This window comes from Pseudochaenichthys georgianus, chromosome 15 (genome assembly GCF_902827115.2).
Source record: "Pseudochaenichthys georgianus chromosome 15, fPseGeo1.2, whole genome shotgun sequence".
In the NCBI taxonomy this organism is placed as follows: domain Eukaryota; kingdom Metazoa; phylum Chordata; class Actinopteri; order Perciformes; family Channichthyidae; genus Pseudochaenichthys; species Pseudochaenichthys georgianus.
Window position 1 is genome coordinate 14,287,657 of NC_047517.1, and position 144,179 is coordinate 14,431,835.

At 40.3% G+C, this 144,179-nt stretch overlaps 3 protein-coding genes and 1 long non-coding RNA gene across 8 annotated transcripts in view; 3 read left to right on the forward strand and 1 right to left on the reverse strand.

Annotated features, from left to right (window-relative positions):
• Nucleotides 1-36,849: 36,849 nt before the first annotated feature.
• Nucleotides 36,850-55,392, reverse strand: fam204a (family with sequence similarity 204 member A). 2 transcript variants are annotated; one of them, XM_034100071.2, is made up of 7 exons: nt 55,015-55,392; nt 54,538-54,622; nt 54,018-54,048; nt 52,617-52,722; nt 51,002-51,091; nt 37,382-37,491; nt 36,850-37,211 (listed from the first exon to the last, which is right to left on the reverse strand). In XM_034100071.2, the coding sequence occupies exons 1-7, from the start codon at nt 55,252-55,254 to the stop codon at nt 37,160-37,162; spliced, it is 714 nt and encodes a 237-aa protein (XP_033955962.1). In that variant the 5' UTR covers nt 55,255-55,392; the 3' UTR covers nt 36,850-37,159. The 2 variants fall into 2 exon arrangements, with proteins under 2 accessions (XP_033955962.1, XP_033955963.1); XM_034100072.2 differs by having other exon boundaries at nt 52,617-52,719; nt 55,015-55,391.
• A 179-nt stretch (nt 55,393-55,571) lies between these two features.
• On the forward strand, nt 55,572-60,007 carry LOC139435289 (uncharacterized). Its single transcript, XR_011644571.1, has 3 exons — nt 55,572-55,697; nt 59,785-59,856; nt 59,972-60,007. It is a non-coding gene; the product is annotated as an uncharacterized lncRNA (long non-coding RNA).
• A 17,350-nt stretch (nt 60,008-77,357) lies between these two features.
• pik3ap1 (phosphoinositide-3-kinase adaptor protein 1) lies at nt 77,358-91,043 on the forward strand. Of its 4 annotated transcripts, none has more exons than XR_004553549.2 (17): nt 77,358-77,670; nt 79,009-79,434; nt 79,898-80,148; nt 81,123-81,267; nt 81,378-81,520; nt 81,608-81,752; nt 81,885-82,081; nt 82,183-82,360; nt 82,444-82,491; nt 82,574-82,816; nt 82,924-82,980; nt 84,886-85,079; nt 85,170-85,242; nt 85,579-85,746; nt 87,211-87,281; nt 88,031-88,118; nt 90,016-90,105. XR_004553549.2 is itself a non-coding variant. In XM_034100728.2 (17 exons), exons 1-17 carry the CDS (start codon nt 77,640-77,642, stop codon nt 90,131-90,133), a joined length of 2,586 nt encoding a protein of 861 aa, XP_033956619.1. In that variant the 5' UTR covers nt 77,361-77,639; the 3' UTR covers nt 90,134-91,043. The 4 variants fall into 4 exon arrangements, 3 of the variants coding, with proteins under 3 accessions (XP_033956619.1, XP_033956620.1, XP_033956621.1); XM_034100728.2 differs by having other exon boundaries at nt 77,361-77,670; nt 88,021-88,118; nt 90,016-91,043; XM_034100729.2 differs by having other exon boundaries at nt 77,362-77,670; nt 81,608-81,740; nt 88,021-88,118; nt 90,016-91,043.
• A 30,817-nt stretch (nt 91,044-121,860) lies between these two features.
• LOC117459528 (sorbin and SH3 domain-containing protein 1) overlaps nt 121,861-144,179 on the forward strand; it is a 37,947-nt gene continuing 15,628 nt past the window's right edge. The window contains exons 1-15 of the mRNA XM_034100354.2: nt 121,861-121,969; nt 125,566-125,608; nt 127,482-127,568; nt 127,908-128,024; nt 128,752-128,858; nt 128,963-129,104; nt 129,266-129,295; nt 130,856-130,995; nt 131,727-131,787; nt 131,944-132,018; nt 133,791-133,826; nt 133,992-134,094; nt 135,340-135,454; nt 137,725-137,808; nt 143,111-143,160. Of these exons, the coding sequence (XP_033956245.1) occupies nt 127,535-127,568; nt 127,908-128,024; nt 128,752-128,858; nt 128,963-129,104; nt 129,266-129,295; nt 130,856-130,995; nt 131,727-131,787; nt 131,944-132,018; nt 133,791-133,826; nt 133,992-134,094; nt 135,340-135,454; nt 137,725-137,808; nt 143,111-143,160 (1,094 nt within the window). The 5' untranslated portion in view covers nt 121,861-121,969; nt 125,566-125,608; nt 127,482-127,534. The remainder of the gene's footprint in view (nt 121,970-125,565; nt 125,609-127,481; nt 127,569-127,907; nt 128,025-128,751; nt 128,859-128,962; nt 129,105-129,265; nt 129,296-130,855; nt 130,996-131,726; nt 131,788-131,943; nt 132,019-133,790; nt 133,827-133,991; nt 134,095-135,339; nt 135,455-137,724; nt 137,809-143,110; nt 143,161-144,179) is intronic.

The following is a 144,179-nucleotide window of genomic DNA, read 5'->3' on the forward strand; positions in this document are numbered from 1 at the left end:
CCCGGGAAGAGAAGGGCGAGGTCGATTTTAAATACTAACAGCGTTAGTACTACCGTCTTCCTGCGAAGCAGAAGGAGTAGCCGGCGAGCGCCCGTCGACCGAAATGGGTATTTGGGTTCAGTCCAGGGGCGGACTGGCCATCGGGACGTTCGGGACGAATCCCGATGGGCCGGTACTGAAGTGGGCCGGTCGGACGATGTGGGCCGCCCGGTAACCGGCAGGGCTCGACATTAAATGGCCCGCTGGCCCGGAAGCACTATTTAGACACCCCGGGCCAGCATAACGTACTTTCCACTTGCCCGCTCGGGCCACTAAAAATATTGCTTTAAAAAAAAATGGTCCTGTGGTATTGGTATCTTGACTAGCAATTTAGTTAAATTGTTTCGTTTATCAACGCTACAACATAGCGTTCCGTGAGTCGGTTGTCGTTGTTGGGGGGGAAAGCAAACAGCTGTTTGCTCCGGAGCGCAGCGGGAGCAGGCTCCGGTGAGCGGGAGCGCGCTCCTTCACTACAGAGTAGACTATCACGCCACCTAACCATTCGCCAAATGTTTTAATACCAGCGGTAACCGGCCAAGCGCTGGGCAAAAAACAATCTTCAAATAAAAGAAAGTCACCGGAGGAGTTAAAGGAGAGTGACAGGGAGCATGAGAAGAAGAGGGAGAGAAAGTTTCAGCCAGCTTGATCGATGGAGTTGGCTTCTAGTGGTGCAGTGACGCGTCCTAAAACCCTTTTATAATCTATCGATTAGATTTATGATTCGAAAATTATAAAAGTAGGGTAGACATGTGGAGATTATCCGGCTGAACAAAACGTGCATTTATCAAACAGGTTTGTTTTCCACAGACCTTATTTCCAGCTATTTTCCAAAACCCTTGTCGAGGGAACCAGCAGCTTACTTCCTGGTTCTAGGACGCGTCACTGGCTGCACCTCTCAATATGATGCCAGTATAAACAAGGTCTTCTGTCGGCTCTGTACATCAATGCCGACCGATGCTGACAAGTAAGTGAAGAGTAGACAATATAAAGGTATTGGCGAAATGTCCCAGCAGTTTAGGATAATGAAGGTTCTAATCAAATCAATTACATAGCCATTACATGTCTAACTCCTAATGACAGGAAGGCAGAAAGTGCATTATACAAATAATAATAATAATAGCAGACATTTTTTAACAATGACCACAATATCATTATTTTAATAAACCAAATATGAACAATTGAGGAAAATGAGGAAGAACTGATGATTAAAATGTTGTAGTACAAGTAGTAATGTAGTTAGTGCATACATTACTATTGCAACAAATGTGTTAATTTTCTTCATTATTAGTCGATTTTATTTTTTGGACGAATGCTCCGGGCCAGTGGTTACAATGGTGGGGCCAGTGACAATACAAGTCCACAGCCCCGGTAGACATTATTTACCCTTAATGTCTACCGCTAGTAAATTGCGGTGGGCCGGCGGTACCGAAGTGGGCCGGTCGAGAGTCCCGGGCTGATTTGTAGTCCCAGTCCGCCCCTGGTTCAGTCTGTGGACAGTGAAGCTTGCCCGGCTACTGTAGAGATGTGCTCTGAAGCGAGAAGAGGTGTTTGAATGACGCATGCGTCGTGGCGCAGGCTACTTATAGGGGGTGATTTCCCCTGACGCTGACGTCAAGATCACCAGCCAATCAGGATTGGCGTAATGAGATTGACGCTTCTGTTTGCTCCGCGATGAGGCGCATCCCATAGTGAGACATCGAACGGAGTGTTATGAATGAGAACTGTCAAATGTTCAAAACAGCCTTGTTTCACTGAAATAGACTCAAAATCACAAACTGCCATTAAGAGTCAGAATCCTAATGAAATCTACTCAGAGTACTTCATGGTAGTGGTCAGCTTTTATACACAAAATCAAAACAAAAAAAAGATGCGTGTGAAAGGGATTACACAAACGCATCACAACCTTTTTTTGATTTTTGGTCTGGTAAGCATAGCTTTTAGGGATCCCCCAGATAAACCCCCATGGGCAGTGGAGTCTCCTCCTGTCTTGTCACATAGATTATACTATCTGTGTCGTAGTAGAAAACTCTGTGCTGTAATTTCTCCAATTCACTGTACAGTTTCAGCCCGTTTGTGATTTTGACGCTATTTCAGTGAAACAAGGCTGTTTTGAACATTTGACAGATTTATGCTTAATTCTCTGAGAAAGTTACTGAAAGATACACTTTTGTATTTAAAAAAGCTGAAAAGTAGATAATGAAGTACTTTGTGTCAGTAGATTTCGTTAAGCATCTGACTCTAAATGGCAGTTTGTGATTTTGAGGTTATTTCAGTGCAACAAGGCTGTTTTGAACATTTGACAGATTTATGCTTATTTCTCTCAGAAAGTTACCGAAAGATACACTTTTGTGTTTACAAGCTGACCACTACCATGAAGTACTCTGTTTTAGTAGATTTCGTTAGGATTCTGGTTCTTAAAGGAATGGTCCACTCATTAGATAATTATTCAAAACTTCAGTATTTAGTGAAACATTGTGTTTAAATCATACCCTGAAGAAATCTGCGATATTCTCCGGTAAATAATGATTGTATAGCTCTTTTTTTATCAAAACCTGTATATTCCGTCTGGCCGCCGCCATTTTTGCCATTTTCAGTAGTCACGTGATGGTCGTGACGTCATCCATGCGTTCACTTTGTCAACACACGGAAACATGGCGTAGTATTTGAGTTCGGACTCGTCAGCAGAGGAAGAAGTTTTGACCAATGTGAAGAGATTGGATGGGGGAATTCAGCCAAACATATCAGTATGACAATACGACACCCTCTGTCCTTAGACCCTCACATCGTACAAGGAAAAACTTCCGAAGAAAACCCACAGTTTAAAGGGAACATGGGAGAAACCTCAGGGAGAGCAACAGAGGAGGGATCCCTCTCCCAGGACGGACAGACGTGCAATAGATGCCGTGTGTAAATTGAAAAGATAATACATTTGCAACATAGGTAGTCCAAATGTTTGGAAATGCATGTGTGTATAATAGGAAGATGATATAAGATACTATATGTATGCATGTAGTACCACCCTTGCTAGCAATTCCCTCTCTAGTTTAGCATACTCAGCTTCGTTGTCCCTGGCCATAGAATCACGATTTTATGGGGCCGGAAAAACTGGGGGGAAATACACACTAGCCGGTACTACGCTATATGGAAAGGCCACCAAAGACTGTCCTGGCCTGGACGCTAAAGGACGTTAAAACGGGGCTAGCAATGGCAATGGAAATGCGCTATAACATACCTTATTCTTACTCCGAGCACTACTTCTGCTCCTCCGTCGCTTCACACTTGCAGAGGGCGATTTCTCAACTGGCCGAACTGGTGTCCTGGTCAGTGATGACACCAGAAAGACCGATGGTACTGCATCTCCATTAAGTAATGGTTGTTCCATAAATCCCATGTTATGTTTTATCATACTCTCAGAGTAGTCGTCCGGAAATTTGAAATGTTCGCTGCATACATGAGCCTGTGAATCTTTCGGTTCGGGCCGAGCACATTTCGCTAGCCACTGCCTCCGAATGTACTTCTTACGCTTACCTTTTGGCAACAGATGGAACCAAGCATTCCGTGGATTGTTCCTATCAGAATTGTGGCAATATTTCGCGATACAGTGAGGCATATTTGAAGAGAGAAACTACAGTAAATAACATGGAGATCAACGTGTCTTTGAAAACCAAACGCATGGTTTACGTCACGTCCGGAAAATGGCGGCGCCCACAGTGTTTGATTTCGGTATATAATCAGTTTAAAATCACTGATAATGTCATCGGATTAAAAAAAAAAAGAAAAAGACTGGCAGAGACTGGTCTGTTTTATCGGATGATAATTATTTAAAAATGAGTGTCATGAGCATACCATTCCTTTAATGGCAGTTTGTGATTTTGAGAGATTTCGTTAAGAATCTGACTCTTAATGGCAGTTTGTGATTTTGAGGCTTGAAACAAGTCTGTTTTCAACATTTGACAGATTTATGCTTAATTATCTGAGAAAGTTACTGAAAGATACACTTTTGTGTATAAAAGTTGAAAAGTAGATAATGAAGTACTTTGTTTTAGTAGATTTAATTAGGATTCTGACTCTTAATGGCAGTTTGTGATTTTGAGGCTATTTCAGTGAAACAAGGCTGTTTTGAACATTTGACAGATTTATGCTTAAATTCTCTGAGAAAGTTACTGAAAGATACACTTTTGTGTATAAAAGCTGAACATTACCATGAAGTACTCTGTTTGAGTGGATTTCGTTAGGATTCTGACTCTTAATGGCAGTTTGTGATTTTGAGGCTATTTCAGTGAAACAAGGCTGTTTTGAAACATTTGACAGATTTATGCTTAATTCTCTGAGAAAGTTACTGAAAGATACACTTTTGTGTATAAAAGCTAAAAAGTAGATAATGAAGTACTTTGTTTTAGTAGATTTCGTCAAGCATCTGACTCTTAATGGCAGTTTGTGATTTTGAGTCTATTTCAGTGAAACAAGGCTGTTTTGAAACATTTGACAGATTTATGCTTAATTCTCTCAGAAAGTTACTGAAAGTTTGGGTAGATTTCAGCACACAGGGTCTCTACTGTAAACAGAAAAAAACACAACATGTTTAAGCATCTAATAATATACTATCCACATAATATACTAGTTCAACCCCTACCAGAAAAAACAACAACATTTAATAATTACATATATATAAAATAAAATAAAAAGTACTTACCAGAGTTTTTCAAGATCAGATACAGGTCAAGAAAATGCATAGAGGAGGTATGGTGCTGGCTCATTAGCCCTCTCACTCTTCTTAGAATGATCCTGTGCAAAAAAGTTGAACTCCTAACCCCTTACAAGCCAAAATAACAATAGCCCTTAATTAACACTAACAGTAGACAACGCATTGTATGTTTGTAAATGAATATTTTAATTTACCCTCACACTGTTGATTCTATGTATTTTAAGTGTTTACAGATTTTCTTTGTTCACAAGCCCTACAACTAAAGAGAACATCCTTAGTTATCACTATTACAACCTAAATAAGATCTTTTTAAAATTAATATGAATACCCTCTTTGCAAGCAGATACTTCCTTGTAGTTAACAGTTTCACAAAAACTTGAAAAGAAACATCCTTAGCCAGCACAAATCATTTAAAACAAACCCTGAAACAAATCTAGAGAGGACAATAACGTTTTTAGGTGTCTTAGTGTGTGTGTGTGTGTGTGTGTGTGTGTGTGTGTGTGTGTGTGTGTGTGTGTGTGTGTGTGTGTGTGTGTGTGTGTGTGTGTGTGTGTGTGTGTGTGTGTGTGTGTGTGTGTGTGTGTGTGTGTGTGTGTGTGTGTGTTAATTGTTCTTAAAGGTAGGGGTAAATCATTTTGGAGAAACCATCTCGAGTGAGCTAGAATTTGAAAGTACACAACGGGGGGGAAATCTGCCACTTCCTCACAGAGCCCCTCCTCCAGCACACATGAACGCGCACATGACCAAAAGAAGGCACGAGATAAGTTTGTCCACAGATCTTCGGCTGTAGGCATCTGAACCCCGCACAGATGCTGCATTCGTTTCTTGACTGGCGCTCCGGACGGATGGCGGTAAGTTGTCACAGGCCTCTCGCTGATTAAACCCCTATCGAGGCGTCTCTTGGCCATTTTTCTTTTTTAAAAGGTGACTTGGTAAGCGGAAATGACTGTCTTTTTATTTAGTTTGAGCATATTTCTATTTTCATCTAATTCCACCCCCCACTATCTGCTGGCGTCATAGCCAAAGGAAGGGGTGGAGAAAAGGGGAGAGGCTTGGGCTGGGAGGGGGCGGGGGGCTAGACAGTCTCACGCATAACTTCAAAGAGACACCTAGATTATCTCAAAGGCTTATAACACACCAGTGTGAAATCACACCTGCCTGTTATAACACCTCACATCAAAGGGCAAACATCAAAGGCTAATTAGATTAGACAACTCTGAGGGGACAGGGGTCAGACAGCATAACTTCAAAGAGAGTGCCTTAATCAACACATCAAAGAATTAGACAACAAAGGCACTACACAGGGGGGATTTTCACACCTACCTGTGATAACACCCATCAACGGATCTTAGCTCATTAACATAATTGTACCCAATCACATCAAAGGATCTCGAACAATGGGAGGCGGGACTTAGCTCATTTGCATAATTGGGGGTGGGTCCCCTGTCACTTTTTCATGCATACTAATGTGATTGAAAGGGGATTGTTAATACTACTGAGTACGTTGCCGAAACCTTCTCGGTGGTGCGCCTTCTCCCTGCATGACCTCCGGAACCCATGACCTCCATGACCTCCGGAACCCAGGTTATCATGGCACTCCTTCAGGACATCGATCATTTGGTCCTTGGTGCACACAACCATCCTCTCATTGTCCTTGTACGTGTAGTACAAATCTCCAGCTGGCACATCAGGAACAAAAAAACAATCATTTAGACATGTGTAGAGATGACATTATGACTAAAAGCTGTTCAAGAAATCCAGTGGCAAATAGGGTAAAATAAAAAGGAGAAACAAGCTGTGGAGTCCTTGCGATTTACTGAAAAATGTTGGAATTGCAATATGATAAATCATTAGAGGTATGATCACTTTTGCACCAAAAAACACCATTAGATAAATAGATAGATAGATATATACTTTATTGATCCCTAAAAGTAAAGGGATGTGATGATGTCACATGTACAGCGGGTTTATACCTCATAATAAAAACGTATGTTCATGACTTAACCATGGTCTTATTCTGTTACTTACCTTTGATCAGGTATTGTTTGGATGCCCTCCGAATTAACGCCTTCCTTGTATCAGGCTTTTCAGCGGCGATGGTGAGATCGTGGTAACCACCATTGAGCACGTAGTGCTTTATCTCAGTATAAAAGCTCTCCATTTCTGTCATGAAAGTTAAAAACAAAAGAAAATATTACATACGCATACTATGGCGCGAAAATGTCGCGGTCATTATGGGGAATCGGAGGGATCTAGATCGGCATGAAGGTGTTCTTTTCACCATAATGACCAAGTCGCTGCACATTATCCCACTTATTACATGGACACATTCTCAACAAAGTAACGATATGACTCCCAATATTAATTGAAATGCTTTTGTGGATTTAGAAAATGATTTTATTGATTTAAAAAAATAGTTATATGTATTGATTTAAATTGACATGCATCCGCTAAGAAAAATAGTCCGTTGTTACTGTTTGAACTAACGTACCAACGGCACTGAACAGCTGTGCTGCGCGCGCAACAGCTGTAATTCAAGTTTAAAAGTCTCAAAAAAGCTACAACTACTGTCACAAACTGGATGAATGTGAAGGATTTTGTTAAAGTAGGATAAAAGTGTAATTAAGGAGCACTATTGGAGCGACTTTGATGGTTATTGGACTCAGGATTAATTCATTTGGATTCCCGCTGTATGAAGAAATTAAAGGACGGCACAAGTGGAAACAATTCACAAAGGGATTAAACTGTTTAAAACACATGCTCAAAGTAAGCCGGATTTTGCCGATGTGTTTATGTGGATTCAAAAGTCGTAAATAATCTACAAAATGGAGGAGACTGATCTGATTGGAGCAACTGTGACAAATAATCCAACTGAAACCGGCATGGACAATGACTATGTTTTAAAAAATGGGCAGAAGAAACATTTATATTAATGAAAGAATTATAAATTTCTGTCTTTTTATGCCTTTAATACTAACTTGAATTTTTATTAAAATTAATTATTCAATTATTTTTTATATTTTATTGTAATGTAGAGACAAGGCTTTTAGTGACAATCATGTATTGCCTTACAATTATATGTAAAGTCTAAATATGATATTTGGCCTCAAATCATCTGAGGCCTGGCGCCCCCCCTGCGATCTTTGCCCCCCCCCCCCAGGTTGGGAACCACTGCTCTAGACAGCGTGGGTAAATTACCGTACAGCCAATCACAATGCGTGACGTCATTGACGTCATTACGTCGTACGTCGTGATGTCGTACGTCGTGACATCACTGGTAAGAGACGGACCCCGAACACATCTGGTACCCCGAACACATCTGGTACCCCGAACACATCTGGTACCCCGAATACATCTGGTACCGACACCGGTTCGGAGCTGGAGCTTGAAAAGCACCGGGTTTTCGTGTTCACACCGCAGCGGAGTAGCCTCTTAGCTCCGGAATCCGGTTTATTTCAAGCACCAACATTTTTTCCGGCCAGAGCAAAAGCACCGGATATGTCACGCTTACGTCGAGGGGGGAGCAGAGACAGGATCAACTCCTGAACAATAACAAAAAGCCCACATTTTATCCAGTTTGTACACAATGATGGAGAAACTTAAAGGAATGGTCCACTCATTAGATAATTAATCAAAACTTCAGTATTTAGTGAAACATTATGTTTAAACCATACCCTGAAGAAATCAGCGATATTCCCCGGTAAATAATGATTTTATAGCTCTTTTTTATCAAAACCTGTATATTCCGTCTGGCCGCCACCATTTTTGCCATTTTCAGTAGTCACGTGATGGTCGTGACCTCATCCATGCGTTCACTTTGTCAACACACGGAAACATGGCATAGTATTTGAGTTCGGACTCGTCAGCAGAGGAAGAAGTTTTGACCAATGTGAAGAGATTGGATGGGGGAATTCAGCCATACATATCAGTATGACAATACGACACCCTCTGTCCTTAGACCCTCACATCGTACAAGGAAAAACTTCCGAAGAAAACCCACAGTTTAAAGGGAACATGGGAGAAACCTCAGGGAGAGCAACAGAGGAGGGATCCCTCTCCCAGGACGGACAGACGTGCAATAGATGCCGTGTGTAAATTGAAAAGATAATACATTTGCAACATAGGTAGTCCAAATGTTTGGAAATGCATGTGTGTATAATAGGAAGATGATATAAGATACTATATGTATGCATGTAGTACCACCCTTGCTAGCGATTCCCTCTCTAGTTTAGCATACTCAGCTTCGTTGTCCCTGGCCATAGAATCACGATGTTATGGGGCCGGAAAAAACTGGGGGAAAATACACACTAGCCGGTACTACGCTATATGGAAAGGCCACCAAAAACTGTCCTGGCCTGGACGCTAAAGGACGTTAAAACGGGACTAGCCGCTGCAATGGAAATGCGCTATAACATACCTTATTCTTACTCCGAGCACTACTTCTGCTCCTCCGTCGCTTCACACTTGCAGAGGGTGATTTCTCAACTGGCCGAACTGGTCTCCTGGTCGGTGATGACACCAGAAAGACCAATGGTACTGCATCTCCATTAAGTAATGGTTGTTCCATAAATCCCATGTTATGTTTTATCATACTCTCAGAGTAGTCGTCCGGAAATTTGAAATGTTCGCTGCATACATGAGCCTGTGAATCTTTCGGTTCGGGCCGGCCACATTTCGCTAGCCACTGCCTCCGAATGTACTTCTTACGCTTACCTTTTGGCAACAGATGGAACCGAGCATTCCATGGATTGTTCCTATCAGAATTGTGGCAATATTTCGCGATACAGTGAGGCATATTTGAATAGAGAAACTACAGTAAATAACATGGAGATCAACGTGTCTTTGAAAACCAAACGCATGGTTTACGTCACGTCCGGAAAATGGCGGCGCCCACAGTGTTGATGTTATTTCGTTATATAATCAGTTTAAAATCACTGATAATGTCATCGGATTAAAAAAAAAAAAAAAAGACTGGCAGAGACTGGTCTGTTTTATCGGATGATAATTATTTAAAAATGAGTGTCATGAGCATACCATTCCTTTAACAAGAGTTTCAGTGGTGAAGCAACGTGTCTGCGTGTTAAGGTGGAACCTGAGCATTCACGTTGATCACCTCTCATTATAAATCTATAAAACTATAAATATTAAACTTTACGTCACGTGTTCATTTGAGAACAGCTGTTACATACCTGGGTGAAGGTTACAGTTCATTTATGAAAGATACAACGTTACGCCACACTCATGGTTCAGTCCACCTTAAGAAATAAGACCAACCTCGGAAGCAGTTGTGTTTTAAAAAAACCTTTATTGACACGAGTACACTTTTTTATAAGAATATAGTCTAAACCACAGAAATGACTCCGGAAAAGCTGCAGATAGAGCCATAAGAAATTAATGCAACTGATTTAATCCGCGCGGTTTGGCTTTATGAAGCAGGCACGCAAACGGTTACGTCATGACGCAAACGATGACGCAATGACGCATTACCAGTCGGACTCTGGGCGGTGTGAAAAGAGCCGGAGCTAAACCGAAGAACCGGTTCTGAACCTGAAAAGCTCTAACACAGAGCTTGAACCGCGGAGTTGCGTTGGTGTGAATGAGGTAACAGTCCTGAAATAGAGGGATATGATGGATGTCTAAAATGCATGATCTGTTTGGTATTTTGAGCAAAACACATCATATACATGTTTTTATATATTTTTATATATCTGAGACCCGTAATATATGCTTAAAATAGCATAATAGGAGCACTTTAAGGAAGATAGTCAGTATTGGTAGGCAACTCAATAGGCAAAGAGCTAGCTTGTTGCTAATACAGCTAGGTCTGTTATTTGTGCACGTACCGTACGTATTACTAAAACAAAATTCCTGACACCTGCAGGTTTCGTAGCCTATTACTCATACAGTAGCCTATGCAGTAATTAAAATGAAAGCAGAAATGTTGCAAAGAGCAGGAACAAATATGAAAAAAAAAACAAGATGAAGTCATTTAAACAGCCCGGCCCTGCTCCACTTCAAAGTGTCTATTTGAGGTTTCAGACTGGACACTTGCTGCAGGTGCAGTGCTGGAAACACTGATGCAACACCAGAAATGGCTGACCCCTGCTAACAGAGAGGGAGGGGGGCTGCAAAGAAGCGAAGTGAAGTCGCCTCATGTGTCTACCTGATCAGACATGCAGCCTAAATTCAAATTTCCAACATTTGAAGACCTTTCAAAACCAAACTACATAAAACCAAGTGGGAGAGATAAGATACCTCCCCTGGGAACTCAGGTGAAAGTAATAAAAACCACACTGCTGCCTCTGCAGATACAGTAGAGCTACAATAAGTTAGCTGAGGATTACGCTGTTAAATAGCCGGCGGCTGTGCGTGTATCATCAGCCTGGATAACTGCACTATTGCATACTACACAATCATGCATTGCCAGTAATGTAGTCTGTACTCTGAATTACATTCACAGGGATGTCAGTAAACTCCCTTGTGATGTATCTTTGTGGGTTAAGAAATGAAATACACGGATCCGCAAGTAAGATAGATGTGCTTCCCAAGGTCAAGGAAGCTCCCCGGCGTAATTACGCGGCTACCAAACACAAAGGGCATTGTTATTGGACAAGTATAATGCTGCACATTACCAGAGCAACACAGCTGTTTCTATCAGCGAACACTAGCTCGGGAAGACATAGGGCGGGCATCAATTTAGCCTACTTATCTAAAGTCTCTAATTACTTGGTTTATTTGATAAACAGAACAAGGAGAATCCTTAAATGATTCTGCTAGATCCAAAGGGGATTAATTTCTTACTCCTTGAAAAAACAAATCACTGGTAGAATCCCTTATTTCTCTCTTTAATCACACATTAATTAGGAGCAATAGGGGCACCAGTTACACTTGGCATTTGGTGAGATTGCAGGAGAAAAAAAGGGCCTGCATTAGCCTCTCCGGAGGAGGAGGCGAGCACATCAGGCTAAGACAAAGAAGGCACAATCAGCGAGAACAGCAGGAAGTGTGAGTTGGGAGGATGAGGATCTGAGCTTCTCAAGCCCCATTCCCACACAAAGCACATCTTTGGCAAACCCAGACTGGATACTCACACTGCACCATGGTCCAACTGTCTGGAGTAAGTATTTTACCACTATTTAATTTGATTAAATTATGGATTATGGATTGTTTGGTATGTGGCTACTACACAAACCCATGCTTATACAATTTTTCCATACATCTTAGAAACATGTCTTAAAAATGCTCAAGTATGCTTCACATTCATACGTCACCTATCCCTGCTGGCCTTTATTTGATATTAATGTTATTTTCCCTTTAATTTCATCAATAAAAGTGTTCTTATCAAGTCAAAACATCCCTTAATAGGAAAGGCCATACAATTCAGACAGGAAGTCAGTTGGTTCACACAAAAGTATCTTTCAAAAGTAGAGAAAAATACAGTAGACATAGACTATGGACCAATTATAAATCAGCATTACCATTCACACTGTTATATTAGCCATTAAAAGCAATTAGATCATCATAAATGACGCATGCCAACACAGAGGTCAGTGGATGAAGCTACTTTACATTTGTATGCGGATGATACCGTGATGTATTGTGCAGGTCCCTCCATTAAGGAGGCTGGTGTTAAATTACAGGCTGTTTTTAATATTATTCAGACTCAGCTCGCTGAGCTTAAGCTTCTTTTAAATGTTGAGAAAACCAAGGTAATGCTTTTTTCAAAAGCAAAAAAGACTCCAGAGACTGCTTTGGATATTATTACTATGCAAGGACAAGCACTAGATGTGGTTACCTGTTACAAATACCTTGGTATCTGGCTTGATGATTGTCTTACTTTTAAACTTCAGGTCATTAATCTGCTTAAAAAGCTGAGGGTTAGACTAGGTTTCTTCTTCAGAAACAAGTCCTGTTTCTCGCTTGAAGCCAGGAAAAGGCTAGTCACTGTGACCTTTTTACCTGTGCTGGACTATGGGGATTTAATCGATATGAATGCACCTGCCCATTGCCTGGAAAAATTAGATGCCGCCTATCACAGTGCTCTGAGATTTGTTTCTAACTGTAAAGCCCTTACTCATCACTGTATCCTGTATGCCAAGGCAGGTTTGCCTTCACTAACTGTACGGAGGCTCAGTCATTGGTACATGTTTATCTACAGTATAAAGCCATGCTGGGTAAACTACCAACTTATATATGCTCTTTGATCTCACAGAGAGTGGCAAGTAGCTATTGCCTGAGATCCCAGGATGTGTTTGTATTACATGTGTCAAGTGCTAGGACTGTTTTAGGTACTAAAGCTTTTATGTGTGCTGCTCCTCTAACTTGGAACACGATGCCATTTTTTTTTAAACTGAGCATTTTGGTTCCCTTGCATCATTTTAAAGCTCGGATAGATGAAATGTTATTAGATATCTGTCATTGTGAATAGGTTGCTAATGTATACCCCTCTAATTCTGTTGTATGATGTCCTTTTTGTTTTCTGTTGTTTTTATGTGTAACCAATGTGCTGCAGGTCTCCCTTGAAAAAGAGATCGTTGATCTCAATGGGATTTTCACCTGGTTAAATAAAGGCTACAAACAAATACATGAATATAGAAACTGTTGCACATAAACCTTTATATGTCTGTAATGGCATTACATCTGTCCAGTTGAGGGAAGTGAGGAGTGTGATAAGGAGTGATCAATGAAGGCTTGAACTCTGGGAAATTTAGCAGTTAAAGAATAGCACTCCAGGAAATAAACGACTTAATGCACGGAGATAAACACATGGGCTATGTTTACATGCATGAACTCACCTAATGAATGTCCAATTATTGCTTGTTTGAATTATGCTGTGCACAACCAGCTGGTAAAAACATGGGGAACGCATCCGTGTGCCAATTTGACTATGTTAGTTCCTAAACAGAGGAAATAAATGATTCTGCTGCTTGTGACAGCATTCAGTCATTTACTTTAAAATGACTTCATAACAGATACTCATATCTATATATACCTTCTGTTTATATATAGGGAATGTATTTATTAGATATAAACTTGTCTGGTCCTCGGTGCAGTTTTGAAGTTATGAAATGGTAAGTCTTGTTCAGTCATCGTTAAATGCTAACAGAGCTGCTAAAAAAAATTAAAGTTAAAAGTATGTTAACATTTTCCTTGTGCTTTTACGGTCTAAATCACTAATTGCATGTCTTATTCAAAACAGCATGATATTCATTTTGTAAGGGAAACTTCTGTGTAGCAATGCAGTGGGAGTCACCGACTCAGGAACGAGACACGGTAGAGCAGGAGCTTCGATGTCAAACACTGGAGGTTTATTTGGAGTTTCGGCCGGAGGATTCACATCACAAGTCACAGCAGTCACGGTCTGACCGCACGGGTGGATTGCCACGTCAATTCTCAAGAACTCTACCTCAGACCCCTGTATTTAGCTAGTTCTGAGAGCATCATCAACATGCTGCATAACAAGATAGAATCATAACACCTTTATCAGCTGACGTCAACAGGCAGGAACATAGAATCATAACACCTCTATCAGCTGACGCCAACAGGCAGGAACAGGGAGACAGAACACTGAGAGCACAGTAGCCAAGGTTACGAGGTGCGTGTGCTCAGTCAGGACAGTTTGAACTGATAAACTGGGTCAAAGTTATGGGCCTTGGAAAATATTTCCACAACACATTTTGTAAATTATGTTATAATATACAAGAAATAGTCGATAAAGAAGGGTATGCTATCTGGCATGGCTAGCTTGGGATTGACAAAATGCTACTACAATATGTTGTTTAGCTTTCAGTTGAACTAAAAGACGCTCTAAAGAGTTTATTGTTAATTATTTTACAGATACTTTGCACAATTATAATGTATATTTAATCCAATGCCATTGTGTCTGTAGTATATTTCTATATATTCCTGTGAGACTGTATATTGTTGAGTACTCAAATGAATCAATATTTGTGTTATATTGTGAATTAAATCGTTGTATTAATGTCAAGGAGAGACTCTGAGGCATGAACTCAATTGCACGACTCAGATAGTGTTTTCAAAAATAAAGACTTTACTGGAATTTAGCACAGTAATCAAAACAAGGAAAACAAATATACTCTTTCGAGGAAAACTAGCAAGTGATCAATGAGGTAGATCCGTGGGAAGTCCGTGAGGTAATCAGGAACGTGGGTCATAGTAAGACAACGAACTGACAATGAACAGGAGGAAGCTACCACAATATATACACAGGTAAAGGGGACACAGGTGGAAACAATCAGGGCGGGGAAAACAATCAAGGACGCAGGAGACAGAAGGGGGCGGGGAGCGTGGAGGCCTGAAATGAGAGGGATGATTAATTAAGGGAATAAACATAAAGCACAGGGCAAAGGGACATGACAAAACTAACATAAAGAATAAACTTTCACTATTAGTTTCCTAGACATGACAGTACCCCCCCTTCTAGGGACGGCTCCTGACGGCCCAGGCTCCTCTGAGTTGAGGCGGTCAAAATCCTCAATGAGGCTTTTATCTATGACGAAGCGGGAAGGAATCCATATCCGCTCCTCAGGACCATAACCCTTCCAGTCAACCAGTAGCTGTCGCCCTCTACCCCTTTTCCGACTAGCCAATATCTTCTTGACGGTGTAAGCCGGACCTCCATCAATCATCCGGGGGGGCGGGGGGGGTTTGGCGGTGGGAACCATAGCACTCTCCTTCAAGGGTTTTAGTTTCCCTACATGGAAGGTGGGGTGTACCTTCATGGACCTGGGAAGCCGTAGTCTCACTGAAACCGGGTTGATGACCTTGGTGACGGGAAAAGGACCCACAAACCGGGGAGCCAATTTACGGGAGAGTACGTGGAGGGGAAGGTCTCGTGTAGAAAGCCAGACTTTTTGGCCTGGCTGGTATACAGGAGCTGGTCGGCGTTTTCGGTCTGCTGCTCTTTTCACCAGTTGTGAATTCCTGCAGAGGATCTTCCTAGCAGCAGCCCACACGCGCCGACAACGCCTGACCAGCGCGTGGGCAGACGGGACCGTGACCTCCCTCTCCGTGGCTGGGAACAGTGGCGGCTGGTAGCCATAAACACAGTGAAAGGGGACACAGGTGGAAACAATCAGGGCGGGGAAAACAATCAAGGACGCAGGAGACAGAAGGGGGCGGGGAGCGTGGAGGCCTGAAATGAGAGGGATGATTAATTAAGGGAATAAACATAAAGCACAGGGCAAAGGGACATGACAAAACTAACATAAAGAATAAACTTTCACTATTAGTTTCCTAGACATGACAATTAAGATATAGGGGTACTGATTACGGCTTTCCAAATTTGGGCTTCAAAATTGTAGTGCACAAACCAATAGGTTTCACTATTACTATTTCCACTTCCTAATGATCTTAATGTTAATGACTCTTATATGATCTAAATTATATACATCAGGACAAAATATTGGAACATTTAACATGCATAGAAACTACTGCCATGTGTTTTCAGGGTAAAACAACATGTTTAAATCTGTTTTAACTACTATCTAGACTTGAAGAAAGATTATAAAGCAGTTGGGGCATTTATTGTATTTCCAACCCAGTCTCACAAAAAAACGTGTAATAACTACGTTGGTCCACAACGTAGGACGTAGTATTTCTACGAAAACGCCTCTGAAATTGTAAGATCCCTACGTTTTTGTTCACCATTCATTCCACTGGCTGGCGTCTATGTCACGTGATCTTCACATTTCTCCCTGCAGAAAAAAAAAAACATGGCCGAACTTCGTTTTATTCTCGGTGTAAAATGCCTATTTAAAGTTACTTTGGCCATTAAAATGCGTTTTGATGCGAGAAATATGAGTTGTTATTTCAGATTATGTGTGCAGTGGATGTACATGATCTTTAGTTTGCTAGTTATTACGAAGATTACTTCAGGAAATGGTGTCTATACAACGTTTTCATTGTTACCAAGGTGGTTGCTAGGGACGCTGCTATCGATATTATTTCTGTTATGTTGTGTAACTGTTTAATGGTGTTATCTTTATTGCTACCCCATTCCCCGTCAAAGTATAGTGTTGTTCCACAGCGCAAACGTATTAGTTTAACAAAATCCGCATCTAAAATGGTGCAGAAACGTTATTTTCCCCTGTACAATTCCAGTATCACATCTCACAGCACATCGTCATTAACAAATACCGGAAACAGACCGAAAACACTTTATTCCGAGTGTACTTGCTTTTCTCTTTGAAAGTCATCACATAACGGCATTGTAATACACGGTTCGGCTGCATTAAATATTACATATCTGCCGTAGTTCTGTATTTATAGAGCCCTGATGAGAAGACAAACATGAGGAACTGAAAACGGAACGTGGATCATAAATATATCAACAATTAAACAACATCTTACATTTCTTTTCACACAATGCGTCTCCTTGCAGTATCAACACTAATTCGGCGGACTTTTATATTTGATCCAATTGGTAGATAGGCTGTACTATTTACACCATAAAGGTGCACAGCTGATATAAAGGGACACCTAGTGGTTAAAGCATGTTATTGAATTTCATTATTTTTATTATTAGATATTAATAGAATCCCTATAAAGTATGTTCATTACTCGTTATTCTCTACTAATAGTTAAGTAAAGACTGTATATAATGACTATTTTGCACATCCCTTTCAAGATTTCAAGATGTTCTAAGGTTTATTGACATATCATAATAGGCCTACACAACTACGGTGTAGTTCTGCACTGAATGAAAAACTTGGGTCGCAGGTTCCTCAACAGTGCATTACAAGACATCTATCAATATTTGTGCATACCTCCAGCAATGTTAACTATGTTGAAGTACTTATTTTAACTGATATTATACATATGTATTATACTCTTATAAGATGTATGTAGATAGTATAAGAAATGTGCAGAATATGACAATTTAATGGTGGAGGTACACATATTGAAAGATGTCTTGTGATGCACTGTTGAGGAACCTGTGACCAAAGTTTTTCATCTCCGACCTTGTCAGGTATTGAACAATCAATAAATAAAGAACACAGAATTATTAAATATAAAACACAGAATTTGTGCGATTATACTAAATGATTTACAAATAAACACCACTGCATATTTACAACTATACACATGCTGATGTAACGCAAATGTTTCCAACTTGGGATCAATAAAGTATATCTTATCTTAAGATGATCGATGGCTATGCCATATTTGCACAATGTGCCTCTGAACCTTGACAAGTGCATGTTTCAGGCTCATCAATGAACAAGAGGAGGGGTCATAAACATAAGACCAGCTGTTAAAATAAAGCTCTTCTGACCTTAGCTGTCGTGTGGGTATATATTAATACTGCACATTATGGGCACAAGCAATTTTCACCCATTTATTAATTATATATTTTAAATTTGAGTGTTTCCTATCCCCTAAACCTCCAGGGATGTACACAGTAATACGGGCAACTTCTTATTATGGGAAATACGAAAACGTCTTTTAAAACTACAATTCCCAGTAGAGACGTGCCAGAGAACATGTTGCGAAACACAGAATAGTTGTGTAGCATGTGTAGTTCTGGGGGAGGGGTGGGGGAGGGGGGGACGCGGTGGACCCGTTCAAATCCAGTTTTGGACAGTCTGCCGTGGTTCCATCCCATTTCAAGTGCTGTTCGACGCTCTGCACACTCTCCAATCACAGAGCTTGAGGACTATCACGGGGTTTGTCAAGCGAAGCGGAGAGAATACTTACTTCCGGGTGTAATATTCTGTAAAGCAAATGAGCTGCTCCGACCCTCGGTCCTGACGGACTCCAACTTGTGTTTATTAATCAAACAAATAAATAAACACAAGGATAATTATGTGTTATTGTTGAGTAAATGGAGAATTGCACAGGGGAAAATAACGTATCTATTGTGGTGATTGACATTATTCACCCACGGATCTATGGGTTAGGGTATTGTTCTGCACGGACATTTTAGTGAGCCGGACTTCCTGTCTCCGCCGGTCTTCGCTTCCCGGGCATGAAGCTGTTTACATGTGTTTTGAGATGCTAAATAAAAGTCTAGCTTGTACCTTTGATACCCCGCCTCCGACTCCCATCTCTCGGCACCACACTATGCCACAATTTTAGATGCGGATTTTGTTAAACTAATACGTTTGCACTGTGGACCAACACTATACATTGACGGGGAAGGGGGTAGCAATACAGATAACACCATTTTACCCAACATAAAGGCCCTGTCACACTGTCCCGAAATTGACACCCGATGGACACACGAATATGGAATTGTGAATTTCGCACGAAGATGGCCCCGAACCACACACGAAGGCAACATTTACATTACATTTAAGACATACAACTGCAATGAAAGTACCAAAAACAATTATGTTACAGTACTATGATACTGTACTGATATCTTCAGACTTTGTTCTTTACTTTATCCGTCTTTATATGTAGAAAATATTACGTTTTCTCCGTAATGTTGTTTCCATAACAACAACAATTTCCTGTCAACTGTCCTTCAAAATAATATATTATATCCTTTTTAGTTTCACAGAACACAAATTGGGTTATTTCCATAATATATTTACATGATTTTGTTGTGCAATAAAACAACCAGATGGACACACGATAAAGGAAATGTTCAAATTCGGCTGTGATCGTAGCAACATCGGGCCGTTCGTGAGGGCATCTTAAGCCTTCGTATGACCGCCGGCGGAGTTTCTCAGGCTCCGGCAGCAACTTCGTGAGCGGAGGCAAAATCTTTGGCATGCCAAAAAATTGCCGAAGGTGCGAAGGTTCATTTTCGTGTTGAATTCGTGTGTCAATTTTGCCCTTCGTAAGGCCATCGTGAGGGCATCTTGTTATCCTCGGTGCCATCGGGCATTCGCCCCGATCAGAGTGAATGTGAATGCACCGATGATAACACGAAGATGACACGATTTGACAAGATGCCCTCACGAGTGCCTTACGAAGTTGCCGCTCACGAAGTTGCTGCCGGAGCCTGAGAAACTCCACCGGCGGTCATACGATGGCTTAGATGCCCTCACGAATGGCCCGATGTTGCTATGATCACAGCCGAATTTGAACATTTCCTTTATCGTGTGTCCATCGGGTGTCAATTTCGGGACAGTGTGACAGGGCCTTAACAGAAATAATATCGATAGCAGCGTCCCTAGCAACCACCTTGGTAACAATGAAAACGTTGTATAGACACAATTTCAAACCGGAGAGACGTGATGTAAGAATTACATATTTATTGTTTACACGTCATATGAATGAAATGATTGCCATGATAATACAACAGGAGAATGTAATGGTGTTTGGCGATTAGGCCCCGGTTTGCAGGATAATCATTCAGGAGGGAAAGCACCGCTCCGATGAAATCCCCGGGGGTCTAGACACTGGTGGTGGTGCTGAGTAGGTGAGACCGGTCTGAAGAAGGAAGGTTTAGCTTTGTCCTGGAGGAGACTGGAGGCGAGAGGGGTGGAGGCGGGTTGCGGTCATCTGCAAATGACAACTGACAGGGAGGAAGAGCAGGCATTTAAGGAATTTAGCATGTGCAGCTATTGGCTGCTGAAGGGTGACGCCCTCATATTTAATGAGGGGGGAAGGGAGCCATCGAGTGACGTGTAAGTGACTCGTGTTAGGTCTTCCTTATTGAACTTGCGCTAAGCTTCATTTCAAACCGGAGAGACGTGATGTAAGAATTACATATTTATTGTTTACACGTCATATGAATGAAATGATTGCCATGATAATACAACAGGAGAATGTAATGGTGTTTGGCGATTAGGCCCCGGTTTGCAGGATAATCATTCAGGAGGGAAAGCACTGCTCCGATGAAATCCCCAAAACCAGTGAAGTATGAAATACTGAGATGAACTGAGTTGCTTACCTTGTGGGGTGACTGGTGATCTGGGAAGGAAAGATAATAGATTAACACGTATATGAGCGACATAGTGCCGGAATCACTGCCGGAGCTTACGGGTCATGCTGAGACTCTGACTGCCGAAATCAGTGCCGGTCTTACCTGAAAACGACCTGCGGGTCGCATGCCTGGCCAGCAGGGCTTGACTACGCCGAGGAGCGAGCGGTTTCGTTTTGTAACGGTGGCCCAACGTCCACGACACCGAAGTGTACGGTGGCCTTCCGCCACGCCTGACTTCGCAGGCTATATACATCTTTTTCTTTACTCTTTTCTCTTTCTTTCGTAACTGACACCGAAGTGTACGGTGGCCTTCCGCCACGCCTGACTTCGCAGGCTATATATATATATATATATATATCTTTTTCTTTACTCTTTTCTCTTTCTTTCTTTCATTTGTTTTGTAACTGACACGGGGGTGTACGGTGGCCCGAGTCCACGCCTGACTGCAGGAAATACATTTTACACTGATACGTTTGAGCAAGGCCTGGGAATGAAATACCTGTGTGCCGGAGATGAAGCCCGTTACATGTAGTTTCAGCGTGAGACGAGACATTATTCCCTGTGGGCGGGGCCCGCGGAATTAGGACGGGAATGCAATTTGAATATCAGGTACCTTAGTGAGACATGTATACTTGTGAATGTGTTTATGAGCCACCACCAGTTATATGCATAGATACCATAGTCAGGGTCTGAGAGATCTTTGGGAAGCCAGTACGGCGCTGATGTCTGGGCGAATGTAGGTTGTGAAGGCGGAGGAGGACCACCGTCCTAGTTGTTGTAGGGATGAGGTAGAGAGACCTTGATTAGCAGCAGAGGTGGCTGCACCTATCCTGAAGGAATGTCCCTGGTATGATATAGGTGATAGGCCGGATTTAATGAGAACTTGCTTGAGGTAGAAATTGACAGGGGCCATGACCCTGCGAACCACTCTCCCTGGAAGAAACCCCCAAAACCCACGGATGGGGCGGCATCCGTGAAGAACCTCATTGAGTCAGAGGAACGCACGAGGTTATCGTAAAAGAAAGTAACTCCGTTCCAGTGGGCGAGCAGGAGGGACCAGAAACGTAGGTCTGAGCGGCAGCCTTCGTCTAAGAAAACGCAGTCATGGAGTTTGTCGACCGCTGATGCTGCGTCCAGGAGGCGGGAGATGAACGAGCGCCCCTGGGGGATGACATGCATGGCGAAGTTGAGGTGTCCGAGAAGGGAGAGCAACTGTTGTTTTGTGATAACGTGTTGCTCGCAGTATGACTTGGTGATGTCCCGGATGCGCTGCAATTTGTCGGAGGGGAGAGACGCCTTCATGTCTATGGAGTCGAGGATGATGCCTAAGAACTCTAAGCGTGTGTCGGGACCTAACATTTTCTCTTTGGAGAGAGGGACACCTAACTCCTGAAGCAGTGTTTAAGCTTGGCCAGTGAGATCCCTGAGCTGTCCTGTGGCGGGTCTATGGGGAGGAGTCGTCCAGTAGGTGAAGGACGGAAGGGATTCTGACGATGTTCAGCGGGATTCAGCAGGATCCAGCAGAGCGCTTCCAAGAAGGAATTGAAGATGCAGGGGCTGCTTCTGCGAAAATAGAGTTTGAACTCCCACTTAATACCGAACGAATTACACTGAGACGGTTGAATGGGGATGATGTTGAAGGCATCGGTAATGTCCGCTTTGGAGAGCCGAGCTCCGTGCCCTGTGAACTTGATCATCTTTATTGCATTATCCACTGAGGCATGGTGAAGGGAGAACTGATCTGGAGGGATGATGCTATTGACGCTGCTGAATGGCCGGAGCGGGGAGCGGACAGATAGAAAATCAGCCTTTTATTTACGTGTGGCTTATTCCGATGGGATTTGAACGGAACTCTGAGAAGGGGGAAGAGCTAAAAGGGCAGATTATATATCCTTTGAGAAGTTCTTTATTTTTTGAGAAGTTATTATTTTTTTCTTCCTCCACGAGGTTTCTGGCGCAGAGCTACTGTGACGGCCCGTCCACACGGTGGCGCGCGTTAAAGCTTCCAACGCTTCTGCCCATTCACTTTGAATAGGGTGACGTCACTTTTAGCAGGACTGTATTTTGGGAAGCGACGTGGAGCGTTGCTGGCGTTGCTCGCTTCAAAAGTTGAGCAATGTTCAATTTTGTTGGCGCCTCGGCAGAAGCGTCAGCCAATGAAATCCCGTTTATGCAAATCTGCCAGTACAAGCGCTAGCCAGTCGAACCGCGTGTATGCTGGGAGAGACTACGCAGGTCATTTCCTCATATTCCGAAAAATGGAGGGAAAATTCATTATAGCGGTAGTGAATCACCCGGTGCTGAATGATCGGTCTCTGTTCATCTACCGGGATACAAACCAGAGGAGCGAGGCATGGAGGGAGGTGGCAGGGACAGTGGGTGAAACTGGTAGGTTTTTTTTTTTTTTTTCAGTTTACTTCGTTTTAACATTGCTATTGCTTTGTATCTCGGGGCCAAGAGATTCATGTGATTGGTTGTTGGTCACGTTGCTCGCAAAGAAACAGTAGCGTAGGCAGAAATGTACTTTAGGGTGGGCCTGTAAAAATATAGGGTGGGCCAGATTTTTGGCAGATTACTTTTAGAATACTTCCAAGTTCCTTTCTTCTCTTTCTTCTTCTTCTTCTTCTTCTTCTTCTTCTTCTTCTTCTTCTTCTTCTTCTTCTTCTTCTTCTTCTTCTTCTGTGGTGGAGGTGTGTTTTTGAAGAGGGAAGAGGGTTTTTCACTTTTAGTTCGTTTGTTTCTGTTTCAATCGTTTTCTTTCACTGTATGATCTTACGTGGGGATATTTGTACTCTTTCCAAGTACGGTTAATTTGTTTTTCCGTGCCTCGTGGCTGGGATGGCGTCCTTCGGGGCGCCGCCGGTGTCTCTGAGACACGGAGTGCGTTTGGTGGCTTAGGCCGCAAGCACAGTGGAGCAGGTGCTGCTGGCTGTGGGGGAGCAGGTAGGCCATGTAAACATCTCCTATGCTTCCCGCATGAACAAAGCGGTCGTGGTATTTTTGAAAGACCAGAAATATGTAACCGAACTTATTGAGAGCGGATTAATGGTAAACGAGGAATATATCCAAGTTTCGCCGTTGGCGACACCGTCCACGCGGATCACTGTGTCTGGCGTTCCTCCATTCATCCCGAATGAGGCGCTGGAATGGGAGCTGAAGCGTTTCGGTAAGTTTGCCAGTAATCTCCGCACTGTTGCTCTGGGGTGTAAAGATGAAAAGTTAAAACATGTCCAATCTCTGCGGAGACAGGTGTTCATGTTTCTGACTTGTCCCACTCAGACACTGGATGTGTCTTTCCGGGTGAGGCATGAAGAGGGGTTTTATATGGTTTATGCGAGCTCAGGGAACGTAAAGTGTTTTGAGTGCGGGGAGTCGGGTCACAAACGTGTTGCATGTCCACAGAGACGGCACGCTGCTCCGCCGGGTGCCGCCGAGCCCGCCGAGGCCGCCGAGCCCGGGGCGGTGGAGCCCGTGGCGGTGGAGCCCGTGGCGGCGGAGCCCGGGGCGGTGGAGCCCGTGGCCGCCGAGCCCGGGGCCGCCGCCTTCTTCTTCTTCTTCTTCTTCTTCTTCTTCTTCTTCTTCTTCTTCTTCTTCTTCTTCTTCTTCTTCTTCTTTTTTCTTTGGAATACTTTCTTTTCCATAACAGATGGGTATGTTTTGGTGAACGGGAGACACGTATTTTACGACATCTTAGTGTCATTCTGGACAGCTCTCATCTGCACCACACGTAAAACTCACCCATACTGCATTCTTGTACAGTCTTAAAACCTTTCCTTGGAATACGTTATGCATTGTAAGGTATCCTTGGGTGCTTTGAAAGGCGCCCCTAAATAGAATGAATTATCATTATTATTTATTATCTGAAACGATGTAATAACTTTTTTTTTTTTTTTTTTTTTTTCAGTCACTTGCCCTATACATTCAGCAGGCCATTCACTTTGATTTGATCCCGTTATAAATGTCATCATTTCGACAATAAATAAATGCTACATAAACGTTATCTTCCACGTTTTATCTAACCATCTCCGTTTCTACCTTTCAATGTATTTTGAAAGAGAACTCTCTCTCTCTCTCTCTCTCTCTCTCTCATCTGCGTGCGGGGGCGGGGCCTCACAGACACGCTGCATCTCTCGCTTACAGACACGCTGCGGCGCTGTGCAGTGTGCACACAGTTCTGCTGGTAATGAATATTACATTTTGTGAGGAAACTTCTCAACCAATAGTTCCAATAAGTATTCACTTCAGGTTTACGAAAGTAACTGACTCAGATTACTCGTTTTTCAAATGTAACGCCCGCTGAATATACATGATTTTTTGTATTTCTGATTACGTAACGCCGTTACATCTATTCCGTTACAACCCGACCCTGTGTGGGTGAGTGCAAACATTTTCGTTAACACTAGTACCTGACCTGAGTGCCACGGAAGTCGAAGCTCCTGTGACGGAGTCTTCCAGGGCCTGGAGGCGAGCATCGATAGCTATCATGGAGCTAGCCAGGGATTGCAGGGAGCCGGCCACGCTACTCTCCATGAGGGGTGTGTTAGTGACGCTCCCGGACTGGCGAGCCTGGGAAGGGGTGGATTTTGGAGGTGGACGGGATCCTGGCTGGAGGGCTCGACTTCCTGCCCCCTTTTTTTTTTTTTTTATTACCTCCGCGGCTGCGGCAGCGTCCTCGCCCTGCTCTCTGGGGAGCTGACTGGAGCTGCTGCCCCGGACTGGGGAGCTGTGCTGGAGACCTGATCCGAGAGCTCTCGGAGCTGCGAGAGAGTGAGGCCTGGGGCTGTGGGGATGTCCTGCTGCAGGAGCCGGGCGATGAGGAAGTCTGCCTCTGGTGATAGGCCGCTGTGGGGAGCCGAACCGGGCTCGAATAATTCCATACGAGGTTCGTGATCTGAATTGTCCGAGTTGGACATCTTGAGCTAGTTTTTCTTGTGCTTTTTTTTTTTTCTTTTCTTTTTTCTCACGAGGAGTAGTATTGTGGTACTGCTACTGTTTGCGGTCATCTGCAAATGACAACTGACAGGGAGGAAGAGCAGGCATTTAAGGAATTTAGCATGTGCAGCTATTGGCTGCTGAAGGGTGACGCCCTCATATTTAATGAGGGGGGAAGGGAGCCATCGAGTGACGTGTAAGTGACTCGTGTTAGGTCTTCCTTATTGAACTTGCGCTAAGCTTCATTTCTTGAAGTAATCTTCGTAAATAACTAGCAAACTAAAGATCATGTACATCCACTGCACACATAATCTGAAATAACAACTCATATTTCTCGCATCAAATGACATCAAAGGGCATTTTAATCGCCAAACTAACCTTAAAATAGGCATTTCCACCGAGAATAAAACAAATGTCGGCCATGTTATTTTTTTTCTGCAGGGAGAAATGTGAAGATCACGTGACATAGACGCCAGCCATTGGAATGAATGGTGAAAAAAAACCTAGGCATTTTACAATTTCAGAGGCGTTTTCGTAGAAATACTACGTCCTACGTTGTGGACCAACGTAGTTATTACACGTTTTTTTATGAGACTGGGTTGGTATTTCTGGCCTCCCTTTGCATTTGGTACTGCAAGATGTGCTCATCCACATGCTTGCTATACCAAATGCTTTCAAATAACATTTTATAAATACGGACCATTCAACATGACAGTGCTGAACCAAAAGACTACTAAATTACTTTCAAGTCTTCACTTTAGGATGTTTAGGTGGACTCCTTATCTAAGACGAAAACCATATCGAACACAATGAACAAAATGGCCCGTAAAATGTATTTTGAAACCATTTTGCTCACGGTCTGTTTTTCTTATTTCTCAAGCTTGAATAAAGAGGTAGCTTCTCAAGCAATCTCGGCCTTGTTTGTTTAAGGTAATTACTACTTGTCCTCCCATCCTGCCGGCCCAGATGATGCATGAAAATTACCATTCCCCTACTTCAATCAAAGCTGGAGAAAGAAAAGGGAGAAAGGGGGGAACAGAGGCGAGCAGATGGGAGGGGGAGGCGGTGAGAGAGGAACTCTGTGAGACACGCAGAGCTCCCTCCCTGCATGACAAGAAAGGGCACTGTCTCTGATTAATTAGCTGGAGTTGGTAATCAGTTTAATAAGACTGAAGTTGATGGTGAGAGGTCCCCTTTGGCAGAGCCACGCTAAGCTTAGCACTCTGTTCAGGGCCCTCGCTTTCTTCCACCAAGTAAACACGCAGTGTCTATTTACATAAACAGTTGTTTCTTTTTTGTGGGGGGCTATTTTTCCTTCCAAACTGCCTGAAAGCCTAACACCACTGCTTAAGTCACTTTGAACAATGGCATTAGGAATTGCAGACAAATTCATGAATTTTTCAACATATGAGAACTAATTAAATTGAGGCCTTTTTGAAATGAATATAGTGTGAGGTACTCACTAGCCCTACGCACACAAAGAGGGTTTAATTCAGCGATTGAATTCTGGCTTGATAGCATTCAGCCTTTTACCATGGTGAGCTATACAGATAGTTGGGGTCTTTTTCTTAATTTTTCTTTTTAAATGGCAAATCTCATTAGGGCAGTTATCACTGTATGGAGAACAAGACGGGAACGATGGGGGACACAAAGCCACACGGCACAGGAATTTAGTACCTGTCTGCCGGGAACATGATACTTACTGTTAGGTCATATCGTGATGAGAATGTCAAATACTTTGTTTAAATGATTATTGTTACAGCACATTTAAAATACTGTAGTTATCAAATAATCTCAGTTTTATTTACATGAGCAATAGGGTGACCAAATATATTTGAGTATGCCAACGGTTCAAAATAGAATAGTAATGACTTATTTTGGCAATACACTTATTTCCCTTCTTGCCAACATATTCCAGCCCCTGTCAATCCACAACTTCTCATATTTAAAAGTGTTTTTTGAGACGATTAAACAAACAAGATGTACAGTGTTGATTTATGAGCTTTAGTCTTTGGCTAAGTATTATGTTTTGTGGAATGTCGTGATTATGAATGGAATATTGCTCCCATAAAAAAAAGATACATTCTGGGTGTGTTATTATTTCACCTACACAATAAAATGTCAGAGTATAATTATTTATTTATTTATTTAAAAATGTAATAAAGTTTTGGTCAAAATTAAGGGCAAATTAAAGAGTTGTACAGAATTCAACTGTTTTTACATTGTTACATGTTCATCCCGCAGTTCTTTCTGACTTCCCCTTACACAGCCGGACTTTAAAATCAGAAAACAAAAATAAATAGTTTCCTTTAAAAAGACTCAATAATTTCCAACAACAGCTAGGCACTGCTGTTTTTTTGCAAATGAAACACATCCATAAGGGTATATTTGTCGGGGACTAAAACACAATTGGTTTTGGTTTGAATTTCCTGCAGCAGACCTGTGTACCTGTGCGATTAAGTAAAAATGTTTGTGTCTGGTAATGAAGAATATCCAGTGCAAAAGTGACTATTTGATGTGTTTTGTGCCCTCAATGTATCAGGATTATCAAGACAATAGTTGTTATTAGGATCCATTTGTTGGTTTTGGTCCTTACAATGGATTTGTTACCAGTAAGAAAAGTGAATATAATAAGACTTTAATGAAAGTGTGGGTAAAATGTAAGGAGAAACTCAAGAGTCGAAGAGGAATCATAAGCGTTTCATCATCAGTGACTACGGTTCCTGTTTGAATCCTGTGATCCCTGTGAAGTGAATCCTTCTCAGATGTAAACGTGAGCCTATATCAGCCGCTCAAAGTGCTTCAACTACTAAAACCTACTTTCTTGAACTTCCTTGGTTCATTTAAGATAATGTGTTGTATAAAGCCTCTCGCATGACAAAACCTCTATAAAAGTATAATTTAACTTTCTACATTATTCACTCTGCGGCATTAACATCTAATAAATCAGGACTTAGACTTGTCTCGGAATAAAAAAAACAAGTTGTTGCCGTCACGACCGAGCAGTTCTATCTGCAGTGACCTCTGAGGACCGGGCTGAGATAAGGGCGCCCCACATCACCCTGTGGCGTTAATGATCGTCCGCTGTTACAACACAAAGACAGTCAAGTAGCAGATAGAGCACCGAAATAATTTAGGCTGTGCTAAGTGGTCTATTGTCATTCAAATGATAAATTATGCTTGGCAGAGGTTTTAGAGTCACTTTTACAAAGCGTTGCTATTGTTTGTGTCGAGACAAGGTTTTAAGGAGTTGGAATAGAGGGAATTACTTGGGAGAGTTTGGAGTTTCTTGGGGTTTGGACACAAATTGGTTCCCGGCTCGTAGGGCCTGCCCTGACTGTGAGACAAGCCTCTGACATCCACATTAGTGCTGCTGCACTGCTCAGACATTAATGAAGATGTGGAGTCAACACGGAAACTACAATCACTGTTAAAGCTATGAGATCAAATTCGGGTGAAAATCTTGGTCGCAAAAATGAATAAAATCGTTTTCCTTACCAATATGTCTCGGTTTTTCAACCCTTAGATACACAGGTGATTCAAAAATGACCCTTGTGAATTTTCTATGCAAACTTATAGGAGCCAGTTATTTGTATTTCTTCTAATTGTTCTCCTTAAATAGATTGCTGTTTTACATAGGAACATTGTACTTCAACCGTACATAGAGTTAACAAATTGATCATAAGCAGTATCTATTAATACAGACATATTAGCCTTCTTTACAGCTAACTTACATAACACTATATTACTTTTTGTATATAGCTTAGTAAAAATAAGTACCTGATAGGAATACTTAATATAGTATAGCAGATGTATGAACGCGTACGTGTCTTAACCTAACCGAATAAAATAATAACGTGCAATTAAACTTGCACCTGGCCTTTTGACTTTAAAATATGTTGATAACATCCCCACAGCCTAAAGATGAAAAACACAAGACTTATAAACTTAATAACAAATTAAATAGTAAGCAGTCGAAATTGGTGAAGATAATTTATGAACTGTATGTCTTTATGTCTTTATTAGGATCCCCATTAGCACTAGCATGAGCATTGGCTATTCTTCCTGGGGTCCTCACGTACACAAAACATACATAAACATACATACAACAAAATTAAAACAAAACAGCTCATAATGTCATGCAATTTACAGTGCTGTATGAAGTGAAAACTAAAATGGTCATCCAATTATCGCCATCCTAAGGCCAAACTAAAGTAAATACAAATAAGTGTAATAATATATGCATACATAGCCACAGGCACAGTTCAAATTTACTTTATAATACTTAAATATTTTTTGAGCAACCTTTTGAAATGTACTGAATGATGTGGACCGGTGAAGAGTTCCAGCTGATCATGGCTCTGTACAGTACATGACTGTTTTCTGTCCCATATTTGATTTAGATTTTGGTAATACAAACCTTCCTTCTATTGTATGTCGTGTTTTATAGTTATGTTGTGCATATTGCACTATAAACCTTTGTGATAATATATCTGGTGAGTGAGTCACTGTAATATTTCTGACAAAATTTAACAAAATATAAGTTGACATCTGTCTGACAGTTAACCATTTCAGTGTCTCCAGCATTTCAGTGACTCTGGTTCTGTAGGAGCACTGCAGTGCACATTGTGCTGCCTTATTTTGTGCTACTTGTAGTTTGTTTAAATCTTTTTCAGCAGCACTAGACCATATAACCAAACAATAATCAAGCTGTGACAGAACCAAAGCATCCTAAACTTGTCTACTGACATCCATAGGCACAATTTTACAATTCTTTTTACAAGTGACACACCCCTTCCCATTTTACATACAACATTATCAATTTGTTTTGACCAAGATAATTTATGATCCAGGGTTATACCTAGCAATGTTGTCTCCTTGACCTGTTCAATTTCAATATGGTTCAAATGTAGTTGCAATTTTGGTTCACCTTTAAACTGATGATTTGATCCTATTAATAACAATTTTGTTTTTCCCGCATTAAGTACCAACTTATTATTTTTGACCCACTCTGATATCAGTAGTAGATTTATTCATAACATTTGTCAACTCTCTTGTAGTTGATGCTGCATAATATATTGTTGAGTCATCTGCATACATTACAATTTTAGCTTTTTCTAACACTAATGGTAGGTCATTTGTAAAAATAGAACATAAAAGTGGTCCCAAACAACTACCCTGAGGTACTCCACAAGTGACTGTTTTCATCTTTGAGAGACTTCCATTAAAAAAAACAGTTTGACTTCGATTTGTCAGGTAACTTTCTAACCACCTCAGCGTTTCAAAATTAAAACCATATTGTTCCAGCTTGTGTAACAACAAAGAATGGTCAATGACATCAAAAGCAGAACTAAAATCAAGTAGTACTGCACCCACTAACTTCCTATTATCTAGTTCGCCCTTCCAGTCATCTGTCATTTGTGTTAAAGTGGTGCATGTGGAATGGCCAGGTCTGTAAGCATGTTGATACACAGTATTACGTTTGTTACCTTCAAAATATTTTTGTATTTGATTGAAAATTATTCTCTCCATTATCTTTGCTAACGCTGGTAATAAACTTATTGGACGGCTATTTGTACCAGAAAATGGTCCAGCTGGATTTTTTGCAAGTGGAATAATTTTTGCTATTTTCCATGCCTGTGGGCAAATACATTTATCAATACTCAAATTTATAATATTACAGATAGGCTCTGCAACAAAATTAGCAACATATCTAAGAAATGTACCAACTAAATTATCCTGGTTTATCATTATATTTACCTAGTAGACATTCAACATCTGTAATTGTCACTTTTTCTATTTTAAATGTACACTTCTTATTTTTCATAATTAAATCCTTTATTAGAAATGTGTTACTATTTATAGTTTGATTCATATTTCTCCTCAAATGTTTTACTTTATCAAGAAAATAATCATTCAGATAATTAGCAATTTGTACTGGTTTTGTCAAAAAAATTCCCTTCCACCTCAAGATATGTTGAGGTGGATTTCGGCTTACGGCCCATCATGCCATTCACTAAACTCCACAGTTTTTTCTTGTCATCCTTTATCTCTTTAATTTTATTTCCATAATACAACTGTTTTTTATTTTTATTTAATGCTGTAACATAATTCCTTAACCTTCTATAAATGTGCCCATCTGACTCATATCTTGATGAGAGTGCTACATTTTTTTCAACATCTCTTTGTTTCATTAGATCCCTTAATTCCTCATCTAACCAGGGTGCTTTAAAGTTCCTTACAGTCTGTTTTCTAAGTGGAGCATGTTTATCAATCATCTGCATGAATAACAAATTAAAGACATCAAGAGCATCATCTGGATCGACTTTCTCAAAAACATGTTTCCAACATATCTTTTGAACATCCTGTATAAATGACTCTTCACTAAAATATTTCATTGATCTCCTCACAATTACTTTTGGTCCTGCTTTTGGCACCTTTGTCTTTCTCACGATAATTATTAAATTATGATCAGAACACCCTACTGGAATTGATATTGCCTGAGAACATACATGGCTAAAATTAGTAAATATATGATCAATACAAGTTGCACTTTTTGACCCATCTTTCTTTATGCATATCCTAGTCGGTTTAGTCACCATTTGTACCAAGTTACATGTATTAATTATTGTCTGCAGCTTGTTTTTAAGGGCACAGTGCAACATATTCCAGTCAATATTAAATCTCAGGACTTTTTTTTAGGACTTGAAACATGACTGGACTTCATTGTCATTCCAAAAGCTATCAGGAATCAGTGGTGGGGTTAGATTTAGATACTCAGATGAAGACAACGTAGTGGTAGTGTTACCACTGAACAGGTCTCTCTTGAAAATAAGACCTTGTGTCTCAATGAGATCTTCACCTGTATAAATAAAGGCTAAAAAAATAAATATAAATAAATCACTGAGATGCCTTAGTTATCTATGGAGCATTTGTGACTATACAAACAACGAATAAACCAGTTAATTGAAGCAATATGGACATTCTGGCCGTTAAGAAAGAGCCAAACATAATCGAATATACATTTAAAGACATTAAGGATAATTATTTGGTGCAACATTTGGAAAAATAACCATATTTCTTGTTAAAAGACAAACTATTGACTACAATGGGGATCATTTTCATCTCATTTGTGAAGGGTAGGTTCAAATAGAACTACGAGTTAATGCAGTGCACTTTGAACGGCTCCTGTCTTGTTGCAGTACAGCCACGTTTAGCAGTATTAATTGATCAATAACAAGTCTGCAGCGGCTTCCTCCTCCCTTCTAATCAGCCAGTGTTTGTAATGCCCTGCTCTACAGTAGGTGAGTGTTCTTTACAGGAACTTAGCAATGAATTACCAAACAATCCTTACTTGCTGGGGTCTTTCCTGGGACAAATCAAGGTAATGTTAATTACACCATTAAAACCATTTGCTCAGTGTAAATCCCCCCCGGCTGCTTTAGATCATGCTGTGTCCATTCTTAAGATACAAAGGGATCTCAGGTCTGTCTGTGTGGAAATAAAGACAGGTCAGTTTGTATGGTAAATCCCTGTTTAAAACAAAAGGAGAGAACATAAAGGAACATTTATTGTTAAATACAAACCACAATTAAAGCTTTAAGATCCTAAAATAAACACATATGTTGCATAAAGTCACCTGGTTGTCCGATTTTACCTCCTCTCTCTTCAGGTACTTGCAGCTGCTTAAGATGTCATTACCTCTGTTGGGACTGTTAAATGGTTCCATAAAGAAAAATTAAATATTCATTAACTTGGTTAATAATTCATTCAGATAAAAATGCAGTATGTGGTTTGCAGAGTGAAGATGAATGCATAATGCATGCTCAGCATATTTGTGCTTGGGAATATTTTTATTCTCGATAGCAATAGAAGAAAATTAATTGAAAGTTCATATTTAATTTTTTGTTCTATAAGTTATGCTAAATGATAAAATAGATGCTTTCCAAGCAGTTTCTGACTAAGAAACAATTAAGAGGGTGTATAAGTAACCCGCTTACTAAAGTATGGGTTTTTAATTATGGAAGGATGTGCATTTAAACAGTCTTTATCAAATTGTTAATGTAAGCTTGACCTATTTCCCACAGTTTGGGGAAAACGAGTGAAGCACTTTGTACTTTGCTGCCTGAAAATTGGAACCATAACGTTTGCTTATCATGTGACAAAAGCCTGCAGAATGAAACAGTAAATTCATAATTTCATGAGAAGGTTGGCTATTACCGAAAATATCCAGTTGAGGCTCCAGATGCTACATCAAAAGTGTCCTGACCCGTCCAGAAACGGCAGTAAGTGTGCACACGTTGCTTCAGTTAGCACGGGAGTGGTAAAGTGTTCCCACACCGCCTCACTGCAGTGTAAACATCGCTCCTCCAAACACTGTCAAACTAATTTCCTCACACCACAGAGGTTCATTTTGGCTTTCAGACGAATCACTTATTTGTCTAATTATCAATTGTGACACCCATAATCACTGGAAGACAGTGTCGCTGAATGCATGGCATATCTTTTGTGTTATAATTCTGTGCATCTTGACAAACATGACCCATTAAACAACCCTGTGGCCTTCTTCAAGAGTGATGATTACACTAATTAAAACTGCAAAACAACACGAGAGGGTTACAGACGTGCCAGAATTAAACAGGTCATTAAATCAGCCGGGGAATATGTCAACAGCCACGCTGCCTGTCACTCCCACATTATGCTACTTTGAGAAGAAGGGAACAAATACACCTTGTGTACATAAATGTGCTCATCATTTACATATCCTCACATATGGCGGCCCTGAAGTGCAAAAACATTATGAATGATAAAAGAGAAAACATGTCAATAGTCGTGTTTCCATTTAACGTCAAGCAAATGTTTCGGTTTTTAAATGTTGTTAAAACGAGATGCCAAATTAGGCGTGTTTCCTTCAACCCGTTTGGTAGGTTCAGATTTTCCTACGGAAAAGCCTGGTTTTGACGGAAGATAATGGTATATGCCATACTTATGGCAGTTATCCATCAGGATATGTGGTAGCAGAAGTGAGGGTGGTGAACCAGAAACAAAAAATCCCGCCTTGCCTGACCTATGAAGACACAAATCATGAAGAAAGGTCTGAAACCACTGATAAGGTTTCACAATTTTGTCACAAGCATGAAGAAGTCGGTCATGTGTTTTCTGAAATGTTGGAAAAAGGAATTGAGGAATAAAATAAAGCCTCTTTAATCGTCAAACTCACTCTGCATTTAGCCCATCCCATTATTGGAAGATTATGTTGTGTTTTTTATTCTATTTAAAAATGTTTTATATTGTGTTTTTAATATTGCACTTAATGTATGTTTGCATCTCAGGGCCTCCATACAGAAGTTTTCCTAGTGATGAGGTAATATAGTCCCAAAATAAAGATACAAAGAAATCGAGCGTGCCCTTTTAAAGGTCACACATTTCATGAATCTAATATTGACTGTAAGCTTCATCTACACAGGAAAAATGCAACGAGAGGAAGCGTTACAAGTTTGTTACACCATAAAAACTGAAAGAATTGCGGCTTAATTGTTATCAAACCCCTGAACAATGCACAAACAAAGCAACATTACCACGTCTGATCTCCATGTTGTGAACGTCGCTTGCCTTTATCAGCTGCATCTCCGAGATCTCTCCTTGGAGTTAATCCTCTTCCAGCCGGCGATGGCAGCCAGTGATAGTGCTGATGTCGTGTTACCGGCAACACATGTTCCCTTTCATACAACAGCAGCTTTCTAACCATTTAATAGGATTGTTGTTGTTGTTTTTTCCCCTCGCAGCCCCCCACTCCACACAACAAACACTTTTCCCTCGAAGTGCTTCGACATGTGCCCAAGGAATTTGTCTCCGCGTTTCACAACAAATCAGCCTAGGTCAGGGGCTAAGATTGGCCTGCAGGAACAGACTATTGAAAACAGCTCCTCAACATGTCGAGAGGGGGAAGTGGATTTTCCAGCTTAAAAGCAGAATCATCTGCTCAGGGCATTATCCTGTGTTCCAAGAGATTAATAAAGTGAGATGCTATTGATACGGCTGCACTTGGATCAGCGCTGCGCCATGTTCACTGACAACTATTAGCTGTTAAAAATGGCTTTCATACACGGAAAAACATATTATCAGATGCTTCGTGCCTTTTGTTTTGTTTTTCAATGAGATAATAACTGTAATACTGAATAAAAAACCCAATGTTTATGAAATAACTCAAACAACACGTTGTTATCCGAGGTTTTTGAAGGCTCTAAAAATGTGACTACTTTTTGTCCCATTATTAAAGCATCTCTGATGTTTCCTCACTCTTCAGTCAAGATATATTTTTCACAGTAGTCTTCAAAGTGAAGAAATCCCATGTTGTACTTTGATGTGCTTAACACAGTTTTAACTCACGTCTCATTACAGAGTTAATTAATACTTTAATTAGCACCAATTCTCACCCACTGACAGCCTCTCAGACACAGTCATGTGATTGGCTCGGATGTAGAAGGATGCAAAAAGCTAGATTTGTCTAAAATCAGCATTTGGTTTGAATCATTTATCTAAGTTTCTTCAGCTCAGGTGTTTTGGTTCCTAATTGCATACACACTTTTTATTTCTGATGTTATGGTAATTTCCCTCTTATTTGTTCAGCCTACACAGCAGATCTAGAGAACAGGGGGACAAAGTGCCCAAACTGCAACAATTTAGGTGGGATTAATTTTAATTCTCATTACCTTGAAGCAAAGCAATCATTTTCTATGGTTAAGAAAAAGATATATAAGCATGCATTATGAATAAAAGTAATTATCATGCTTTTGCTTTTTTGCGTGCTGTTTGCAATTACTACTTCCTGGAATCTGAATGAGCGTTTCACAAGAGCTACAGATACAAAAAAAGAAAAAGATCAAAGTGACAGTGAGAGGAATCGACGAGAGTTTACAGATGCTGAAGAGAGCTCATCACACAATGAGCGGCGAGTGTAGGCTTCGAGAAACAGCGCGTGCCTCTTGTTCGGGATTGAGAAACAATAGCATGTCTCCCAGCATGGGTGAGGGCCAACAGCAAAGCTCCCCCTCTTACATCTCCCCACCCCCAAAAAAAACTAAACTTCCAGTTTACAACTGCTCACAACTGTTTACAGCAGCCACATTTAGTTTTCTTCTCCCAAATCCTATCGCACATTATCCTGTACATTGCATTAGGGCCCTAATCTTTCCTTTCTCTTCCTCGGAAGAAGAAAGGAGCGCCTTCATGATTAACCCACTTTACAGCAATAAATAAACGCATCATCCAGTAATGTACACCAGATTTAATTTGAAGGGGGGGAAAGAAAAAGGCCAGAACGCTTAAAATCACTGAAATGTAATGAAAAATAACACAATGCAGACACCAATGGGCGCCTTAGGAATTAATTTGAATGCTCCATAATTTCTTCGCTCTCTTGTGCTCTCTGGATTGGTTTTTCCTCAGCCAACTGTGTGACTTTTCCCCCCCTCACACTGCGCTGTTGAGAAGCCTTCCAAATATACAAAGAGGATCAGTCCTCCATAAAAAAACACCACATCATATTCACTTAAAAATATAACAGTTCTTCTCCGTGTTTGTCACATGAAGCCCATGTTGCTTTTGGTTTCCCATCGTCTTTTGGCCTCAAACCTGCAAAAACAGAAAATAACATGAAATAACTGAACCCATACAGTATGAATCAATTCTAGCTTCCAACTTCAATTTATAATGCCCAGTTCCATAGCTCACTCTTAACTGGACTCGAGTGTCACACATGGCAGATAAATGATGGTGAACACAAACACAGAGAGATGTCCTACCCCCAGGATATTTGGTTCTTCCTCTTCTGCGCTGCCCTCAAAGCTTCCTCTTCCTGTTTGTGTTGCACAAAGTCACGGCAATCAGCGGCTTGAGCGATTTTCACAGCCAGCTATTTAGAGGCAGACAGAGGAGAGGCCCATTAGGGAATGGAAATCAGTCTGTGCGACAAAAAAGCCTCTCTGCCTGACTGATGTGTCAGGGTGGCTTCTCCTCAGTGTCTCCTCTGCGGCCCCTCCACACAGAACCACCCTTACCCTGATATCCTAGAATTAAACACTCTTTGCATTAGGACGGTAGGACATGCAGTATGTCACAGTGTTGCATTCAGCATGATGCAACACTGATGAAGCAGCAGCCTGTGAAATATGAATAAAAAGAGCAAGTGAAGAATAATATTTGGACAATTGACATGTCTAATGAACTCATAATGACGGTTTAAAATATATATATTTGGCATTTGGTTTTGTGAAAAAGTAAGAAGTTGGGTTTGTCAACTGTTAAATGTGCATCTGTTATAATACAACAAACAACTCCTCTCCTTCCCAGTTGAATGGTTCCCCTGTAAATTAAAGTGTTTCTGAAACAGACATTAAAGCTGAACATTTGTCGTTTGCCCAGTCAAGCAAAAATGTCGGCAATCGATTATTCGTTTCACTTACCAAGTAAAAAAAACATGTCAATAACTCACATATTCCATCTCTTAACTATCAGTATTTGCTGGTTTACTTAGTCTTCTTTTATACTCAACTTAATATCTTTGGGTTTTTGACTGTTGGTCAGTCAAAAAAATACATTTGAAGACCACCCCATGGGCTCTTTGATAATGTGATCTCCTATTTTAGTGACAAATTGTCAATAATGAATACAATAAGTCATTAAAACTTAGATTTTGACACTGCTTTGATACTCGGTTTAAGAACTGCAACAATTCAAGCTGTTAAAAAAACTGCAATGGTCCACATTCTCAAAATATGTTATAGGGCAATGTTCAATGAAAAGTAATAGGTAGAGAAATACAGTTTAAATAAGAGCGTTCAAAAATGTTATTGTTGAATATGTGAGTGGGGGGTGACGTGCCCAATGGCTCCATAAATTACAATAGCACCTTTTTATTACAATTATTCTAATCTATTTCGCCTTTTGTTCGAGGAGTCATCTTTGTTTTGCTCATGGCTAATAGTGTCTCACACTCATTGTTTCTCTTTGATTGCTGCTTTTCTTTCCTTGTTTAATCTACAAATGAAATAAGGGGGTAAATAAACCATGAGAAAAACATTTCAGCATTTTTCTGTTTTCTCCTTGCAATAGCATGTTTTCCCGCTCACCACCGGTGTAAAATAGACTTTTCTGTTTGGAGTACTGCAGGCAGTCCCTGAAATCAGAAGTGAAGAGAATGACCGTGACAGCAAGAGGCAAACATTCAAATCCCAGGGAAGACGACATGTATTGTGAAGCAGAATAATCCCAATAACCCCAGTCACACAGGAGCACGGGAAACAAAGGGAAAAGCCCTGCCTCCTCCTCCGTCACTCCTGAGATGTATTATTCAAGCAAAGGCAAACTTCCATAAACAACTTGGAACTATTTCACCAAACCTTTGGGTAATTCTCTAGTAATATTCACAGTACAATCAAGGGTGGGGGGTGTGGGGTGGGATGGTGGGAGTCTTAAGGTAATGAAGAAATGTGCCACCACTGCGCCACTTGAAGAAAAAGAAGAAGAAAAAAAGACCTGCTGGGAAAAAAAATGTTTCAATTATAATTAAGTGGGATAAACTTTATTAGAAAGACTGAAACTAAAATATCTCCTAATGCATGCTGGGATTAAGCAGGTCAGAGCGAGCAGGCAGGAGAAATTAAACTCTAAAGGCTTTTTATCACCATATTTCAGGAACCAAGGGTGTAAAATGTTCTAATTTGGGATACATTAAAAGCCATAAAGGTCTTTCAAAAAGATTAATGGTACTTTGCTTGGATTTAAGATAAGGGCTCCGGCTGGCTGCAAGTGCTGGGCTCCGGCTGGGCCCTCAAGGCATTCATCTATACAGCCACTGGAAGATTTGTGAAAGCGTCTGCATAACCTGAAGCGCACATACTATGACAGCTCTTCAGCTCTTTGCCATTTTATAGGTTTTTCTTCCTCAAATCATGTTCGCTGCTCTTAAAAAGGGAGTTATAACGGGCGATTGCTTTTACATTTGCAGGCGATTTGCAAGCAGATAGAGCCACATAAAGGCTTCCCTGCTACGTGATGGAGGGTGTCGGTGCTAAATGCTTCTTGAGTGTCTGCAATGAGATTATAAACCAGCCGTTTATTAAATTGTTGACAAATCTAAACAGCTCCTGCTCTCTAGTGTTTGGGGGGAAAACACTTTAGCTCATTCTGGGAGCATATGAAATGAAACTGCATGATGCTAAACGGTTCCATTTGGAGATTTACAGGCAGACATTTTTTTTTCTTCAGCAGGATTACCCACATTAACCTGCTCTCCTGTGGGGTTGCATTTGAAATGCAAAAGGTCTTGAGAAAAACACGCCTTCCTAAACATTCCAAAAGCTAAATTAAAACCCACTTCCATGCCCCTCATTTCGCCCGCTCTTTTAAATTCACAACATAGCGTTTACTATATTTAAAGCATTATAGGTCTTTCCTTTTTTTTCAGTATAGTCTACAATCCCTGATTGTCTTTACTGGGGCTCAACATTAATGTCAACCAAGTTACCTAGGAGACAGAGCAGATCAAAGAGACAAAAAAAAAAGCCCTCAAATGTCTGATTAATCAAGCCTGCAAACAGCTTATTTCTTTTAGCCTGCATGCAAGTATGAAAATGAGATTCCGAGAGCAGTACATTGTGCAGATTTGTTCATTCTTATCTGAACAAAGCCAGCGGCAGCTTATTTCATGGATCACTGGCACTGTCAGCGCTGTGGCGCCGAGCAGGTGACGGCTCCTCTTTCTGTGGCGAGAACAAAATTAGCAAAAAGTCGGCACAAATTAGCCTCTCATATTTTCCGTAATATGACATTATTTTTCATTTACTTTTTTGATCCACTTTCCAGGATTTCCCCCCCCCCTCCCCTTACGTGCATCTTAGTGGCAAATCCTTTCCCATCAGAGGCTGGTGGGAAATAAGAATGAGAGCTGGAATAAAAAGCAGGAGACAGACTTCATCCTTTTTTTGTGTGGCTCCTTAAAGACAATTCTTCCCACTCCACCTCGCATTAATATACAATCAAGTGTCCATCACAGGCCATGCTTCTGTGTGTCTCTCTCGTGTGTGGCCTGGGCACAGCCGTGTTAAAAACAAGGTTTATTCAGAGGATTAATACTCTGACCTTTGGAAGATTTGAGGGCAAAAAAAAAAAATCTTCACACACAATGCTGGCACTGCAGCAGCAGCAGCTTAGGGCCACGAGGAGGGTTAAGTCAACAGCACCGTTTTCTGTTCATTCATGTTTGGGTCGTCATGGAGATTCAAGTGGAGACCTAAACATGGGGCCTGAACGCAAAATAAAATCTGTATAAGCCCTGCACAAGATAAACCTGTATCGCACTCATTGTTCTATTGCATCATTTGTGAAATGTTTAAAATAAAAGAAGCATTAGGAACTCGGCAATTAAACAGCAAGTGCAATAAGACAATAGCTGAATGGAAGGTGATAAAAATACATCTCCATGTGGATAAAGTGGTAAAGCTGCTTTTAACAATAAGAAATAAATGATGGCTTTAAGGAAAGAAATGGCCTTAAACCCATTCATACATTTCCTATCCAGGAAGCCCCTTCCAATTAAAACGTGTGAGAGGTGGATTAACAAGGGCTATATGGCTTTGCCTCGCTAAATCACCTCCCCGAGCTGCTCTGCTGCATTTGACGTGTAAACGATTAATGACCAGCCTAATTCCCTTATCACACTACCTTAATGCCTAAATAATGTGGCCTTAGTCAACTTTGTAAAAGCAAGGCTGAATAAGAAAGGAATGAATATCAGATTAGGCAGCTTGTGTGTTATTGCAGCATCATTTCTTAGAACTGAGGCGGAGGGGGAGAACAAATGTGGCCGCAGAGCTTCAGTGTTGCAGCGACATAGGGTCAACAGATCAAGAGGTCGATCAATACCACCCATATCGCTTTACAAAGAAAGGAGAGAGTTTCATTCAGTTAGTTCATTTCAATACAAGTAATAGAGTAAAGGAGTGAACACAAAGGATGCGAATTAGCTCGAGGTCTTGTAAAAGACAATGGACTCTATTACATGTGAACAAACACACCTAAAGGTTTAAAACAATCTATTATCCAAATGTGTTTTTTTGTGGAAAGGTTACTTGTGTAAACGTACATAGGAAATATTAGCATAATAAAGTGGAAGAATTAAAGTACATAAAAATGGCTGCTGCAATTGACATACTACTATATATTATTCTTACTAATGCATGGATGTGCTGGCAGCATTTTACTGTTGTAGTAGTTTAAGCTAACTTATGATCGTTCTTATTACTGATTAGTCTTCCTATTCTTCTCTTGGTTAATTGTTTGGTCTGTAATCTATAGTGAGAAATGCAGATTCCCCTGAGCATATCATCAAATAGCTTGTGTTGTCCAACCAATAGTCCAACCCAATCATTTCATCATTTAAGATACAGGACAGGAGAAAATCCTCATTTTGAAGAAGCTGGAACCAGTGCATGATTGGCATTTCTGCTAGAAAGAAAAGAATGAAAGGATTATTAGTCAAAATAGTCACAGATACATTTCTGTTGACCTACTAAATGTGTTAGCTCAAAATGACTACCATTACGTGGTTTAACATAAAATAATGCACCATATTTTATAGGATCATCCCACGTTTTGCAAGTTAAATCTTAATATGTAAAATAACTACAGCTTATTTAGTAGCAACACAAATAAGTATAACATTTTTCTCTGTGTTATAGTAGAGTTAAATTATAAATGAGATCAAATCAGACATTTCATAGAATATTTGTCTGCTACATACAGTGTGGCGAATATCTATCAGTGCGCCTTTAGTATGAAGAGTGAAATAAAAGTGATTGAATTGATAGCTAAGTTCATTACTTATAAAGGGCACTTAGTTCCATCCAAACACTGGTCAGTAGATTTCAATCTGAAATTGTAACTTGTATTTCTACTTCAGAAATGAGTCCCCAAATACTTAAGTCAGCAACAGCAAGTACAATTAAACACTGTATAATGGGAAAGCATTAACCATTACAAAATGCCATGATTCCCAATGCAAAGCTAAGTCCAAATAACACAGCAGGAACCTCCCGAGAGTTATCCCGACACTGTTTCATGTGTTGTGTATAATCTTTCCTGCACTTTGACAAACAGAATTACATGGCAAGCAGAAAGAAAAGTGACTCCAGGGAAGGCACAGCAGAACAGCCATGTCTACATTTTCTCTATTAGTAATCTGATGCAAGATACACATGACATATCATCTTTAGGGAGTAGACACACAAAAATCTCTAAAAGTTCGACCGCTTTGTGCACATTCCATTATCTCGCCTCTTCTGAGTAGCGTAGGCTTATTAGCAAGCTTTGAACTCACACTTACAATAATATGCCATCAACAGTTTTATAAGCTAATTAGAAAAAACAGTTTAATTAATGAGTGACTGGCAATAAAAATGGCAATCGTGAAAAAAGAAACCGAGGGTGCTAAGCTTCCACTACCACCAATTAAGGCCTAATTACAAACAAATTATATATGTGTTTTGCTGTGGGCTTTAATTTGAAAAAAGAAATGCTTTAATTAAAAGAGAAAACATGCTAATTAATTAAACAGCACACAAATCTACATTGAAAAGTATGCTTTGTCTATCAAGTAATTAATGAAATACAATAATCCAAATGAGATTCTCAGGCATTTGATAAAAGCTTAGTACCCATTTCAAAAATCCATTTCAAAATGAATGGGCGAAAATGTAATTTGAGTCATCCGGAGATACAATAAAAGTTCATTCAGTGATAAATTGCTTATGCTGAAGGAGAAATGAACAAAGGGGAGAGTTTCCCTAAACTCTCTGTGAGGCGGCCTGGGGGGGAGGGGGGGCCCGGGCGATGGGGCGGGGGAACGTCAGAATCTGATAAAGCCTACTTTGGAACAAAAGCGGTGCTCATTAATTTTTTGATTACAAACACGGGGCACGGCAGGGAGACGATGGTGAGAAGAAGGAAAATAAAAGGTGCTAAATAACACAAATATCATGAAACACTCTTAGTTCAGCTCTTTGTTTAAACTAAGCCACCATGTCTCCTCCGACAAAATGCCGCGACACCTTTGTTTCACAGCGTTTAGGCAAGGATTTCCAAAGGGTAGATTTCAAGGACAGTGGGGCTTTTCCTTTCAGCTGCTGCTTCTATTGAAATACGAGCTAGGACATAATGAGGGATATTATAACCATCCGCAAGTTCAAACACTACAGAAAGCATAAATGGCTCCAGTTAATACATATTCATTAGGTTCATTATTAAGTGATCTAACTATTAGAAAGGGGCACATTTCTAACAGTTTAAGCTGATCAGGTTAATTTGGCTCAACATGAGTTAAAGAGGGGGTCGCCAGCCAAAGGTCATCCAGAGGACAGGAAGTACCAGTCAAAACTGAGGCTAGATTAGGGTTGTTGAGGCAGATGGTTTCAGGCATTAGTGAACGGTTAGTTAACACAATAAAGGCAGGAAAAGACTAGTAAATGCAGCATGATTTTATACTATAATATTATACAATGTGTATACCCGCTTTAAAAAGAGATTCATTTTGAAGTTTTGTTTGTTTATTGGTTTGTCAGCAGACTTAGGGAAAAACGACTGGTCAAATGTGTATGAGCCTTGGTGACAGGGTGTGGCATAGGTCAAATGAGAACCCATAATGTTTTGGATTGGTTCCTTTGGAAGCGGATTCAAATCACAGAGCGAATACACAAACTATTTTACGTAGCTAAATGGAAATATAGCAGCTGATTAAAGGATATGTAAAGGGAACTTTGAGGTAAGATTGTTGCAGTAAATATCCACTATACCCTAATGCATTTGATCTGTGGCGGCACAATGAAACGCAATTGTATCGAATCGCAGTAAGCGCAATATTTGGTGAAAAATATAATTCAGAATGAAGTATTGTGGTGCTGCAGAGAAGTACTGGCTTACAAGAGGTCATCTAGAGACTACATACAAATGTTTTTTATTTACAGATTTTCTGTAAAAAAAAAAAAAATCACAACATGATCACTTTTATACATTATTTAAAGATAATGTAAATAATGAGTTCAAGTAAACAAAATTGTTACACTGCAGCTCCATCTAGTTCTAGTTAAAGGGGCCCTATTATGCTTTTTGAGATGTGCCCTTTCCTGTAGTGTTTTATATAGGTTTGTGTGCATGTAAAGGGTCTGCAAAGGATCAAATCCCAAAGCTCCACAGAGTTTCTCTCCCACACACTCCCCCCTGCCTAAAACGCCTCAATTTGACCCCTTTGTTTACCTCGGTGTCATAGTGGCATCACAATGTAACACTTGCGCTTCTTTTGGCTAGCGCTTCAACACATTGTACGTGATTTGCTAAGAAGTGGGACATTTCTGACACATCTCTAAGGCTTTGACCAATCACAACAGGGCCGACTACCTAACCAATCAGAGCAGACTGGGCTCTGGTTTCAGACAGAGGGTGAAAAGAGGTTCAGGCAGTATGAGTACAAAAATACCCTTTTCAACATTAAAGCATGGAAACATGTCATAGAAGAGGCTCCAAACACAATTATGAACCTGGAAATAAGCATAATACGTTCTATTTAAGAAAGTGTTTTAAATAAAGAACTGTGCAACACCAGTTGTGGCTGAAATATACTCAACCTCCGTAGTGCCTGGCTCTCTCGCCCTTCACAAACCAACAACAAATGCAACTTTTTAGAACATGTTTCTTTGTTTCTTTGGTGCCATTGCATGCTTTCTTCTTTCTTCTTGGTTTAAGAGGCCAGCAGCCATTTAACTACTTTTTATTTTCCATATTCTTTAGCTTCTGGAAGTAATGAAATGGACTATTGTTATAGACTAAGAGAGTTTCTGTTTTGAAGTGGTAATGCCACTCTAATAGCTGTGATGAGTGCTATGGGGGAACTGTAAGCTCTAACATGGTGTGACAGTCTTTTGTGGTGAAATATGCCCACTTACTATATATAAAGTACAGCTCCTGACTATTTCAAAAGACCTCAGTGGCTCTGTTATACAAAGAGAAAAAAGGGCGAGGAAGAAATGATTTATGGTAAGGATAATGTTTTAAGTAATACTACAATGAGAAGGTTCATATGTATGACGAAGAAAGTGGCGTACAGAAGCCGTTTATTACCCTTTATTTAGGGTACAGCAACACCAGGTCAAATTGACTCTGCATGGGCAATTCACATTTCATTCAATTAGTTCATAATTGTATTGGCATTACCGATCTGGGTAAAGAAAATGTATATGTATAATATCAACCTTAAAAGATGTATGATTCATTTAAATATGTTTGAAGCTAATGTGTGTGATAACCTAGTGGTTTGTTGGTTTGAATCACCCAAGTTATTTGTAGGCCATACATAGAAGTTGTTGCATGTGGAGTTCCACAAGGATCCACATTTAGACTCTTATTATTCTTAAAATATGTTGTTGAAATTCCATCTGTGGTTGATTGTGAACATTCTCTATGCTGACAAATCTGTCTTGTAAATTCAAAATGTGTATATGATCCAGAACAGTTCACTACATTTGGGTAAGACTATCTATTCTATTTGCCTAAAAGAATAGTCAAACCCTATGTCTCAATATCATCTGCAATAAGGTGACAATAAAAGATTGTTAGACTATTTTTTTATGTTGATTTTAAGCTTCAAGAAATCTTTGCAAAACATAATGCTCAATGAAAAACAATATTCGTATTAATCCTATAGTTTATTACCAGTTAGTTGCATGACATTGCATGAAACAATCAAGAATTCCCTTTGCAGGTTTTATACTACTATGATCTTTCTAAGCACCTGCCTGCAGATAGGACAAAATAACACGTAGAAAATGTGAGTATAGGACGAAGCATCATAGGTACAGTACTTGGCATAATAACCCCCCCAACCTCCCTCACCACCTGCCTTGAGGACATCAGGAGCTGGATGAGCAGGAACCTCCTGAAGCTTAACGGTAGCAAAACTGAGGCCCTGCTCATCGGCTCCAAATCCACCCTCACCAATTCAGATAACACCCCAGCATCAAACATCATCATCGACGGCTTCCCCGTACCATTCGCTGCCCAAGTGAAAAGCCTCGGTGTCATTCTGGACGGCTCGCTCTCATTCGCACCACACATAAAAAACATCACCCGCACCGCTTTCTTTCATCTTCGGAACATCTCCAGACTCCGCTCATCTCTGTCCCAACCCAGCACTGAAATCCTGGTCCACTCATTCGTCACATCCCGGATTGATTACTGCAATGCACTTCTGACTGGCCTTCCCATCAAGCTCCTCAATAGACTGCAAATAATCCAGAACTCTGCTGCCCGGATCATCAACCGCACCAACTCATCCGACCACATCACCCCCATTCTCACTCAGCTACACTGGCTTCCTGTACGCTACCGTATTGACTACAAAAACATTCTACTCATATACAAAGCTGTCCATAACCTTGCCCCCATCTACATCTCTGACCTCCTTCAGGAGTACACCCCCTCCCGCACCCTCCGCTCTTCGTCCGTAGGACTTCTCACCGTCCCAAGCTATCGCCTCAAAACCATGGGTGCTCGAGCTTTCAGCTGCTCGGCTCCCAGACTCTGGAACACCCTGCCACGACACATCCGACAGTCTGATTCCATAACGACATTCAAAACACAACTCAAAACCCACCTGTTCAAACTGGCATGTTCTCTATAATCTGTACCCTGTGTCCTTCTGTGTCCTTCTGTGTCCTTTTGTGTCCTTTTGTGTCCTTCTGTGTCCTTTTGTGTCCTTCTGTGTCCTTTTGTGTCCTTCTGTGTCCTTCTGTGTCCTTTTGTGTCCTTTTGTAGTCAATTTCCTGTTGTTTGTCTTGTCTTACTCCGGCTGATACTTCACTAAATCCACTGTTTTAATTTGTAAGGTAAAATTGTAAAAGTAAATTGTAAATCTGTAACCCTGTAAGGTGTCCTTGGGTGTTTTGAAAGGCGCCCCCAAAATAAATGTATTATTATTATTATCATAATTCGGATAACATGCCTAAATATGGATGGAAAGAGATACTGTATAACTTTTGTTTTATGTAAACATACTGAACCAGTACATTATAAATGTCCCTGTAGCTCATTCTACACTTTACATGACGTAGGAAACTGTGTTTTACTAATGAGTTATCAGCTTTCTGCACTGACTCAGTTACCAGGAATAGCTGCAAAATCAATCTGTCAAATATGAGCTGCTGGATGCGATCAAGCCTCCTGACACAGTGAGCCGTTTATACTATATGTGCCAGTCACTCCATGTTATGCTAATTACTGAATTCATTAGCAACTAGCAGCAGTGTCAAATAATGTGCAGTAATCAAAGGGCGGAGACCCAGTCTTCTTAATTGGAGGACTTGCACCTTATAATCTACTGAACTACAAGACCTCCTTTAGAGGTGAGAAGCTTTATACATTATTTCGAGTCTTTTAGGCTTGTGAAAATAAACCCAAAAGGGCCAACAGACATCTTTATGAGAAAATAAACCTTATCAACACAGTTTAAATGAATACATCAGAGAGCTTTGTCTAAGCAATGTCGACATAAATAATATTTTGATACCTAAAAAGGGGATGATTTCTTTGCTCTATCTTCGGGGGTGTTAATGCTTTCACTTAAAAGCAGAGAATGTCTTCATGAATTCATCTAAAACAAAGACTTAGAGCCTTGGGAAGTATTTAAAAACTGTAATGAGAATCAAAAAAACAACCTGGAATATCCGAGCAGTGCGTCTCAGAAGTTTTGACAGATGAAAGAACACATATCTCAGAATTTGTAAGGAGCTTTCAAAACAGTTTTTCCTACCAAATTGTTTTAATGTTCAGATTAAAAAGAAGAAAGTGGAGCAAATGGAAATCATTAATTGATTTGAGGGAGCTGAAAACAACAGAAACAAACATTTCCGTCTCATAAAAGAGGGGATTTTGACAGGAAGCCCTCTATCTTCCTTCCATTTCCCTTTGCTTAAGCGAGATAAGTGGGAAGCTGTTAGATTGAGGATGAAAATACACTGAAACATTGTCGTCTAACATGTACCAGCGTTTCCCTAACAAAACAATGCCTAGAGGGACAAACAGGCCTCTTTAGTTCTTCACAGCTGTCGGAATGCTTTTGCATTTTTTGCGTAGAAAACCTGTTCCCATTCTTCCAGTAAAAAGCCTGCCACAATCATGTCTCGGTGTTATGACCGTAAACAAATTAAACATCTAAGCCGTCCCGTACCAAATGAGCCACTCAATTATAACCTTGAAATTGATTCTGGCCACAGCGGGGATTATTGATCGTCTAAATGTTTGTCACACTGCTCCTGTCAAAAGTGAACAGGAGTGCTGTAAACAAACATTGGTCTTAATGCTATCTGCATTTCAGGCTGCATCGTTTAACAAATAAGAGAATCCTTTTCCAACTGAATCTGTCAAACTTTTGGCCTTTCAGCTGCCACTTCTCTTCGAACTCCCGCTATGCTCATCAATATTCTTTGTATTCAAAAGTAAAGAGAAAGAACGTCACATCAGTTTTTAAGGGATTTCAAAATGGTCAACTCACTACACTCTTGTGTAAAAGGAAGTTATCGCTGCTAAACAATGAGTTGTGGCTGCCAAACTGCTGTCACGTCCCATCACGGTGCTGGCAAGACGCGAGGCAGGTGCCAAGGAGGCGAGAACCTCGGCTCAGACTAAAACCAATCCACCAGCGCTCTACTGTAAGAGGCTTTCTGAAAGTACCGCGCAGGTGCCACTCACAAGAGCTTTCAGTTAACTTCCCCATATTTGACCTCCCTGCTAGCAGTTAAGAGGAGAATTAAGGGCTCTGACGCTGCACACTAATGTCCCTTAAACACTGGAGATACCTGGGTCACGCATGTAATGCCAATTCAATAAAGAATAAAACCGTTTCATTTTTTTTGGAAACAGATTCTTGTTGTTTGTGCCTTTTTATTAATTCACGAGGGGGAAGTTTGAAAGATTTACTGACATTAATGATTTTTATGAAGTAATTTCTTGCTGAATATTATTACCCTGCTAACTATCTAGTATGAAGGTCAGATAGTGCTTTCTACTGCGATGTCTGATCACTGCCTCTGCTTACAGAAATATATTTCCCATTCATCTTTCTAATGTACAATAATAAACAACCTACAGTTGGCCAACTTTGACTATTGGGATGGGCCTGTATTATTAATCTATGCAGAAAACTGTGGTGCTTCCAGATAAAGTCAAAGGTCCAAGACTCGTGACATAGAAGAGGTTGACTACTAACATGAATATCATGAGAAACATTTACAAGTGGACACTCCAGGAAGTTACTAGTGCACCCCAGAAAAAAAGGCACAAAATGAGGTTATAAAGTGTTACTTAGATAACTTTAGAGTTGTTGGCCATATTTTGTCACCTTCCTACAGAGGCAGACAAGCTATTTTCATCCCGTTTCCAGTTTTTAACTGGCTGATAGCCGTAGCTTCAAATTTGGTGTACAGATGCATTAGTGGCATTGATTTTAACATCGGTCTGCAAGGAAGGCAAACGCTTATTACCCAAAGTTTCAAAGGGTTCCTTAAAATCCATTTCAGTTTAAGATTCTTTGTCCTTTTTGGCAAAATTAAGCAACTACGACACATTTTGAATTGACTACAATTTTGACACTGACTCACTTCTTCTGAGCAGCAGGAGCTTGTGGGTAATGCAGTATATAGACATGTCCACTATGCTACACTGATGGACGAAATGAGCTTTATTGAAAACTATGTTTAGAGATTCCTGTGTTTCTACTTTGAAACAGCAGCATGCTTTGCAACTCTATTGCAATCCAGGACACATGTTGTGTTGCTATTATCACAAAATATAAAAGCTTATGGGATGCTGTAAGCAACATGCATCATGAAACACAAAAGTTTAACTTTGATGCTCAAAGTACGGCAATTCCCCCGCTGTAGAAGTAACACTGCAGCTGTATGTCTTTTAAACCACAATTATATGTGTGTGTGGGCTACATGTTATGCTAAATTAGTTTCAAACCACTTGATCCTTGATGCCTGCCAAGGCGGTTAGTTACAAAACTTCAGGCACTGCATTTACGGGACATGTACACTTCAAAGGTATGAAACTCTTACCTGGAGAATGATTTAACAGTTGGCTTGAAAGCAATGTACCCTTCATTAAAAAGCAGAGCCAAAAGTCCTTTAGACACTGCAGCACTTCAAAACTAAGGGGAGGGCTTTCCATTAACGCAATGGAAAAGGGCTGCAGGACTGAATGGTGGGTGTCTGCGTGTGTTTTTGTTCCTCTATGTCTTTGCAGCAGAAATGGCCAAGGATCCATTAGCTTGATTTGTCACAGCGGGAGCACCCCAAAGATCTCTTATCAGCACGACGTACCTCTCGAGTGGCGAGTCTGTCGCTCATCTCCTCCGCCTTTGCAATGTCCCCTTCAGCGATGGCCCCCTCTATGCTCTTTTCTAGGCCGGACTGCAGAAGAGGGAAAAAAAATTCAGATTTCTTTTTTTTTTTAAATAGGGGTAGAGAGAGAAAAAAAAATCAAAGAGTAACTTCAAAAGTCCCCAGGGCCTTATTTTTAATATGATTGCCATTACTACAAATATGTAGATTTCCCTTCACAAATGAAAACCTTTTTGATTGGATATTAGTGGGGAAATCTTAGAAATGCTACAGGAGATTACCAAACATACATGTGACTCTTTAATTACACATTTCCATTACAGGCCGAAGCAGAAGGGGGTGCGGAGAGGGCCCCCGGTTACTGATGGCAGTTCTGCTGTGATGAGCCTATCTGAGGAAGCGCAGGACTGGATTTCTTCAGCCCCCAAAATGTCACCATGCTAAAAAACTACACTGTATTAATGTGTACCCTCTGATGTATTGTCTGAGGACCTTGACTCAACTGTAAAAGTACAAGGACGATACCATCAGGCTTAAAAACCCACAATTTTAACTATTTTCTGTAACTTTAGTTGCTTGTTATGTTTTTTATCATTTATAAAAACCAAATCTGACACTGATAAGACCCGACTTGTGATCTCAATCATCGTCTACTGTATCTCACTAACAAGACTCTAACTGACAGCATTCTTTATGCCACAAAACATGTTTTAAGGTCACTGAAGTAAAATGCTGTTGCAGATGAATTAATGAAATCTGGCTGCTTTGTAAGCTTTTTCCTCAAATGACTGTGTGAAAGACTTGGCGGAATAAAAGCAAATATGATATATTAATTACAAAGAACTGCATTTGAGGGATAAAGGAGCCCCTCATTATATTGATGTGACAAGTTCTGTTTCATTCAGCTTGTTAATCATTTCTTTTATCCTTTTCATAGTGGCCTCAAAATGAGGCTAAAATCAGCAAAAAATAAACCTCAATTTTATGCTGCTCTGAGATAAATTAAGCACAAAATACTCCAAAATAATCATTAAAAGGATTTCAAATTGAATTGAGCACAGTTCCCTTTCAGTAGGTCAGCTATAATGTTCATCAAGCTTGCAAATATTTTTGCTTCATTGGCAATTTGCAAGCGCTTGCATAAAATGTTCATTCATCTTCAAGTGCAGAAATGTATCCCAATGAAAGAAAGTTATAATTTCTTTCAGTGATGAATTACACACAAGCCCATCTATTATCTAACCATTGATTTAAATGCTCTAGCTGCAGTCACTGAGGCTGTATCAGGTACTATTCTTTTGTCAAGCTACATTTATTAGCTTTTTCGCAGAGGGGAACAAAAACCTACATTTCACTTTAATCTCACACACACAAGAAAGGAGATTCATCCTAATCTTATCACTAAATGTAACCAAACATAATCCCTAATATTCATCTCAGTGTCAGGTTGAGAGTATTCTAATCCATATCACAGAAGACAATGAGAGGATACAGTGTCAGGGAAACACAAAGGATGGGAAGGTGTTACTAACAGCTTCGACTGACACAGTATTAAACCTCAGCAGATAAGTTGGAAGGCAAGAGCCTTTGTTACCTTCGGAGGGGGTTTGGAACATGCAGGGGGATGAAATCGATCATTTACACCGAAATGCTGCTTAAGCTCATTCCAGTGCTGCTCATGCTCCTCCTGATGCTCTCTGCTGACAGAGGGAAAGAGTTCATGTTCATTACATGTAGCCCAGCACTGTGATAAGGCAGACTAATACTGTCCATCTCACTATAGTCTGAATAAGCATCTATCACACAGTATGGTTACTTTGAATGCACTGCACTACATTTCAGAGGTACCTCTTACTGCAGGATAATTATCTGACAGCTGTAGTTACTTTCAATATTTCACTTGGACAATATGATGTACCTAACTAACACCATTGATTCATTAATAAGAAATACAATATTTTATATATAAAGCTAATTTCCTGATAATTCTTTAGTAACATTCTGTTTCATTTTAGGCATAAAACATATTGTTCACTAGGGCTGTGTAACACCGACATCTACAGTATAGAACATTTGAATTTTTTTTAAAAACGATTGCTATGGTGTTTTAATTCGGGGTTTTTTAAACATAGTTTTTTGTATAACTTGTGTAAGCGAAAAAACTGAAAGAAACAACATTGATACGTTAAAAGAAAAAATAATGCTTATGGTCATTACCGGCATTTAATTATTATTTAATTAGTCATTACCTCCCTTATTGTACACACAAAGAAAGTACACAATACAACTATGATGCTACGCTGATTGGGGCTCAGAGCTTACTGATGGATAGATGAATAAGTAAATAATTGCTTTATTACAAACTATCTCTATTTTGTGGATGTGATTACTAAATATCATATATACTTCCATTGTCTATAGCATGCAATAGATTTTGGGCCAGCGAAAGCCATTCAGTTATCAGAATCGGAGGATGAAACCCTCTTTATTTGTCACACACATGCACACAGCACACACAGTGAAATTGGACCTTTAATTTAACCCATCCTAGTACTAGGAGCATTGTGCAGCTATTGTACAGCGCCCGGGGAGGAATCGGGTGGGGGGAGGGGTTGGTTGTCCGGTGCCTTGCTCAAGGGAACCATGGCAGTGCTAAGGAGGTGAACATGGACCTCTCCAAGTAGCAGTCTACACTCCATATTAAGGTCATTGCGGGGACTTGAACCGGCGACCCTACGGTTCCCAAGCCAAGTCCCTACAGACTATGTTCCTGTCAATTAGTAATGAGGGTCAACCAGCACTAAACTTAACTGTTAATATTAGATCATACATTACAGCTTTCATGTCTGTTTTATTTTTGTTAAAGGCTTTTATCATTATATGATAGGGCTGCAAGACAACTTCCAGATTACACAATTGCATGTGAAGAATGATGCGGATTTATGTTGTAAAAAATCTCTTCTCTGGTTAGACATTTTTTATAGGGTTAGGGTACCTTGTCTCTGTAGTTTCCTCACTGTTTGTTCCTGTTGATTGACATAAGAGACACAGTTAAATATTTGTAAAATATATAAGTATCACTAAACAGAAGTCTTCATGTCTACTAGGCGGCTCTGGCTCAGTGGATAGTGTGCTGGACTTCAAATCAGGGGGATAGCAAGTTCGAGTCCCACTGCAGTCAGCATGTCATTGTGTCCCTGGGCAAGACACTTCACCCCAAATTGCTCCTGTGGGGATTGCCCACAGTATTGAGTATGTAAGTCGCTTTGGATAAAAGCGTCTAACAAATTACATGTAATGTAATGTAATACTAGGAGGGACAATAGGGTGATTTGTTACATACAATATTAAGACCAGAATATGAAATATTTGATGTCTTTGCAAGTTATACAACATAATTTGCTGTGTAGATCTTTACATCTCACACATGCACGCCGGACAGAAGGAAGGCCCAACATCAATATACCGTATCAAACATTACATGTTTATTGTATTATAGTAACTATGATGGATACCTTTCTTGTGTCGTCTTCTTTTTCTTTTTTGGGGGACCTTCGTTGTCTTAATTTTTTCCTTTTTCTTCCGTAGATCCTGGAATTTCTAACACACACACACACACACACACACACACACACACACACACACACACACACACACACACACACACACACACACACACACACACACACACACACACACACACACACACACACACACACACACACACACACACACACACACACACACACACACATTACATTCACAAAATACAACTACTACCCCTGATCTACCTCTGCTGTACACATCTTATAGTCTATATTATGATACAAAAAGTCTTACAGGGCTTCTTAAACCATCCATATCTCAAGATCAAGCAGAGCTTTCTTTTATATGTAGTCCCCACTAACAAAATAACAGGTACACCAAAAGCTAGCTAGTACAGTACTTCACATAATAAATGCTTAGCTTAGATGCACACCAAACCAACATACTTGCCACATTTCCTGAGATATACCAGGCATACTGCATGTCGGGGACTCATTGTCTGATTCACATGCAGTGTGAGTAGACTGTGTCTCTTTCACAGAGACTGTGTTTTCCCCTACAGAGCTCAACTTTTCAGCAGAGCTCTCACACTGCTCTCCCTCTCTCTGTTCCTCAGCTTCATCCTCATCGTCATCCGGACTGAGGTCGTCTTCGGTGAAACCTTTGGGCAAAAGACCGCTATACATATCGAGGCAGTAGATAAAGTCAGATTATAGGCTAAAGTATTATTTATCTGGACAGAAAACAGTCAGAAATGGCTAAATTAAAGATTACAGCTGTTGCAACAGGCTCTCATTTCCGGGTAAACACTGTGACGTTACTGTTGAGAAGGACCGATTGGCTGGAAGCTAGGCATGTTGAGCACATGGTCCAATCGAGAATGAGAGCAGCGCAGCACGAGGGCCATACAAAGGCTCTTATTGGTTGTTTTGGTAAGAGCAACGTTTAACATTTTAGGGTTAATTTGGTGTTCTGTTTAACAAGAAGAGCGGTTTTATGGTGTACACTTCCCGTTAAAAAGACATTTACACCACAGAAAAGAAGCGTCGAACAAATGTAAGGACTTTAAGATAGTCTTTGCTGCGAAGTAAAGTCCAGAGCAGGCTGTTGTGGAGCATTTCTAATTGAGGTGAGCCAGGCTACTGACAGGTCCGTGAATTACCAGGAATCATTCAAACGTTAACCTATATTTGTGTCATGTTCTCTGCGAGATAAGCTTCCTTCTATGACCAATGGTTCGCAATTTGCTCAATGTGCTTTGGGCATTACATTATTATTAGAATGATTAGCATGCAAATCTTGTATAGCCCCTGGCACTGGCACAGGCACATCTACCCTTAAATTGCTCTTTCACACTCATTCACATTAGCTTTCTTTTGGTTGCATTTTATTGCAAAGCCAATAATCTACATAAATTATAGCCTGCATTCTCTGTGCCATATGCATTAGGAATAAAGTGAGACCTAACCAATATCAAAAGGTCAGGCTCAGGTTGGCTGGACTCTGGCTGGAAGAAGTTTCTGGAAGAAACAAAAAATCTCAATTAAAACTATAGTGTTGTATAGGACTAGCTAATAATTGAAATTATCAGAGTTGGTTTAATACAAAGAAGAGAATTTGGTGCCAATTCCTAAACAGTTCTTCTTTTTATATATTTTAATTGTATGATACATTATACCATTCATTGCATTTAGCACAATTGGCCAAACTTGTAAAATGTAAGCAGCCATACAGACACTTTGCCTTTCATGAAATACAGTCTGAAATTGGCAAAATTATGATTTAAAGCCGATAAGTACAGAAACAATTTCCAATTACACAATGTATGCATTGACAGAAAGTAAAAATGTCACAAATATGTTTCAATCTTCCCCAATGTGAATATTTGCTGCTTCCTCTGCCCTTATTGTAAATTAAAAACACTAAACAAAGTCATTTTGGATTGGATTGGGGTTTTATACTGTTGGTCAGGATAGATATTGTAAGACATTATTATAGGCTGTAGGATCTTGTGGTTGGCTTATGCAAATATCCTTTACATTTGAAAGAACAGGTGATTAATACATTAATTTAAAAGATAATCACGAGGTTAATATACAATACAAATCATTTTGATTGCATCCTATATTTCAGAAACTGGAAATAATTACAAATTGGGCCAGACATTGAATGCAACAACCTGGAGACCTTGCAATCCCCTTGACCTTCTTGTACCCTAAAATGGAGATTTACACAGTTCAGCTTTTCAAAATTCAGCTCAAATTACACTTGGTTGATGAGGCTTATGCTACAGTATATTGAATGTCATCTCGAACTTGTAAAATCTCCATGTCATCCTCTAAAATATAGAACCAGAAACTGGTATCACTCACTCAGCATTATCATGACTTTAATTACTTGTGTGACAAGTTGATGAGCATGGCAGCGTCTGAAGGTAAATGAGAGTCACAAAGTCTTGTTAATACCAAACAATTTTGGCATTACAGGTCTGAATCATTTCCTTATTGATTACCAGACTTTGTGTTCTATTTCACACTTGAATTAATGTCTCTCAGCTTTCCCACCATGCATTTCTCTGTGTCTCCCTCTCTCCCCTTCTCTGTGTCTCCCTCCCCGGCATGTGCTCCAGTTCATTATTTCAGTCATTTCTTGGTAATTTGGAGTTGGCTGTTTAAAACTTAGAGCCTCTTATTAAGTTTTGGCCATGGCGGATAAGAGGCAGGACTGTAAGAGCACAGAGATAAACTAATCATCTTAAAACCCTAATTATTAGTATCTTACTGTGACAGACTGTTTTTGCGAGCCAGCCAAATTGAGCCTCAAATGAGGAAAGGCATATCTGTGGAAGTGGTAATAATTTTAAGTCATCTCGATCTGGCTTGGTGTGGCAGAATTCATTAGTGCAGATTAGCACTGTGTGTACAAAGTAAATGAGATATCTAATAGCAAACGCGGAGGTCCGGGGCTCTTAATTTCCCTCCGCATATGAGGGATGATGTTAAGAGGTGATTATTTATATTTTAACATGTGACTTCTGCTATGTAGATGTGTCTCTTCTGCTCCTTTACCAAGTGGTTACACTAAACAGTGTCACTAAACTGTTCACCTCTCACCTTCCTCTGGATTGCAGCTAAAAGGTGACGAGAACAAAACCTCAAATCAGAATAAACTGATGCAGAGGCACGCTGATTTCTTTTCGCGGGGACATGAAGGAAGTTAATTATGTGTGTAAGGAGAAGGTTGGGGAAAAAAATAATAAGATTACAAAGAATAATTTGCTGATATAATTACAGCAAAATTGGGTACACACAATTGTAAAATACATGTATTGCTTGACCTGGGTTAGCCAGTGAAATAAATCCTCCTTCTATAGCCTTTGTTAATTTGTTTTTATCATCTCCAAGTGGTGTTTGTGCAGGCAGTTCAATTTGCATGTGTAATTCCACTGTGCAAATTGACAACAAGTAGATAATTCGAGGAAATAGGCTCGTTGCAGGCCCCTGCTATCTTCCCGAGCCTATTCATTTTGAGGAACCGCTGAGGCATGAAACTCATACATCAACTATTTCCTGACAACGCTTAGGCTTATTGTTCCCTAAAATGTCATTACAGCCATTATTTATGAAGCTAATTCATTTATTAAACCATATTTACTCTGACAGAATTTGTCACATTCTATCCATATCCTGAGCCTTGCTTCTGAACAATGTCTTACAATGAGTATGTGTGAACACGTACAGCCTCACTAAGTTTTGAATCAAGCATATTTGCCACATATAATAGTTTGGATATTGCGAAAAAACTGAAGTTGTTCTCTGTTTTATTGGCTTTTCAGAAACTTTTCATGGCAAAAACCTTTACATTTTGTCATAGAAGGCTGTGAAATTAGTAAAAATTGCAATTATGTTGACTGAAAAGTTAATTGCGGTATGATTAACGATATTGGAAGGATTGATAATTTTTCATCATTGACCTCATGCCTAAAATGCTTTTTGGGCTATTCCTCTTCCTGTATTGTATAATATTTAGGTTTTAGTGCATGTCAATGATCTGCAACGGCTTAAATCTGCCTCCATTGGACTCCTTTGTTTACTTCCGTAGCATCATTACATAACTATGTAACACTTGCGCTTCTATTGGCTAGTGCTCCGACACATTGTAGGTGATAGGCTAAGCGGCAGGACATCTATAAGAGCCGGCCAGCTAACCAATCAGAGCAGACTGGGCTCTGGTTTCAGACAGAGGGTGAAAAGAGGTGCTGCAGCACAGAAGAATAAAGAGCTTTTTGAACATTAAAGCATGGAGACACGTCACAGTAGAAACACTAAATATGAACCTGAAATTAGCATAACTGAACGGAATATTTCTGCTGCACCACAATCCTCAATTCGGAATAGTATTATCATGCATTTAGCTTGCAACACATATTGTGCTTTCTATTGCACGAGCCTATATTGCACTAACATTTGCACTAATTGTGAAGCATTAGTTACAACCTGCCTCCTTTTTTTGTCCAAACAGAGCAGAGTTAACATGAGCGTAATCAGATGGATTGCAGCTATTTTAGCGGCGCTGATAAATCCCCCTCTGACAGCCTCCTTCCCAAATGAGTGGGCATTAGTCACTTTTAACGCATTGCAGTCAGACATCTGAAGCTAAAGAGTTCTCGCGCCGAGCCTCCTGGCCTGTTGCTGCTGACTTATGGATCTGTCAGTTTAACACAGCACACTTCATGACACTGTGGATAATTTGCAATTGTGAGTGATGAAGTAACGCATAGGGGGGGTCATACATTTTAATGTTACATGTTCTCTCTGGATAATTCCGTCATACCATTCTCCTGAATCTCTTTCTTTAGACTTACCTGTCACCTAAAAGCACTTATCACAGCAGTAGTGATGAGTTGTGTTTGAACTGTTTTACAATATTGATTTGGAGGCATGACATTTTAATTAATACTGGGTGTTAGCTGTCATATAGGCAGCCAGCCTTATTGGGCGGAATATGAGACAGGCGAGGTGGGAGCAGCGAAGATAAGACTAAAGTACTTACTGTGAAAAGGCTGTAAAAAGGGATCAATGTGGAGGGAGAGAGACAGTCATGGGCTGAATTTAAGGTGGAAAAAAAGCCAGTAATATCTGTATTTCTGTCAAGGTCTATTCTCTGGCCGATAACACAAATCATTGAGACACAGCGTGGCCTCTGTCTTTCCACAGGTTGCAGAGTACACCATGTTATTGGGAGTCTGCGGTGCCAGCGCGCTAAGAGACAACCAGGGGGGAAATTAGGTAACTTTGTAGCACTCCATTGAACAGCAATAAGCTTTTAGGGCTTAGCGAGCATAAACACATTAAACTGATGAGATTCATCAGCACTCTTGTGTCAAATCTATTGTGCCCACAGGCATAGCTCAGCGGCAGCAGACTGCAGAGCGGGAGGAAGGGATGGAGACAAACCAGTCCTGTGTCCTCCAGATGCCCCCTTCTTCACCCGGACTGATGCAGGTGATCCTTTAGCTGAAATATAAACCTTAAAATGTTGTTATTGATATACCATTTCATCCTTTGGAATAGCATAAATATTTAGCCTGGGATTGTAGGGTATTCAGTTCAGGGGTAAAACAACAACTGCAATAAATCAATGATGATGAGTTACTTTCTGATAGTTGAATTCAATATGTACTGTATTTAATATGAACAATAACAGTAAGGGGTAAACAAAGGTATTTAAAAGTAAGGTTATCCCAAAGCAGTGTCTCAAATATACACACTTACAATTCTTAATCGTTGGTTAAAAGATACATTTTTGGAAGGATGCATAGTGACATAGGGCTCAACAAAGACAACAAGCTAAACACATGATAATATGTATGCTAAAGTAATACCTGGACAGCAAATTGTCTACATGGTTGTGGTTACATAACACAAAAGATATTCTCTATCTATTTAGTATGAATCATAAGAGAAGGTAATCCCAAAGTAGCATCTAAAATCGACTTGCTTAAAATTCATAATTGACGATGAAGAGAAACATTTACTGGAGGGTGCACAGAGACATAAAGCTAAACAAAGACAACAAGCTGAACTACTGGTACAAATATAAAAAATATAATATACAGATAATAGCTGGGCAGCAAATTGTCTACCGGGTTGTAGGGCTGCTCGATTATGGCAAAAATCATAATCTCGATTATTTGGGTCAATAATTGATATCACGATTATTAAAAACGATTATCCATTTACTTTGAAAACATCCATTTATTGAAAAAAAAAAATGGAACAGTATGTTTTTAACAGTTGGTTACCCTGAACTTTAAGTATAATTCAACTGAAAAACCAAAAAATTAAATAATAATTATAATAATAAAAAAATAATCGTTTTATTTCGATTACGTTGTTTTCGTAATCATTGCAAGCCAAAATCGTAATTGCGAATAAAATACGATTAAGCAGCCCTACCGGGTTGTGTTACTGATCAAAAAAAGAAATAATGATTGTATAAATAAAAAGAAGGGGATTAATGTGCATATATTAAAGGTAGTTTATTCACAGTATATGCATTCTGCTACCTCCATACGCCACTAAAAGCATATTATGTACATGTCATTGCACGAGGTTTATTACAGATTATACATACAAATATGTGGTATTTGACTTCACTAATACACTACAACTCTGAATCAAGGTGTGTTTAATCTCAACCTGGCAGACTAATTGTGGTTGTAAGTGAACAGCCATAAAGCCAACCTTTAAACGGGAGCACGCGAGGCATTTGTTCACTTGCAGCTAGTTCACCATTTGATGTATAATTGGTGTAATCTCAGCGCCGCGAAGCTGGAGAACTTTACCCTGATGAAGTGATACATTTAAATTGAAATATTTCTTTCTCAAAGGTAAGAAGGCCCCCTTCAACTTCATTTCACCATTTATCTGTTGTCTCTTCTTTTCCAAATCGCTGTAGCCTCTTGCCTTTTGGATAGTTTCACTGGAGGCAACCAGATTGGCATGAAATGAGCTCAGTTTGACTCGTTATACGGTCCAATCAGATGAGCGCAGATTTCATCTCGGCTGGCCCTGCCCTCCCAGAGTCCGACCCCTCAGATGAAATGGACTACATATTCATAGGTTCACTTGCATGGTTGATTATGACGGCGAAGATGGAAGGTACAACCTTTCTTCTGTTGTGCGAGAATGAAGATTGGAAATTGAATATGCATTTCCCCCACTGATTGAGTAAAAGGACACAATGACATGGCACCTATCGTTCACCATTCCAAATTCAATTATGAAGAAATCACATTTGCTTTTACACAACCATTATTTATCCCATTCCACAGTTTACTTTTTCAATATTCAATCATTCCCAGCAGTCTACTTTATAATCCAATCTGCAGAGCTTGTTTTATTTTGTAGCTAAACAGTGTTTGTTCCCTCGTAACTATTCATTACCTTGCCTGACATCAACAAAATGCCTTGGAATAATGGGAAATATGACCTGATCAATGAATTATGATGATAATGTATGAGGCTTAAATGCCATCTTTAATTACATGCAGACTTTAGAAAACGTTCAACTTGTCTTATTTGCATAAATGGAGAGCAACTATCCACTAAAACAAAGGCTTCCTGAGAAGAGAGGCAAGTAGGTCTAGGTCTAGGATGCCTAATCAATATTTTAGAGTTTTAAAAAGAGAATAGGTCAAATGCTTTGCCATACTAATTCTACGTATACTGTATAATGTTTTCACCTTATCAATGTAAAGCAATGAAGCTGTGGCAATTTCCCCTTTATTTGATTTGAATGTCAGAAGTGATTGTCCCCTGCAATAGTTCAGCATTTTTAATTGACCTAATGGAAAAATAGCAATTTAAAAACAGGGAAGTGGTTAGTTCCTTGATAAGACACATTTGTTTTAGTTGTACGGAAGCAAAATACTGATACTAAACATTGTTTTCTTTTAATTATGTGCATTGGGCACCAAGGACTACAAATATAATGTGGTTGGTTGAAGAGATTGGGAACAGGATGTCATTTCCAGTTGTTATGCATTATGAAAAAGAATGCACAAAAAACACTAACAAAAGAAAACTTGATCTCAATTGTCTCCTTATGTGCATCACTGTCATTTTCAGAATTCTGTTTGCCTATATTTAATTCTATTGCAATTTTACAAAAAATGTATAATTCCTTTTTCACATAAAAGCCCAATGCTAATTAAAGTTATGCGCACCTTCAGTAAGTTCACAGGTAAGCTCTCCATCACTGTGCCGTGGCACAGGAGGAGGGAAAAAAGCCCCCATATTGTGGAAATCTCTGTCTCCTTAGAGAAAAAGAGGGGGGAGAGAAAGTAGGAATGCCTTGCCTTCCTCATTACACTGCTGTCATTTACTCTTCATCCCCCGTACTCTTTAGTGGCATTAAGACGGGATGTAAATTTGACAGTTAACGCTGTTAGAAAATGGCTAGTTCAAGAAGGGCAGGAATTAGAGATGGGCATTAGACGCTGATAAGCTCCTTTCCTCTGCCGCGGCGGCTGCTTAACATTCATGGGAAAGTCATCATCAAACAACGTTATCACAGCTCTGTTGACGGCTGAGGAACATCATCACTATGATAATTTTTTTTATAGCTGTGAGCCAAAAAAGCACTCTTTTATTTCAGCGGTTTGTTAATGAGATGGGAGCTTGTTGGTATGGGCAAATGCAAACTTGCCACTCTCCAGCGTTTGTTTGAGTCCCCCAGCCTCCCCCCACGCCTCCCACAGCACCCCCTCCACACTGTTTAATGTTGCAGGGAGTGGGGGGAGAGGCATTTTTATGTACTCCATTCGAAGTGCTCTGTGTACATTGCTGAAGGAGGGCCTTTATGTGTACCTTTGCAGATCAGTCGCTCAAAGAGAGGAAAACACGGTTATATCAACAAACGCTCTCTGCTAACAGCCCTGTAGCTGGCACCTGCCACTCACCTGGGATTTAGCCATAGATCTGAATAGAGGCAGAGTGTTGATGGTTATTGAAGCTGAGTTAACTCCCACCAGCTATAAGCATGTGATAGGCTCTGCTTTTAATGATCAAAAGGCTACTTAGACCGGCGGATTTTGAGGCCTTCAGTAATTACGGTTATAAATCATTTGCATTGTTTCTTCCTATTCATTCATTACCGCTCCTAACAGCTCGGTTCAGAGGTTTCATGCACCCTGTTACCACTGGAGCAATTCACATGGCTGCCAAGGCTAAGCTGCTTTCCTATGGATAGGGATGCAAACTGTGGACTGCAGATACTAGAATCTGATTTTGGCATTAGCGGTGTTTGTGTTTGTGGAGTGGGTTAAGAGAGATTTCATATGAAATCCTTACCAGGGCAGATCACTTGCTCTAATTACTTCTAAAAACGTTTTGTTCGCATTACGGTTAGTCAGCAATGGTAGAGGATGAAACCAAGATGAGGATATGTCATGTTGCGATTATACTGCAAGTGCACATAAAGTGTATGTTTAAAAATTGTAGAAGATGCACTGGTCATTTGGCAGAATTCACTGTCAGAATAAGTGAAATGATCCATTCCTAGTAACCCAAAGTATCAGTTGCAATTTCTTTTGACAGTCTGTTTCAAAATACTAAGGTTGTTGCATAAGTACCTGTATATAAATTACATTAAGAAACATGCGGTTTAATTACATTGTTGTTAAAGTAGCAATACAGTCCATGTGGTGTCATTTCCAGCTCAGACTTCTTACCTGCACACAATATCTGATACTCTCACAATGAAGCAGCGTTCTAGAAAGTGATAGTTGCCCATACAAAACAGTAAATGGATAGATATTAAAAACCAAATTAAGAGGGAAGCCGGAAGAGCTGTTTGAGTAGGTCACTAATCAAAAGAAAAATGCTAACCTACTATTTTTGTAATGGCTTAATTATTACACTAATTCTCATTCAACAGAAAATGCTCTTTTCAACCTCTTAAATATATAGTTTTATTTCACATTACATCGAATATGTTTGGATTTAGCTTTGACTTGGAAATACTGGAATAGATATTTTTCGTTATTTTTCTGACATTTTATAAACAGTAGGCAAAACTATCAATCTAGAGAATAATTGGCTTAAATTAGGTTAGTTCTAGCCCTAAAAGCTGAGACAAAGATGAAAACTAAGAACAAATAACTCGTTCTGAACAACAACATGATACCCTATTATAATACATTATATTATAATAATCAGGATAATTATCCAGTGAATATATATCATTCACATCTTTCACTCGGCATTAGAGCTGCATCTGTCAGTTTGTTTGAATTCTCGTAAACCTATGAGACTGTGTGGCAAATCACAGTAATTTAAGTTTCTTCAGGTTGACACAGAGTGAGCCCTCAGAAAAGATTTGTTTTAAACATGTCCTGGCACACGGCACCAACATGTCAAAAGCAGGTATAAGAACACGTGAATGTGCCTGTCTGCACAATGCACCGGGGCGCTCTGTAATCATTATGGCAGATGTAAAAACCAGCAAAAGTCAACATTTTCTGGCATGGAATTACTCTAGACGTAGGATCATGCATACAAAATGTAACATGTCAATTAAAATTCTGTGCTCTTACGTACTGTAGTGTTCAGAAGTGTTTTTCACAGCTTTCTGACACAGAATTCATAATGATGATTGCATGGCGCCTCAGTTCATTAGAATTCAGCAAATGAATGGACGTAAAAAAAGGAAAACAGGCAGACAGAGCAACAGCATTTGTGATTTATGCTTGCAAAAAACATAGTTTATTGTAACATTAAGTGCAATAACTTAAAAAATAGATAACTTTATAAAACTGTTTTTTTGAGATGTTAATTGTTTTAGCACATATAGTTAGATTTGACAATTAAGAATTACAAGATATATGTTATTATGACATAAAATAAGAATGCTTAATGTTTGACCAAACACACTGTTAGTACTTTGTCTGCAATCAGGCCATATTAACACAGTGGACTTACATAAAGAGCACAGTATAACCTCCATAGAAATAATGTCATCTCGTAAATAATATAGAAAACAGCAATTAAAACATTATTTCTGGGGTAGTTTATGAGTTAGTTTGATTAAAGATTTAGCTTTTCTAATGTTTTAGCATATGTCAGCTTGTTGTACAAGTTTGGAGTCATGTCATTCCTTGAAAAACGAGTACAATGCAAATGAATGGCAGATGTGCTGCAATCCTTTTGGATCCACAGTAATTCTGCCTTTTGAGTGGAATCCACAGCATTATCTCCACTTGTAGTGGTCTCTGAGCCCATTGTCTTGTTAGTTCAATCGTCCTGTACTGTAAACCACCTGTCTAGCTGTTATTTAGTGCCACTTAGGGAACGTGGAGACAGAGGAGAGCTTGATCTTTTGTTTCTGGGCACTGAGCTCCTTTCCAGGGTTAGGCACCCTGGGAAGCATGGAGAATAGAAATGGATCATTTAATGAGACAGGATATTTTACTACGAAATAGCCTTTTCACTATTGATATAATTAACCCAGCACTGATATCTACTGTATGTTTAAGTGTTTTTAATATTCAATGTTCTTGACAAATGAATCTTTAAATGCAACCAACACAAGAGAGTCTAGCAGAATCATTGTGTTGGAGGATCTGGGGTTGAGTGTTTGGCTCACCAGCTTGTAAATGCCCTTTGGTTTTTCCTTATTTATGATAATGGAATGTAATTCCACCCTTCATTGACATCGCCATCGCTCCCATATGTTGCCACCATTACTTAATCACATTGTCAAAATCCCCATTTCCTCTCATCAATCCTACATTGAGCCTTATTTGTGATCCTCGCTTTCTTTTGCCCTCACCCACTTTATTCACTCTTTTTCTCTCGTTCAATTTCGCTCCACATTGCTGTTTATAATTTATTTCCTTAGGATGATGGGATTACCGCTTCTGAAATAGCTGTTACTGAGATTTTAGGTCATCTACCAAATCCATTAGGGGTAAATATACAAATAACCCCACTTTTCTCTGCCATGCACTGTGGTCTGCTCCTGCTTCTCATCTTGAGACTTACAGTGCTATTAATAGTAGCTAATCTGTATCTCCTTATATATTTGGTGTCATTGTGTTGGAAGAAATAAACACTTCATGTGGATAAAGGCTATGGTATGACTCAAAGTAACCAGCTTTACCGCTTTTTAAATGTATACTAAAAATCCCTTTGTCACATTATTATCAATAACAGAGCGCCAATGAGAGAGCCAGCTCTAGCCATTTTCATAATTCATAATGTGTTAATTTATAATTAGCTGGTTTAATGAAACTGATACTGCAGTATTAGTTATTAGGTGTACAGTTTCAACAGAAACACATCCACTCATTCAATACAATAAAAGTGGCCACATGAAAGAAATAAAGTGAAGAAGCAAAGAGCATTGAAGCTAACGAAGTGTATTACACACTTATTAAAGTAATTTTCCCTTTGCCTCCAAGACCTGGCCAAAAACACTTTCAAATTCTCATTGTCCTCCCAAGGTAGGCTGTGTGGAGCCTTTTTTTTCCTTGTTAACTTTGAAGTAAGCTGGAAAATGTATAGGTAGACAGGGGTGGCATCAAATAATCAGCAACTTCAAAAAGCATGCGGCCACTTAGCACTCCTAAAGCTAATGTCCCCGAGACATTCAGAATGGAAATTATTCAAACTCATTTAGTGGCAGCAAATTGGTCTAAGTTCAATCAGAAAACAGACTGACACTGAACAAGAAGTGCAGCCTAATTATACTTGTTTGTCAAATGAAAATTTCATTTGGGCAGAAATGAAACCTTCGAGCAACTTCTTTTAAGGTGAGCTCCTAGTTGTATTATCAGCTAAATGCAGTAAAATCCATAATCATATGATGATAATGAAAATGGAGCCAATGTTAACATTCAGGCTTTCAATGCCCCGGGCACACAGCGATAAAAATTAAGTACCATAGTCCTCTGCCAGGCACGCTGACACCCGGGCTGGTCTTTAGCCTCTTAGATGCGTTTTTGCATTTTAAAAACTTTATCAAAGCACTGTTGCAATGTGGAAAATGTCAACGTGAAATGCACTGAAGGCAAATTGGAATTTCATTAATAGTAAAATTATTGCTTTTGACTGATGTATTACTATGCTTGTTAAGAGCTGGAGAGTGGAACGCTCGTCTGTCTGGTCCGCCGTCTTTCTTCTGCTTGTCCCGTGCCATTTGCTGAAAGTTAGAGATCTACTTTCCAACAGAAAAAAGCAAGGAAGTTCCCAAAGCTGCAGAAAGTGAAGAATATCTAGTTGAATACATGTATTGATTGGCTAGTGAGTGCACTCTCTCCTAAGTATGATACATAAGAAGATACAGAGCTTATTAAAGACAAAAAAAATGTATGAACCGGATAAAAAAACGCTCTATTGTGTTAGATAACATTAACATCTAATGTTCACCAACAGCGTCATTGACCAACAACACTGCATTGTTAAGCATGGAGGCATCTTATCTTAACTCTAGAGATCCCAGTGAGTATTGGTATCACAGGTAAATATAGCTAACCTGGTGTGAAGGTAACACTTCTTGTACTCATTCATGAAGCCGGTGGCGTTTATTGATTTACCTCGTAATCCTCTCAGTGTCAATGCCGTCAATGGTGGAGGGGGAATGGGAGTCAGATGGAGGACATTTTCTGACGGCAAAAGCAGACAACAGATTAGCTTTAATGAGATACTGGTATTCATGTTTTCCTGTGGGGTTAGGATATGTGGACCAACATTATAAGCCTGATAACTGTTAGCATGTTGGAGATGCTAACATTGTATAGCATTACTGTATGTGTGATTTTTTTTTTGTCTTAAATGTAAGTAAGCTAAGAAGATTTTCAGTGAGTGGGAAAACATTTGTATATGAAATAGCATTCCCTTTTTAAATGTTAGTGTTAAAAGGTAAAGCTACTGTACCTTAAAAGGTTGTATATCTAAGTAAATTGGGTTAAAAAAAATAGTTTCCAAGTTTATCCTAATATTATTATTGCAAATGATCTTAAAAGCCATTGCTTACAGGTTAAAGAGGCCTACTTTACTACCTTGAATAACCTTTAGTTTCTATGATGAAAAGTGCCCTTCATGAATTGACTCAACACTGTCTGAGTCCTTTTTTCACATCTGCATTGTTTCTTTCTGTGTAACTGTACATCTGAAACATACAGACGTCATTGGTACCTCAGCTTTTATGTCTAGGATTTGACACTAAAACATTTTCAGATACAATTTGCCATGTATCCTATTTTAGAGTCATGGCCAGTCTAACATCGCTACACTCAATATTGCAGAACAGAGACCTAGGACTTCTCTTTGTCGGTTGTACAGATTTCAATTGATATAAAGATGTATTTTCGTCAGTTTTTAACTACGATTGCAGTGTTTTAGATCCATGACAGAGAGCTGTTTTGTATTATTGTGTAAATATACATTGTGCCTTGCAGTCTAATAGAAAATACCAGAATACAGCATGATGCCTCTGATGGAAATATAAACACATACCATATTAATATAAAATAGATCAAGCGCTAAACACAAGAAAATGATATATATTTTACATTTATTAAAAAAAAAATATTATTGTCAAAAAACTATTTTTGCTTCAATGAAAGGGCTAGTTTTACACCTGTATATGTTATCAGGGGCCTTTGAATTAAGGGGGGAAATCCTCCTTTACTTGAACTATACTGAGAGAAACATTAACAGGAGCCTATCACTAAAAACATGACATGAATGCTTGTATGTTGCCTTTGTCAGTACTTATAGACCTAATCGTAGATACATGCCATGGACTGTGGACAAAGGGCTCTAATGAAAACACCTTCAACAAGATCCACTAACAGAGAGATATTCATTATGATTTTTAAAAAGTGCTTTTCATATTACATTTAAAATGATTGATGTAGTATTTAAAAACGTACCTCATTGAGATGAAGATCTATCTGATTATAACAGTCGGTAAATCCCACAACAGTAGCTTTCCTCACTAACGTCTACATTCAAACAGCACTGACAAGATAGCTACCTGGTATTCAGCTGCAGGCTTTCTGTATTTCCAAATAATTCAAGTCACACAATGTTGTCACTCTTTCCATCTAGTTTAATGACACTATTAATTGGATTTGTAATGATGTTTTAAGCAAACTTATTTCAACAGACATCTTTCAGGCAGTGGCCTTCATGATAACGATGAATAGTTCATGTCTAGCATACATGTGGATTATGGGATTCATAGCATTTGTAGTGGAGCTCTGACCTCTTGTGCCTCATTGTGGAAGTGCAAAATCATCATGCTACACTAGCAGTGGTGGTAATACCCAGCCCTGTAATGCAATATCTTTGTAAGTATGCACTTTATTTTGAAAATTAAAGCTTCTCTGAGACTTTTTTCACAGTCGCTCCATATGTAGTGCTTTATGAACCCCTCAGGTGGCTTCCAGAAAAAAACGTCACAATAGCAGGTATAGGAATTGCTGGCTGACATTTTGAAAAGCCCAAAGAAATGTACCACAGGGGTCCATTTATGGGCTGTTCACACTGGAACTGTGAAGGAACCTTCTCTGAAAGGACCCATACCAGTGCCGGTTCAACCAAGCTACTTTACCAAGTGCCAATAGAACACATTTAGAGCCGATGTCATCATCACATTTGCATTAAATGATGTCTGGTGGTGCCCTATGGTTCTATTGTCTCACATGGTTCAAGACCTTTGCTGCCAGACAACCCCCGACTCGCTCTCGTTATTCCAGTCACCCTCCACTGCACACATCTAAAGCACAAATGCCATTAAATATTCCATAATCCTTCAACGGTACTAATTTAACTCCTGTCATATGTCATGGAAGCAGCCGGATGAGTGACCTTTCGCTGAGTTCTACCTCCCTGTGTTACTGTTGCTAACTCGGACAAACAATCCCAGCTGGCATAGTGCCAACCAGCAAAACAAAGGGAGTCTGTCACCGATAGTCTCTCCGAGGCCACAGATAACTTTTGGAGACGGACCAGTTTGATATCATCAAAAATCCACCAAATACGACTCCAACGAGTCCAAGATTTGAAATATAGCAGAGGACACTAATGCTTCGGGGTGTTTCTCTCAGAGGCAAAGGAGGCTGACTGTCACCTGACCTTTCCATCTGTTGAGAGCAAGTAACTCAAGAAATCTGTTTAATGGAGCTTTCAGGATCAACATGAGCTAATGTGAAAAACGATAAGGAAATGTTGATTACGGATGGCGCTTTGTATCACGTTGACCATCAGCAGCTGACCGCAGTTGCTATATCTTCTACAAAAAAGCAAAACATATATATGCCTTTTATATGCAGTTGGCCCTATGTGAGAGTGACATTAATGTACATGCAGATACTAGAATTTCTTTTGAAAATGTTCTTATTTGATTCAGTTTGATCAAATCCAAGATGTCCTTTCCAGTTTGCCGACAATTTGAAACTTGCCATATACAGTAGTTGCCAATAACCCTTTTAGCTACATTAACAGGGGATTAAGATATCTATGAATATTACCTTCATATAACAATTACATTCCAAAGACAGCTGCTAGATTTCATCTTATACCCACCAGCGTTTTTAGATAAATTGAAAACCTTTCCTTTTAATGGTGTTTTACAGAAAGATCCACCTATAAATATTGAAAAAATATGAAGGGACTTTACTCAAGCGACTTTTTAGAGAGTGAGTATTAATCTTTATCCTCATGTATCTATACAGTACATCTGAAGCTGCAAAGTGTGTCTTTTAGCCAGTACAAGGAGAGTAAAGAGATTCACAGGAACCTAAATGTTGCTTTTGCTTTTGTTGATTCATCTTACCAATCCATCGTTGTCAGCCCGATGAATCCTAATGAAGCAGAAATCTTTCCCATTTGCTCCACAATGAGGGCAGCTGGCAAACTTTCTGAAACTATTATCTTCAACTAGACACGCACAGGGCCCAATATAAATAAATAAAGTCACACTTATCTAGTGGCCAGTGTGATTACTGTAGCCCAGGCTGACATCCAAATTGACTGTCTTATCATGTCGAAGTGATTTCAGCTGAGTGGGAATGTAGATGAAAGCGAAATGATCTTTAAATAGTGTTTAAAGATGGCCACTCGATAAGTTGCAGTTTTGATCAACGAAGCATGCATTCAATATATTGCCTATTTAGATGTCTGAGATAAACTTAACTGGGACTCCAAATGATTCATAAATTATATTTCCCTCAGTACAAGGTGGCCTTGAATTTCCAATGGTGGGACATAGTGTAAATGCTGCAGGACAATTATGTTGAGATAGAAAAGACACATTTTGAATTTGAATTGATATTGCCTTGTGTCTCTTGTACTTCAATACTACTGTTATTCTTCTTATTTCTTTATCTAAATGACATATTTATCCCAGTTTTTCTTTATTTCCTAATTTTCTTATAATAAATAAACATTTATCATTTTCTATTCGATGTTTTAATTGCAGATTCTTACTTCACTTCTATATTTTTTTGTTTGACTTTAGTTATATGTTTTTGATTTAATTCTAAAATCAATCTTTCCCACTGGGGATACAAATAGTTGTATGATTCCGATGTATTCTTTAACCACGAAAGGATGCTGCCCAAAGCTAGAGTAAGTGAAAGCAGGCCTTTAAGCAGTATTTATTCAAGAGGAAGCTTATACCTCATGTCTAAAAAACCTATGTATAGAATTTGCCGTGCTCTATACGACAAAGCCTGTCAGGTGGAAGCTGCAGCGGTGGAAAATGTCAATGCTATTTTCCTCTTTACTAGTCAATGCAATGCTTGTTTAATAGTAATTGGAATCTTATCCGGCTGTTTGCTCATAATTTCCTGTGCCTGGTTATTCCACACCTAAACTCCATTTAAGTTTTTAATAACATTTTAGAATAGTTCCCATTCAGGTAAACAGAATCTGATTACCTTGATGGATTGGAAATGTATGTCTGACGGTAGTTTATTTGATTTATTTATTCAAGGGGCCTCAAATGGAGGCACTTTAACTGAGGCAAACAAATGGCTGCAGTTTCACGAGCGGAGTGGTTAACAGAACTGGTGAGATTTTATATTTTGTTAGAGACACACTAGGAATGAGAATACTGTCGGCCAGACTTCTTTTGTTTGACGGCAACATTTTTCTATCCGAATGTCATTGTTGCGACTTATAATGGCTTCTACAATACACCTGTTAAAGAGAAGAAATCCTGTGTAGTTTTTGTGACTTGAGATATTTCTAAAAACGGAATACATGCACACTCCGAGCCAGAGGCCAACGAGCTTTGAGTCTAAAACTATTCTGTGATAGTTTAGGATTTCCCTCCCTATATAAGCCTCTCATTGTGTTAGAGGACCTGCTTTGTACAAGTGCTTGCCAGCTGCTTACCAAATTAGGTTATAGTGTTTCCCTATCAACTGTAAATTTCAATAATTTGTTGGAGGGGCCTCTCACTGTCAGTTTTTATCATATTATCAATGACGACTCAATTTTCCTCTGCCACTCCATCTCAAGCACTGACCCCCGGCCCTATTACAGTCCTGTAATGAAGTGCAATGGAGTGGTAATTGGTCCACATTATACCAGATCAGGTAACATTAGACTTATTTTCTTATCACAATGAGCCCTGCTGGTGACTCTCAATGAGAAACCAAACACAGTTCCTTTCTTATGTAGGCTATCATCCAAATAACATTTCAACTCGAGACCTTTTTCCCCATTTCAGTTTTCCATTTCAAGATTGCACTCCATGTCCTCGGACCGCGCTTTGTTTCTACCTTCCTCCACTTTAAAAGTCTCCCGAACAGCCTCAGAGCAGTGCAGATATGAGGTAGAGCTTTCCCGGGACAGGGGGAAGTACAGTAAATGAGACGGTAACATGACCATTATGTGGGCCATATTAGATGTACAGTACTCTGCCCCCCCCCCCCCCTGTTGGAGCCTCCTGCCTTGGAGACTTCGGTTTTAAAGTTGTTTTCCTCCATGTTATTCCATCATTGTTGGATTACACGCTTCTCCATGAACTCAGCACATTTCCTGAGCTCATTAAACAGTTTTCTTCTGAAATTTCTTCCGTAACACAAAAATTACTTTGGCAATGTTTGCACCCAGAAGGCACATTGTTTTGATGTTATTGAAATCCAATTCAGTTGAGAAAATTGGCATAAATCAATTATTCTCATGCATATTTCAGCTAGAAAAGAGATGACTTGATGGAGTAAGAATTAGTTAATTAATAAAACTTGCAAAAAGAATATGTAAAATGTAATAGTCATTATTTATTTTTTAAGTTGGCTAAATAATACATGTTTAATAAATATATTCCAATAAAATAAGCTGAACGTATTAATTAACCCCCATTTTTTATGTCCGAATTATTGAAATCAAATTGACTTTAGAAAATTGCCAGAAATCAATTTTCGAAATCATGAGCGTAACAATGATTTAGCTAGGAAAAGTTGCGTAATTAGTTTTGCCTAGGTTATTTAATAAATGTTTAATTGGTCATGAAATAAATAAAGTTTGTTTATAATAAAGATAATCTAGTAAAATTATTTTAAAAGATATCCTTTTTGGAAATGTTAACACAGGACATCCATTATGTGGATATTACTGAAATAAAAAATAACTATTGTCCGTCTGATAGAACAATGATTTAATCTCTCTCTAAGAGTCACAATGAGTCAACAAGGTAACAACATTTTTTTTTTTTTTTTAATAAAAGCATTTCAGCCGTACATAGTCAAGCAGTCTCGTGTTGGCGAAGCAGTCCAGCTAACATCTAGGCTTAGGTAGATTAAAACCAACAGTGTGAGTTTAGCAAAGTGTTGAACCTGCTCTGTGTTACACTGCCTAATCCAGTGCCAGCAGAGCAGAATATCACAAAGCTGTTAGTCCTTGCGTGAACCTTTGTGCTGTGAACTGACGCATGCTCTCTGCTCCGTGTGCTGCAAACACACCCCAGACTAAAAAAGACAGGATATTGGATAACAAGGTTAAAACATGGAGCGAAAATATTCTCTTATTAAACTCAGGCTGCAGGGATTTGATTTGAGCCACCTAATAGATAGTGGTTTCAAGGGAGCCCAAACAAAAGGTAACGGACCGGTCATGCTTATGGTAGCTAATGGCAGAGTTAGAAGAAATTAGGGGAGTCTTTTTCTACAGGAAATTGTACTTAAAGGCAGGTCATGGATCACCCTGTTCTTCAGAAGTCAGCGAGTGAACTTGTGCTGCGGCCATTAAGAGGGCTACGTCGAGGGAAGAGGTCAAAGCAGAAACAAAACTAATTGCGTTATTGGAGAGAGGCAAAGCTGTGTAAATTGATTTCAAGGCTGAAATTCACGGTTACACAAGTGAATAAACTCGTTTTGTGATTTCCTGACTATCATTAAAGAAAGTGAAGATTGAGGACAGGGACAACTTACATTATCACGACAAAATAAACCAGGAAAGGTTTCAAATGTGAGCCAGCAAAGAACAGCTTCTTGGCTTTGATTTGACACGGTTCTGGCCGTTTGTTTAAATAATTCTTCAAGAGATGTGATGCTTTGATGTTTTGTTGGTGCAAGTGAAAAAACCCTGTATTGGGTGCTGCTGCAGAAACCCCTGCAAGCAGGTCCATCCATTCTTATACAACAATCGTGATCACCGATTATTGCCTTTTTATTGGCATTTTCCTCCCCAAAACGCCTTCTTTACTTTTTTCACGTGCAGCATAAATATGTTTTAACAACCATCTGCTCACTTTTAAATGTGAGACTTCAGTCTGTTGATTGAGGTTGTTCATCTGCTCCTGCTTGTGTACTTATATCATATTTAAATACTATTTAATTGATCAGTAGAGGGAGATTTCGGACACTCAATAATCCTCACCAATGTTAATATTCCCTCGCTGAAAAAACCTTTTATTATCTTTATTTTCATTTAATTATTTATTCTGTCTCTATTAAAGAGTTTACTTATTTAATTGAATCCTAAAGTATTTCAATCATCTTGAGAACTATAAAAAAAAGGCTTTGTAAGTGATGTATTATTACAATTATTATTATTGTCTTTGTCAATTTTCAAAAACAGGTGTAGTCACTCCACAGTTATTTGAAAATCTATAATATGCATGACATGTTATCTATTTATTTCCCCCAGGATGTACGATATGTGGATGTAAATTAAATACAACTTAGTCCAGAAAATCTGTCAGCTACATAAGAGATTTCATGATGTAGCAACAGTGATTTAACTAATACAAGTTGCACAAAAATGTGCTCAGGTAATTTCATATCTTTTAATTTATCAAAAATATGAAATACATATTTTTAATAAAAGCAATTCCTTGTGACGTGTTACAATGTGCAATTGTTAGATGAAAGATGTGTATATGCCATGTACTGTACTTTTTGTTTTATAGTTGAACTAAACATTCCTGAGGGCTCTATAGAGCATAAACTAGTACAATCAGCCCCCCAAAGTAAAATAAGAAAAGAAAAAACTTCTATACAACTACGCTATTAACGAGTCACGTTCTTGTCTTTTCCTTTAACAGCAGGAGTCCATCTCTCCAGAGCAAGACAGAATCTTGAATCCACATTTCCATAGAAGGTACGTCCATTTCCTTTAGCAGATCACAATCATCTTCTAAACGTTCCAACATTTCCTCTGTGTTGTCTTTAGTTAGGTCTTTCACGGCAGCTTTATCTTGAGCTGAGGATGAGGACTCAGAAAAACCTTCTCCAATCAAGTTCCTGCCAAGTCAAAACGCTCAATCCAACTCTCTTCAGTCAGAGATGTTGAGTTTGTTTAACCAATACAATGCATTTGGATAATATAGTACCCGAAGTATGGTGGGATATCATAACACTTAAGTATACATATAGTAGTATACATATTAATAGCGGTACCTGCCTAGTAGAGACTGCTTTTTTGTTGTAGGTGTCTGCAAAGTGACTGGTGATGGAGACGTGCTGTTTGCCAGTGTGGGTGATTGTCTGCCACCCTCTAGTGGTTGGATCAGTGTGGTGCCTTGTGTTGAGGCAATCAGTTGTTTCACAGTAGAGGAACAATTATTTGTAGTAAAAGTGACAACATACAGATGATTCAACAGCTTTTTTAACATAGAAAAAGACTTTGTGTGTGGATGTGCTTCGGAAAGGGGTGTGATCAATTTATGTAACCATTTGAGCACATAAAAACTTTGTTTGTAGTATATAGTCTTAATTATAATCGGTTAGTTAGGTCATAAAAATATATACAGCATAAAGTAGAAAAAATACACCTTTGACAATCCTCTTCACTTCCACATTTAATGCGAAAATTGAAGCTCATATTATATGTACGTATAACACCACTGCGCTTACAGGAACGGTGAATCAGCATGTTTAAAATCAATTGTATTGCCTACAAAAGTATAATTATGTAAGTCTAACATTAACTTTTCAGCACATAATCATGTTGTTACTGAGATATGGAGGAAGTAAAAAAAGGAAGCATGTAAGACCAGGTAAACTGTGTGTGTGTGTGTGTGTGTGTGTGTGTGTGTGTGTGTGTGTGTGTGTGTGTGTGTGTGTGTGTGTGTGTGTGTGTGTGTGTGTGTGTGTGTGTGTGTGTGTGTGTGTGTGTGTGTGTGTGTGTGTGTGTGTGTGTGTGTGTGTGTGTGTGTGTGTGTGTGTGTGTGTGTGTGTGTCAAAGTACAACATGGTTACTGGGTTAGCAATTATTCCTTCAATTGTTCATCTTTTTTTATTTCATTTGTGCCCTGTCCGAATAATCTAGTGTCTACAAATGACTAATGACACGACATGACACCACTGTGCTGCGTTCTCTCACTTCTTCAACTGTTTCAGGAAGTGGGGCAGTGTCACTAAAATCAGGAAACTACGTGTTGCTATTTATACAACTGAGCAAAGGGCTATAGCGGCTGAAAGCTAATGTAGTCTGCAGTTGAAGACGAGAAGCGCTACAGTACACTTGAGGAATCAAAAAAAGGCTTATTTGGGCAAATGATGCTTATAGTGGGGTGATTTCTTTTGGACTTTTGAGACTTCACAACCATGGAAGAACCCGTCTCAAGTTTAAAAGCAGGTAAATATGACTTATATTCCTTATATTTACTCAGTTTCAGATACCCAGAAGATATTTTTTACATAACACTGATTAGTCTTTTAGAATACGTTATGTTTCCTTTTGAAATGATCTCATTTAACTTCATTTAACTGAACATTCATTCACAATTATTTTCTTAGCTTACATAAAAAGAGGAAGGAATCATCTTAGCCTTCCTGTACGGTAAAATAAATGCATCTGCTATCGACTATTTTAGAATTTACCACTCGTTCAAGTTGTAATCATGTTTTTGGGTCCATTAAGAAACAGACGGCAAGTGTCGGTGCCCCCCGTCTTCTGGGGGAACTGTGATGAAGGTGAAATAGTCGTGTTGGGTTTCTCTCCCAGTTAGCGTTTAAGGGGTGAACTTGACCTGATTAAACACTGTAATGAGTCAAACTAAATTACTCTGACCAGTGTTGACACAGTGCAGTGTTTGCACAACTCCATGTTTGCCGGGCTCTGAAAATATCAAACAAATCGGACATTCATTCTCTAACCTTGACATTTCCCAGCCGGACAGCTGGTATGTTGTGCAGCATTTCTAGGACAAACATCGCCCGCTGCAGCGTGGAGAGCAACACATAATGTGACCAGTGTCGTATCATTAGTGTAATGTTTGAGCTGATTATTCATTTTGCGTGGTTGGGCCAGTTTAGGGAACTAATGATTCAGATTTTCCACTGTTATGCTTCGGTTTCAAAAGGAAATGGCGGATTCTAATCATTCTAATGAATTCCTTCTTTAAAGAGGCCCTATTAGGCTTATTTGGTTTCCCCTTTCTTGTAAGTGTGTTATATATAGTTTTTTTTTTACATGTAAATGGTCTTCAAAGGCTAAAATCCCAAAGTCCCCTCCAGATGGAGTTTCTCTCCTACACTCCCTCCCTCCCTCTCCCCCCCCCCCCCCCCCCCTGAAACGCCTCCATTGTAGTTCTTTGTTTACTTCTGCGACATAGTGACATCACTTCGTAACACAGAGCAGACTGGGCTCTGGTTTCAGACAGAGGGTGAAAAGAGGTGCTGCAGCACAGGCAGTATGAGAAAAATAAAGAGCTTTTTGAACATTAAAGCATAGAAACATGTCACAGGAGAGGTACAACATTAGCCTAATATGGGCACCTGTAAGCGTCACACACAGCCTCTGCATTGAACCCATAGTATTAAGAGCAGTGGGCAGCTCTCAAATGACCTGTCCACACTTAATACTCGGTCCTCTATGGGACTTGAACCAGCAACCCTTCTACTGAGTTGCTCCTGCCCCTTTAATGCATGGACTATATATTCTAATCCATCTTTAATATATTCTGTTTTACAGCAAAACCTGAATCAGCTTCAGCTCATGAGCTGTTAATTCTGCACACATCTGAGGCACAGGAATGGGCGACATATCTGCATCAGATTTTAAAATCCTCAAAACAATTCCGCAGAAGATCTATCTTGCTGCATGCAATCGACCCAGCTCAGCAGATCCACGGATATGACTTTGAAAACTTCCAAAGCTGCAAGTGCATCGTGCTGCTGCTCACGGGCGCGCTCCTGGACTTGCATTATGACCGTGAACTGCAGCTGGCGCTTCAGAGACTGCTTCACCCTCCACACAGAGTGGTGGCGCTGCTGTGCGGCGTGACAGATGACGATGCGCTGCTGGAGTGCTTCCAAGACTGGCCGAGATGGAGGAAACTGTACGCTGACGACGAACCTGCTGTCTACGTTTCCACCGTTATGGAGTCCATCACTGACAGTACGCACAACCCCTAACACTTCCTTCTAGTTTCTTTTGAGACATCACACTTTGTGTGGTTTATCCCAAAAGGAAATGCAATCAATTAAAGAGTTATTTCACTCAAAAAATCCAACTTACCTGAGATATATGCGGTAAAGTAATACAAAAAGATGAGAATATCTCCAAAAAAGGCCCTGGTTAATCTACATGAGGTTTTTTTTATGCATAAGAAAAGAGAAATAGAAATAGTAAAACCTGTTCAGTGTTTAAACCATAAACAATTTGCTCAACTAGATTGTATTAAAGTACGGACCAAAGCTTTGGGATGGATACCTCAAACTTTAGCATATAAAACCCAAAACCATCAGCAAAGAAAAATGTATTTTTTATTTGTTTACCGAACAGTTGGAGTATCTCCAATATTAAGTTGTCATAAAAGTAACTTTACATATTTTTTACTCTAACTTTTTTTGTGTCACAGGTGGGCGAGTGGAGGCGGAACAAGAAAGTGAAAGCTTAGCTGTAGCTGCAGCCGAGTTGCACATCACAGCAGCCGAGTCGCCTGAAAGTCCCGACACTGGTGAAACAGAGGAACCGGTGTCAGGAGAACAACAAAAGACTGTTCTGAAACATGAAGAAGGTGTGAGCACGGGGAATTCTACAAGTGAGGAACTTGGAACACCCACGCACCTCACCTGTCTCACAATTCAACCAAACAGAGTTCTGTGCGGGGTAAGACTGGAGCTATTCTACATTAATGCCAACTTTTCTTAATATAAGTGAGTAAGAGAGGAAATTGAAAGGGTACCTACGCTCATTATAAAAATCCAATATGTTATTGCTATTATCTAAGAAAGTTAGATTGCGGTTTACATGAACAACTTTGTCCCAAAACTTGAGGGCTTAAACATGTGTGACGTCATCAAGTATAAAGTTGAAAACTGCCCTATAGACAAGGGGTTGTTAAAGTTGTTATAGATCAGTGCTTCTCAAAGTGTGGTCCGCAGACCACTGGTGGTCCGTGAGTATATTGGTAAAGTTTCACATTTGAAATAAGTTCATTAATGTAAGTGTTCCGCACTCTCGCAGGAATATCTCCGCAATGGAGCGAGGTTTAAGTGTTTGCGCAACACCTTCATCACACATGTTGCCACTTGTTTGTACCATTTTCAGGCGATTTGTAATCTGTTCTAGAAAAACGATGTGTTTTTTGATATTTGTGGATTTAGGTGGTCCGCGAGTGTTTTTTTATTGGTTAAGCGGTCCTTGGTATGAAAACGTTTGAGAAACACTGTTATAGATGACACTGAGATCACCAGGGGACATGTTCTGAGTATAAGGGAAGTTTTCTGTTTCACAACAGAGAACATTACAATAAAATAATGAAAAACAAAGATTCTGTGGTTCCAAAAATAAATCAGCCTATAATTAATTTCCTACGGAGCCACTCCTTACCCTTTTCTACCTGGTTTCTGCATTGACAGAGAGAGAAGCTAATGTATACAAACATTAATTGAACTTACCCTGGCCGATACCACATTTAGATTTCTTAATGTTGACCCTTCAAGTACAGAAAAGATTTGCATTAACATTCTGTTACTCAAGTTGAATGTATCAAAAAATGTGTAGTGGAATATATACCTCTCATAACAACCTGTTTTTAGGAGATACATAAAACTAATAATGCCCTTTTCTTGCATTTTAAGGAACGGGAGAGACTTTTCATCATTTTCACACATAAACTAGATGATGGGTCTGTACCAGAGGTGGAGTTCTCATCTGGAAATGTAGCTGCAAAAAGAGTCCCGGGCACTGTGGAGAATGAATACACTATAAGTGTTTCTGCACCTGGTCAGTATCTCCAGGAGGTCATGTGACCTTAAGATGATTATTTCAGTATTGATAGCAAGATCTAGAAACTACAATTTAAAATGACTGTATTGTTTTCTTATCCCCACTAGATATGCCTGCTGGAGTGGTGTCGCTCACCATGTACACTGACCAGTCCTGTGTCAGCTTGAAGTCTGTTACTTATTATACCAATATGGGAGAAGTTAGTCGGTATATTGAAAATGCCACCGATCCTGTTAACTTCATCTGCCAGGTTAGACATTATGTCACACCATAAACAGTGAGGTTTAACTAATATTAAAAGCTATCCAGATTATGTAAGTCCTTTTTTTCCATCCAGGCCTTCAACTTGACAACCAATGCAACTGAAGCACTGGACGAAATGCTTACTGACTCGTTAAGATCCAGGATGCCGGCAACTGGTCTTCAGCTGTTTGGAATTAGACAGATTGAAGAAAACAACATGGCAGCATGTGAGGACAAATGTGAATATGCTGTTGTTGAAGTATAAGGAGAAGCATTTGAAAGAATATTTGACCAACATCTGCAATTCCAATGAAAGCTCAGAGCTTAATCAGTCAACATACGATTATTAAAGAGTATTGTATGTCTTTCAGATCAGCGTAATGAGGAGCTTCCCACGCTGCTCCACTTTGCTGCTAGATATGGCCTGAAGAAGCTGACCACCGTTCTCCTTCAGTGTCCGGGGGCTCTGCAGGCTTACAGCGTGATGAACAAGTCTGGAGACTACCCGAACAAGCTGGCAGAGAAGAGCGGCTTCTCTGATCTCAGACAGTTCATGGATGAATTTGTTGTAAGTCCAGTAATGAAAGCTTCTTTTTTCCAACAAGGCATTTGATCTCGTCCGGTTCTTGACTCACCTTCTGCCTGCTTCTCGTGTTCAAACAAATCTAGGAGACAGCGGACATGCTCAAGTGTCACATCGAGGACGCCATCAACACAGAGGAGGCTGCAGATGTGTATGAGATGATGTCGACCAACCCTCAAGATATCATGATGAAGTACTCGGGGGGCTCAGAGGACATATATGAGTCCATGCTGGAGATTGACCCTTATTGTGCAGAGGACCTATGTAAGATGAACGTCTTTGTATCTATTGGCTCTCACGATGACCAATACAAAATGTCTGCATGCTGATGATGCTGTTATTTTCAGATGAAGTGATGAACCCAGAGGAAGCAATGCTTAGGAAGTTCTTTGAAGGTAAACATTTGAATACATATAGCATCATTTATATTATGGTATCATGTTTTAATATCTAATGTGGTTACAATGTGTACTTCAGCAAGACCACATGCCAGTGAAAACCGTTACAACAAGGAGCACCTTAAAGGGGAGGAAGATGAACAAGACAATCCTAATGATTTCGATCCAATTAAGGAAAAGGAGGACCCTTACAATCTATTCCTAGAGGGTATCTATGATACTGTAGATAAAAATCCAGCAGTCATGAACCGTCCCCCAGCCCCCATCCCCCGAACGGAGTCCGAGAGTGATCCTGAAAAGCCTATGACTGTCATCTCAAGAGGTACTGATCAGTTTCTTTTTTGCTGTCCCCTAAAATGTTCTCTCTCCACATCAGATATCATAATACATTTCTAGATGCAAAAATAGATAACTACATTTTGTTCACAGTATTTTCAGATAAAGCTACGTCCCAGTCTAGTACGATGGAAAGTGGAAATCCTGCAGGTAAAGCACAGTTACAATTATTAAAATTAACATTGTTTATATAAGTCTGTTTTTCTCATCATTTATATTTCAAGTTAATAAGATCATTGCAAAACCGTTAACAGGGGACCTATTATGCTAATATTCATATTTTTGTATTGTGTGGCTCTACTGTGACATGTCTCCTTGCTGTAATGTTCAAAAAGCTCTTTATTTGTCTCATACTGTCTGTGCTGCAGCACCTCTGTCCACCCTCTGTCTGAAACCAGAGTCCAGCCTGCTCTGATTGGTTAGCTGGCCGGCTTTATTGTGATTGGTCAACCGCTTAGAGATAGTAAACATTATCTATGATATCCTTACACCAGTTAAATATTATCTGTTCATTCAGTACTTGAGTGTCTGTTTAAATTTCACTCGTGAAAACCTTAAAAACATTCAATTCCAAACTGTTGTGGAATTTAAATAAGAACATTTAAAGTGCTGTAGTTAAGTACAATGTGAGGTTCTTTACTTTACTTGTTTCAATTAAACCCACCTTTTCCAGCTGCAACATTAGACACATTATCGCATAACTATCTTATTATTCTGAAAGTGACCATCTTACAAAATTAGTACTTTTAAATGTGGTACTTTAATTATATTATAACTATATAATAAAATGTTGTTGTTAATATTGTTGCTCATTTACCTGAGTAAATGTAAAGTTGAATACTTTCTCCACCACTCTATCTAATCACATGTTAACAGTCTAGTGATTGAATCATAGACTTATCGTAAACATTTTATTTGAGTTATTGATAAATGTTGCCCCAGCATTTAAACATTCTAACGATTTCCAACATACAGTATATGCATTTGCTGTGCAGCTTATCTGAGAGAGGAAGGTGGCCATGTCTTATCAACACTAAGTAAGTCAATGTAATTGAGGGGAGTTTCACAAGCCACCGTGTAATGCTGCAGTTCTTTTCAAAGGCTAGTTGACTCATTTGTTCATTTTAACTCGGCGTATTGAACTCTCTCTTTTTTTTTATTTCTTTTTTTAATTTTATTTAAAGGACAGTGCACATTAATTCACATTGCTGTAAATGAGCCAGTATTAGCCAGCAGGCTAATTTTCAACTGTTGTCCTTGGCAAGATGTTAACTGACCACAACAAGACTAGAAAATAAAAATATAATTAAATAGAGTACAGCAGACAACATCAGTACACCAATAAATAAATAGCAGTACAATAATAAATAAATAGCAGTACAACAATAAATAGGAACAGTAGTACAACAATAGAGAGGAACAAACAAACATGCAAACAGATGAAATATCATCATACCTTGATTCAGTTAAAAGTGTTCACATTTTTGATTGTTTAAAAGCCAGTTCTTATGATTGTGGTTAAATGTATGATAAGAGGTGTTATTCCTGATCTGTATTGGTATTGTGTTCCAGAGTGTAGATGCCCTCACAGAGAAACAGTGTTTGCCAAAGGAACTGGACCTAAGAGGGACTACACAGTCCCCTCTTAGGGCAGACCTTGTGGTTCTGCTGTTTGAATTTTTCTGTTGTATTAAAGTGCAGAGTGGTGGGGGTGCCTTGCCGTTTAGAATTTTAAAAATGAGACATGCATCAGTGTGTTTTAATATATTTTCCCAGCTGAGCAGGTTATGTTTGTCCAGGATTTTGCAATGGTGGTATAGCTTTGGTTTTTTGTCAAAAACTTTGAGAGCTTGCTTGTAAAGTGACAGGATAGGCCTTAACTCAACCAATGAGCTTACAGTAGCTTTCTACATGAAACAGTTGTACAACCTAAAGGCATCCCAAAAACCACAGTTGTATTGTATTTACCAGGCATTAAGAAAAAATGCAAAGTGGAAAATAAACAATGTTTGTTAACTACAGTATAACTAATAACAATAATGTGCACCCATCCAGCTCGGCCTGCGGAGGACGCTCCTCTTCCTGTTTACGACCCCTACGCTGGGATGAAGACGCCTGGACAGAGACAGCTGATATGCCTGCAGGAGAGGGTGAAGGTGGGGGAGATTACTGTGGACGATGCCGTCCATGACTTCAAGGCCTGGCAGTTTGACCATGAGCGGAGGTCCGGCTCCATACGCTATCAGCAGGTAGAAACACTATACAATATTTAAGTCTATATTCTGTTTGGTGGTCAATAAATACATCTAACGTGTGTGTTTTTTATTATTTGTCTTAAGGAAAACCTGAAGAGATTGCGAGACAGCATCACCAGACGTCACAAAGAGAGAGAAAAGAGTGGAAAGGAGCTCGGTAGAATAATTTAACTGTTTATTATTTGAATATGAATTCTCTAAAGCAACTTTAATATGTAGTATATCTCCCAAACAAAAACACATATATGCTGTCTCTAAATTGGTGGTACAAGCTCCAAATAGATATGAGGACTGCAGAAGGTCCACCCATCTTCATGTAGTCTAAAAACCCACCTGATACCACTACTACACCATGGCCAATAAGATCTTACCAAAATAAAATGTTTTGAGTTACTGAAGCTAATTCTGTTTCTTACTTGAAGATAATACAAGTAATATATCATACACATCCTGTAAAATATGCTAATATTAGATGTGTTTTTTCTCCTTTCAGAATATGAGATAAGTGCCCCGCTGCAGAGGAACTTATACTGGGGCTCAGGTATGGCGTTAGAGTGTTCTGTGTACGAGCCTGCACCAAGGATGGTGGGGCCCCCTCCTTCAGTGGCCCCACCTATCCAGAGAGGCAGCTGGAAGACAGGAAGCACGTCCAGCACATCCAGTAAGCTGTTATTATTTGTTTGTTTTGTTTCTGGCTCGGAACTGTTTGCATTTCTCCTTTCCTATCACAAGCATGTAATAGGCAAATTATGATCTAAACTGTTTCGAGTGATTATTGCTTTGTGACCTGTGGGAGGTTCTGCCTCCACATGACGCACAGAAGTTATTGACACAACCCATAATTCACTCTTCAGTTCAATGTTTCACTTGTTTGTGTTAAAACGGTTGCAATCGTTCTTAGGAAAAGAAACTCAGACAGGATGGAGGAGAAGCACAAACATTAAGCTGTTAAAGCTTTTTCTTAATGAGCTTGAATTGTCCTCTTGTCTCCTTCTCAAAAGATGTCATAACAGAATTGTTTTACCTTTGCCTACAGGAAATAGGACAGCATATCATCCCATGTGAGAGATATGAGCTTTCTGGTTTGCTTTCCTCAGATGTTCAGGCTGAGACCGTGGTTGACACGCTATCTCATAACTTAGTTTCACAACACTAGACTTCCTTTTTCTGTTATGTGACAGCACGACACAAAGTGTGAGGTATAGGCCAGCAAAGTAGGGTTTAGCGACATTGCTACTTCTCCTCTGACTTTATAAAAAGACTGATAATTCCCAACATCCTGTCTCACAATATTGGGACATTGATTTGTCCTCCGTGACGTGCACCTTATTGGGCTGTCGCTCAATCGCGAGAAAAACATGGATTACTTAATAACAGAAAGTCTTCCTGCTGATCAGAAACTATAACGTCTTATTAATCCAAACTAGATCAAATGGGATAAAGAACGTCAAAATCAAATCTCTAAAGAGCTTAGGGGGTTTAGTCTTGAGGAGATTCACTCTTGTTCCGTTTATTCTATACTCTTTTATTCTATTTTCTCAGATTAGAGTCATCATAAGATCATTAATCAAAGACCAAATGTGTCAGATTTCTGCTTTACCCTTGGATAAAATGTCCCTTCATACTCATTCTGACCCATATTGCCTTTTTCCCATAGGTTCAATAGGAAACTGAAATATTTCACACAGGCAGTTCCCTGTTTGACAAACGTCGGTTCCTTCTAAAAGACATGCTTTGGATAAGATATGGCTGCCTCTTATCGGAGACTTAATTCATCCTTAACAGTCAGCAAAAGCTATATTGTCTCTTATTTCAAGGTTTTTATCCGTGTTGTTTTTAGGTTTTATGTTTTGAAGGCACTGATATGTTGACACAGTTTGAAATATTTTCTGAGCCTCATGATTCTGATTCCCACAGATGTATGAGTCTGTCTATTGAGTTTAATCTCGCTCTGATCGCTCATACCTCTCCCTGCTGACATGTTATACAACTGTAACGTCTTTGTTGTTGGCTATTTGTATCTGCATTTGGTGAAGTGGTCTGCAGCATAACTCACCACAAGCTCTAACCTCGCAGAAATATCTAATCACGTGTTTTCCTTCCACATTTCTTTTCTTGAAATCAGGTACGGAGAGCAACAGACTCAGCACTCACAGCACCTTCAGCTGCAGCAGCGGCACAGAGCCGGAGTTTGAGGTGAGCACGAATGGACGAATGATCAAACAAGAACTTTTTCAGTACACGTGGAAACCACAATGTTCACACATACTTTAACAACATATAGACGGTCCATAAGGGGCTTTTATTGCTGCATTAGTGTCCAACCCACACTGAACCTTCTCTTTCTCCTGTTGCTGCACTCGTTCCAAACAAGTAACGCGCATCACACTACAATGCTGCATGTGAGGTAGAAAAAGAGCATTAAGTCTCTGGCTACTTCAGTGCTTCAGTTCCTAAAACACTTTAAAGTACAGATCTACTCATAGTCATATAAAGACTTTTGTTCTTGTGAAATCCTTGTAGCTTGGCACGCATTGCTAAATGTTTTCTCAGAAATCACTTTTCAGAGTTCAATCAGATCTGCAAAATGTTTTCTGCGAAGGAATTGAATATCATCCAAATGTCACTGAAGCCCAGAGATAACTTTAAATGGCTTGTTTTGTCCAACCATCGGCTAATACCTAAAGATGTTCAGTTTGCGGTTACAATCAGTAAAGGCATGCACTAAATCCTCCCAGCTAATGAGAACTTGAGTTTGCTTTGCATTTCTGCTTGAACACTTACGTAAACCTTTTATTCACTCATCTGTGTGTTGATCCAGTAATTGATTAACTATCTAATTGTTGTATCTGTTAAGGCAAAGCACGTGGAACGTTTGGTTTGTCAGAAATGTGCTTCAGGTTTCGTCAAACATTCAATTTTTTTTTTTCATAAGGACATTGCAGATAATCCCCCTCCTCCTCTACGACCTGTGAGGTCATCTGATGCGTCCCCCCTCGATCCACCTAGGATTCCTCCACGGGTCCCAGAGAGGTCAGTTTTAAGACCAGTGTTTGAATTTACTGATGTAACGTTTAACAATATAGTTGAATACAATTGTATTTAAACAATACAATCTCAGAAATATATTGTGGGTAGCGTGCATTTATTGTTGCAGTTTTGATAATTAATTGAATAACTAATTAGAAGAATTACACCTTTGTTGGAAATCAAAATGTAAAGTTTTTCTTAATAAAAACAAAAGAGACAGGGCATTACCCTCTATTAAGAGAGAATACAATCGATAATCAATCAATCAATATTCTATCATATTTGAAAGTTTGGATTTCATTTAGCTGTCAGGCTTCATTTATCTACTTAATTACGACCACACACACACTCAAGTAATCAGGTTTTTTATATATAAAACATGTATGCACTATGCACTACTAAAGACACCCCAACTACAGAATGGATAGCAGTTCATAAGAGTGTGGATGCGTTTGCGATGTAGAACAGAAACAAACAGAGCCTGATAAAGAATCTACATGCAGGGAGGAGTATGACAATAAGTGATGAAGAGGAAATGGTCAGCCACCCATGATTCTCAGCTGTGCGAAAGGAAGGAAGCCAAAGTGAGAAAGCAACAAAGGCATTGATGTTCATTCTGTGTACTTGAAGTAAGAACATTTTAAAACGAAAGCACACATCAAAGTGACTCTCAAGGGGGGTTATTATAAGTGTACTGAGTTCCTGTAACTCAGACACTCTGGAGTCTCGTGATGTTAAATGACAAAGGTCTTATCTCTTTAGAAAACATTGTGGGTAACATAACAGTGTGTACTGCAGCACTCCAGTTGAACATTTGATATGATGTCTCTATTGTCTTTCTGTATCACGGTTGTGCATGAAGAATCGTAGTGTCTGTAAAGCTAAAGAAAGAACAGTACAAAGGTCATAATAAAGGGAAGTGAACCATCACCTCCAGCACAGCATGACAAGAAGGTTTGGGGTGCTACAAATCACATGCTGGGTGGGTGCAAGTCGTGCTAATTGTTTAGCGCAGTGTGAGACAGTGGGTATGAACTTGTGAATTCAACTGAACCCGTATGATGGAGAGATTTTGTGGATTTAGTGTGTTTTCGTTCATTTTGTCAGATGTAAGTTACCTCCAATTTAACCAAGTTGTAAATGTTTATATTGGATACAATACAATTCAAAACTAGCATATGTTACTGCATATAAATGCAACACAGCGTGACTCAATAAAATAAGATATTTAGTGGAATTCCAGTGTTTTTAATAATAATATAACATATAAAAGTGACTCTGCACTCGGTTTGGACCAAGTCGACCCAACAATCAACTAGACAATAGCAGTAGGAACTTTGTTTCTTAGCACATTTCAGATACAGGCACAATTCAGTTTTCCTTACATAAAGAAAAGTAGAAACGTACGTCAATATAAAAGGAATAATTAAAACATAGTACAAAGTAGTCAAATGTAATAAAACAGAGACTTTTATTATACAAAGAATAACTATTAAATAAAGAAAAGTACATAAAACACAGTGAAAATAACCTTGGCTGTGTGTTTATCTTTTTTGGAACACCAAGTAGAACAAAAGGTGGCTATAACTACAGCTAAAAGTAGCCTGCAGAATTTCCCCTTCAGTGGCTGTTATCTGCAATTCAAACATTTTGATAACTCCGTTTTTGTCTACACATAACTAAATCTTGTAATGTGAATGCACAAAGACAGGGTAATTCTTCAGTCTTAATTTGAAAAGGCTTTGTATTTTAATGAAACACTAGTTTTAAAGGCTGGATGTGTGATCACTGCTTTTTTTGATGATAATCTTAAATGGGAATTCACAGTCTACCCTCCCTTTACTGTATATCTACAACCTAATCCGGTCAGTGACCTTACATCACTGTGTTTTTCTCGCAGGATGCCAGAAAACATACTGCATGAGCGCTACATATCCTGCCCGACTCGAGCAGTTCCTCAAAGACCGACTCAAAGATACACAGACTCAGCACCTCCATTACCTCGTCGCCTGCGGTGATCATCACATGTCCACTTTAGCTGGGTTTAATTTAAAGTATTTTAGGAAGGAGGGAGGAGTTAGCAAGACGGTGTGTTCCTCTGTAAAGACATCAGGACTTAAATAGATGCCTACATGCAGAGAGACTTTTTTTATGTTGTGTCTTTTTTTTGCCTATTATATATTGTATCAAAAGTGCCTAACATAATAATTCAGCCCCCATATTGTTTCATTGTGTGCACATGTGTTTGTGGGTGTGATTGAGTCTGTGATATTGAGTGCATATGTAAGTGTTTTTACCGAATAATTGTTTGGCTCTGGTAACCCTGGAATTTTAATATGTTGGTGAAAAAAGGGAAATAATTGGTTTTAATTCAAATCTTAATTATGATATTTTAACATGGTTTGTAGTTGGTCTTCTGTTAACAGAGCCAGTGATGTTAATTTTGTTCAGTTCACAAGATAATTATGATATTCCTTTATGTATTATAAGCATTTAATTGAAAGGTTTTTTGACTTTTTTATTTTACCTTAAATGATGTAATAATTATACTTCTTAAATGACTTACAGCTTGGTTGGGTATCTGTATATTTCTTTCTGAAACTCGAGAAATTATCTCAAGGAAACCAGTTTTGCTTTACATCACTGTCATTTTTGTTCATAATAAATATTATAAAATTGCAATTTGTGCAATAGTGCAATTTCAGGTTTGGTCACTTGATGGCGCTCCATGTTCTCTTTTTGGATGCCACTTTCTGTGTTGGTGAACATTTTTTTCAAGTTGATTGAATGCAGCCATTAAATGAATTTACAAATGACTTCACTGTTGTGAATATAAATGAAACCTGACATTTGAAATTCTTTGGGAGAAATTATAAAGCCTGAGACTGTGGTCATTTTTTTCAGAATAAAATATTTACTGACAAACAGCATCAGAGTTAGTACGTGATTGGTTGTTAGACCTCATACTGTACTCTCATTCGACAAAGAGATATGGAGCAAATCCAGTGTTCATAATGAGAAATACAACATAGGCTTACTTAACTTGAGTTTATGTGATACAAATGTATTAGTCAGACTCATAAATAATATTGTACAGATGGAATCCAGCGAAATGTTTCGGGATGGTTGTTATTAACCCTCTGGAGTCTAAGGGTATTTTCTCGAATGTTTGATGTTTTCTTAAATCCCCTTTTAAATGTATTTCTTCTCACATGGCACCCCATGTGTTAAATATCAAAATGTTCAGGACAATCTCTGGTATTGCTATATATGCAAATTACTCACCTTGGAGCACTGTTTGATGAGATGAGTAGCTCAAAAGCTTAAAATGTTACATCCGATTTTCGGAAAATCTTCAAAACTCTTGCGAAAACACAAATGTACTCATGTGATCGAAATGTTTTGGTGTTTTAGATTTGGTTACCAAAGTCTTAGGATCACAAAAGCAGTGAAATATTTGAATTACACTGTATATAAATGTGTAATTCATGTCTAAAATGAAAAAAAATGTATTCGAATTTTGAGTAAAACAAGTGTTTATCACTCTACTTTCACCACAGCAGGGACTGAGATACATTAGGACTGAATAATGACTTCATATTACATACCAAGGTTCATGTGATGTGTACAAATACAAATTGAGCATTCAACCTTTTTTTTTTTCAACCAACAATTTATTATAAATATGTTTTTTTCAACCAACTATTTATATAAATATAAGAAACTGGAAAATGTAACTATTTACAATATTGAACATCAGAACTTTCAACCAACTATTCATTATAAATGTCAAGACAGTGTCAAGGTCTTTGTCTGTCTTCCAAGACAGTGGGTCTGGCTGCTGTGTAGGTGGGGGTGATGGTGCATGGGCTGCTGTGTAGGTGGGGTGTACAAGTGCTATACGAGACCTCCACGAGACCTCCTTGCTGGCTGGGTTGAAGGTGATGGCTGTGGTGGAGCCTTTGTGCTGAGGTGTATCTTGACCTGGTGGCAGCCGCAGATGGAGGTGGAGGCAGCTGTAGTGATGCTGGTCTGCTGGTCCTTGGTGGTGATGGCTCTAGTGAAGGCCCTTGAGCCACAGTAGATCTTGACCTGGGGGCCGGCACAGATGGATGGTGTGGCTGCTGGATAAACGCCGCCTGTGGGCCACTAGGCCCAGACAGCTGTGAAACATCTCTGTAAAACAAATAAAAATGTAGGACAATAATTACAACTAATTTCATTGAAATAAAGTTCAAGTAAAATGTTGCTCAAGCACAAATAACAATGCACACATAAAAAGAAAGTTTGGGAGGTTGGAAAAGGAGTCTCTCTCGATCTCTCTCACACACACACACACACACACACAAACACACACACACACAGGTATTTCCAGTTACTTTACATTCAGTATAAAATCACAGACACACATATACATAGGCTGCATCTGATTACAAAGTCTCATCTGTACAGGACGGTAAAATAATAACAGGCACACATAAATAAATCTATGACAAAGTCTCATCTGTACAGGACGGTAAAATAATAACAGGCACACATAAATAAATCTATGACAAAGTCTCACCTGTACAGAACAGTATGATAAAATAATCGATGGCAAAAACATGTCACTGTAAATGTCTCCGTTGTGGGACGAATACATGATTAATTTAATCATCTACACATGTAATCTCACTTTTACACACCAAAATAACGTTAACACAGAGTAAACGTTTGAGTCTATTTTGTCCCAAGAAAAAGTTCCTGACTATCGATAACAAATATATATCAATAAACCTATTGTTCATTTTCGCGGTATTCCCCACACATTGCCAGTAATGAGGCTCTATCTTCACTGCTGCTAACGAAAAAAATCTCGAGTGAAATCGGCAACTTTTTTTAGCCATTTTCTCTGTCTCTCTCTCTCTCTCTCCACACTGACGTAAACTGATGGGAGAGACACGTGGTTTATGTTTTTTGTACTTGGTGGGTAGGTCCTTAGTGATTTCTCGATGTCCATTGGTCATTTCAGACCATAATGTCTGCCGGCTGAGATTTCCTTGACGGACACACGAATCCACCAATCCCACACAGTGTAAAGTCAAGCTGCTTTGAGCGGCCATATTGGCTGTTGTGCCCTGGTTACAGTCTCACAGTAGATACCGCTGGAAAGCTACCCTTTCAGCGATTCCGCGGATATCTGAATCATGTTTCTACTCCTTATAATCGAAAATATATGATTAATTACGTAAAATTATGCGCACCTGGACGCGCCGGCGCGTCCACCGACTCCAGAGGGCACCTGTTTTGACCACAACCAGGGACGCGGGAAGTCAGTTAGAGTTGGGGGTGCGGCGTGTACACCGCGGTGGGAGCGGGTGGGGTGGAAGATTTTTGTTTTTGAAATATTGAAGTTAAAAGCATTAATCTGGTGCACTTTGAGAGCAAAATTAAGAGATCTATGGATACATCTCCCACCCATATGAAACAGAACTGTAAGCAGATTTTCTTTTTCTTATATTCTACAAATCACTCCCTTTTAAACTGTATTCTTGTTTTGTCATATATTATTTATTTCATAACTTTTTTTCATTTATTCTCTCTGGCTGTCCATCTCATAATGTTCACATAGAAACTAGCTGTCATTAGGAATATCATTCAGAAGAATTATAATTTCATGCAAAAATCTGATACAAAAGAGGTTGCACATTTAAATGCAGGTGTTGTTATGGCAACGTCAGTGGCCAAACAGCCACATTTACTGCTGCAAATAGAGAACCGCAGTGACGCGTCCTAAAACCCGGAAGTAAGTTAGCATTTTTAGCACTTCCGGTTCCTTCGTCAAAAAAGCAATGCATTTTCTCCATAGGGTTTTGGAAAATAGCTCGAAATAAGGTCTGTGGTTGACACAAATTTAAGAGATAAATCACGTTTTGTTCTACGACATTAAATACATCAGCAGTGACCCCACTGGTGATTTTGAAGAGTTTACGTGTCTGAAAAACAATGGTTGTTACCGAGTGGCTGAATAGGACTACAGAAATGGTCGAGGCCGTTGTACGTCATTACGCCGAACACGTAAACACTCCAGCTAACTTTGTGTTCCCCCGTGTTCTGCTTGAAAGCAAGTACCTGCCTATCTCTAGTATCTGTAGTATCTGTATATCTGACCATTAGAATCTGTATTTTTTTTTAACACCGTAGTTTTACAAATTATAGAATAATTAATTACCAGTGTTTTCCAAGTTTACTCGGCAGTTTGTTTCGTTAGCTAACCTTAGCTAAGGCTAGCGCTACTAGCTACGCAATGGTTTGTTGCTTTGCTCCGGGTTGCAGCCACAGGTCTTCGCATGAAACGTGCTCGTTCTTTCGTTTCCCAGCCAATGTTTTCAAAAGGAGAGTCTGGATTCGTGCCATGAGGTAAGCTGACATTACATATTTGTCCATGTCACGGTGAAATGTAAATGACGGGTAGTGACTGTATCGCCGTTTTAGAGATGGCGCTGCTGAAAAGACCGTAACATAAGTAAAGATAATGAATACATCCTATTAAAACCTGTGTGGCTTATATGATACGTCTAATTAGTACAAGCAGCATAACGTTTCACCATGTGACTAAAGATTGTAGTCAGGGAAATCAGTTTGACATATTGAACTAATAACAAATCACCTCTGGCTGGCAGAGAACTCTCTGCTCCATAGCTTCTCTTGGACGTAAAATCACATGTACATTTTACATTTATATTCAATTTAATATTCCATCCCTCACATACTTTTGTATATATAATAACAACTTATATTTAGTTTTTCTTGTTATGCTGCTGCAACACAAACATTTCCCAAATTGGGATCAATACAGTAATATCTTATCTTAATTAAGAAATCAAACTATTATAATTAGTGTAGCAGCTGACACCTATTTTCAATATGGATTAATCTACCATTTATTTCTTTTAGTTCAATTTTGATCTATACAAATGTCAAAATAGTGAAAATGTTCACGAGACTTATCAAAGTGCAAGGTTATATCTTTAGATGTTTTGTTTTAGCCTATGTACTGTATGTCTTAATGCTCTTATATGTGACGGTGTGACTTCCATGAAACTAATATTTTATATCTTCCCAACAGACGAGCTGACAGGAAGCCCAATGCCAGTTCCCGCATCTGCAGCTGTCATTTTCCTTTACAAAAGAGAAAAAGGCCTGTTTCATTTGAAGCACAGAATGTAGAAGAGCATTCCTACTGTCTGAGAGGGATAATTGATGGAATGGAGGAAGGAGCTGCGTGTCTAATGACTGAGGACGAAGCAGGTCCATCAACACAGGCGGCTGCTAATGAAGATCCTCAACCACTATCTGAGAATGCAGAGGAGCAAGCAACCACGGTAGAAGAAAAACTTCAATCTCAGCAAAGACACATAATGCAGCTAGAGATCCAGCTAGAGGAGTCCAAGGCAAAGCAGAGTTACTGCCGTGACAAGTATTCTGCCTCTCAGCTGAGTGAAAAGGTTCTTCGGATGGAGACAGGATTGCCAGATAGAGACACATTCAGTGCTGTGTGTGAGTATGTTGCTCGTTTTGAGGGTTCCATTACATACCCAGAAGGTTGGTTCCCCAAATCACTGAGTCTTGAAGACCAAGTTTTCATGACCCTCATGAAACTGCGTCATAATTACACACGCCTTCATCTGGCTGCACTCTTTCACTGCGGTGAAAGCACTGTCAGAAATGTGATAGTAACATTTATAGAGGTTCTCCATAAATTACTTTTTAAGGATATAATGAGTACTGTTCCCAGCCGGGAGAAAAATAAAACCAGCTTGCCTTCTTCATTTCGGCACATCCAAAACTGCAGAATGATAGTGGATTGTACGGACATCAAAATTGCTATCCCCAAGCAAATGGATATCCAGAAAGAGACCTACTCTGCTTACCGTGGCATGCACTCCTTCAAACTACTGCTGGGGGTAGCACCAAACGCTGTGATCACATACTGCAGCAAACTATACCCAGGATCAACAAGTGACAAAGAGATAGTACGGGATTCTGGTGTTCTTCAGCATTTCAAACCTGGAGATCTGATATTGGCTGACAAGGGATTCTTAATCCAGAACATTCTTCCTGAAGGAGTCACTGTCAACATTCCCCCATTCCTCTGTCATGGCCAACTGACACACAGTGAAGCACAGGCTACAAAGCTTATCGCACAAAATAGGATTCACGTCGAGAGAGCAAATGCTCGTTTGAAAGAATTTAGGATCCTAAAGTTCATTCCATCTCACCTGAGGCACTTCGCAGATAAACTGGTGCAGGTATGTTGCGCACTAGTGAACTTCCAACGTCCTCTCATAAAAGAGGTGGCAGAAAAATAGTGTCTTTTCACATGTAAACACATGTGTTTCATACACATCTTTTCAACTCTGTAAGCCCCCCTCCCCCCTCTCAATCAAAACCTCTTGACTGACTTTTCTGTTTATTTTATTTTACTATATTTATTTGTTTGCCTGTCCTTGTTTATCTACCCTCCCTCATAATGTAAGGCGTCTTTGAGTTGTAGAAAAGCGCTATATAAATCAAATGTATATTATTATTATACTTTGTTTTACATTTTGAGTTCATCATTACACTCAAACTGTCTTTTCATTGGGTGCATTTTATTTCTTTTATTTAGATTCTGCTGTTTAATCAATCCAGAAACATGTTTCATACTTTGTTTTACATTTTGAGTTCATCATTAAACTCAAACAATGTCTTTTAAACTGGGTGCATTTTATTTCTTTTATTTAGGTTCTGTTTAATACACATTAATTTGACTCAGATGTGCTGATAATATCTGCAAATATAAATCTTTAAACTGTCTTTTTACCTTGAAGTCTGGCCTCTCGGGTAGGCTCTGTTTTCTGTCTTTCTTTATCAAAAACGTTACTCCAAAGAATGGTTTGTGGTTTGGGATTCAGAGGCAGGCTTGAATCAAGAAACCACAATAGTTTTCTGCATGGACTGCCTTTTTGTATTAAGAAATATTATTTTGTAAATATGTTATTCTCTGTAGTCAGAAACCTAACACTCTAACAACCACAACATTGCAAAGGTGAGTAAATGTAAATTAAAAACGATTCACAATTTCTTAAAATTACTATATTTGAAAATGATAGATTTAATGATCTTTTTCATCGAACATATGAACGACTCAAACAAGGATCGCAGCAGCTACAAGAAAGATCTTCAAAGGGGAACCATAACATCCTGAAGATGAGTTTTCTCTAAAAAAAAATATTTAATTTTAACAACAGTGCTCTCTGAACTCAGAACAAGTCAATTAATATGCCTTTTTGTTTTTCTGTCTTTTTCAGAAAATAACCACAACAGTGAGAAAGGTGATTATTCCGGCAGTGCCAGCTTTGGAAGCATGTGGGCCTTGAAAAAGTCCTCGAGAGCCAACAGGTTAGGCTGCCAATTGTCATCTCGGGCTATCGGAATGATGACACTGTCTTTCGTAGTCCAGACCACAAAGTAGCAAGTCTCTCTTGCAGTGAGGTGAAGCTGACCTTGCACTTGGTGCCAGTAAGGATGCTCCTCACGCAGGCTGAATGTTTCTCCTTCCTTACTGACACAGAAGCCCTTGATTTGCAATGCTTCACTAATTGTCATTTCCCTGGCTCCGTAGGGACACTTTACCTCCAGCACAGCGGAAGACCCTACCAGACCATCTGGAGATGCCCCCAACACTCCTGATTGGGAGAGCCACAAACCTGACTCATGGACCTGCATCTGGGTTGCAGTGGTGAATGCCCTGACGCCCTCACATTCATTCATAGTCCCCCACTGTACAGACAAAACATCATCCAGGGCCTGTTGTTGCCCTAGCACCCTGGCAATAAGGGAAGCAGTCACACGTTTTGACCTCAGGACAGCTCCAAAGTTGCTGGCAGTCAACCTTCCTTTCCTGAAAATATGCCAGTTTGGGTTGGTTCGCTGACCAGTGTAGCCACCTGAATTGCCCTCTGTTGCTCCTCAGACAATGCCATGCTTGCCACAATTGCCTCACGTCCCTGATGCCCAACAGATTTGATAATTTCAGGAACAGTAAGTGTTTCCAAGCTGTAGTGTTCCTCTTCTGGCTCGGGGGAGAGAAGCCAAGACATTCCTGAGAACCTGCCCCCGAGTCTGTCCCTCAGCCAGTCACGATCTGCGGAGGTGGGCTCTCTTGTCAGCGGGTTGAATGACTTATTGGTTGGAGGAAATAGCTCCTCCACTGAATGTGTACATTTAGCTGCCTTTGGCTTCTTCCACTGACAGAGGGTGTCAGTGCAGCTGAAATTGTGGATGGCAAAGATGGCTAATGCAGCTGCATGACTGCATTTCCATTCTCCACGTGGGCATTCACATTTTGTGGAGAGAATTCCCTCTTCTCCTGTAGATACCTGTGGTGGTGGGATTGTTTTATTATTTAAAATATATTTACATTTGTAATGCCTTCCCAATTATCCCTTTAATTGTATATATAAATATAATATATATATACACTGTATGTTTATTTCATGGATATTTCTGTGTTTTCTGGTGTGTAATATTTGTAATAAAGATTTCATGTGACACATAAAATGGATGTGTTGATGGGAATTAATGTCACTAATGTGAATAAATTAACTCTAGGTTAACGGTACTCTTGCTAGCACTACTCACCGACACTCTATAAACCTTGTCTCTCATGCTGGCCCTGACAACACCGGTAAGCACACCTTCATCTAGGCTGCACTGCTGTACGTGTCCTGACTTGTAGTGGTTCTCTCCTCTATCTACACTCTTCTTGTCATCTTTGTAAAATGATATCAGACTGGCAATTGACACAGCCATGACTTCTAGTTAAATTCAGTGTGGCTCAAATGAAAAGCTTTGTTAAAATATGCAAGCGCGCGAAAGTCAGTTGAAACGATCTTAAATTGGCGTGACGTTGAAGTCGTGCGACCCTGCTGCTGTACTGGCTTGTAGTTCGTTTATAGCATAACGTTAGCATTTCGCTTCTGGCGACTAGATTTATGATTCAAAATTTATAAAAGTAGGAGAGACATGTGGAGATTATCCGGCTGAACAAAACGTGATCCTTCTCTTAAATGTGTGTCAACCACAGACCTTATTTCGAGCTATTTTCCAAAATCCTATGGAGAAATTGCATTGGTTTTTGACGAAGGAACCGGAAGAAGTTTACATCCGGGGATTAGGACGCGTCACTGCGGCTCTCGTTGACACGTAAAGCAGTGGCATGCCACCATTTCAGCTGACTTTTTCTCAGAAATACTGTCACATAACATCCATATATGTCAGTGCTAGGTTGATGCTTGACTATGAAACAATTTAACTGACAGGACTCAGGATCAACTGTGTACCAAGGCTCTTCTAGCTTCATGTCGAACAGTAAGTCAACATTTTCCAGAGAGCTTTCTTTGAAATCACCAGGTAACGCTAAAAAACATTACATTTATGGGATTAGTTTTGTATCATAAAGATAAAGCAACACTTTCTCAGAATAAAGCAAAACTATGAGTTTAAAAGAAAAAAAACTCAGTCAAGAAAAAAAAAATACATTTCAAAAATAAAACTATATGTTGCAAACAAATCATTTGTGTAATCATGTAAACTATAAGTCTTTTTTCTTTGTTTTAACATATGTTTTTGTTTGCAGTTCTTGTTTCTTCTTTCTCAATGATCAGACTTTTGCTCTCGCTGCAGCTCTTCTCGTTTGCGCTCCCTCATTTTTTGTTTTCGATTTTGACACAAACATCCCAGGTGGGCGGGACTTTCAGGGCGCATTGGCTACTCAGTTCTCATTCATAACACTCCGTTCGATGTCTCACTATGGGATGCGCCTCATCGTGGAGCAAACAGAAGCATCAATCTCATTACGCCAATCCTGATTGGCTGGTGATCTTTGACGTCAACGTCAGGGGAAATCACCCCCTATAAGTAGCCTGCGCCACGACGCATGCGTCATTCAAACACCTCTTCTCGCTTCAGAGCACATCTCTAATGGTAGCCGGGCTAGCTTAACAGTCCACAGACTGAAACAAAAGCTAATTTTGGTCGACGGGCGTTAGCCGGCTACCCTATTATTCGGCTACCCAGGTAATATTCTTTGAGGAAAAAGACCCACACTGTCCTTTTTTCTCCGGATTAAAGACAGATTGGTAACACCTTTTTTCTCGACGTACCTGTTAAGAGCGGGTCCTCTCCACGCCTCGCGGCCAAGGAGATGGACGCCTCTCTCCCTCACACCAGAGGATTCAGGGACTCGGAGGCTCGACTCTGCGGCTGCGGGTTGAAGATATGAGGCACAGACTCACACCAGGTCTGCTCGTCCTGCCTCGGGCTGGAACACGCCCAGGAGGCTATCGACAACCCCGGCTCGTGCGGGCATTGTGCCCGCTTCACCATGAAGAGCCTCCGCCGACGGTTAGCACGACAAGCTAGCTTGTCGGGACAGGATCCCCTCATGTCCATTGATTTTCCGGCTGGCAATCAAGACGCGGGGGTGTCCGCCGCAGAGTTTGAGCCCTCACCATTACGGTCTGGGGCTCATCAACAGCGGCAGCCGTGGAACCGGATTCCCGCACCATATCAGGCCGGGACCCGGTGGCGGCAAGAGACGCGGAAACGGGGCCCCACGCTATACCAAGCTGGGGCTCCCGGCTGGACCTCACCATGGTTTCACCCGCGGAGGATGTCCTAGAATTGGATTACATGGAGGACGAAGAGGATGCCTCTGAGTTCCTCCTGTCTGATTCGGATGAGCAAGAAGACGACATCTTCGTGTCATCAGCTCAGGCTGCAAAGCCGGGAGCGATGGCTGCTCTCCCGGGCGATAGCACACCAGCTTCGCCCTGTCTAAGCATGGACCTGCAAGCCGTGTGTCAGCGCGCTGCGTCCAGGCTTGACATCCCGTGGCCCGAAATGGCCAAGGAGACCTCCAGGTCCCGTTACGAGGGGAAACATTTTCCCCAAACAACGAGGACGAAGAGGCAACTCCTTCCGGTCTTCCCGGAGATGTTGGATGAGGTGTCGGTCTCGTGGAGAAACCGGTCCTTTAGCAACAAGGCCCCAATCCAGGGTGCCTCCTCCCTTGACTGTGACGGTATGGAGAGGCTCGGCCTGCTCCGCATACCGCCTATGGAACTGCTGGTGGCAACCCACCTCCTACCGAGGATGGGCCCGTCACCAAGCAGGAACCCCACACTGCCAGCGAAGGCGGACCGATTCCAGTCGACCATGACTGAACGGTCCTACAGAGCCGCAGCATTGTCCGCCAGGGCTCTAAACATTTCCTCGATGCTAACCGCGTACCAAGCGGAGCTCTGTGAGGATCTGTCGAGCAATCCTGGACCGGCCACTCTGGACGAGATAGCCGCGGTCACAGACATTTGTCTCCGTGTCCAACGCTGCGCCGTCCAGGCCACGGGCAAGGTAATGGGGATCATGGTGGTGCAGGAAAGAGCTAGATGGCTCAACCTCACCAACCTCCCAGACCGGGAAAAGGAAGATGTGCTTGATATGCCCATCGTTCCCGAGGGGATTTTCGGCTCTGCTCTCGCTTCCGTGCAGAGGAAGTGCGAGTCGAAAAAGAAGGAAGACGAGGCCCTCCACCTCTGTCTCCCTCGAAGGGTCCAGCCGCTGCCTTCGCAACAGCGGCCCTTCGCAACAGCGGCCCTTCGCCCAAGCTGCTCCGAACCCTGCTAGGTTTAAAGTACCAGGTCAGCAGAGGTCGCAGCCCACCCCGAGTCCCCAGCCCAGGCAGGAGACGAGGGCGAGTTGGCCTAGAAAATCTCCGGTTCCGGCTGCAGCCCAGGCGCAACCAACCCAGAATTTCGGCCAGCAGTCGAGGAGGAAGAAGCGAGCGGCATGACAGCCCCTCCTTCTCCCCTCTGTGACAGAGCTGCTTTCCCCGGCTCGAAACGTGTTCCCGCTGCCTCGAGAGATACCTCAACGTCATCCTCAAGTCCGCATAAAACTCATGTCACATCTTTGTTGTTTAAATAAACCATTTTCCGCTGACGCATCCAGGCTTCGGCCTAGGGCGCAGCTCAAAAAGATGAAAAGAAAAACAATAAACAGTACGCTAACTATAAATCCCCTTTTGAGAACAGCTACGGCCTCTCTCAAAAGGCGGATAATAAACGGGTCTGTGAAGGCACCACCGCCATGCGCATGCGCAGTGACGGTGGGGATTGTTGAAATGGGGTACCACCGTGTTCAGACACTAGAGGGCCCCATAACACAACAAATAGAGTCTCAGAGGGTAAGAGACGTGACATCTCCGCTGGCTCTAAGGAGCATACAGTGGAAGACGCTCACAACATCTGCTTGGGTTTTCAAGACAGTAACACGGGGTTACAGACTCCAATTCGCTGTCACCCCCCCTCGCTTCTCGGGCATTTTGTATTCACAAGCCCGGGGAGAGTCAGCCCATATGCTAGAGAGAGAGATCCTCTCACTTCTAGAAAAGAGGGCTATATCTATTGTACCTGCCGAGCAGAGTCAGAGTGGCTTTTATTCCAAGTATTTCCTCGTTCCCAAACGAGGAGGGAACGGAATTCGGCCAATACTGGATTTGAGGGTTCTGAACAAATATCTAAAAAGATACAAATTCAGAATGCTCACTCACACATCTCTGCTGCGTCTTGTGCGACAAGATGACTGGTTTACATCAGTCGACCTGAAAGATGCGTATTTCCACATCCCAGTATATTATCCACACAGGAAATATCTGAGGTTCGCATTTCAGGGGATCTGTTACGAATACAGAGTACTTCCCTTCGACCTGTCTCTCAGTCCAAGAGTGTGTGTACGATGTACGGAAGCCGCGATAGCCCCGTTAAGACAACAGGGTATTCGCCTGGCAACCTACCTGGACGACTGGCTGCTTCTCGCACAGTCGGAGCAGGAGGCTACTACACAGACAAGTGTCCTCGTAAAGCACCTGCTCAACCTGGGTTTCATAATAAACACAGAGAAGAGCATGCTGTGCCCAGCACAGACCGCACTCTTCCTGGGTTTACACCTGAACTCGGTGCCCTTTACAGCCCGACTGTCAGCGGAAAGAGTGAAAGCTTTCAGAGCTTGTCTCACTCAATTCCAGCTGCGCAAACATGTTCTCTTCAGAACATGCCTGCGGTTAATGGGGCTCATGGCGTCAGCCGTCCTGGTCGTACGACTAGGACGCTTACACATGAGGGAGTTTCAGCGCTGGGTAGCCGCCTTAAAACTAAAGAGTAATGGTTACTGTGAAATGCGTAACGGCACTGCGACACTGGCTGCACCCGACTTTTCTAGTACGGGGCGTGCCTATGGTTGCTGTCCTTTCACGGAAGGTGGTCACCACGGACGCATGTCTGACAGGCTGGGGAGGTATTTATGAAGGCCGTCTGGTGAGGGGTCTCTGGAGCAGAGACCTCCAGCGGGCGCACATAAATTACCTAGAGCTTTTAGCGGTGTTCCTCACCCTAAAAGGCTTTCTGCCTTTTCTCAGAGGACACCATGTCCTCGTGAGGACAGACAATACGACTACAATATCGTATATAAACCGCCAAGGGGGTTTGCGTTCTCTCCAGTTACACATGCTGGCACGCAAACTGATCTTATGGAGCAGCGGGCGTCTCCTCTCTCTGAGAGCGACGCACGTACCGGGTGTGTTGAACCTCGGGGCTGACCTACTGTCCAGAGGTACACCACAGACTGGACTCTACATCCAAGGATTGTGAGCCAGCTGTGGGTGCGTTATGGTAGAGCCACGGTGGACCTGTTCGCATCAAAAGAAAATGCTCAATGTCAGCTGTTCTTTTCGATGCGCGACTTAAACGCACCGTTAGGCGTGGACGCACTCGCACACGTTTGGCCTTCGGGCCTTCTGTACACGTTCCCACCCCTGGCTCTGATTCCCCAAACTCTGGCCAGAGTGAGGGAACAACGCCACACACTTATCCTGATAGCTCCGCACTGGCCCGCTATGTACTGGCTCGCGGAGATTTATCAGCTGCTGTGCGGGCAGCCATGGCAGCTCCCACTACGCAGGGACATACTGTCCCAGGCGGGGGAGGGCGATCTTTCACCCACACCCAGAGCACTTGGTCTTATGTGCCTGGCCCGTGAGTGGTACAACCTGAATACAGTGAGACTCCCTCATAGGGTGATAAACACTATTCAGAGTGCGAGAGATTCCTACACCAGGTCTCTCTAATATAGTGCTGTTACTGGTCCTGGCTTCCGCCAGGCGAGCCAGTAATGTTTTCATGCACTATCTGTACATATTTTTTCACACACTCGGTTCACCCCAGGGCAAACGAGAGTGTTGTTGAAGCCCAACCCTGTCCTTATACCCAAGGTGGTTGGGTCATGTACCCCAATGGACATTGAGGCATTTCCTCCGCCGCTGGGTCGCTCCGGGGAACAGCAGCCGAATTTGCTGTGTCCAGTTCGTGCTTACACACCTGTATGGACAGATCAGGGGTGCTTGTCATAATGACCAACTCCTGGTGTCCTGGGCTAACCCTTATAAGGGCAAGCCTGTTACTAAGCAACGGCTCTCCCACTGTTTTGTGGAAGCAATTGCTTTGGGGCCCATACGAGTCAGAGTTCGCAGGCACCTTCGGGTCCGCGAGCTCTTTCGACTCAGGGTCTGGCTGCATCCTGGGCTCTCCCAGTGTGACTCAAGCAGTGCTGGGCACCTGGTTGAGTCAGAGTTAAGTTCTGGTTGGTTTGGTGATTTTCGAGATAAGCTCGTCTGGCAATACGGGAGCTACAATTTCCCATAGTGAGACATCGAACGGAGTGTTATGAATGAGAACTATAGGTTACTTACGTAACCCCAGGTCTCAGAGTAACATGAAGTGAGATGTCTCACCAGACGGCCCTCCTTGCTATGGTGAAGCAAGAAGAGGTGCTTATTTTGAATGACGCATGCGTCGTGGCGCAGGCTACTTATAGGGGGTGATTTCCCCTGACGTTGACGTCAAAGATCACCAGCCAATCAGGATTGGCGTAATGAGATTGATGCTTCTGTTTGCTCCGCGATGAGGCGCATCCCATAGTGAGACATCTCACTTCATGTTACTCTGAGTACTGGGGTTACGTAAGTAACCTATAGTTTTTGAGTCACAGCCCACTACACCACAGATCATACAGTGCAACTCATGCAGCAAACTCCGGAGTCCACTCGGCCACGTTTGTGTTGGTGTCTCCTGCGGAGTTTCATGAAAATATCAGACTTATGTTATGGATTTCTGTGCATTAGACTTGTGTAGTGTCGTTTATACTTTATTCCAACTTATAATATTTATATAACTAATATTTTAATACCTGAACAGTGTGTTCAGGTATTGGAGTTTGGAGTTCGGAAGAATATGGTTTTGAATAATTTTGGTGAATATTTATAGTGTAAAATCTTCAATAAATATGACATCATCTTCAATAACGTTACTATTATACAGTATAAATATTCACCAAAATTATTCCAAACCATATTCTTCCAAACTCTCGGATGTAGTATGAGCAACAGAAGACTATTGATGTGTGTAATGAGTTTGGTAGTAATATACTGTAGACAGGGCCGTTTCTTCCTATATGCGGACTATGCGGGGGCATAGGGCCCCTGCGGCCACTAGGGGGCCCCCAAGCTGAAAGTATTTTATTCATCCAAAAAACAAAAAAAGTTTAATTCATACACACAAAGATGAACAAAATTAATAGAAGCGGGAGGGCTGAAGCATAGCTTGTGGAAAGTAGCCCTCCCGTGCATCATCCTAATACAGCGGCATTATTGCGTCAAAAATGTATAGAAATGAAGGAGTACAAAGAAATAAAGAAAACAGGAGAAAAAATTAAACAAAAGTTAGGGCAGGAAAACAATAAATGCTTATATATATTTATATATATTAGGGCTGTCAGTCGATTAAAAATATTTAATCGCAAATTAATCGCAAATTTTTGATCTGTTCTAAATGTACCTTAGAGGAAGTTTTGAATACTCTTATCAACATATGAGTGGACAAATATGCTTTATGCTAATGTTTATTATCATTTGAACAATGACAAATATTCTCATGAATATTAAACACAACAACCTCTGAACATTACAAATATTCGCCTCAATTCAACCTGGAACCTCTCTCATTCAATAATACAAAACAAATGGTGTGTGTGTGTGTGTGTGTGTGTGTGTGTGTGTGTGTGTGTGTGTGTGTGTGTGTGTGTGTGTGTGTGTGTGTGTGTGTGTGTGTGTGTGTGTGTGTGTGTGTGTGTGTGTGTGTGTGTGTGTGTGTGTGTGTGTGTGTGTGTGTGTGTGTGTGTGTGTGTGTGTGTGTGTGTGTGTCTGTGTGTTGGATCGTTGGAGCTATGTGCAACTCAAGGCATATGCTCGAACGGGAGCTGCCTGGACGCTGCAATCGGCCGAGGGAAAAAAATACACATGCGTTAATCGCGTTAAAATGATTAGTGGCGTTAATTTGTTTTTGCGTTAACGCGAAAACTAGATGTAGGGTCATTTTCTGCACATGTCAATAGCAGTTTCAACTATCTTTTTTGGAATAAAAATACTATATATAAATATATACATAGGTACTTGGCAAATGAATAATAATAATAATAATATATGCATAATTGCATATAAACATTGTGAATACTTATTTTCAAGTGACTTTTTTTACATTCATATGTTCACGCTGTGGTTTGAAACTGCTTTTGAATGTTATTAGGGATTTTGTTATGGAAAATGTGGTGCATAATCAGTACTGTTTTAAGCTGTACTATCTCAACACATTTTAATAGATTTAGTTTTTTTAAATATGAGAGTTGTGTGTTCATATTTACCAACACCACAGGCTATTCGTAATACTTTTTTTTGGGATGTTATTATTTTTTGTAGATTTGTTGAGTACGTGTTTCCCCATATCTCGGAGCAGTAGTAAAGGTAAGGGAGAAATAGACTGTTATAAAGAGTATCTTTTCTTCAAGAATGTTCTTAGTATGATACAAAATACCTATTGTTTTTGACAGTTTAGTCTGTACATAATTGATTATGGTGCTTCCAATTGAGTTTTTCGTCAACAAGCAGTCCTAAAAATGTACATGCACCAACTTTTTCTATCTCTGTATTGCAAATCCGTATAATGCAGTCATTTATACTCTCAGACTTTGTATTGAATAATGTAATTTGTTTTGGCCACATTAAGGGATAATTTATTAACTGCAAACCAGTTACATAGTATTTTAGATTCTGCATTCACAATTTTAACAGCAGAGAATTCAAAGTTCAGGTTCAGCCTCAATATATTTGGGGAGAATTAAAATGAGCCGTCTTTATTTGTAGACAGCCAAGCCCCCCTCCTGTGTTCGCAGTGGCGTTTCTATATGTACAAAAAGTGGTGGGGCACAAAAAACGTAGATGTCTATATATAAGCTTCTGCAGTGAGGTTCATGGCTGGTGAGGCACTGGCACTGACTCTTCAGGCTTACAAATATTATATTTTGACCTAAATCAAAATATAATATTATTTTCAAAAGCTTTTTTTGTCTGATGCTTCGATTAATTTTAAACAGACAGTTCAACAAAAGGATACCCAAAAAATGTAATTTTATCATTTGAATATTGAATTGTTCTCTCTTAGTAAGATCCCATTTTCAATAAAATTGCGGTCTTACCTTGACTTGAAGATGAAGTCCATTTGCCTATCCTTCTGGACAAAAATCTCTATTACTTTTTTGTAAAAGTTCTCCTTATCTTCTTGTAGTTTCAAAAGTCTAGATCGATAGATTTATGATTAGAAAATGATAAAAGTAGGGTAGACATGTGGATATTATCCGGCTGAACAAAACGTGCATTTATCTAACAGGTACGTTTCCCACGGAGCTATTTTCTAAAATCCCATGGAGAAATCTCATTGCTTTTTTGTGGAGGGAAGCCATGCGCAGCTTACTTCCTGGTTTTAGGACGCGTCTCTCTCATCCTCTTCACACACCACACTTTTCGCGGCACACGTACTTACAGCCAATCAGCTCTGAATTATGTGAGATGACCTATGGTGGGGATGGCAGCTCAGTGCCCCTATGGTCATTATTTTTTTGCCACACACATTAAATAGGACAATACTCTGAGCATGCGCATTGCGCAGTGTAGTTTTTATAGTCACCGTTCACTTAGACAGTGAGAGGGAGGGGCATGATTGGGTTTTGCCCCACATGGCTCTAAACAGCTCAATAGGCACACACTGTAGACACTAATTAGAAGAACACAGACTAAAACAGCAATGTACAGACGAATCAGATGATTAAACATGATCTTAAAATATATTTTATATATTTTGTTATTTATTTTTTGCATTTTTTTGTAATCATTATTTGTAATACTTTCTGCTGACACTAGGTGGGGCTTTCTGCTGACACTAGGTGGGACAGCCAATGAGTGACGTCTGAGGAAGATGAAAAATGTAAATTAAACATTGTTGAGAAAATGCTGCATCTCTTACATTTATTGACATAGAGGAGCCTTATTGTTTACCTTTTTGTTTATCATTTTTTGTAATTTTCAATTGCTTGGTTTTCGTGAAATTAGCCTGTTTTCCTATTAAAGTGTAACAGATTGATGCATCTCCACAGATCATCTTAAAGGCTTCGGAATCCCCCCCCCCCCCCCCCCCCCATTGTAGTTAAAAAACTGTCAAAACTAGGGCCCCCAAACAGCATCTTGCATAGAGCCCCCACAATGCTAGAAACGGCCCTGACTGTAGAATAGTGAAGTGATTTAATATTATTATATTCTCTTTTTTCGGAGTTGCACTTTGCAGACGGTCCCTGAGCACTCGTTTCTTTTCCGGCTGCGGATATAGACTAATGTAATGTGTCCAGCTCGGAGCAAGGACGGCGCATATTGGCTTTTTTTGATCAACATGTGATTGTAGTTCGTTGTCAACCACGGTACTTAGGAGACGAAATTTGTTTCTGAATAACATTTTGTTCATGAGTTATTGATCCGTGAAATCCGAATCTGCCAATATCGTTCTAACTTTACTCAACTACGTTTCAAACCGTCATTTTCAGCAGCCGAATCAAGTGTCTTTTGCTAAGGATGACACTGTGCTTAACTACAAGGGATTGCAGAATATCATTATAATTCATACCCAAATGAAAATAAAATGAAATCAAATCAAAATGATCCATGCTTCGCGATAATAGCCGTAGCCTACGGTACAGAGTTTAGCTAGTGTTGTCACCTTTATATACAGTCTATGGTTGTCACTCAGTCATCAGTTTCTATAGACTATCTGGATTTAGTTATTGCGTAATAATTATTGTGTTCCCACGAATTACTAATGCGTGGCCACGCATTATTAACTCGTGGCCACGCATTATTAACTCGTGGCCACGCATTAATATTTTTCTCACCAATGTCACCAGGGGGGCTCCGTAGGTTTGTGTCAGAATCTCAAACTAAAAGTGAAGGAGCGCAAATGAGAGTGCTGCAGCGAGAGCAAAAGTCTGATCATTGAGAAAGAAGAAACAAGAACTGGAAACAAAAACCTATGTTAAAACAAAGAAAAAATACTTATAGTTTACATCAGGGGTATTCAACTAAAATTCAACGAGGTCCAGTTAGAGAAAATGTCCCCATGCAAAGGTCCGGAACATCGAAATGTCTAACTTGCTTTATGAATTAGTGTGATATATATTGAAGTGACCTGTAGCTTTTTCAACGTCTGCATGTAATCAACAACTGACTGCCAATCAAATAAAGAAAGTACAATTCAAAAACAACAATATGTATTGTCTATTAACATTAAACTATACAGATATACAGTAAAATACTGTGGATATGTGTAATGTTCCTCTCGGGCTGCATTTACAAATAAAATAGAGAAAATAAATAAAATAGCTTTTTAAAATATGTGCATCTTAAAAGTGCTTAATTTTAGATAAATAAAATAAAGTGTAGCAGCAGCTTGAGTTTCCCTTTTTCTTTGTTAACCGTTTCACATCATGACTTGACAGTTTCAGACGATTATAGAACAATATCAGTCTTTACACATCATAACAATTGAACAGTTTCAAAGTTTCTCTTTCTTTCCCTCTTATATTGCAGTCCCTCACTCACTTTTTTTAAATTCAGTGCGAGAATTGAGCTCGAGCTTGTCCTGCCAGGAGTTTGTAAATCTGGGCTGAAATGGTGTCAGGGCCATTCTCATACACATGCAGGTGCTCATTGATTACAGTGATGCAAACACAGGTATGGTGAAAAAAGAGAGAACTATTCGAAGCAGAAAAAAAACTGCGTAATATACCATCTGACAAAGGCCTGTGCTATAATGCTTCAATTAACTGGCTATTCTTTATAATATACTCAGATCAATAGGAGACAGAGATGTTAAGTTATTACATTACATTACATTTAGCTGACGCTTTTATCCAAAGCGACTTACAATAAGTTATAAATCAAGGGTTTTTATTATTATTTACAGCAGGGGTGGGGACCTTTTTTCCTTTCAATTTGTACAACATCCTCCGAGGGCCGTACAAATGATTGAACTCAACCTCTGCTTAAAAAAACTAAAATCACAGCCCATTAATTTGGCCTTTCTTTCATGCTGTGCAAAGAAAAGCGCGGAGCTCGCTTTAATGCTGCGTTCAGACCGGACGCGATGCGAATATTCGCTTCGCTCTAAACGCTCCTATCGCATCGCTCTAGTCGCTCGAGTTTCACCGCGGCTGCCAGCTGTGTGTAACGGAGCCTACACACGGCGGCGTGCGTTGCCGCTTGGCGGTGGGCGTGTCTTGAGCTTGGGGAGCAACGCGACCAACAACCAATCACATGAATGTCCCGCCCCGGCCATACAAAGCAAAGCATTCATGCTACATCCATGCTGGCTAAATATACTGTCGATGCTTGCTAGCTGTCCATTCAAACGAAGTACACTGGATATAAACTCCCCAAACAGGCGAAAACCTACCAGTTTCACCCACTGTCTCTGCCACCTCCCCCCATGCCTGGCTCCTCCGGTTTGTATCCCTGTATGTAAAGAGGGACTGGTCATATAGTACCGGATGATTCCCTACCGCCACGATCATTTTCTCCTCCATTTTTTTTACATATGGGAAATATCTGCGGTCTGGCTCTCCCAACATACACACGGTTTGATTGGCTAGCACTTGTACTGTCAGATTTGCATACGCGGGATTTGATTGGCTGATGCCTCCGTTGAGGCGGCAAAAGTAGAACATTGCTCTACTTTTGCAGTGAGCACCGCGAGAGAAGCTACGCTTTGCTCCCACAATGCAGTTCGGTGAATCGTGACATCACCCCATTCAAAGTGAATGGGCAGAAGCGTTGAAGCGGCAACGCACGCCGCCGTGTGTAGGGGCCGTTACTCGCATCATTCAAACAAGACGCGCTGGCTCGGGAGCTACAACTACAACAAAATGAACATATTTTACCGTGATTAAATTCTAATACACGTTTCTAAATGATGCCGACGTAACAACATACTGATACCGGTTAGTAAAAACCATGAATTAATGCTTTGACAAGTCTGTAGACAGACGGCAGGCGAAAAACCTTTTAGAATGCTTGTTTTCTGAATGGAGATTGGGTCGACCAGGCTAAGCTAACGTTGTATATGCTCACTCCACACCAGTGTTGTGCTAGTTACTGAAAACCAGTAACTAGTTACCATTACTAGTTACTTCATTTCAAAAGTAACTCAGTTACTTTACTGATTACTTACACCAAAAAGTAATGCGTTACTGTGAAAAGTAACGTTTTAGTTACTTAAAAAAGGGCTCCCATTATATTAATGCCCTTATAGCCTTCATTTCAGTACTGTTATTGCATTGGAGAATAATACAATCTGTTGATCAACTTGAAATGCATTATATGCAATCTGGATAGCATCGATATTAGCTGGCTTTACATTTTTGTATATTCTTTCTCCAGGTAGTTGGAAAAAGTTTTCCGTTTCATATGCCGTGTGCCGCCCGGACATGCTATCATGCTAACTAGCTCCCTGAAAGCGGGTGACTCCACTGTAGCAACAGCCTGCATGTGTTCTACAACATACCGTGCAATGGCTTTATCGACTTTTCCCTGGCTAGCAGTCCCTTGGTTAAAATCCAGCCGCTGTTGCTTAGGTGCAGGTGGAGGTGGAGTGGCGTCGGCTGAGTCTCTGTGGTCTTAGCTACTAGCTTCGTCCCAGCATGTTGTTTTTGCAGATGTTTTAAGAGATTTGAATGACTGGTTTGGGCAGTAGATAGGCTCTTTGACCCGCCAGGACACAACTTACATTTAACTAAAACGTTCTTTTCTTAGTGCTCGACAAAAGTGAAATAGTGAGAATATCTCCAGGTGGAGAAACTAGACTTGAGCTCCGTCGCCGCCATGATAGTCTTGTTAGTAAACAACACAAACACGCCCACAGCCCGTCTCCGCATGTGACACAGGAAGTATTTAAGTACATTTACTCAAGTACAGTTCTCATCTCTGTTCACCTGGCTGTTGACTATATAAAAACGCAGTAACGGAGTAACGCACCATGTAGTAACGGTAACTGAGTTACTGCATTTAAAAAGTAATGCGTTAGAGTACTAGTTACTGCCAAAAATAACGGCGTTACAGTAACGCGTTACTTTGTAACGCGTTAGTCCCAACACTGCTCCACACTCATAACAACGGCCTACAGACATAAATAAACCAGCGACTGTATTCGCCATAACACAGACAGTGCCGAGCCGTGCGGGGCCCGTTTTTGGTTGCGTTTCCACTTGGCCTAGTACCGGCTAGCGGGTTCTAATTCACAGTTTTTCTGGCCCCATAAAATCGTGGTTCTAGGGCCAGGAACAACCAGGCTGAGTCGGGCTGAGCATGCTAAACTAGAGAGAGAATCGCTGGCAAGGGGGCTACAACTACAACAAGATGAACATATTTTACCGTGATTTAATTGTAATACACGTTTCTAAATGATGCCGACGTAACAACATACTGATACCGGTTAGTAAAAACTATGAATTAATGCTTTGACAATCTGCAGACAGACGGCAGGCGAAAAATCCTTTTAAAATGCGTGTTTTCTAAATGGAGCTTGGCTAAGCTAACGTTATATATGCTCCGACCGTCCACACTCACAACAACGGCCTATACAGACATAAATAAACCAGCGACTGTATTCTCCATGACACAGACAGTCTGTGGTTTGTACTTGTTTAACTTTTGTCTAGTTTCTGAACAGATCGTATCTGTCCCCGGCTGTTTGAAGAGCAAGCATGGGAAACAAAAGACAGCATTTACCTGTTTGCATCCAGCTAGCCATGCCTTTCTGGTGTACCAGCTACGTGAGAAGCCTCGTTGATACGTTTTGTCTTTTTCACGAGCTTGCTGCGATATACAACTCGGGTTGGTCCGGTCCAAGTTAAGTATCAATTTATCTCCCAAACTTCTCCTTTCGAAAGGATTGGAGAGTAGCTCTTGCACGGAATTGGGTGCGGGCCGAGGTCCGGCGACTCCACCTGCACACGAAGCCATTCTCATCATTCGAGTCTAAAAAACAACTCACGTCAACGCACGTAAGCAACGTGAGCGCCCTCGTGACCAAAATATTTGACGGCGCTGATTGGCTGAAATTATGTTTCGGCGGTACAGTTTACTATTGAGACTTTTGCAACGTGCTGGTTGCTGCTGTTTGGCTCGGGGACTCCTTGCACGGCGCCCGGTAATGATAAACTAATGTCACGGGCAAGGCCAGGCAGGAAACATGTGACTTATCAGTAACTTTAGACATTGTAACACAATTTTAAACGAGATTTTATTGTAGATTATACATTTTACTGATACCAATTGTATGATATTTACCTTGTTCATTACAAATAAAAATATAAAATATATATATTTTTTAAATATTTTTTTTGTATGTGGGAAGAGGTGGGGCGGCGCCCCTAGCACCCCTATGGGCCGGCCGGCCGCCACTGGTCCAAACGTAACGGCTCCGCAGACATAACGCATACGGTTACGTCACTATACCCAATTACGTCACTATACCCAAGAAGTAAACAATGGAAAAAGAGAAATCTCCAACGAGGCGTTCTGGGGCAGCATACACAGGTATTTTCTGTGTTAGAGTTTTACTCGCTACAGGGTGTACTTTGAGGGTTTGTGACTCTGCAGACCGTTTACATGCATAACAAGCTACATAACACACAAAGGGACGGGTAATAACCAGGAAAGCATGACATGGGACCTTTAAATTCATGGGCCTGAACCGCCTGAACTCTATTGTTTAGGTTCATCACACTGCTCCTATGAACACTGTTTCCTGCCTCAACAGTTCGCTTTTTTAGCCAAACAGCTGTAAAACGACCAGAACACGTGTTGGTTAGCTAACCTGGCACAACACACCTACAGACAGACCAAGTTAACCAGCCAGTGAACATGGCGCAACATTTAGCTGCTAAAGACACTATTATTATTTTCTCAGCGGTGGACAGCGCCGAAAAACAAGCTTTAAGGAGAGTAAATATTGAACTTAAATTCATGAAGTGCTCTGAAACAGGAAACCCCAATGAATGCTAATAATGCTAGTGTTTCCCGGACGTTTTAAGCTAACTGTTTGCTAACCATGAACTTTATAGTAAGTATGTCAGTGTTGTTCAGCTGCTTCGAAGTAGCCAACATAAACGGGTAAGTTGTTTAAAGACAAAACATGTTAATGTAACTACATGTATTTCGGTTTTATTCTGAAATGACTGAGTCCAGGCTTTTACTGTGAAGGGACGGCGGCCCAGCCCCCGGTGCTCGGTGCTGGTGTTGTGCGGCGGTGTTGACGCAGCTGAGGCCGGTGAGGGTGAAGCGCTGACAGGACACTGGTGGAGAGCAGCCGTCGGCGCACACAGCTCAGTGAAGTGTGTCTGCAGCAGCCAGCATAACACTGGATTACCATCACACAGAGGTAAGCATGTTCCTGCTCCGCATCACTGATGCAGGGGTTCTTTAATGTTTCCTCGAAATCTATTATTTTCATTGTAATGTATTTTGCCAGGGCTTCAGAACAGCTGACTATGTTTTTTTTTTAATTATCATACAGTATGATGCAAAACCAACACCACTTAATTTAGTTATTAGTTGTTATTTGAAATGTGGATTCAGCAGATTTTATCAAACACAAGTGCGTATATGAGTTTTGATATATAGCATCTGATCACAGAGCTCTGGCTTTGGGACAGTTGCTGCAGTATAGGCTGATCCATACAGTGGGAATGCGACCCGCCATGGGTGCCGCACTCCGGATGAAAGCCCAGGGGAAAAGAGAAAAAATACCAAGCCTGGGAATTAAACACTGCCTGACTTTACACCTTGCTAAAATAGCGTCTGGTATAAAAAAAAAAAAAAAAAACCAGTTAATCGTTTCTTGTGTTGCTGTTTCTTTAAAGTAGCAGGTTGGCTCATTAGCGGTTGTCATTGTGAATCATAGGGAGCAGACTACAGGCTACTCCACATGCATACAATAAGACTGTGACATCAGGACCGTCAACTTAATGGATGCATGCAGGTGTTAGGAATTGTTTATTGAATAGTGTTTCACTGTCATTTTTATCACAATGTTGTCAGAGATAGATTCTAGCTTAGGCCATTTTTGATTGGATGATTTTGAAGGTGAACATGCATTGAGGAATTGAATGTACTAGACATACAGTAGTTTGGAGGTGCATTTCATTATCAGTGATGCAAATGTGTTAAGGAATTAAACAGGAGGAATATTTTAGTACAGTTTCCTATTTTCCACTTCTTATTCCAGTGACATCTGTGTTAGTCTGAGCAGATGTGTTGTGAAGCTGCTCAGTCAGTGCAAATATTCTCTGCAGTTATAGAGACAGTCGACCTGAATGACTTCATATTCTAGTCCGACACGCAGGTCTGCCAACTGCATGTGACATGAACAACTGATTCACATACACACTTAGACAATCAGATACTCATCTCTTGTTGTACATGTTGCAGCGCTACAAAGCTTAGATAGGCTTTAACTTTCCAAAGTATTTGACAAAGAAAAGTTCTACACCATATTTTGAAATATACATTAAGAAAATAGCACTGATCGTTGGGCTTATTCTAATGCTATAAAGCTACTGCAGGATTAAAAAAGCAATGCAAGTCCTTTTGTATTTTTTGTTATATCCTTTATATCTTAACAAATCCCTGTAGTATATTTTGGAGTGCAGCTTGCACTCTGCTTTCACATGAAGTGGAGGAATGTATGGCTGTCATTAAATCCAACAGAAAAGCTCTCTAAGCTTTTTAGTCTTTATAAATAAACAAAATAAGCTCCATACACCTTCACCAGTGTATCTCTTTTAATAAATAGCCTCAGCCTCAGCAGAAATAAGTATCTCCACTTTCTCTGAGCCGTGCCTCTGAAACTCAGCAAATGTATGTCTCTTGCTTGCCTGGGTTTCATTCATAATTTTACTACACTGGTGACTCTTTCACTCCGAAGGATCTGTGTAACATGACACCAAAGAAGCTTATAAAATATTAACCCGGACACAAATAATTCATCAATCTGCTACGAGGACACAGGCAAAGCAGTCAGACTGATTTTCAAAACAAAAAAAACATATCACATGTTTTACACACTCTGCTCTGTTTCTTATCACATGGAAACATGTAGTAGAGATAGTGGTTCTAGACAGTGTTTACTTAGAAAGATAGAACAGGACCTCCGCTAGAATAAAGGACTTTGTGTATTTGCAACCACATCTTTGTAAAGTGTTTTGTCACTTAATTAAACACTATTTGAATTCCCTTAGAGGCAGATGTAATGTCTACTCAGAATTGATTCAATAGTAGTAGTTCAGTAGTAGTTATAAAGCAGACTCCTGGTTAATGACTTGTCAGCATAGGAGTTGTAGATGTTTACACAGCGGTGGTGTGTGTAAATGGAAGTCATATGTTACCTAGCCTTGAGCCATTTGTTCAGTCACGCAAAGAGCAGCCAAACCACTATATGACCTTTTGTACATATTGTTGTACAAATAAAGCAAATCAAATACTTTCTTTTTGGAGTTGAAACGATTCCCCATATATCGTTTGCAAATGTTCAACTTTTGCTGTTGTTGATTTGAGTTTTTTTGGTTTAACTAGCCTCAGTTCTCAAGAAGAGCCGCAACAATGTGTCGATTGGTCGATGAGTAAAATAATGGCCAACCAGTTCGTTAAACTATTTGTTGTCATTTTTTTGCATTTTTGATGCAATATATGCATTTTTCAGTCTCTTCTGTCTTTTTTAGATGATATTTAACTGAAAATATTTGGGTTTTTTAACTGTCTTATACTGTACAGTCTGTGGTTTTTGAGTGACAAGAAACTTTGATGTTTTATACACCAAGCGATTCATTGATTCATAAAAATCTGAAAATAAATATCAGACAGAATAATGTAGTGAAAATAATCATTTGCAGGTGTTTAAATTCATGTCAATAATGTAATTGTACAGACAGATTCATATTCTAACAATACTTAAAGTTTGAAAGCCACTTTTGAATGCCACTATCATCCAGATCTTGCTTTTTTAAGAGACTCAATAAATCAAGGTCGAAGTGTTGCATTTCAGTCTATTGAGCTTGACAAACAGAAACGATAACCTGTGGAGCAAGAATGCGACCTGTTGGTGTGAACCCAGCGCAGTGGTTAATATTTCACGAAGCTCGTTCTGAGTCACATTACACAGATCCCCTGTGTTTGAAAGGACTGACCCTGGGAAACGTGAATCTCTAAACTGAATGTAAAAGATTTGCCGGCTGGCCTCCAGATCACCCAGCGTTTCAACATATTCACCATTTGTTTTGTAAATCTGATTATTGGAAACTTGGAAAATTTGAATATTAAAAAATATGAAATAGTTACAATTTGCAAATTAAGGTTGAATTACCACATAGGTCTTCAAAATAGCTGGCTTTGTCAAATTGTTTTGACTTTGACTTGTGAAATGATATTGCCTTTATATTGTAAACCAACTGAACCCATGTGTTCAGAATGAGTGTAATCTAATAGTTAGCCATCATTAATTACAGTTTTTATTAAGTGCAAAACAGAGTTAACTTGGACAGTGGTAAAATTATTTCATAATATTCTTATCCTTTTTAAGGTATATTTCCTCAAATCACTTAAATGTATTATTATTTATTAATTCCTGCATGCCAACTGCTTAGTGAAGCTGGATATTAGCATGACATAGACCTGTTTTTGTGACAGTATTTGTAGAAAACAGCCCTGTATTTGCTTTTTTTTTTATTTGAATCACGGATGGCTTCAAACACCAGGTTTCTGTTTTTACTCCATGTTAATGTTACAACAGGTTGCTTAGCAACCCCCCCTCTTCCGCTTTCTCCATCTGCTGCCATTGGCTGAAGTGGTTGGTGAAGTGTTATGCTTTGGCTTTTCAAGGTCTGTGGCACAAAGAAAGCCCCCCGATCATGGACGCGTGTAAACAAGGCAGTGAAAAGACAATTTATGCTTTAGTGATGGATTAAGCTGCACTCTTCATCACCAACACATCTCCACCTCCCCCCTCTCCCCTGTGTTACATCTCAGCAACTGGTGGAAAACAACACTATGGCGGCAGTTGTTGGAAGATATTTAATATAACCGGCATGCATCCTCCTCACTCATCATCACACAAACAAAACCGTAATGATCAAGCGACAGTGACGCAAATAATGTTTAGAAAATCACTCACTACAAAATGTGATAAACAATAATGAAACTCTAATAAGAGTGCCGCCACCTACAGAGCCCGGCTGTTATTGACGGAGCTGCCTGTTGTGCTTGTGTCTGGGTGTGACGGGTGGAGTCAGACTGGGAAGGCATTCCAGAAATAGACGTATGATGGAGTCCTGCTGCACGCTCATTTCACACGAGGATACCTTCATAGCACTTAAAATTGCTGGATTATCACATTGCTGTTTATATTCACGTTTAGCCGCCATATCCTATGACTCAATTATCAAGTAGTCTTGTCACATTGGCGCTTGGAGAGTTATATTAGGGAGCACACTCGAGCGGCCTGTCCACGTCGGAGTCAAAACATCCAGCAGAGATGAGGAAACACTTTGATTGTCATCGCCGCTCACCTAATGTGCGGTGCGGCCCGTTATCTAAGCCAGAAGGAATCCTATGTGCACAGCTGAGCTCGTTATCTAGTGATGACATTAAAGCATCGTGAGTGACTGTTACTCATATCCGCAAATAGAGCACTCACGATAATAGCTTCACAACACGATTATGGCGGACAAAATAATTCAAGAGAACGGCATTATCACAATGTCTTTAGAAGTTTTTTAAAAGATTATATTTATAATGCCAAAATGATCTTTAACTTTGGTTATACAGCCATTTCTTATGCCAACATGCCTGCACCAGATGTATCAGCAGTCATAGCATGTTAAGGTTGTCCTTTAAGTACGACTGTCGTGATATCCCCTCAACCTCTTAAAGAATATCTTCAAAGTAAGATATGGACTCAAGGATGACCTGAATTGAATTTGATGGTCAAATTCCAAAGGGTCAAAGTCACTGTGACATAACAAATACATTATGGGCCTTTAAACAAGGATTGAAATGCCATTAAAAACCATTTCCAATTGCAATTGTAACCGTAACTGTACAGGAGCCTACAAAAACAATTCATTAAAAGCATGTTTTTTTCATTTTTTTAAATATTAAATGGCAGTGTATAATCTCAATTCCATTATTGATATATTACCATTATTGTGGATTTCTTTCCCAAATATATCACTTACTGCATACTAGTTAAATATCCCTATTTGCTCATAAGCTTCTCTGAATTTCTTATTGCTCCTCAAGAAAACGACCAAAAGCCCCTTAAAGAGACACCTCAGGGCCGCTTGAATATTCAGTCGAATGTTTATCCTCACTCCTGGGCTTGTGAGCCAAGCTCTCTCACTCTTGGAGAGCAGCCTGGAGCTTTTTGCTGTGAAGATGTATCACTCTGGGTGCACTGTCAGCTCCCTGACATTCTTATTACACTGCCTCTAAAAGCCTAGCAGGCACAGTATAAGCAGGCTAGCTCTCTAACACAGCATCTGTAACTGCAGTCCTCCCCAGGACCCTCACACGTGTCAGCCAAGTGTTCCCTCTGTCCCGGGAATCTGGCCATGGTCACGTCCAAAATCTGTCAGGGCTTCTCATGGACACGCTGGCAGGCTGCGAGCCTCTCCAAGCACTGAGACACATCTTTCATTGGCTGGCGTGATGGGAGCTTCGTTTGCCTCCGAGAAAAGGACACTTTAGTCCTAAAGGTCACAAAAATCCTCAAATGTGAAAGTGATACCATTGGATCACTACAAACAAATGGTATTTCATTAGGCGAGGTTCAAAGGATGTTCTGATATTCATATAGATTAATGTTAAGCTCCATCCGTTATCAACATGGATGCGTAATCCTGCTCTCAGGCCTATAATGACACCACTTTTGATGTTACATACATATCCTTTTATGCTGCAGTTGTTTGAAATGAACTTCAAATAGCTTCCTGGAGGAATGTGTAGAATCCCAGGCTGCCGTCCAGCGTGGAAGCTGTTTATGGAATAGAGTTGGGAGGGTGGAGGGGTAGGTAGGGGGGGGGCTATTCTCAATTAGGGGGATAAGCTGCTGCTCCGGAGCGGCCCTTTCGAGCCATGTTTGGAGCTGTTTGGTGGGATCCACGCTCAGCGCCGGGTAGCTTCTCTCCTCTTTGCCATTTGTTCACAAAGCAGAAGTCAAACGGCGTTACGTAACAGCCCTTTCTGTCCGTCCACAGTACAGCTGAGTGTGTGGAGAGAGCTCTTTTGTGTTAACATAGCTCCTCTGACTGCGACACAGAGACCCCCTATGTGAAATACATCATAGTTCAACTTGGTACCACCCCACCTTTGTTTAGTTTTCACAGGGGGGAGACCGACAGAAGCTGGAGGCTGATTCAGATGAACTGATTGTTGCTGCTCTGGTCCGCTGGAGTCATAAAGCAGTTCGGGAAAAATCTATTTTATACTAATTAAAAATAAGATACTGTGTCTACTAGGCTCAGACAAATGTGTTGGGTCACATCCATTTGTTTTTTCCAACATCTAAAGAGATACAAGTTCCGTTATAATCACAGTGACATCAAATCGACAAATCGGATACAAATGTATCTCTAAAATATGATTCCTTAACAATAGGGAACTTTTGAACAGTTGCGGGAATACACTTATTTTCTTTCTTTCCGAGAGTTAGATGAGAGGTTTGACAATCTAATTGCTGTAAGGCACGTTAAATATATAACTGGAGCATTAATATTGATATTAATTGACAAAAAAGTTGCAGTATTTATTCAAACTAGAGTATCAACATACACATACATCTACATGTCCAGAACATGTTTTGATATCATATATCTAACCACACATTAGCATAGAACCAGTAAAGCTCATTGAGTAACTTCATCAGGTTGACTGAAGTATTACAACCTTATGGACGGCTGAGTCATCCAGTAGCGAATTCCAGCCATCCTCCATTGTTGGTCTGTCTCTCGTCTTCTGTCTCTACGGAGCGTTTGGAGGGGGTGGGAGGATTTTATATGGTGGTCTGCACAGTTGCTGAGTGGGTGCAACATTCCCAGGTGGCATGTGGTGACAAGTCCATCAGGGCACGCCTGTTGTCAAAAACAAACAGACCCCCTACATAGCAAGGGTCAAGGTCAATGCTGGGACCTGTCCCGCCCAAACAAGAGCCTCAAAGCTCAGCCGGAGCCCCAGGAGGCTTCAGAGGGACCTGATGATTGTGGCATAAGGACTTGCTGTGCTCATCATCCAGAAGGTAATGCTCTCCGCCCCAGATCTGCGGTGATGTGTTGGGAAGCCTGTTGGGAGTTTATTGTTCTGGAAGGTATTTTCAATACACCCAAGAGTATTCGGTGGGAGATTTATGTTTCTGTGTGTAATGGTGCGCATGGGATGAATCCTCTTTCTTTTTCTGTGTACTCCCGCTTCTGGTTCATCAAAATGGTTTGAACGGTGAGGGCGTTTATTTGCTGGGATTTCCCAGAATCTTGACTGATCATTTTAGTGCATTAATAACACCTGTTAGAAAAAGTTTATACAAAGTCTCTCGGGTGTGAGAATTTGGAGTCTCAAGAGACAACCAGAATATGTCTGAGATCACATTGTAGCCATTTTTGTGTTCTTCAAATGCTTGTTTGATTCTCGTCCTGGTGTTACTGTTATGAGAGTTGGTCTCATGTCGTTGGTCAGATCGTGATGTGTCAGTTTACCAAGAGTCCCCATTTGGAGAGTGTGAGCTGAAACCTTAAAAAGGTAATAGTTGTATCTGTTGAGCTACTCCGTCTTACTGTACGTACTACAGGACAGGCAAAAACTACACATACACACAATAGTTTGATGCTATGACAATACGTATATATTTTTGAAAAAAGTTAAATGATGTCAAGAGTTAAAACAAAACGTATATGATTAACATGATCTTAAGCAATTAAATGGTTTACAGTCCAAATACACTTTAATAAATGTAATTGGAGTTGTATGTATACCCCCTATCTAACCACAATGGATCCCTTATATCCTGTGTTGTAATATCTTTCAGTGATTTGTTTTTGTCCAAAGAGATTGGATTTGCAATGTTATTTTCGTTGAAAACTTACATTCAGATGGACTTATCTTTTCAATCTATAGTCATATTTTCCCAACACAATATTTGTATTTATTATGTGGTGGAATTTCCCTCCTAAACCTAGTGTTTAGAGGTGTACATTCAAAAACAATCCAAAGTGTACATTTTGGATACAAAATTGCAACATATAGACGAAAGAAAATCAAATGCAAATAATCTTTTTCTTTCCCATTACAGAATATAAATAATGGTGAGTGTTCATCAAATCCATTTGTGTTCATAGAGGATTGTAAAATTGTGAAGCAGGGACATCCAAAAGCCTTTTTGATTATAAGGAGTGTTTTTGCACGGCTCTGCTCCGAGGCATCTCTTCCTAAAAAGGCCAGGGATGATTTCTGCTCTTGTGTTTATACAGTGTGGTGAACGCGGCAAGCTGTCATCTTCCCACTAACTATCATATAGTCTGTGTGTGAGAGGATCGAATACTCCCTTTAATACTGTATATTTACAATGCTGGGGTTCATCCGAGGATACAACGGAAGTAGGGTTGAGATCAGTGTAATGAATGCCTGTTAATGGTTTTGGAAATGAGAGCATTGATGCGTTGTCTCCCCGGGATGCAGGGGGTCAGGAAGCAAGTTGACTTTACTAAAGAGAAGGGAAATAAATACAGAGCTCCTGGTGCTCTGGGACAGCTCAGCTCTGAGGCTGCAAGAGCTTTTAAAAGGTTTTTAGCGTGGTGTCCCCGGGGGACCTGTTTGGAATCGCTCCCATTTCCCCTCATCCATTTAGGGCCTATTTGTGGAGGTTTCCAGCTGCAACATGAGTCCCCTGCCTGTTCTGCAGGTTGGCTTAGTTACCGCCGTTTGTATAAACACAGTGCACACGCAATCCCACGCTAACTAGCAAACACACAAGTTAGAAGACATTCAAATGAGTTTCCTGTTTTTCCCATTACCATTATCAATAGCCTGCAAACAAAAACATTATTTGTGTTCGTCTGTGTGACAGTTTGATTGCTTTTTTTTTAATGTTTTTGTGTCAATTCAATCAGCCTTTCCTTGGCATTTGAAACGGGGACGTCTCCTAAATCAGCGGTGCTGGCTGAGCTCAAAGAGGCAGTGGGAAGTGTTTCACAGACACTGTTCCGGTGGCCCTGGTGTTCCTTCGGCATGCTCCACTGATGCAGCTCAGATTAACATATGTTTGTTCTCTCTAAAGCCCCCCGCCCCTGCCCGTCCTTAAAGGGGAACACAGATTCATATTTGAATTCATTTCATTGGTCAAGGGCTTCCTCCCAAACTAAACTTAAGGCATGCAAAGTGCCGCTTGTCACGCCAAAGTGTAAACTAGTGAATTCTTGTCCGCAGTTAAGTTTTTTACATTTTAACTAGTTTTAAGCCAGAGATTAAAGGTAGTGAAGTACATTTACTCAAGTACTGTACTTAAGTACATTTGTAGGGTACTTTTAATTAAAGTCTTTCATTACTTCATACTTTACACATTTTAGAACCCAAGATTATACTTTGTACTCCTCTATATGTATTTGACTTCTTCACTTGTTACTTAATAGATCCAATGTATTGGCTAATATGAAATATAAATCAACTAATAAAAAAGCATTGCCATAATGTATAGGTTAAGATATGCAACAACAGCATATATGTAATACAAATGAGCTCCACCCTTACCAGCTGTGATGAACACATTAAAGGGGCCCTAATTATTTTTCTTTTGCTTGAGTAAAATATCTGAGTACTCTTTCCACCTCTGCTTTTGATTAATAACAGAGTCTCCATTGTAGTTAAAATTATTGAAAGACAATCCACAGACAATCCCTTCCCTAATTATTTTCACATGTATCAGCTGTTGCCATCCTTGATTAGATAGTTGTTTGGCTTTGTGATCATGATATCGTGATGAAATAGCACATGAGGAACAGTGATATTAGATTGTTAGGACACAGTCAACATATTGTCTTGCTGTTTGCTCCTTTTTCTGCAATCGGATTGGACAGTACATCATCTGATTGTCACAGTTAAAGCTTGTGTGTCATAGACTACATTTGATGACTGGAGGTTCACCGTCTTCCTGTCTGGAACCATTGTATCTCATTTCAGTGTGTAACCCAACCATTGTACTACCACAATTTCATTAGCTGTATGCGGTCCCCAATTACAGCTATTGGTTGCAGTGCGTCCACTTTCCCTACAGTAGAAGCGACAGCATAGCCAGCCCTTTCAATGATTCTTCTGTATACCTAATATTGCCACACACTCTTCCATAATAAAATACACTGCATGCTGAAGGCAGACTGCAGCAAAGCAATGGCCCGGGTACCGAACGTACCTTTTTATATACTGATATCTGCTGGTAGTCACATTGTTTTTTATAAAGAAATTGTCAAAATGTTCTTAATTCAACTTCTTAAATGTGAATATTTCCTGGTTTCTTTACTCCTCTATGACAGTAAACTGAATATCTTTAGGTTGTGGACAAAAAAGACGTTACTTTGACAAAGCTAACAAACAATACTTATCATTTTTCACATTGTTCTGATATTTCATGAGCTCTTCAATAAAGGTCAAAATACACTCACGCTTATTTACCTTCTTAACTGCTTCGTACAAACATCAGTATTGATTCAACTGTCTGTGACATGTAAATTACCTTGTGTTGCTGTACCAAGCATCTTTGTTTATCTTCAGGTTAAAGTATCATTCATATCAGCAGCTTTCCACGACAACACTGAGTTGAATATTGGTATCCCTGTGTTTCTTCTCCAGGGCTCTCCAGCAGGGGGCGGCGTGAGACCGACCACGACTCCTAGTAAGTCATCTCAGTCTGGAGTAGTTTCAGTGCCTTTGGTTTAATTGAATGCTGGTGAAGCACTCTGTACTGTACCTAATAAGAAATGTTAGATACTTGTAACTCCCTAAAGTCTTTTGTCATCATGCTTCTTTATGCTTTTAACTCTACTACATTCACTTTAAATATTAAGTAGGCCTACTAATATTTTTGCAGATTTACATTATTAATTCAAAATAATGATCAACTAATAAACCATTATATGTTTTTATAGCGTAGGCTACCCAGCAGAATATCAACTTTTAATTCAATCAAACCCTACATTTACCATGCAGGGAAGTGATGAACACGTTATAGAACAATCGTTTATTATATTTGGTTCTGTAAAGTACCAAACTGCAAAAATTACTACTTTTAGTTTTAGTACTTTAAGTATATGTTGATATACTTTTGTACTTTTACTTGAGTTCATTTTGAATGCAGAACATTTAATTGTAATAGAATAATGTTATACTGTTGTATTACTTTTCTTAACCCTTAGATGCACTTAGAGTGACTGGACCACATACACTAAAAAGGACCCGTATTAGAATGATGTGTTTTTATGCCATTTTTGTCATTTTGGTTAAGTAAAATCACTTGTATATTATTTAGTATTATATTTTGGTTCACACTAGAAATATTTGATATTTCATTTGTCAATATTTATAATTTTAGGGGAAAAAAATGAAATTCCATAGAAAACGCATGCGGGTAATTTTTGACCCACTTATGGAAGCTTGGAGTAGTAATACAAAAACTACAATTTCTTAAAATTTAAATTTAAAATTTGAATGGCATGATATCCAAAACATGTTTTTTGAGGAATAGCTGGAATATGAAATTATAAGAATATGTAATTACAAAGATACTTCAAGAAAACCACCTCACCGGGTCAAAAAAGACCCACTTATGGAAGCTTGGGGTAGTAATACGAAAACTACAATTTCTTAAAATGTCAATTTAAAATTTGATATCCAAAACATGTTTTTTGAGCTGGAATACTGTATGAAATGATAAGAAAAATGTAATTACAAAGATACTCTAATACCTCATTCACACCAACGCAACTCCGGTTCAAGCTCCGTGCTAGAGCTTTTCAGGTTCAGAACCGGTTCTTCGGTTTAGCTCCAGCTCTTTTCACACCGCCCAGAGTCCGACTGGTGCTGCGTCATTGTTTGCGTCATGACGTAACCGTTTGCGTGCCTGCTTCATAAAGCCAAACCGCGCGGAAACCCCTCACAGCTCACGCTGACAACAACAACAATGGCCGATTGTGCTCCAGCTTCCTCTGTACCTCTTCAGAAGACCAGATTCCCAGCAGGTAGCTGGTCTCTTCAGTGGACCACTGCTGCTTGTTAAGTTTCTCCATCGTTGTGTACAAACTGGATAAAACGCCGGCTTTTTGTTGTTGTTCAGGCGTTGATGCCGCCCCTGCTCCCGCCTCGACGTAAGCGTGACGTATGCAGTGCTTTTGCTCTAGCCGGACAATTTTTTGGTGCTTGAAATGAACCAGATTCCGGAGCTAAGAGGCTGCTCCGCTGCGGTGTGAACAGGAAAACCCGGTGCTTTTCAAGCTCCAGCTCCGAACCGGCCCTGAAACACCGTTGGTGTGAATGAGGTATAAGAAAACCACCTCACCGGGTCAAAAAAGACCCACTTATGCATCTAAGGGTTAAGTAAATAACGGAGTACTTTTCCACCTCTTCATCCATTCACACAAGCAGACACAAACATGTTAATTTAAAGCTTTTAATGGAATGATGTATGCTCTCTCTACATCTTGAATTCCTTCTATCAACTTCTAGATTATGAATTGAATGAGATTTGTGTGTGTTTTGTGTTTGTATTAAAGCCCCACGCGGTCCTCGATCAGTCTCCGCTGTCCGGATCACGCCTCTGAAGACCATGAAAGGCTCTCCTGACCTGATTCCTGCCGCAGGTTAGATATCCCTTCGCCTCATCAATCTTTCAGGGCCTACAACAGTGGGACGCCTCACACTCTCATAGAAAACATGCAATGACACTCTTAAAACTCACTTGTTAACAACGTGGTGTCACTTTAATAACCTAGATGGGACAATCTCCAGCTGCTCCACATCCAGCTCTGTATTAGTTTTACAGGACAGAAAATACATTTGATGACCTGGTTTTGATGTTACAGTTCTCTTTCGGTCATTTGGGGCATGAGGTAGCAATAACTTAGATTTCCAGCAAACCAAATATAACAAGAACGATGAGGAGCTGCGGAGATGATGCTCTTATTTTTCGTTTTCTTCAGATTTGGACCCCAGCAGAGTGTGCAAAGGGAAAGGAGTGGTGACTCTTAGGGCCACCCTAGTCCATATAGACGAGGAGGGCTGCATCAGCCGAGAGCCAAACGTCATCACAGCGCCAAGTAAGTCAGAGCGAATGCCACAGCTGCTTCATAACAACTCTCCGCATGATGAAAGAATATTTGTGGGACAGTAACCGTTGCACGGCCATGTGAAAACAGGGCACGTCACGGTGCGATGTGGACACACTCTGTGAACGTTGCCGTAATTTAAAAAAGAATGCCATCATGTCGTTAGAATTCCCCACATGCCTTTCACAGGTCTCTTTGGATGTCAGGATTATATTAGTTGTCATGTTTTGAAGTGTGTGCTCGGTTGGTGGACTTAAAGGCCGATTGCTCATATTTTCATGCGAGTGTCAAAGGGCTTTATTGTTGAGGCCTGCCCACTGCACTTTGGAGCAGGGGGCCGCGACTGTGGGTCTGTTTGTTACATGGAGCACATTGGAACCGGACTGGAGGCCGGCCAAGGCTTTTGGGGAGATGCTTTAATTGTTGTAGAGAATATAAAGGCCATCGGAACAAACAGCCTTTGCAGCTCGCTGAATAGACTCTTTGTTCTGACCACAAAGTTCAGAAAACTGTGGGAGTATCTTTTCTTTTTTTTCCTTTCCTGGGCATATTAACATCTCTGTGCATGGAAACCTCAAAGCAAAGCATTCACGCCCTGCGGAAAGAAATGGAGATTTATTTGATAGCTGTTATGCTGAGTACTTTTTAGTGTCATCCTAAGTGATTTTATTCCCGCTGCGCTGGCTGTCAAACTGAGAATGTTTTGGACTCTTTTCAGGTGACTGGACAGGCCAGATGAATGGAGACAGCTCTAAAGCAGGATTGGCAGAGGGAGGCAGCAACATCACAGCTGATTTACCACCTGTAAATAACACTCAGTGCAAGGTACGTTTACTTTCACCCAATAGGATCTTACTATAAGGGCTGTGTGATCTGTTTATTTTGAGGTCTTTGTATTAATTAAACAGCGTACCTTCTGTTATTTTCAGGCAAATTCACCAGAGAGCATAAAAGAATACCAGGCTCTATGGTCCAGTGATATCCAAAACTGTGTCTCGTCTCCCTCCGGCTCTGTTTACCCCTGCACGAGCACAGTGAACCCCACCATAGTCCTACTGCACCACAACAGAGGTGAGCACGCCTGTCTTTTGCATGCATTGGTGCATCCTACCTTTATGTTACTCTGTGATCCATTAGCCTTGTCTTGTTCTGTGTCACACATGATGTCTCACTTTTGCTTCACTGTTCAGTCACATTTCACTGTGCTTGTCCTTCTCTTTCTCTCACCACAGAGCAACAAAAGCATCTTTCTCATTTGCAAGGTATGCGCTGGGGTCTTGGTGATTTCTATTTGTAATTTATTTTTCATTTCAGCAGTCGTAGTTTTATTACAGCGCAATATTTGTTTCTACTCAACCGAAGCATCTGTCACCCTCCCACTGCCTTGACACAGCCGGCTAAATGCCACATGCCTGATGAAGTGAATGAGTCATGTTTTATACGTCAATGTGTTGGAAAATATTTGAAACGTTTATTTGGTGACAAGAATGTCCCAGGCTATACAGAAACATCAAGGCTACGAGTTATGTTATGTATATTTTCTAATATGATGCTAATTTAAGACCTGCGTCACACTAGATTTCATTTTGTGACCGTTGCCAGATAAAGATTAACACTTTCATCCACTTACTTGACACCTGACACATCTCATTCATGCAGCCAACTGTCACATGCTGCATAATGTGATGCAGTGTTTACCTCGGGGTCAGCTGTTGTTATCAAGGCTTTACTGTCATGAGGGAACAACAACAGAAAGTTCCAAGAGAATAGGGGGTGAAAAGGACTTTGGTGACACGTAGTCATGCAAAAACAAGAAACGACTATATATTTCGATATATTTAAAATTTGTTGTGATATATGTCAAGTCTTTTATGCAATGGCAAGTGTTGCTAAATAAATTGTCCTCAATTTATGATATTGTATTATCATAAATTAACTTTGTTTTGTGGTACAGAACACATTCTGTGAGGCAAAATCTAGTGAATTATATGTATAAAAGGCAAAATATTAATTTGATCAGGGGCACATGACATGCGGTACCCATAGATTTTCCATATAGGTTGAAACCTGTAATAAAGTTTATAGTTTTGGAACCAGAGGCCTGTACTAGGAATCCAGTTCAACATACCCTGGATATGTTTGAGTTATCTGGCTTAACTAACCCAAAACAAGCGCGATCTCGCTAAGCGGCCCTACGGCGCTGGTTATCAACTCGGTAACTCAAGCCAGGGTTTCTCTGTCCGGCTGAGTGCGCGTTCACATGAAAGGGGCGGGGTTAGCAACATTTGACTTGTATTCACCTTGCAGGTGCAGCTATGTGGCTTTGATCCTGGATAAAGTGTTTAAGTCATGGATGTTTAAAGTTTAACTTCTTCATATTTGTCTGATATTATAGTTCCCTTTTCATTCAGGAAGTATGACGCTGCGCTGTCAGTACGCTTGTCCATGTTTGTGATTGGTCAAATGTTGCTAACCCCACCCCTTTCATTTGAACCCTGACTTGAGTTAACGAGTTGATAACCAGCGTCGTAGGACCGCTTAGCGAGATCGCGTTTGTTTTGGATTAGGTAAACCGGGTAACTCAAACATATCCAGGTTATGTTAAACCTGCTTCGTAGTACAGGCCTCAGGTCTAACACACATCAACACTTATTTGTCATTCATGCTTGTATTTTAATTTCATCCCGCCTGTCATTTGCTGTACGCAGCCCACATTATCTGTATATCTAATGTCCTGTAATTCAATGCAATACTTTAGTGTCATGAGTCATTTCACTATAAATGCTCTTTGAACTTTTGTCTGGCTTACTGATTTGTCACAGACCCAACCCCAGAAAGGGACAAAAGCCCTGATCCGGGGAGGGACACGGTCAGTCCGGATGATATGGACTTGAAGAGGCTGCGGCTGTCTCTGCACTCCCCTGACTTCAGTCCTGTCAACAAGCCCATTGTGCCTGTACGGGTAAGCAACACAACCGCCTGTCAGATGAAGATAAATCTACTCACTGCGGATGTTTAGAGGGTGTGTTGTTCATATGATAAATGGGTATTTGATGTAACAGTAAAATCATTGTTTAAAGCATGTTACCAAACGTGTTTGTAATATACTGTAGTCAGTTGTTGATTTGTGCTGTATTTCTGAAATGTTTCTTTGATTTGGTAATCATTTTTTTAATCGATCAAAATAGTTTTCTCTCTTGTGTTATTGATTTATGATCACACGAAAATAAATCTTCTACTCGTATATAATGATTTTAAGTTTTTCAAGAAATGTCAACAGCTGGAAAAGAAGTACAGAAGTAATTTACCTTTTTAGGCGGGTGACATTGTATGTTTAAATGATTCAAATAAATAACCAAACCTGCTTATCCACAATATGTGTTTACTTTGTTTTCAGATTGCAAAGAGAAATTGAAACTGTCTTTGAAGGCAGTATGAATACTTGTACTCCTATTTGTAACGTGGGGTAAGCCTCTTGTGGCTCAAATCAGTATTACAAAAACAAACTCAAATAATTATCCTATAAAAACAAATCATCTGCCAAAACTTTTTTTCACCTGTTCATATGTCACAAGAGAAAACTATTTAGATCATACTTAGAAAAATGTACCATTGAATTGTTTTCTCATTTACCTCTCAGGCTAATTGTTCATCCTCAACTATTAATGAAAAGTCTCCACATCTCCATTTCAGAACACAGAAAAGTCCAAAGACTGGTACAAGACAATGTTCAAACAGATCCACAAAATACCTGGTAAGAGACATTTATCAAATCTACTTTTTGTATGTGGGATCAGTTTTGTCTATCATGTTCCTGTGCTGTTGTCCAAGCCCTGTGTGTGTTTCTATATGTGTGTATTAATATGTTTGTTTGTCATGTTGTCCTCTGTCTCTCCATCACTGTGCTCAGAGGCTATAGAGGAAAACCCTTACCGTCCCACCTACATTTTCCCCGAGAACTGTGATATTCAGATGAAATCGAAAGGTATCCGCTGACAGTGACTCCACTCTTGTTGGCTTGATAACTGATCTGCAGCCATCCTCGGCCCTTTCAAATACTTGAGCTGTGTTTAACCTGTGAAAAACAAAATATCTTAAAGATGGCCTCAAGTATTAGAATGGCTTTTACCTAATCTTTCCCGACATCCGTTCCATAACATAGCGCCGTTTTATATGAACTGCAGGTTTCGTGCACACTTCCTGTGTTGCTGTCCTGGGACATTTTCTACATCACTAGGCTTTTGGATTTAAAGGGCTTTATTCTACAGAAAATATGACATGTGACATTAAGAAAAGCACAGGTGTAAAAGGATAAAATGAGTGATGGCTGAATGCCATTTAGCTGTTTCTGTGTCAGAGTCTCGTATCGGCTCACTGTCAGTCTGTCATGACCCACGGCCACACTTGAATAGAGCAGAGTCATCGTTTACGTTATTAGTGACACATAGGCTTTTCCTACTATGACAAGTCCAAATCTCTGCTGGTGCAAAAACAGTTAGAAGTACATTTTTGTTAACGTATTATATGGGACATTAATGTAATGTAATGTAATGACAGTCCACTCATTTGCCACATGAGGGTCAGTTTACTTGTTCAAAGTAAGAACCCTGAAGAAGTCCAACAGTGCTAGTTTATTATAGAGACAGATTTGAAAGGGGGAGGGAATTACACACGCCAATGGTCCACATGATTGGAAAATAACTCGTAGTTACAAACTGCCGCTTGGCATTTGAGAGTTGCATTATGGGAAATGTAGTCAGTGTTTCTGTAGCTTTTATTAAGGGAAAAAAATCAGGATATCTCAGCTTCTGCTGCACACATTTTTACAGAATCTGTCTCTTGTAAGTCCCCCAATTTTATAGAATTATCATATCAAATTGCTGGAGTAACCCTTAAATGTTTTGCCATGTCGTTAACAACAACGTTTGTGGGTTAGTTTCTAATTCATACTCTCACAAAACAATGGTTTAGGCTTTAAGAATCATTCTTGATTCAAACATACTTATCTGGTTAATTACAGCATTGATAAGTCATGTTGAGGAGGATGATGCACGAAACCTGGTAGTGCCATTCTACTTTCACTTAACAAATTGTAGCAATTACTCATGGCTTTTTTGTATTTGCTGTTAACCATCAAATAATTGATTGATGTGAATAATCTTTATTTTTCAAACATGTCATAAACGCCATCATCAAGAGCATGAGCAGTCTTTGGATGTAGCGTGCTTTGGTGGCCACTAGATGCTGCTGCAGACCTGCACTTTAGTCTGTACTGCCCTGTGTCTGGTATTACAGGCACTACACAACCTTCAGACTGCGTACCGCTCCTAACAAGCTTCATCTACTAATGTCAAAGTTTGGTTTGTCTAAGCTTGACCACAATGTGTAGTTGAGACTTACCCTTTAAATGTTATGTCACACAGAAATACATTACTTATTCAGAGATAAGTTTGAATGTGGCAATCGTGACCTTTTTGCTGTCCAAAGCATTACTTATTCAGAGCCTTGATCGATGCTTGCATCCCTTTTGAGCTCAGTAATGCTTCCAGTAAAGTGCTTTGAATCGACACACTTTGATTGTGTTTGATGAATCTGTAATGCCTAATGGAAGGTGTGAGGCAGGAAGGAAAACACAGGAAAAGAGTGCTTTTAATGCCTTGTGAATTATTTAGGTTTGGGCTATGTTCATTATTTTTCCTGTAACAGATTACAGATTGTTGTAAATTCATTTTGGCTGTTGTTTGCCCCTGCTTTCAGATGATTGTCCCACTCCCTTTGGTTACTTGGAAGATGGTGAGTTTTGGCTTTCATACAAAAACAAAATCATCCATTATTAGTATTTGTTGAGAATGATCTAAAATGACACTCGTGAATCAAACACAATCCGTTCTTCTTAATCATCCGTAATATTTCAGTTGATGCTTCAATGACCGTCAGTATGTGTGTGCCTGTTTCCAGTGAGAGCAGTCCCACGCTCTAAGAGTGATGCCGAGATGGATTCAAGGGGCCGCTCGATGCCTGTGCCAACGCGCTCCTCTTCCCTCAAACCCTCTGCCAAAAGGTCAGCATCCTCCATCTGCTCCAACCGTCCTGATGACATTCACTTTGGTGTTTAACACAAAAGCACAGCGCTGTTCAGGATTGTTAGTAAAGAAAGGAGCTGTTTACAACTCAGAATGCTGATATCAATCACCAAGAATATAACTCTAAGAAGAGAAATCTGTTTCTTAAAAGAGTTCCAGTGATATCAAACCAGGCTGTGATGTCGGTGGTAATTAAATGTTCTAACAGCATGACCTAAAAGTCACTTTCAGAAAAAACCGTTGTCTTTTGAAAAACAGTTTGCATTGTTTATTTCCCTACAGTGCTAGGAAGCCCTTTAAGCTAATGAGTCGAATAATTGGTCACTTTAGTCTTATTCGACTTTTTTTAATTAGTTTTTGATTTTACATATTTGTTGACTTATTATGAGAACATCTCTGGTTAACACAAGACATAAAGGGTTGTTTTCGCACAATTCTGTCAGTTAACTACATTAAGTGTTCTTTAAGTCAAGGACAGCCCGAGTGCAGAGCAGGTCAAAAAACATGTCTTCTTCCTCCTGTTGTTGATGTTTTTTTTTGTCCCAGGCGGCGTTCACAAGCATGTTGTTTGTGCTGGAGGTGTGATTAGTCTCTCCCCTCCTCAAACACATGCACATGTCAACACAGACACAAACTGATCTGCTCTAAAAAATGAGTGATGGAGTGATGATGGAGGACAGGTGATGGAGGACAAACTGTTGCCCACTAGAGCTGCAGATGACATGTTGAGGACTGACCTTCCTCTTCCCTCCGGTGTTATGTTTGTCGGGGGGCATTGTGAAACATGTAAATGCTGCTCGATGTTCTGACTCTCAGAAAGAATGTCATTACAGAAAGTGTTTATTGTGACGCCAGAATAGGTGTTAGATGTCCTATCTAAGAGTCTCATTCCAGTCTGTTTAGTAGTACGTTTAGCCTTGGCTGCCTGTTACAGTAAGAAATTCTCCCAGGAAATGACACGCTCTGTTTTATGTCACTGGGTCCAATCTTGTTTACCTTATCGAATTACCAATTTGGCTCGACCAGATTTTCTGTCATATCATCATTAGAGGAAGTGAGGGACAGGAGAGGAGAGAGAGAGCGGGGATAATGAGGGCGCACGTCATGTTTGAATACAAAAAAAACCATCTTAGCCTCTGCTGGTTGCCATGGAGACTACTTGATAAGGATTGGCTCTCTTCCATCCCACACCCCAACCCTCCCTGACACCCGCCTCTCCACAGGAACGAGTGGGAGCCCCCGGATAAAAAGGTAGACACCAGGAAGTACCGCGCCGAGCCCAAGAGCATCTTCGAGTACGAGCCAGGGAAATCGTCGGTGCTGAAGCTGGAGAGAACGGTATGTTAGCCGCCTGATTCCCTCTCTCTCTGTCTCTACTTTTCTCTCTGTGTGCATGTTGTGTAAGCTGTGCCCTCATGCACACCCCCCACCTACCACCTCTGTATCCTAGCTCCCGGGTGGCAGCTTCACTAACAGCTCAGGCGGCGACGTTATGTGTAGTCTGAATTCACCATGTGCACCGCATTCCTAAAGGGTGTCCTGTTGCGGTGACAGATGATCCTGCTTGGCAGCAGGGGGTATCACTTACAGGGATAGCCATTGTCTTCCTTTCTTCAATTTAAGGTTATTGGGCCGAAGCAGCTCGGTGTGAGAGGATCCCAGAGCAGACACAATACATACATCCTGTGTGTGTTTATAGAGAGGAAGTGTAATGCTCTTTACTTTCAGCGCAAGCCTTAGCAGTTTGTGCTAAATCAGTTGACACGACATTTTTCAGTGTCCTTGAGAAATGTCACTTCAGGATGAGCTTTGTTAAATATAATATACATATAATTATATAATTGGCAAGATCCTACAGTGTTATAATTACCAAAAGGAGAACACACACACTCATCACATTTCCTTCTTACATAATATAGGACATGGAGGTGATCAGTATTGGGATTAAGTAGTTGATTATGAAATGATTGTTTGTCTGCTGCTCTGGTGCGTCAAGCTAGTAGATGTTGTTAGCCAGGATCCCGGTGGCACACTCATTAGAGAGCGTTCGCTCCAGTTCATCCTGGGACTTCTGCACAATAATGAAAGAATGTTGTTTTCAATCACAAGCTCACTTACTGTGGGTCAGTGTTCTTGTTGCGTCAGCCGGTCATTTTCTACGTCAGGTCTATTATTTTTATTCTCTGAAGCTTCAAGTTGTGTTGGCACTGACTACCTTAGGACATCACAAAAATATATATTTTAAGATTATCTTCAAAATGTAGTGTTCATTGGTCGTCATCAGTATTTGCCTGTTGGTAAGAATAAAATGAAAACATTAAATATGTAGTTCTAACCCTGACTTGGTACAGGGTTTTTTAATGCATTACCCTGATATACCCATATGTCCATTGGAACAGTTCATGGTGGCTTACATTTGACTTCCTGTCCAAGCCAATTCCTAAAGGAAAGTTGCAAAATTGCATTCAAACTTCAGCCGAGGTTAATATAAGGCTTAAGCCATCAAATCAAATTAATTCTCTACCAAAGTTAAGGCCATTTATTAAAAAATCCCTCTTTGTACTTAAGTAGACTTTGGAATCATATTACTAGCATGTATAAGAGAAACAAGTACAGTGATCTGTAGCTTTATTAATATACAGTGTATACAGTACTTGTACCAAATACCAATGTGTATATATTGTATCAAAGGAATGGTTTGACATTTAGGGTAATATGCTTATCTGCTTTCTTGTTAAGACTTACATGAGTAGGTTGATGCCACCAGCAAATTAACCTATAGGGGTGTAGCATGAGCCAAGAAAGAACCTTTTTAAATCTTAATCACGGATTAAGTAGAATTATGTTTCACTATTGTTAATATTAGGAATGTATGCTGCATTAGTGTCCTGTCAGAATAATAGAAAAAAAAAATTCTGACTGCTTGAAATTCATTTTAGAAACCCCTCAAGTTGGACTCTCGATGGGGAAACAGAAACCAACACGTGGTTGACTTTGTTTGTTTTATCACAAAAACCGAATTGTTAAAGTGAAAATTACAGTTTTGTGCCAGACAATTACTGTAGTTGGCTGGAAAAAAGGGACTTCCTTCAGTGTCAGTTGGTTGCCTAGCAGTCTCACTGGGACAACAGAACTTCAGGTTTTTGTACAGATTAAACAAATATGATTATATGTTCTGCTGGTATGAGGATTTTTTTAATGATTACAGCTATTTCCCCCCATTTACAGTCTTTGTGTTAAGCCAATTGGCAACTGGCTGCAGCTTCATATTTATCAAACAGACGACAGTGGTTTCAATCTCCTCATCTAGCATTAGGCGATTTTCAAAAGTAGCAAACTATTACTTATATTACTTATAAATAATAATCTTTCGACGAAACTAATACATTTGAACCTATCCTTTTATTTACTGTGATGTAAAAAAAAATCCCTAGCTAGTTTCCTTAATGAAAACACCTATAGTATTGCTGATCATTTCTGGTGTTGGGTACAAACATAAGCCAAACATAATAATATGTATTATTCTCATTTTCTTGGTGTGTTTTCTGTCCTGTCTGAACTGTCTTCTCTTTGTCTCTCTCCTCCTCTTCTCGTTGCCGTGCCCCTAGACTCAGGATGTAAATCCAGAAGATGTAAATGTAAAGAATGAGCCTTGGTATAAATTCTTTTCAGACATGGAGTTTGAAAAAGGGGTAAGTGGTCGCTGTCTTAAAAATGGCAGTATATTTCATTGCATGTGATAACATCCATGTTCAAATAATGCCTAAACAAACTGTGTCTGTCTGTAAGGATACTCCAGTTCCCAACTTCACTTGCAATATTTTTCTGAATATTGTCTTTATTTCTCAAGCACATCAAAAAAGTGACGGCATGTATAAGAGGAAACGTGTTTCCTCTTGAACTAAATGTACTACCATGTGAGACCTAATGAGACTCCTACTGATTTTATGCATCCCTATTTTTTCAGCAATCAGCAATCTTTCTTTTTTTTAAAGCCCTTTATATAGATGCTTTCATTCCTTATCATTCCTTCATACAATTTAAAAGAATGTTTGTGTCTGGTTGTGTTCTATAAAGATCTATTTTAGACCTCTTTAAAAGTGTCAGCAATGTATCTGTCTGTGATGCTGAGTGAGCAACAGCTCAGACAACAGAAAACGCTCTGACATCATCTGTGGCTTTAGATCTGTGCCATTTCAATAACTAATATTTACTTAGGCTGATTGTTGATTAACATTCGTAATACTCCAGTAGGTGTCCATGATGAAGAATCACTTAAATGATCAGTGCTATTTTTCACGGTCCTATTTTCTTTACAACAGGCTCTTGTATCTCTTGCCAACTGTGGCATCCCTGTTTTTTTATGTTGTTAACTCAACACCCAAGAGAAAGACATTGTTTTGTTCATTTTGTATGTGCTCTTTGCCAGCTACCGAACACACCATAACACTTAGAGCCTGGCAGTGGTGGAAGGAGGATGCATATCCTTTACTAAAGTAAAAGCAAAGCACAACACTATACTAAGAGTACCATGTCTGTATTTAAACCCTTATCCAAGTCAAATTATCTAAATAGTATCAGCTAATCGAAGTATCCAAGGTATAAGCAGTAGTAAGTTGTGTAGGTATATTTAAAAAAATTACCCTGTCAGTCAGTGTCTTACCATTTTATGTGATGTTTTTGGATCAATATCACAGCTTTTGTATGTACTTTAAACTATAGAAATGCTCCATATTCAATGAAATGTTTGTAGCTTTTTCACTTTCCTTCAAATACCATATGTACCAATTGAGGATTTGTGTAAGAAAATCAGCCCTGCATTTTCATAACTCTTCTTAAAGGCATTTCAAATTGTTTAGATTAAAAGTAGGATATTTCTCTCATCCCATAAAGGAGCACTTCCTCTTTCAGTTTATCACAAACATTCAAACTCAACAAATCTGGAGATAAGCTCCATGGTTTTCACTGGACAGGAAGGGGACTTCAAATATCAAATTAAGCTGTTACTAGAAGAAACATAGTTAAATCTACAATATTCACCTCTGAGATGTTGTGGAGAAGAAGTAAAAGGTTTAATACTTAGTTATAAAGTTAAGGACACAAATCGTTACTGTACTTACTACTTGAGAGTACAATACTTGAGTAAAGGTACTTAGCTATAGTCCATCACTGTTCAGAAGTCACTCTTCACTTGGAGAGGCTGCTTCAGTCTCCAAAGAATCCCAGGGCCTTGAAATAATAATTGCTGCCTGTCTGCTATCTGGTTTATTAACCAAAATACCCAAACGGGCACAGGCATGTTCCAGCAGTATACTGGTCCAAATCCATGCCTCGGGCCTCGTCGGCACCAGCTGAGTGTGGCGCTGGCCGCCCACAAGCAGATGTTGCTCATCCTCACCGCCACACCCTGGATCATATGAGGTGGCACCACTAACTCAACATGAGGTCATGTCCTAGCATCAGCCAGACGCAGAGGCAGGATCTCCTGTTCCAGGTTAGGGTATATGTGGAGGAGGTTTAGCAGTGGAGGCGACCGGGCGGACTCTGTCTCATGGCAGCCTGGATGTTTGCCAGGCTTGATGACTGGCTCCTGTTTAATGTCAAAGTCACTTCTAAAGCTGCACCTGGTATGCGCAGTATTTGACCTTAAGGCCCAGCCAGACACTCTGGCTCATTGGAGTTTGATTGACATATCGGTACTCAGTCTGTATTACTGAAGGGGTGATATGGCTGCTGACCACAGTGTTCAGTGGTTTAACAGAGGGATAGGCCTTTCAGGGCTCTGTTTCAGTTAGGTCTTATTCTTATCAGGTTTGTTGTTACAAATATAAGCAATCAAAAAAATCTAAACATTATCCTATAAGAAAAACTGAACTGATATGATATTGCCTGTTAAAGAAAACCCATATAAATCTATGTAAACTCCCTTCAGTTTTATTTGTTGATATAACATATCTCTACTGAAAAAGAAAACACAGCACAGTTTTTAAACAATGTATTTTGTATGCATATGTAGCTACCTGCTTCTTGACATTACACCTTTCCTCTAACAGACACAAACTTAAACTCATATAGAAAATACAATATTTTTGAGTAAACTAAAACCAGCAAAAACACTCTAAAGACTAAATGAAGACTGTTTTCTCTTCTTCTTCAGTTAGGTCTTGTTCTGATCAGGACCTTTATAGTCAACTCAAATTAAATAATGTAGAGACATATTGCCTGGTTAAAAAAACTGATAAAAATGTCTGTAAACTCCTTTAAGTTTAAATGTTTTGGTATATTATCTCACCACTAACAAATGAGACAGCATATTTGTTGTCACTACTGTAACTTCAACTAAATTAAAATGATTATTAACTTATTATTAACCTGTTAACTTCTACTAATTAAGCATATTGACAGTATTCACAGTTCCTCTGACACACATGTTCTCGTGGTTTCCCACGGCTAATTAGGCAGTTGTCGACTAAATGCCTCTAAAGAGCGAGTTTAGTGTAAATTACACAGTAGATAATCCAACAAGACTGCACTATTTTCTCTTCTTCTTTATCCCCCTCCTGTCAAATCATCATTCCTCGTCCAGCAGCGGCCACTCCCAGTCACCTAATAGCTACGGAGTGAGACTGACACCTGTGTGTATTAATCACAGTAATGGTCCTCTTGATTAATATTAACAAGTTCTGGGTTAAGTCCGAAAACACACTTGGTGACAGTTACGGTCAAACACAGGCTCATCGATATACATGGCTAGCTGGAATTCCACGCATAGCTCCGGTCAGGAAGAGCATTTCAGCCCCCTGCACCCGACAGAGTGACTCCATCTGTCGGGCACATGCTGACGCGGGGGGCTGCTGCCACACTGTCTCAGCGCTGAGTTACACACACCATCCACCGCCACCTGACATATTCTAAAGGAGGCAACTCTGTAAACCCGCCAGCTCATTGTGCTTTCATATGTAACCTCTGCTGCACACTTAGCTTGTTACCTTAAGCATTTAGCGGAGATGAGGGGAGGGGCGCTCACGGCTATAACAGGCCCTTCACACTGGGGGAGCTGTTTGTTTTCATGAGTACATATCAACACAAATGCGGTGTTGTCTGGAAAGAATGAGATTCGTGTTACCATGACCTACTCATGATCGCTATTTTGAATATGAAAGCGGCTCTGAGTAGACACCTGTTAGGAAACATGCACAGGAAATTCTGCAGAAACGTTGTCATCGGTGTTCCACTGACTCACCGAGGCCTGCGCTCTTGTCCATTGACAGCTTCGATGTGTCACCGCTTTAAGAGAGGTCCATCCTTTATGGGTGTCTTTATCTGATAACAGTTTTGGCATATCTCTTTATTCTATGTCCTCCTTTTATGTCATAAACTTCCTAAAAAGTGTCTCACAGCTATGGGATGTTAAAGGACATCAGAGTAGGATTCGTTTCAAACTGTTTTATATAAAGAAAAACGTTCATTATGTGACACTAATCAGGCATCTTGTAAATAACCAGATTAAGATTCCTTTACTCCAGAGCCTTCCATGCTGGTTTCCTGTTTACTCTCCACTGATGCTGTGTTTGTTTAAGCCCAATTACCCAGGGGGATGCAAGAGGACACTATCCTCTCCCCCTGATATCAGTTGAAGGGGGGGGATACAAGAGGAGGAAGAGCTGCAGATTATTCAATGAGACTGGCGTGTTCCCCCGAGCCAACATGGAACATTTGGCTTTATAAATAGACGAGACTATAGACCTGGCAGCCTGATGTTCTGCTCTTGTAAAGATCGGCATTTATTCTGAAAGGTTATAAATGATCATCCTGCCCTGGCAACTAAGTGCAGAGGCATGTTGTGGCTGTGGAGAATGCTCCTTGTCTGGACATCGGTGCGTGGAAGTGGAGCCTTGGCCGCGCCGTGGGGAAGTGGATGTGGTATTAACAGCAGGGCCAGGCTGGCTGGGATGGGGATTGTGCAATCGTATTTGCAAACAACACTTGCGCTCTTATTCATAGTGCCCGTGTCACGTCTGTTATTTTTACCTGCTGTGACGTCTGAAGAGAGGAGAGCAACAGAAACAGTGGGCTAAAATTAGTTTGCACTAAACCATTCAAAATGCTAGTGGGTGCTCACATGCTGAGAGACCACGCCAGTGTTTTGAGGATGATATCTGCTTGGAAACACGCACTACTTTTACTTTTGTGTCCATTCAAACATTATTCACTCACTTCATGCTTGCAGCTTATTTCCTTTTGTGTAATGTGTGTGTGCTCTTTGTCTTTATAACATTGTTATGATCTGTTTCTACAGTGTGTGTGTGTGTGTGTGTGTGTGTGTGTGTGTGTGTGTGTGTGTGTGTGTGTGTGTGTGTGTGTGTGTGTGTGTGTGTGTGTGTGTGTGTGTGTGTGTGTGTGTGTGTGTGTGTGTGTGTGTGTGTGTGTGTGTGTGTGTGTGTGTGTGTGTGTGTGTGTGTGTGTGTGTGTGTGTGTGTGTGTGTGTGTGTGTGTGTGTGTGTGTGTGTGTGTGTGTGTGTGTGTGTGTGTGTGTGTGTGTGTGTGTGTAACTCGGCCTGCTTACACCACCAGCTGGTTAATTGTCCCCCGGTCTGGTCCACTGGTAATGTGTGACTCAATACCAGACAAAAGAGACGGCTTCACTGCGAGACAGCAGCCCATTGGCTGAGCCTGTGACAGCCCCCTCCCCGCATGGGCGCCCCCTGACCGATTGCACGCCCACTCCCCCCCCCCCCTTTCACTCTCCTCACTGCCGCTTGTTTTCTCCAACTTGCATGCAGGCCAAAACACACGCTTTACTCCTCCATGCCAAGCCCAGTCCAGAGAAGCTCAGAACCCCGGCTGCTCGAGACATAAACCCATAGCGGAGAGTGAGCGGCGCAGAGGGAAATAAGAGAGAATCTGACCATAGCTAATGCGCCTGCCTCTGTTCTAGCTGGAGGAGACCTTCCTGTGGATCTATCAATGACTTCTTTGTTTGGTTTGTTGCAGAGTGCCCCCTCTTTCAGCCCCCTGGAAACAGCCTCCGACCTGCAGCACTAGTAAGTCCATGCCTCTTTTTTAATACAATACTTTGAATCTGGCTTCCTACTTCCTGCATGCTGATGATCATTTAGGGAATGTTATGGGGATAAATGTCACCAAGACATTTCTCCACCCTGGAGAGCTCGCCCACCCTCAGCGGGGGGACTCCTGCTTCCTGAGGAGATCCTGTTAATAAGGCAGAAAGCTCTCAGAACAGTGTGTCCTCTGTCTCTATTTCATGGTGTTTTTAAGGGGGCAGGGTAGTTGTAGGTTGGAGGCATGCATGCTATGTTGAGAGGTATTTAAAGACAGCAACCTGGATGTCACTGGGATAGAGGGAACTCGCCCAGCTGCTGTATAACTTAAAAACCGTTATCTTCTTCTGTGTGTGTGTGTGTGCGTGCGTGCGTGCGTGCGTGCGTGTGTGTGTGTGTGTGTGTGTGTGTGTGTGTGTGTGTGTGTGTGTGTGTGTGTGTGTGTGGGTGTGTGTGTGTGGGTGTGTGGGTGAGCGGTGAGCGGCAACTGGATTATGAAAGAGGATGCTGGCTGCTTCTAAAACAAAGCTCAGCAAGCCCTTGATCTTTCTTGTTTTTGTCCGATGAGATTGACATCTTCTATTTTTGAATGCGTAATAAAATGTAAGGAATTTAGGACTGAGCGTCTCCGCTACAGCCCAGGGAACATAAACTTCCTGCCTCCATTTCTGCTCAGGACTTTCCATCTGCTACAATCATTATGTCATCGCGGCCGAGTGTTTGAGAAAAGAATCCCACTTTTTTAAATCCATTGATTTGTTGGTAATTTGGGAAGGAAGAGGCTCCTGGTGGAAGTTCACTCAACCCAACTTCTCAAAGGAAACCTCACGTCATAAACTAACTTCCTTCAAAGGCACCTATGTTTATGGCAGGATGCGTTTTTTTCTTCTCATTCTTGTTTATATATAATCAAAATTGTAAAATGCAAAACCATATGTGTCAGTGTAGTGACATTAGATGAATGAATTAAGTAAAAATGTGTGTTTTCAGGCATTGCTTAG

Coding starts and splice junctions, on each gene's coding strand:
- fam204a (XM_034100071.2), bottom strand. CDS start 55,254: ATGTATAGCGGTCTTTTGCCCAAAGGTTTCACCGAAGACGACCTCAGT. Junction 54,049..54,537: donor AAGAAGACGACACAAGAAAG/GTATCCATCATA, acceptor GTCAATCAACAG/GAACAAACAGTGAGGAAACT. Junction 37,212..37,381: donor AAGAACCAAATATCCTGGGG/GTAGGACATCTC, acceptor CTGTTTTTGCAG/GTTTGAGGCCAAAAGACGAT.
- pik3ap1 (XM_034100728.2), top strand. CDS start 77,640: ATGGAAGAACCCGTCTCAAGTTTAAAAGCAG. Junction 81,521..81,607: donor CTGTTAACTTCATCTGCCAG/GTTAGACATTAT, acceptor TTTTCCATCCAG/GCCTTCAACTTGACAACCAA. Junction 82,981..84,885: donor GGAAAGTGGAAATCCTGCAG/GTAAAGCACAGT, acceptor GCACCCATCCAG/CTCGGCCTGCGGAGGACGCT.